At 36.6% G+C, this 144,179-nt stretch overlaps 2 protein-coding genes, 1 long non-coding RNA gene and 3 other non-coding genes across 7 annotated transcripts; 4 read left to right on the top strand and 2 right to left on the bottom strand.

The window, feature by feature from the left end:
* Positions 1 to 27,163: 27,163 nt before the first annotated feature.
* On the bottom strand, positions 27,164 to 73,888 carry LOC145127716 (protein FAR1-RELATED SEQUENCE 5-like). The gene is made up of 6 exons (XM_079062862.1): positions 73,706 to 73,888; positions 29,682 to 29,784; positions 28,533 to 29,340; positions 28,079 to 28,337; positions 27,331 to 27,900; positions 27,164 to 27,184 (listed from the first exon to the last, which is right to left on the bottom strand). Exons 1-6 carry the CDS (start codon positions 73,886 to 73,888, stop codon positions 27,164 to 27,166), a joined length of 1,944 nt encoding a protein of 647 aa, XP_078918988.1.
* A 43,605-nt stretch (positions 73,889 to 117,493) lies between these two features.
* Positions 117,494 to 117,600, top strand: LOC145128053 (small nucleolar RNA R71). The gene has a single exon (XR_013716655.1). It is a non-coding gene; the product is annotated as a small nucleolar RNA R71 (small nucleolar RNA).
* A 3,770-nt stretch (positions 117,601 to 121,370) lies between these two features.
* On the top strand, positions 121,371 to 121,468 carry LOC145128154 (small nucleolar RNA Z157/R69/R10). Its single transcript, XR_013716755.1, has one exon. It is a non-coding gene; the product is annotated as a small nucleolar RNA Z157/R69/R10 (small nucleolar RNA).
* Positions 121,469 to 121,562: 94 nt separating this feature from the next.
* LOC145128155 (small nucleolar RNA R11/Z151) lies at positions 121,563 to 121,658 on the top strand. Its single transcript, XR_013716756.1, has one exon. It is a non-coding gene; the product is annotated as a small nucleolar RNA R11/Z151 (small nucleolar RNA).
* A 5,279-nt stretch (positions 121,659 to 126,937) lies between these two features.
* LOC145126032 (uncharacterized) lies at positions 126,938 to 132,057 on the top strand. Of its 2 annotated transcripts, none has more exons than XM_079061434.1 (4): positions 126,938 to 126,984; positions 127,770 to 130,482; positions 130,559 to 131,248; positions 131,758 to 132,057. In XM_079061434.1, the coding sequence occupies exons 2-4, from the start codon at positions 127,810 to 127,812 to the stop codon at positions 131,806 to 131,808; spliced, it is 3,414 nt and encodes a 1,137-aa protein (XP_078917560.1). In that variant the 5' UTR covers positions 126,938 to 126,984; positions 127,770 to 127,809; the 3' UTR covers positions 131,809 to 132,057. The 2 variants fall into 2 exon arrangements, with proteins under 2 accessions (XP_078917560.1, XP_078917561.1); XM_079061435.1 differs by lacking the exon at positions 126,938 to 126,984 and adding an exon at positions 127,204 to 127,363.
* Positions 132,058 to 133,267: 1,210 nt separating this feature from the next.
* On the bottom strand, positions 133,268 to 134,928 carry LOC145126416 (uncharacterized). The gene is made up of 5 exons (XR_013716413.1): positions 134,757 to 134,928; positions 134,422 to 134,682; positions 133,922 to 134,196; positions 133,733 to 133,839; positions 133,268 to 133,464 (listed from the first exon to the last, which is right to left on the bottom strand). It is a non-coding gene; the product is annotated as an uncharacterized LOC145126416 (long non-coding RNA).
* Positions 134,929 to 144,179: the final 9,251 nt, after the last annotated feature.

Raw genomic sequence — 144,179 nt, 5'->3', positions numbered from 1 at the left:
ACGCTTCTAAATATCCTATTGAGCCTTCTTCAAAACCCGGGAAAGTAGAGACAATTGCCATTCATTCTTCTATTGTGGGTGACTGTGTGGTTTGTCTTGAAGGTTGAGTGCTCCTTGTTAACAAAACATCAAAAATAATGTCCAGTTTCTCTTCATATGACGAGTTTGCCATACTTTTTCCTTCACTTTTTCCTTCATTTTTGCCTTGAAATTTTCTTTTCTTGTCACGCCTGGGAGTTAACTTCTTTCCCCTCATTTTCATACTAGAACTATCAAATGTGAGAAAAGGATCAACATCATAAAATAAGCGGACTTCGTCAGTATCCTCTTTTCTATCCGTAATATCCACAAACTATACATCATCCGGAGTGCTACCGTCGCCAAATTCGCAAGGTACCTTAGCCTTGTCTCCAACAGCTATAGTATCCCGAAATAAAGCCTCATAATATGTCTCATATACATCCAAATTCTTATCCTTAAACTTAGCATACTCTTTATCTTCCTATATGTACAAAATGAGAATATCACGAAAAACACAATACAAATAATGTATTGTTAGATAAAATTTTTAATTATTACCTTTATTTTCTCATCCCACCATTCCTTTGATACTGAGATTGTATTTCTCACGGGATCAGTTGAAATTCCCGTTTCTAATCTTGTTAAACGGTCATAATATTTGAACTCTTTCCGCATAATGTCCCATTTGTTTTTCATTTGATTTCTGTCCAATTCTTTACCCGTTCGTTCCAAAAGCCTCTTACATATATTTTGGCACGCGGGCTGTTTGAAATAAGTACCCGGTCTATTCCTGTTTTTTAGCTCGGTCATACATTCCTCAAGAAATATCTTGAATGTATGAGGATCCCAATGAAACCTATTTGTAACTTTCACTTTGGGTCTATCAATATCCATATCATGAACATTGACAGTGTCCATTACCTATATTAAATCATGATAAGGAATGAAGAAACTTTTTAAATTTCAACCTAATGTTGAATCAAAATAGGCAGAGGAATTTATGAATACAAATAAGAATCACTACCATCAATAATAGCAAATAACAACAACAATAATTGATGGAGAAAATCAGGAATAATCACAGGGGCAGGTTATGATCAAGCATCACATGGCAGTGGCAGTTTCTTAACAGGTTGGAGCAAAAAAAAAAAAAAGAAACAGTATCACAGGTATGCAGCAAATAACAAGAACAATCAAGAATGAAGAAAGAAAGAATAATCCATGGTTCATCGTCTATGTATGCATCACCGAACAAAAATAAAAAAAAACGCAAACAGGTTGTCGCAGAGAACGATAGCAGACGAGAAAAAAGAAGAAGAAGAAGCAAAGCAGCAAACCTGTCGTCGATGACTTCCAGGGGCGATGGCTAGTGGAGAAGATGGAATAGCGATCGGCAGCAACAGTTTTGTGAAGCAATTGATCGATTGAAGGGTTTATGGGTTTATGTATCGTTTTTTTGAAGGGTAATTAGGTAATTTCCGAAATCATTAAAATAAGCAATAAGCAATAAACATTTCCCCCTTGCTTATTAAAATTAGCTTATTTTGCTTATTCCTACCACAATAAGCTGATTTTTTAAGCAACCTATCCAAACACTTCAATTAGCTTATTGTGGTGGGAATAAGCAATAAGCTAATAAGTTTCCATTTTTTCCCCATCCAAACACCCCCTTACTACACTATATGTGAACTATAACCCCTTAACCAGAAATCGTATGCCCTTTATAACCGATGTCCTCTTTCTGCTTCATAAAGTTTCATTTGAACTCCTTTTAGTCTTTATGTATACATTATCCAATCGAAGCTATGATATGGGAATTTTATTTTATTTACCTATAAAAACCATCTATGTTGTTACTCAAGAATGTTATGTACAATCCATCTACGATGATCTACCTGTGACTTAAAACTCTATATCCGAACAAACAAAAACAACATAAAGAAACTCTTACCGTATTAATAAATGTGATGGTGAAATAAAACATTTGCAAAATATATAAAGTATTACAAGTAACATTGATATATTTAAGTATATAATCCGAAATTGTATTAGATCATGAATTTAACCTTTTATAAAATGTTCAAAATGGTTAAGTTTAAAACTCTTCAAAATGGTAAATTTGTTAAAACTTCAAATTTAGCATTTATCATTAGATTCTAACCTAAGTTACATACAAATCCAAAAAAAACTTATCAATTTACTTTTGGAAACCACAAATGTTAATCACATGACTGAAACAAAGTATTTAATCTACAAGTAAGATTATTGTAGTAGCCAAATAAAACATGTACTCCCATTTCAATGTGGTTTCCATGTTTATCCATAAATGCACCAACTTTTCCATGGATGAAGGTCTTTGACTCGTATATAGCAAACCTTTAGAATTAAAGAAGTTCAAATCTGGTGAGAATAAGAAGAAAAGTGAGAAAGTATAAATAAGTAAGAAAGGAAAGTTTCAAAACCTCATGGTGTTAATCCAAAAGCTCCACTACCATTGACATGTGAGCAAGGCCAACATCTATGTTCAATATATGGTAAAAATAAAATTGTTTTTTGTTTACAGCTTCAACAAAACAATTAAAATTTGTTACTTATCTTTTACATTAAAGATTTTATTACCAGTCACAACTATGATGAAAAAGAAAGCTCTCCATGATTATGTAAGCATCTTCAATCGAACTCAACTCCACCTTAAAGTTTCGAATTATTGTCCATGCTTTGAACATATGCATTCTGATCCAATAAGATCACATGAATGAGTTAATATTCAATAAAAGTAAAAATGAAAATCAACACAATAACTAAGCATTATTAAAATCGAATTGTATCAAATCCATTTTTTGATAGAAAAAACGCATGTACCTCTTGTCATTACCACTTTATAATTTGTACACATTTTAAGAAATATTATTACAAATAGATAATATTTATGCATTTTTTGTTGATTAAGATGTGAATACTATATATATATATATATATATATATATATATATATATATATATATATATATATATATATATATATATATATATATATATTCAATTGAGAAAAAAAAGGTTGAGAACGGGGGGACCATTCTCAGCCAATCATTTAATGAGCTTAAAAAACGCGCGGTGACAAACTTGTAAATAATCCAAATACATTAATGAGCGGTGACAAATTTGTAAATAACCCAAAAACATTAAACCGTCAGGGCACTTCAGTAATTTCATAACACATCAAATCTCGACAGAAAACCATCATTTCCATCTTCGATATCCCATAACACGAAAACCATTTGCAGAAGCATTCAGTAACATAAAGGATTCTCAACATCGATAAGAAGAAAACGAAGAAAAATGTCTTCCGATGAAAACATGAACGAAACCATTTCCTCACTCTTGACTATGAAAGGTAACCATCAGCGTTTTTTTCTTCATTTTTTAACGAATTCTAATCATTTCTAAAATTATCACTTGATTACTTGAAATTTTTTGTAATCTTCGTTCATTAATTGTTGATTTAGAACTAAAAATTTTGTTTTCACACTGTTCATTCTTCAAACTAGGTTGTTTACTTCAAATTTTGTGATAATCGTTCATTCTCGTAACCCTCCTTCGTTATTATTTGATTTACTTGAAATTTTTGTAAGAATCATCCATTATTAGTTTATATATAAATGATTTTACATCCTCTCTTCATTTTTCATACTTATTCACAACTTTTCTGTCAAAATATAAATGTTACTTCACATTTCGCTTATGTTTTCCTAATATTAACTACTTACCCTTACAGAAACAACACCAATAGTGAAGCATACATATAAACGAAAAACAAAAACAAATCAAAAAGGTAAATAAAATAGGTATTCCATTTAGATCTGATTAACTTAGATGAGATTTTACTTAAAAATACAACAAAAAATGAACTTACTGAAAATAATTTTGTTTTGATATGTTTTGTTTACTTCTGAACACAAGCAAAACTAATATTCATATGTGAATACAACAAAAATGACTTATATATGTTCTATTCACATATTAATATAACATACAAATTCATATTTGAATAAAAAATATGAATATATATGTTTTATACAAATATTCATTTGTGAATATGTATGTTATATTCACATATGAATAGAACATAATTTGCTGTCATATATACATTATCCAAATATGAATACAAAAAAATGACTTATATATGTTCTATTCACATATGAATATAACATACATATTCATATGTGAATAAAAAATATTAATATATATGTTTTATTCAAATATTCATTTGTGAATATGTATGTCATATTCACATATGAATAGAACATAATTTGTTGTCATATATACATTATTCAAATATGAATACAATAAAAATGACTTATATTTATATTCATATGCGAAAAAGAAAATGAATATATATGTTTTATTCAGATATTCATTTGTGAATATCAAACTCATTTATCTTCTACTCACTATTGAATGAAGGTAAGAAGACTAACATTTCCGATAAAGATTCAGCAACAATGAGAGAAACACGATCAATGCAGAAAAATCAAAAAGGTATAAAGTACATATCATATCTTTTATATTCATGCTATAATTTATAAATAACTTATATATCCCACCTATAATTTTCTTCTATTAACATATGAATAATTCAATCTGTATATATTTTATATTAAAAAAAACTATTGAATTCTTGTATTCATATATGAATAAATATATGGCTTAGCTTTGTTTGTATTCAAAAGCTAATCATATGTGAATGGATACAAGTATTCATACCTTTATGTTGTTTTGTTTTGGAATATTTTTCTTTTGAAATTGCTGATTGATCTTTAGTATCTTTACATATGAATATAATATATATATATATATATATATATATATATATATATATATATATATATATATATATATATATATATATTCACATGTGAATATATAAATATGGATACATCTGTTATATTCATTTATGAATAACTTATATATCCAAGCTATAATTTTCTTCTATTAACATATGAATAATTCAATCACAATCTAGATATGTTTTATAATAAAAAACTATTGAATTCCTATATTCATATAATAATAAATGTATATGGCTTAGCTTTGTTTGTATTCAAAAGCTAATCTTTATGGAAACAATTATTCATACATTTATGTTGTTTTGTTTTGGAACATTTTTCTTTTGAAGTTGGTGATTGATCTTCAGTATCTTCACATATGAATATATATATATATATATATATATATATATATATATATATATATATATATATATATATATATATATATAACTTTTATCTTCATTTATTCATTTATGAATATAAAATATTTTCTTTGTAAAATGTATTTCAAAATTATTTATCTTCTACTCACTAATTCATGAAGGTAAGAAGATTTGTATTTCTGATAAAGACCTCACAACAATGATAGAAACAGATTTGAAGAGGAAAAATGCAAAAGATACAAAATTCCTATCATATCTAATATATTCATATATGAATAAAATTGTATATCTTATTTATATTTTTGTAATAAATAAATATTAATAAATCAACGAGCATATATCATATTCATATATCAATAACTTATTCAAATATTATATGTTTTTATTTCCCAGATAAAAAAGAAACAAAAACACCAAAGAAAAGAAAGCATCAAAGCAGAAAATGTCCATCAAAAAGGAAAACTCCTGAAAAACGACAACTACATGATTCAAAATCTGATTTTGAAAGTAGTCGTCCATCAAAGAAGGCAAAAAAAAAGGAGTCGCCAATCAAGAAAGAGAAAAAAAACCAGTGGTAAAGGAATTTTACTCGATGAAAAACAGATGTTCATCAGAGTCATTACTATCTATAATCCCTGGGTTGAGCAAAAAAGAAAAAGAGTGTGTAAGATCTATGGGTTTTGGAAGTTTGCTAAAAATGAAAATCACAGATATACCACTGAAGCTGGGATTTTATATTCTTCAAAAATTTGATTCTGAGAGAATGTTGATAGATGTTGAAGGAAAGGAACTGAAAGTAACAGCACAGTCTGTTCATGACATGTTGGGCATTCCAATAGGTGGAACCATACTTACACAACTGGATCAATGGCCTACATATGAGACTAGTTATGATGAATGGAAGCAACAGTTTCGAGAAGGGTTTAACATCCGATTGAATGCAATCAAAAAATTTATTGTTAGTACCACAGAACCTGATTTCAATTTCAAATTGAACTTCTTAGTTCTTTTTGTCAACACGTTTTGTGAGTCAACATCAATGGGAAGATGTAACCTCTTTACTTTGAGTTATATTTCAAGAAAAACAGATATCAGCAACATAGACTGGTGCAGCTATGTTTTGGACTGTCTTGTCAGAACAAAGAACTCATACATACCATACTCAGATAACAGCTACTTTGTTGGACCTTCAGCTTTCTTGGTGGTAAGTTATTATAATGTTTATACTCAATTTTTAATAATATTAATTATTCATAACTGAATAGCACATATTCATATATGAATAAGAAAAATATACTTGTTCACATGTAATGCTTTACATTACTTATTCATATATGAATAAGTAAAAAATAATATTAATTGTTCATATATGAATATATATATATATATATATATATATATATATATATATATATATATATATATATATATATATATATTCATGTATGAATAAGTAATGGTTTGAATTACTTATTCATATATGAATATCAATTAGTTATCATTTATGTGCAGTTGTTCTATGCTGATGACATCCACTTAGAAGCTTTAACGGTAACACGTAAACGTCCAACAATTTGTTATTGGAGTTCAGAGAAGATTAGATATCGAGAGACATTTGAACAAGAAGAAGGTAGACTTGGACTTGGAGAATTAAATGAATAATTTGTTAATGAACAAGATGAAGGAGATACAGATCTCGAAGACAATGATTCTGATAAATATGAAGATCATTCTCTTGAGGTAATTAGTTTGAACATGTTAATAATATATGATTACATTAAATTATTATATTAAATTCTAACCATACTTCTTTTTATTACATAGGCATATGAATCAAAAATATCTAAAATGCTTAATAGTTTTGAGAGGATGAAGGAAAAGCCGAATTCAAAGCTCAATGATGCGATAACAAAGTTTTCTGAAAAGGAAAGTTTTAGGATTTTTAAAGAAAAGATGAAAAATATAATTGTTGAAGAAAAAACTGAAAACACAACACTTTTTGAATTTCCAAGTAATGAAACTGGAGTTGAAGCAATCAATTTGACACCAATAATGGGTCAAAAAACAAATGATTAAAAAGAAAATGAATATAAAGAAGGAAATGATGAAGAAGACAATGATAATGATGAAAGTCAACCGGAAGTAGATTATTTGCTTGATTCAAATGAAGCGGAGAATGAATGAATAAAGAATGATGGAGATAAGAATCAAAAAGAAGGTGAAACTGAAGTAAAAGAGAAAGATGGAAAGAACAATGAAAATGACAATGATTAAGAGAAAAAAGATGATGATGCTGAAGAGACAAATAATCATGAAGAGACTAAATAATCATGAAGAGACTATTCAACAAACTGAAAATGAAAATTTGTTGGATAAAGTTGTTGACAACATTGTGGATAATGTCCTTGGAATTGGATTTTTCAAGTTTAAATAGTCAAGAAGATGAAATCCGGAATGACCCTGAAACGAAAACTATTTTGGATAATATTGATATAGTTAAATTTTGTCTTACTTTTATTTTAAAAACAATATATAAAAATATTAATACACAATAACAATTTTGTTTATTAAATTTTGACCAGGCTCACCAATGACTAGAAGTAAACTAATACTTTGATCAGTCAAGGTATTCAAGGTATGTTACTATCAACTTATTATTTATTCACTAATTCATAAATTAATTATATTTAATATATAACATTAAATGGATCTTGCAGAAAAGGGAAAATCAGAAGGTGTACATAAACAAGGAAAAAAAAGTTGAAAAAACAAAGGGAGATGATACAGGTAAATGAATGATTTAAAATATATTACAATATTTATATTGATATTTTTAATAACATTGTTTATTTATAAGTGAATAATACACTATATAAATGAGTAAAAAATATAAAATATTCATATATGATGTATATGTTTCAGGTAGGGAAAACTCTAAACATGGAAATAAAGGAGGAGCAGAAGCTAAGAACACGAAAGATGGAGGTGCAGATAAACAAACAGAAATTGAGAAAGGAAATGCAGAAGATAGAGGTAAATAGTTGATTCACTAATAAATGAATATAATAAGTTTTATTATTCACAAATAAACAACACAATATACGAGTAAATAAAAAATATAGTATTACTTATTCATAAATAATGATATGCATTACTTATTCATAAATGAATACATTACTTATTCACAAATGAATTACTTAATCAAATTTCTTTATCTTTCAGGAAAGAAAAAGTTAGAAAATGAAAACAAAAAATGAGAAAAAGCTGACAAGACAAAAGGAAATGAAGGAGGTAACAATTTGGAAAAACATTTCAAAATATAAAAAAATATTATAATTAACTTACAAATATTTATGTGATAAATTTCCTGGCATGCAGATAATCATCCAAGCTTTAGTCTAGGTCTCAGTCAAGATTCAGATCAAACTTCAAGTAAAAAATCTAATGAATCTTCACCAAAAAAACCACTTAAAAAGAAACAAATCAAAGACGACCATCAGAATGTTGTTATCAGATTAGCAAACAAAAATGTTCTTAATCCAAAACCAATCTCTGTAGCAATTCCTACTGAAGTAGGACCATCAAAGCATGATCTGGATGAACCAAGAGAGAAGAAGCTTGATGATGCTTTCAAATCACCTTTCAAATGCAGAATAATAGACACAAAACCTAAATTGACACATCAGGAGAGTATTGTCTTTGAGTGGTTGTTCAACTTCCAAGGGAATACATCGTAAGTAACTTTATTTTATAGACATTCATATATGATTATTATATAGATAATAATGTATGATATTTTGATTATATATTTGCAGAGATGTGATTGTCCAGACAAAATATGGTCAGATAACAGAAAGAGCAATTATTGAAAGTCTATATGCAAGCACAAAGATTTTTGGAGAAGTTTTAGACACTTGGGGCTGATTTACTTAACCACTAAGAACTGGAAAGGGATTTTGCAAATTCACCATACAGACTCTTCTGTTGGATTAGTGTCTAAGTCCATAACTATAATTGGTATATGTAACGCCCGTGTTTCTAGGGCTAGGCATTAATGTTGTTGTAATAGTCTAGGTTAACCTTTGTAAACTCATTTTGAAATAATAAGAATGTGTTAATTGAGTATTATGTGTTTTGTGCTTAATTGTGTGTTTTAATTGAATTAAAAATAAAAATAAGCGTCAAAATGAAATGTTAGATAAAGCCGATATCTATGGATAATGTTGTAGTAGTCGTGACGAGGTTTCCGAATATATAAAGAATGCTGAAATCCGAGTTATAACGAAGAAGTTATGACCTGTCGAAGTTTCGCGACAGAACCGACACGATGCTGAAGAACGTAAAATACGAATTTAAGATAGAACGATATCTAGCCTTAGCGATCTAAATGGAAATTGTAGATTATGTTAAACCGAGAGCGTGCATAAAAAGAACGTCTAAATCTGACTTCGTATGAGGAAGTTATGATTTTTCTAAGTTTCAGCTTAGCAGTATGCAGCCCGAAGTTCGATTTTGAGATCGAGTGATTTCTAGCCGAAACAATATAAACGAGAATCGAAGATCTTATCAATAGTAGTGCAATGGTAAAAAGACAGACAAAAACGGACGTCGGATGAAGAAGTTATGATTTTATAACGAAGTTTTCCTGTCCCGACCTACTAAAAATAATAAAATAAAAATAAAGTCAAAATTAGCCGACGGAGTCTAAATGAAAGTTGTAGAGCATAATCTCACCTACGCGTGGATATAAAGAACGTCGAAAACGGACCTCGTATGCGAAATTTATGAATTTTTGAAGTTCATGGCACGCATACCAAAGCTTATCCGAAGGGTACGCCCCGCATAACCTTTGAGTACGCCCAACGTACTACGGTGCATGAATCGCCTCGAACTCGAGTGCTCCGATGACGTAAGAAATGACGTTTACGAAGCATTACGCCACGCGTACCGAAGCATTACGCCCAGCGTAATGCGAGGACTCAGCCCCTATAAATAGAATGCGAGGGCAGCCGGCCTTTTTGCTCCTTTTCTCTTCTCTCTCTCTCTCGTTTTGCATCGTTTTTCGTGCAAGAACTATCCCGAAGCCCCGGTATCATTCCCGAGCCCCGAAGCAAGTTCCGAAGCACCGAAGATCCCGAGAAGTAAAGTTTCCGAGCCGAAACTCTGCCCGCGAGAAGCCTGGTTTTCAAGAAAAACATCCCGGTTTTATCGGAAAAGATTATTTTAAGAGACGAGGTGTTGTCCGGTCATTTTCTTATCAAGTGAGTGTATATTCGTTTTCTTCTAACACATAGATATGAAGTATTCTTTATAAAAAATACGTGCTATGTGTTTACATATTATTTGTTTATTTGAACTAGTTGTTGAATGGATGTTTGTACAAGTTTTAAGCTGTATATAATTGTAATTATTTTATGTACTAATATGTTGGGTAGAACATGGGTAGACAGTTGGTGTGTGGTGAAATAAAAATGATGAGAGGCCTCGATGTCGTTGTTGATCTAGTAATCTAGCGGAGTATGGATGACGACCACGAACTCATTCTAGACAGTCCAGTGGAACACTAGCAGGCTCATAACCTGTAGGTGTTGTGAACGATGTGTTCACCGGTGTACTCTATCCCCCTCATGGTTGCCTTTAGGACATCTATTGCTAAGGAAGCCCCTTTACAGTAATGTTCGTCCCGATGAAAATCCTAGATTAGGTCCCTTGTAATAGTTGTTGTTTTAGGGACATAAAGTGAGGATAACAGGAATGGGTAATCGGGTTATTGTTGGTTGGTGAAATTAAATATAATTATTTATTGTGGGTTGAAAACCCTATATGCTCACCAGGCTCCCAATCCTGACCCACTCAGTTTCCTTGTATTACAGGTAGTGGCGCAAGGGCATAAGTTGGATGACATTGTCAAGATATTTTTGGATTATAGACCTGTAGTTATGTATAACTGTTGTAAGGTCTATTTTGTATTGTTTATGCTTTTGGTCTGTATCGGAACATGACATCCCGAAATTTTGTTATATAATGGAAATACATTTCTTTATGAAATGCTTTGATAAAATTTTTATCATATTTTGTTTTGGGAACAAATTCCGCAACTCTTTTAACCAAAGGATTACTCTGAAAATTATTTTAAAAGCATAAATTAAACCGGTCTTTTCTGGCCGTGATTTTGGGGATGTCACAGTTGGTATCAGAGCATTAGTTTAAGCGAACTAGGAATTTGTAGGATTTCTAGACTTAAACTTAGAATGCTAAGCGATGATTTTGAGATGCGAGCACTAGTTTATTTTAGGAAAGATGCCTAAAATGCTTTATGTGCTAAATGCTATATGTTTGCTATATATGATATTGTTTGTTCGGATCTATGGTCTGTTGCCGACCGGATCTGGAAACCTTATGTGTTTAGGATTCTAAGAGTGCGTCGACGATATTAGAACTAGCATATAAACGTTTCGGAGTGATAAGGACGATTTGATTTCTATCGTGATTGAGGATCTAAATTCACCTTGTTCGGTGTATAGATCAACGATGGCAAGAACAAGAAGTGGCGCTGGAAAGGCAAACGAAAATAGGAATCGACCACCTGTAATCGAGCAAATACCTGTTATAGCTGCTGCACCTGAGCCGGTGACGATGGCTGGTGTACAATTGATGATTCAGACGATGTTGGATCGTCAGATGGAAGAAACTAGACGTCTGCTTCAACAAAATCGTGAAGAACTTTCAATTCAAGTTGAAGAGCCCGAAGTGAATGGAGGGCCGTCGGAAGGAGGAAACTTCAGAGGGACTGTTGGTCAAGCCAACCCACCGATTGTTAGGCAAAACAATCGTGATGGAGGAAGTGATGGAGGAAACTTCAGTGGGACTGTTGGTCAAGCCAACCCGACGCCGGTGCAAATTATGGATTGGATCTCCGAAATGGAGACAATGTTTGAAAGTTGTGAATGCAGCAACAGGCAGAAGACCGCTCTTGCGATCCCTTTGTTAAAATCTGGCGTGTTGAGTTGGTGGAAGCTGTTAGCCGACTCTATGCCCAAGGGAGAAGCGAGCAAGATGTCTTGGGAAGACTTTGTGGAACAACTGAAACTGCGATACTGCTCCGAGCAGGACCTTCTGCAAATCAATAATGAGTTTCAGAATTTGAAAAAGGGAAAAATGAGCGTTACTGAATACGCTGCAAGTTTCACAGAAAAGATGAAGCTTATCCCATACCTAGTTCCAACAGAACTCTCAAAGGTCAATAAGTTTACCCTCGGACTACCAGCGGACTATGGTCCAATGGTTAAGCAAGCAACCACATTGAAAGCCGCCATCTGGGCTGCTAAGAATGTTGAGACCCAGATCAGGGAGAAGGGTCTGGAAAGGTAGTAGCGCAAGGGCATAAGTTGGATGAAATTGTCAAGATATTTTTGGATTATAGACCTGTAGTTATGTATAACTGTTGTAAGGTCTATTTTGTATTGTTTATGCTTTTGGTCTGTATCGGAGCATGACATCCTGAAATTTTGTTATATAATGGAAATACATTTCTTTATGAAATGCTTTGATAAAATTTTTATCATATTTTGTTTTGGGAACAAATTCCGCAACTCTTTTAACCAAAGGATTACTCTGAAAATTATTTTAAAAGCATAAATTAAACCGGTCTTTTCTGGCCGTGATTTTGGGGATGTCACGGTATGTATTCGACCCGACTTGGCATGGTCCATTTAGGTTGCACTTTACCGGAACAATTATATATGGATAGTCTTGTGCACTGGTCAAGTCCACCACGAAATATCGATAAGACTATTCGTCATGATTTGCTAAAGTTTAGTAAATATGGTTATACTTACAATTTTAAGTATAATTCTGAAGCATTGGAAAAGTTTCGATGTATGGCAGAACGAATAAGAAGAATTAAATTTGGTAGAAAGATAAAAGTTTCGCAAATCTGAAAAGATAGGAGAGTACTTTAGTATCATGTTTTATGATCATCTTAATGATTGTGAGACCATATCACAATTCATCCTATAGGGACATCTTAGTGCATTCATATGGCTAAGAAGAGGAGTCATGAATTATTGAAATGGTTAAATCAAGAAGGTGATACATAATTCGTTCCAAAACAAGTCTTAGAGTCATACTCCAAGATTGTAATTTGAGTGGCACATCTTAAAGAAAGGTTTATAACACTTGTCAAATGTAAGAGTAAAATATATTCTACTCTTATACATTTGAAATTGGTAAGTTGTGATGTTTTGGATAAAACAAAGACCAACTAAGGCCAATTGTGTGAAGTGTTTGTCTTGATAAAAATCCGCACTATCTCTTGAATATTTGTTTGACAAGGCATGGTACTTGGCAAGAAAGACTTATATGTCAAGAGGACAGTGGGAGTCTAAAAGATCTTGAAAGAGTCTAATCAAGAATAAAACCTGTAGTTTATCACTAGCACACGACTTGAGGTTTATAACCAATCGTGTTGACATATTCCTATTTATGTGCCGATTGTAGTTAAAGTTGGCTTTGCATATGAGTTCTGAGAGTTCTCAATTGGTTGCATAACAACTTGGAAGCAATGGCAGGCCCTTGTGCTGTAAGGTGGCAAGAAGCAAAGACTGCACAAGTTCAATCCATATGAGTTTGGATTTGTCACTAACTTTATCTTGTGATTATGGTTTTGACAAATTCACATGGAAAGGAACACATACACCATAAGATCTAAGTGTCATAAGGTTTCTCTCTGATTCATGAAAATGATGGTGAGGAAACGCTTTCACTAAGTAGATTTTAAGTAGATAGCAATTGTGATATTTGCATTCTCAAAGTCGTTAGTGGAGCGTGTGTGGTTAACGGGCACACTAACATGGACTTCTGAGAAATGGCAAAGGTCTAAACAATTGAGACTATGATTACGACATCCCTTTTCATAGTTCTAAAATTGTTTAGACACCCATATGAGCTATCTAAGGGAAGGTGTATGACTTTGACAAAGTTTTAAAGCATCTCGTATCAGAAATCTGAACTTTGGTAAGAAAGTGAATAAAGTATTGATTTCTAGAAGTCCAACTGATTTCTAAGTACATGTGAAAGCTAGTGGGAGCATAAGTGTTATGCTAATAATCATCATGTTAGTGGGAGCATGATAATTATGATAAGTGTTGCAAGCTAGCAATGTTAATTATAGAAAACAAAAGTTTCAATTGGGAAAAGTTGTTTTGCTATAATTAAGGGAGAGGAAATTATACTTCATTTCGATTCTAAAAGATTAGATTGAGATTTTAATAATTTTTAGTCAAGGATATATATATGAATTTTATGTTGGAGTGGCTCAACATAAGGAAATTCTGTATATGGGAACATTATTTGCGTTCTAAAATTCGATTATGATTACGACATCCCTATTCATAATCTGAATTATGAGAACATGGCAAATAGAAATATCATAGAAAAAAGACTGGTCTAGTATCATGTCTTTATGTGAGACATCATGAATCGTGTCCCATATGCTTCGGGTATAGGATCAATTGCATGTTTTTATGTGAGACATCATGAATCGTGTCCCATATGCTTCGGGTATAGGATCGATTGCATGTGCTATAATATTTATCCTTTTTAAATTTTCCAAATGACTGAGGGAAATAAGAGGGGAAAAGGTCTAGAATTAGATATGACTAAAATGATTAAGCAATTGTCGAGGACAATCTAAGGTGTACCAAAGATTGGTTGCTCAGGGACAGTTGGAAGTATAGTGTTAATTTTGGAAGGACCATATTGACATATTCTGAAAGGAGGCAACTCTTGTTCATAAGTCATAGTCAAAATGGGAATATGGAAATGTTTTCCATAGGTGGAAGTTATTCAATCTGTGTAAGATTAGAAAACTTAATGCAAGAAGGATGTTCAAAGCAATGTACTTTGAATATGAGACTTCGTTTCCATAGAGTTGATTTCCATTGGAATACTCTGTAATGTCTGTTGACAAGTCTTTGTCACTTTGTGCATAATCATTACAGAGGATCAGTGCATATAAGTTTAAAATCTATCAGATTTCGGTAAATGGCAGGAATTTCGAACTCTTGCATTTGCGGTAAGGAGTTGGGATTGTGAAATGAGAATCATTGGAATTATGTTCAATCGATCCATTTCACAAAGTAAAAGATCATAGACAAACATAGTGTGCATACTTGGTGTATGGCATAACTATTGTTTGGATAAACATAGTGTGCATGCTTGAAGCATGGCATGACTATTGTTTTGATTCAAGTATAAAGTTGATTAGTTGAAACATTACACAATGAATAATGGGTAATCAATATGGTGATAAATAAAAGGTGTTCTATTTATATTCATAAGTTCTGAGACCATATTGGATTCGATTATTCTTGTGTTTCACTTTGCATGTTTTGGCTTCCAGAATAACTAGGTCATTCTTCCTGATTGACTAAGTTATTCAAACCATCCACAGTCGATAATACGTTGGAAGTAGGTATTAAGGCAAGATTGTCATGTTGGTTTGTAGATGTCCAAGGTAGTGGACATAGCAAGAGTTGCTACAACATTCATGAGTGCTCATAAGTTCTGAGTATTGGATTAAACCCACGCTCATTTGACTCACTTCATGTATTTTATCACGAGTGATCATGAGACGATAATATCTTATATTCTTCAAACCTGGAGATATGAGTTGTTTCCTATGAGTTGGTTATACATTGATTGTACGCAAATGCATTGGTAACTCGATGTTATAAAACGTGCTTTTGTGTATGATTCAACAAGTAGTAGAACAAGCATATGATTCGAAGTTTATCCATTCCTTTTACCCTTAAAGGGATAAAAGCGATATCTGTGGGCCCCTCAATGATTTAGTGATGACACCCCGAAGTGCTTGGCCAAGTCTGGACTAATTTGATTTGTTCAACTAGTCAGTCATCATAAATCGGAAATCGGGAAACAACAAATGGACAGAGAGAATGATTATAATCCATGTCTCAGTCCATATGATATCTAGAATGGAGGAATATATGATCCCTTATCTAATGGACGCGTCATTGATTTGTTCAGAGTTCGACAACGGCTTTAAGAGCTACGATTGCTAGCCGGGTTTTGGAGTCATACGCAATGATAGTTTTAGACTTATCCAAGTGGGAGACTGTTGGATTAATGTCTAAGTCCATAACTGTAATTGGTATGTACTCGACCCGACTTGGCATTGTCCATTCGGTTGCACTTCACCGGAACAATTATATATGGATAGTCTTTTGAGAATAGTATGTCTGTGATTTATATTAATATATTATAAGTTTTAATATATTAATATGGAATCATATTATTTAATTAGTATTGATCAAGAATTAATTTGGAATTAATTTAGTGATAAAAAAGGAACTAATTAAATATGGACTCTTAAATATATATATATATATATATATATATATATATATATATATATATATATATATATATATATATATGTGGAATGGGCCAAGTTAATTTAGGTTGGGCTAAGCTTTCATGGATAGTCCATGGAGTGTTTCATGGATCCTATGGAAATGAAAGGTTATGGGTATTAGGGTTTACATGACTGTAACCCTAATCCTCCATACTATATAAAGAGGTCATTGGCACATGAAATTGGCACTAGTGTGTGTGTAAACAAGATTGGGCCAATTTCTAGTGTGCTTACTATTCTCTCAAGTTTTCCAAGGTGGTTTTGGTGATTTGTGATTCCACTTGAGGCTTCCACACTATTGGGGCTAAGCTCTTAAAGATCAAGACATCAAGCTCCATCAAAAGGTATGTTATCTAACTAGGCTTTTGTAGTATAGTTGCTTCATATTATGCTAGTTAGGATGAAACCTTGGAATATTGAATATTTGCATGTATAATAGAGAAAACTTAGATCCAAGGTTTATAGGGTTTCATGTACACCACAGGAGTAGGGCTGTGCGTGGGTCGGTTTGGGTCGGTTTTAGACCCAAACCCAACCCAACCCATAAATGTTCGGTTTCTGGTTTTCAGAACCCAATAGGATCGGTTTCTGGTCGGTTCGGTTTCTTGGGTTCTAAGGTCGGTTTGGTCGGTTTTTCGGTTTCTTGGGTTCAACCCATACACTCACGGGTTCTGGGTTTAAACCCATGGGTTTTGGGTTTTAAGCCATTTTCCAAAAATGAAGCAAGAATTAAAATACTTTAAAAACACCAAATTGAAGTTAAATACTTCAAAAAACATGAGTCTTACAACCAAATAGTCTACTACAAGTTACAACCAAAGCTCGAAATAGTTTATTATAACCAAAAAACAATCAAGTATGAGTCGGTTTCTCGGGTTGGATGGGTCGGTTTCTTGGGGCGGTTTGTCGGTTTCAAGTATGGGTCGGTTTCTCATGTTCGATGGGTCGGTTTCTGGGTAAAAACCGAAACCGAACCCGACTTTTCGGTTTTTAAAAAATTCAAACCCTAACCGTTGGTTTTGCTTCGGTTTCGGTTTTTTCGGTTTCGGTTTCGTCGGCTTTAGTCGGTTTCTCGGTTTGTTGGTTTGGGTTTGCTCACCCCTACATAGGAGTATTAGAATGCTCAAAACCCTTCATCTTCTTGAAAGTTGCAGTTTCTATAAGTTTATGTTCTAACCTTAATTTCTTCTTTATTGATAAATGAATACACCAATATGATGTATTCATTTATGAATAGTATATTTTTTACAACTGAAATTCACATATGATTATACCAATATGATGTATTCTTTAATATAATTATGTATATTCAACTGAAATTCACATATGATTATGTATTCATCTTTGAATAAAAAAATCAAAAATAAATATCTTTAGTATATACTTATGATTATTATACCAACATGATGTATTCATTTATGATTAACAATTTACTAATCTTTTAAAATTATATTGGTTACAGACTGCTTATCTAACTCCAACATTTTCTGATGAAAGAAAGTATGAAAAATTCAAGGAGAACTTTCATGACAGTACCGATGGGTACAAAAAAATATTAAACATAAAAGATATTGACATGGTATGTTAATTAAACTTGTTTATATATATATATATATATATATATATATATATATATATATATATATATGTATATATATATATATATATATATATATATATATATATATATATTATCAACAAAATACTTACCATTATATACATAAAAACAGGTATTCTTTCCAGTTGTTAGAAGTGCTCACATTTTTGTGATTGGCTTCAACTTAAAGAAACCATCAATTGAAATTTTGGACAACAGTGCAGTTGAGGGGGATTATGAAGGGAAATACGGAGTACTATTGAAACCTTTGGTATGTACACAATTCACAACAACATAAAAGAACCAATTTATTACATATCTAGTTTTTATTTTATTTAATGATCAGAAAAATTTGTTTGTGAGATACTTTAAAGAAATAAACCATCCAAGAGCAAATGCAATCTCAAAATAAAGTATCACACCCCAACGACTTGAAATGCCATGGATAACAGTTAAAAACAAAGTTGATTGTGGGGTCTTTGCAATGAGACATATGGAGACCTATATGGGACAACCACTCTCAAAGTGGAAACCAGGTTTTCATAAAGAAAGTGCAATTCAACAAACTACTTTAGAGAAGCTCAGGCAAAGGTATGCACACCGAATGCTAACTTGTGAAATTAACATGTTGAAGGCTAAGGTGTTGGATCTTGCTGAAAAATATCAAAAAGTTGAATTCAAAGTGCGTACTGCTCATGCATACATGGCTATGAAAACAATTCAAAAAAGGTTAAAAGAATATTGATGATTGCTTGTGATGAAGTGTGATGGTATTGTAGCACCTGGTTCTTGGTATGTATTTTTATTTAAGTATTTTGGATTTTTGGCCTTGGACTCGGCGAGTTGAAGGACCAACTCGCCGAGTAGAAGCGGGATGAGACGCGGGATTTAAGTGATGGACTCGTCGAGTCGGGTGTCGGACTCGACGAGTAGGCTCTGACTGGACAAAACCCTAATATGAGGGTTTGCACCCTATTTAAACAACCTTATGCAGCCTCCATCGCCCCTTTATGCTCCCAGAAACCCTCCATAGCAAACCCTAAGTGTTTTGGTGCAAGATCTAAGGCTTTTGAGTGATTTTTGTGGGTTTTGACCTCAAGGAAGGAGGAAGAGCATAGAAGGATCAAGAGGAGATTGAAGGATTCGAGTTTGGTTCATCATTTGCAGTCTTTGAAAGGTATAAAGTTTGTACCTTGCTTGCTTGTTTGTTAGATCCCTTTTTGGGGAGATTTAGGGCTTTTTAAGCCATATGAGGTAAACCATGATTGCAAACATGGTTGGGGGTCAAGACTTCGGATCTAAGTCTTGGGAGGGGTCACAAGGCAGATTTAGGTTGCTTTTGCACTCAAGGAAGGCCCCATGCAACATAAGAGCCATTTTAGAGCCTTTTAAGCTCAAAAGTCCCATGCATGCACGTAAAGTTCGAAACTTTACGTGCTAGAAGGGTTGTAGCAGGACAGAAAGAGTGACCCAACGCATTGGACTTAGTTTTAGACCGGGAGTTCATGGGACTCGACGAGTGCTAGAACAGACTCGGCGAGTCCAAGGCAATCTTCTTATGTTTGAAGATGAACTCGACGAGTTGTTCATACAACTCGGCGAGTCAAGGTCAGGACTTGTTCATCAGTTGAAGGTGAACTCGATGAGTTGTTCATACGACTCGGCGAGTCGGATGAAGGTTCATTGATGTTCGTAAAGAAGGGGAACTCGTCGAGTCGTTGCGAAACTCGACGAGTCGAGTCGTGGATAAGGACGAGTAAAGGGAAGGGACTCGACAAGTTGACGGCCCAACTCGGCGAGTCGGGTCAACTGGAAGTTGACTTTGACTTGGACTTGGTTGGGGGTAAAATAGTCATTTTACCCTAAGAGTAGATATCAGATTCTGACTGAGTGTTTTGTGGGGATTGTAGCCGGAGGATTTCCGGAGCAGCAGCAGACAGAGGTTTCCCGCACAGATTATCAGCAGCTACTCGTACGAGGTGAGTTACCTTCCAGTAGGGGTGGGTCTAAGGCCACAATGTCGGCCCACCAAAGAGGGGTATTTAGAAGATGATTGTCTTTGTGATAATTATCTTGGTCTGGTTACGTGCTTTGGTCATGAGTTTTATCTGTATGATATGTTACGTGTATAATAGGGATTAGTTTCCCTGGTAGCGGTCCTTAGGACCGAAGGGTAGGTCAGTACCCGGATATGCCTGACTGTATGCTTATATCTTGTTGTTGTATGCTAGTGGTAGGGGTGGAATAGTCCCCAGTTACCGCTTGAAACATACCGATGACAGTTACCGGTTGAGAGATACTGATGATGATTACCGGTTGAAAGATACCTATGATGATTACCGGTTGAAAGATACCGACGATGATTACCGGTTGAAAGATACCGATGATATTGTATGGTATGTGGTATGATGGGGGAACTCACTAAGCTTTGTTCTTACGGTTTTGGTTTTGGTTTCAGGTACCTCTTCGTCTAAGGGGAAGGAGCCGGCGGCGTAGCATCGCATCACACACACACATGATTTCCGCATGGAGTTTTCTGGGATTGTACTCTGATATGTTATTATTTTATGACTTGGGTTTTCAGACATGATACATTGTTTTATGAGATGATGTGTTTTCACAATATTTTCTTATGAATGTTTTTATGAGACAGTTAATTAAAAAGAAATTTTTGGACTTAAAAATTGGGATGTTACAAGTTGGTATCAGAGCCCTGGTTTGAGGGATTCGGACACACCCTCGGGATGTTACAAGTTGGGCATTTTGGGCATTTTGGGATGTTACAAGTTGGTATCAGAGCCGGTTTCAGGCTGCTATAAGTGTGGCAAGGTTGGCCATTTTGGCAGAGATTGTACTGCCCCTACTCCTGTGATTCAGATATCAGACCTGATTTGCTTTCATTGCAATCAGAAGGGCCATAAAAAGGCCAATTGCCCTAGATTGACAGCAGCAGCGGCGCCGGCAGTGGCGCCGACTCCAGCGACAGCACGGGTTGTGGATGGCCGGAAGGCCAAGATAGAGGCTCCAGTGGTTCGGAGCCGAGCATTTCAGCTGACAGCCGAGGAGGCACGCGCTGCACCCGATGTGGTGACGGGTATGACTTCTTGTTTATGCTTTTATGATATGCTGCTGTGATGTTGATATGTTATGTATGCGCTCTGTTTAGGATCATTCCATGTGAACGGTATTCCAGTTCAGGTATTGTTTGATTCGGGTGCTACCCGATCGTTTGTCTCTCTTGCGCTTAGCAAGAAGTTTCCTGAGTCGTCGGGCACGTTAGATTTCCCTCTAGAGGTCGAGATTGCGGACGACCGGTCGGTTCGACCGTCAGAGGTCTACCGGGGTTGTGTTTTGAGGCTGTTCGTGGAACGTTACCTGGTGGACTTGGTTCCCATACCTTTGCGGGGGAACAAGGTTATTATTGGTATGGATTGGCTGAGCCCCAATGGGGCAGTGATTGACTGCGCGCAGCAGTCAATACGGATTAGGACCCCTAGTGGGGGAGAGCTGGTGGTTCAGGGCGAGAGGCCACAGCGAGGACCTGCTTTATGTTCGGCAGCGAGGGCTAGGCGCTACCTCCAGCAGGGTTGTGCAGGTTATGTCGCCTATGTTATGGATACCCGGGAGGCAGGTAGGGCGACGGTGGGCGATGTGCCCGTGGTACGAGAGTTTGCGGACGTATTCCCCGAGGAGTTGCCTGGGATACCTCCGGAGCGACAGGTGGAGTTCAGGATCGACCTAGTCCCTGGTGCGGCTCCAATAGCCAAGGCACCGTATCGGTTGGCTCCTCCTGAGATGCAGGAGTTGTCTACACAGCTGCATGAGCTGTTAGACAAGGGGTTCATTAGACCGAGTAGTTCTCCCTTGGGAGCCCTGATTCTGTTTGTGAAGAAGAAGGACGGGTCGCATCGGATGTGTATAGATTATCAGGAGCTGAATAAGGTAACGGTGAAGAACCGTTACCCACTCCCGAGGATTGATGACCTCTTTGACCAGCTACAGGGAGCGTCTTGGTTCTCCAAGATTGATCTGCGTTCAGGGTATCACCAGATGAGGGTCAGAGAGGAGGATGTGCAGAAGACTGCCTTTCGGACCCGTTATGGTCACTATGAGTTTGTGGTGATGCCTTTCGGGCTCACCAACGCTCCTGCCGCGTTCATGGATCTCATGAACCGTGTGTGCAGGCCGATGCTGGATCGGTCTGCGATAGTTTTCATCGATGACATCTTGGTCTATTCCAAGACGTAGGAGGAGCACGAGGAGCATCTGCGAGAGGTTCTGGAGACTTTGAGAAGGGAGAACTTGTATGCTAAGTTCTCCAAGTGTGAGTTCTGGTTGCGCGAGGTGCATTTTCTTGGGCACCTTGTCAACCAGAACGGGATTTCGGTAGATCCGGCCAAGGTTGAGGCCGTGATGAGGTGGGAAGTCCCGAGGTCTCCATATGAGATTCAGAGCTTTCTGGGATTGGCAGGCTACTATCGGAGATTCATTCAGGACTTCTCCAAGATAGTCGTGCCCCTGACCAGGCTGACGAGGAAAGTCGTGGTCTTTCGCTGGGGGCCTGAGCAGCAGGCCGCATTCGAGACATTAAGACAGAGATTGTGCGAGGCGCCAATCTTAGCCCTGCCGGAGGGCATGGAGGATTTTGTGGTATATTGTGATGCGTCCATCTCAGGTTTGGGCGCGGTACTGATGCAGAGAGGGCATGTTATTGCATACGCTTCGAGGCAGCTGAAGCCTCACGAGGCGAATTACCCGACGCATGATTTGGAGCTGGGGGCTATTGTTTTTGACCTCAAGATTTGGCGTCATTACCTCTATGGTTTTCGTTGTACCATCTACACGGACCATAAGAGTTTGAGGTACCTCATGGATCAGCCGAATCTAAACATGAGGCAGCGTCGGTGGTTGGACATGGTGAAGGATTACGATTGCGAGATCCTTTACCACCCGGGGAAGGCCAATATGGTGGCCGACGCGCTTAGCCGCAAGGCAGCGCCGATCAAGGATATCTGTCTGAGGATGACAGTGGTGACTCCGCTGTTGGAGCAGATACGGGAGGCCCAGCAGGAGGCCATGAAGGAGTAACATCGGAAGAGCGAGCGGATTGTGGGGCAGGTTTCCTCCTTCGACTATGATAGCCGAGGTTTATTGACTCTTCACCGTAGGGTGTGGGTCCCTTATCATGGAGGCGTGCGCAAGATCCTGATGGAGGAGGCACACAAATCCAGATTTTCTATCCATCCCGGAGCGACGAAGATGTATAGAGATCTTCGTCTTGATTATTGGTGGCCCTGCATGAAGCGAGACGTAGCATGGTATGTGGAGCGGTGCTTGACCTGTAGGAAGGTCAAGGCCGAGCACCAGAGGCCACGCGGCAAGATCCAGCCATTAGATATTCCCATTTGGAAATGGGAAGATATTACCATGGATTTCATCACCAAGCTTCCCAAGACTGGACGGGGAGTGGATTCGATTTGGGTAATCGTGGATCGGTTGACCAAGAGTGCCCATTTCATACCGATCCAGGAGAGCATCTCGGCCGAGAAGTTGGCCGACATCTATATCCGAGAGGTGGTAGCTCGGCACGGAGTGCCAGTTTCAGTGATTTCCGACAGGGATGTGCGGTTCACTTCCAGGTTTTGGAAGAAGTTTCATGACGAGCTGGGTACTCGTCTGCATTTTAGCACCGCCTTTCACCCGCAGACGGATGGTCAGAGCGAGCGAACCATCCATACATTAGAGGATATGCTGCGGGCATGTGTTTTAGACTTCGGAGGTAGCTGGGATACCTACCTTCCGTTGGCGGAGTTCTCGTATAATAATAGCTATCATGCGAGTATTGACCATCCTCCCTTCGAGATGTTATACGGGAAGAAGTGCAGAACCCCGATATGTTGGGGTGAGGTTGGCCAGAGAGTCATGGGGAGCACCGAAGTGGTGCTCCAGACGACAGAGAGGATTCAGCAGGTTCGGAGCAGACTTCAGACTGCTCAGAGTCGGCAGAAAAGTTATGCCGACAAGCGCCGATCGGACCTGGAGTTTCAGGTCGGGGATATGGTTCTCATGAAGGTGTCGCCATGGAAGGGCGTCATCCGATTCAGGAAACGGGGCAAGTTGGGTCCCACGTATATTGGACCCTTCAAGGTTATAGCCCGGGTGGGCAAGGTGGCATATAGGTTGGATCTGCCAGCCGAACTCAATCAGATTCATAGCACTTTTCACGTCTCCCAACTGCGGAAGTGCCTGGTAGACGACTCGGCAGTGGTACCAATAGAGGATATTCAGGTCGATGACAGCCTGAATTACATTGAGCGGCCTATAGCGATTCTTGACCGGAAGTCGAAGGATCTGAGGAACAAGAGGGTGGAGCTCGTGAAGGTGCAATGGCAGCACCGGAAGGGCTTGGAATAGACCTGGGAGCCGATGGATGAGAAGATGGAGCATTACCCAGAGCTATTCCAGGATCGAGCAGAAGACTTCGAGGACGAAGTCTAAAATAAGTGGGGGAGATTTGTAGCACCTGGCTCTTGGTATGTATTTTTATTTAACTATTTTGCATTTTTGGCCTTGGACTCGGCGAGTTGAAGGACCAACTCACCGAGTAGAAGCGGGATGAGACGCGGGATTTAAGTGATGGACTCGTCGAGTCGGGTCTCGGACTCGACGAGTAGGCTCTGACTGGACAAAACCCTAATCTGAGGGTTTGCACCCTATTTAAACAACCTTATGCAGCCTCCATCGCCCCTTTATGCTCCCAGAAACCCTCCATAGCAAACCCTAAGTGTTTTGGTGCAAGATCTAAGGCTTTTGAGTGATTTTTGTGGGTTTTGACCTCAAGGAAGGAGGAAGAGCATAGAAGGATCAAGAGGAGACTGAAGGATTCGAGTTTGGTTCATCATTTGCAGTCTTTGAAAGGTATAAAGTCTGTACCTTGCTTGCTTGTTTGTTAGATCCCTTTTTGGGGAGATTTAGGGCTTTTTAAGCCATATGAGGTAGCCAACCATGATTGCAAACATGGTTGGGGGTCAAGACTTCGGATCTAAGTCTTGGGAGGGGTCACAAGGCAGATTTAGGTTGCTTTTGCACTCAAGGAAGGCCCCATGCAACATAAGAGCCATTTTAGAGCCTTTTAAGCTCAAAAGTCCCATGCATGCACGTAAAGTTCGAAAATTTACGTGCTAGATCGAGCTTAGGGGCTTGGATCTATCATTTGGACAAGTAATGTACATCAGAAATCGAGGATTTAGGGTGTGGACGTTATAGACTCGGCGAGTCAGTTCTTAGGACTCGACGAGTCCAAGGCTTTGAGTCCCATATCTGTTGAGGGTCAAAGAACTCCGTTGGGTGTTAGAAGGGTTGTAGCAGGACAGAAAGAGTGACCCGACGCATTGGACTTAGTTTTAGACCGGGAGTTCATGGGACTCGACGAGTGCTAGAACAGACTCGGCGAGTCCAAGGTAATCTTCTTATGTTTGAAGATGAACTCGACGAGTTGTTCATACAAATCGGCGAGTCAAGGTCAGGACTTGTTCATCAGTTGAAGGTGAACTCGACGAGTTGTTCATACGACTCGGCGAGTCAGATGAAGGTTCATTGATGTTCGTAAAGAAGGGGAACTCGTCGAGTCGTTGCCAAACTCGACGAGTCGATTCGTGGATAAGGACGAGTAAAGGGAAGGGACTCGACGAGTTGACGGCCTAACTCGGCGAGTCGGGTCAACTGGAAGTTGACTTTGACTTGGACTTGGTTGGGGGTAAAATAGTCATTTTACCCTAACAGTAGATATCAGATTCTGACTGAGTGTTTTGTGGGGATTGTAGCCGGAGGATTTCCGGAGCAGCAGCAGACAGAGGTTTCCCGCACAGATTATCAGCAGCTACTCGTACGAGGTGAGTTACCTTCCAGTAGGGGTGGGTCTAAGGCCACAATGCCGGCCCACCAAAGAAGGGTATTTAGAAGATGATTGTCTTTGTGATAATTATCTTGGTCTGGTTACGTGCTTTGGTCATGAGTTTTATCTGTATGATATGTTACGTGTATAATAGGGATTAGTTTCCCTGGTAGCGATCCTTAGGACCGAAGGGTAGGTCAGTACTCGGATATGCCTGACTGTATGCTTATATCTTGTTGTTGTATGCTAGTGGTAGGGGTGGAATAGTCCCCAGTTACCGGTTGAAACATACCGATGACAGTTACCGGTTGAAAGATACCGATGATGATTACCGGTTGAAAGATACTGATGATGATTACCGGTTGAAAGATACCGACGATGATTACCGGTTGAAAGATACCGATGATATTGTATGGTATGTGGTATGATGGGGGAACTCACTAAGCTTTGTTCTTACGGTTTCGGTTTTGGTTTCAGGTACCTCATTCTATGTTCTTTTTTAGAATTTTCATATACTACTTCACCTGCACATGGAATTCTTTTCTTGATTCCAGAACCTTTATTGCTTTGAACTTGAGGAACATGAATATTAATCTCTTTTGGAATAGGAATAGAAACACCCATAAGCTTGCATACGACTTCACCATCCATCTTGCTTTTCAATCCAGCGGATGTATAATCACTCTCACTCTCAAATTCCTTCAACAGCATCTGTTGTTTCTCAGCAAACAAAGCCAATTTCTTTTTGTCATCTCTTACAATATCCAAACACGATTCAAAATTATAATATGAATCATTGACTAGCTTCACATTCTCACAATCCCCTGAATCAGATTGAATAGAACTAAAATGATAATTTCTTGATATCACATCCTTTCTCCATCTTTTCAGAATGTACGTTTCAGGAATTTCTTTCACACCACATCTCATCATTATTGTAAAAGCATGTCTGCATAAAACACCCATACGCTTGAAATGTTCACAATTGCAATTTATTTCTTTCTATTCACCTTTTATTTTAACCTGATAGAAAAACATAATAAAAAAATGAAAAAACAATTTAAACAAAAATTACACATTTACATTCATATATGAACAATCATATATAAGTATTCATATATGAATATATATAAACATTACATTTTTCATAAAAAAAACTATTAAATTACCTTAAATTCATTTTTAAATTCGCTTTTAGTGTTGTTGTGTTGCACAATATAAGCTTCCCACCCATCTTCAATACCAACATACGAGTATGTACAGAAAAAACTTGCTTTATATATTTCCTTTTGCACCTCAAAAAATAATGTACTTGTATAAACCTTTGATGCTTGTAGTTCTATTTCTCGAGGTGTTTGCATTTTATATGATGATTTCTTTGATGCCTTATCAAGCTCTCGTTGAGTATTCCTTTGCTTTTGAATAGCAGTGTCGTAATTCATCATGAAATTCAAAAGTAAATTACCACTTTCTGAGTAGGTATTAAAGAATGAATTCATACTCTCTGACCTCGACGTAGTCTTTATCAACCCACACATTGCAATATCATTAAAATATCCAGGTATCCATGAATCACGTTTTGTAAACATGTCTTTAAACCATCTCGTGTCTTCCAGATTGAATTCATTCATAAGCAAACCCCATTTCACCTCAAATACATCATGTTTCATATTAATGTCCCAAACAAGCTTCGAGAATCTTTTTCTAAAGTCTGTGTTTGTAAATAAATCATTTGATATCTGTATTAAAACAAAAATAATATAAACTTCTATATTTATTCATAAATGAATAAATATGAATAAGTAAAATATCAATAAATATTCATAAATGAATAAACTAATATTAGAAAAAATTACTATATTCATCTATGAATAACTAAATACTATCATACATATTTGAAATATAATAAAATAATACCTTGTTTTTCAACTTCTTCATTATATGCCACATACATAATCGGTACTTTGAATTAGGAAAAACATTCTCAATAGTTTGTTTTATTGCAGCATCTTGATCGGTTAAAACAAGTGTTGGTTCTTTCCCATGAGTTTTAAGAAACGCTTTAAGCAACCAAGAGTAGGACTCAATGCTTTCATTGCTTAGCAAACCCGCTCCAATAGTAACTGATTTTTTATGATGGTCAATAGCAGTAAATGGAACAAAAACCATTCGATACCTAACACACACAGAAAAAAGTGTTCATTAAAGTCAATTTTTGATGTATTCATAAGTAAACATAAAAATATTCATGTATGAATACAATTACATTATATTATTAGAATAATTTCAACAATAAAAACTGAACATGAAACGTAAAAGTTAAAATATTCATATATGAATAAGCAATAAAAAAGTAGATAGAATAACTTACTTGTTTGTTCGGAAAGTCACATCAAACGAGATAACATCACCAAATTCAGCATAATATATCTTGTCCATTTCATCAACCCAAAACATACAGTCCAAAACATTATCTTGACAATTAAACTCAAATGAGTAATTTGGATAGTGAGCTCGACGGTCATTCATTGTGTTTACTATCATTTGGGCATCTTTATAACCTATACCTCTGTTGATATCTCTCCTTAAATTTCTATAGTCAACTACTTTGGGCTTTACAAACTCATACCCACCTCTCAGACTTGCCCTCAACTTATGAGCCATAGTTGGGCCTATTTTTGATGTGGAAGCACGCACTATAAACTCTTTTTTCTGAATATGACATTTGCCTCGCTTTTTTTTTAAATCTCTTCTCTTCTCAAGTGGATGGTTGTGAAGTTCATCAAACTGAAAAACTTTATAATCTGGAGTTCCATATACAGATTCAAATATAATCTTTGCTTGACAACCAATAACTCTTGAATTTGAATTTCGTTTCCTCCTAACACCACTTGTACCCAATGTGTCACAATATTTCTTTTTTTGTTTGCCACCACGATTACATATAACACGTTTCTTCTTTATAATCTTGTTATCAAACCTTGACTGCGTGCTCAATCTCACATCAAAACCACCAATTTCAGCATACTCATAATACATTTTGATGGCCAACTTTAATGATTTGAAGATTAAATCTTTAAATGGAATAAGTTGAACAAGTACATCTAGCTTATAGACATGTTCTCCAATTATATCACCACAATATTGCGCATCATCTACTGAACTCGAAGATTCACCACCTAAAAAATTATAAAACTAAAACAATCTAATAATGCATGGATAAAACAATCATATAAGAATACATGAAATTCATATGAATAAAAAAAACAATGTTTATTAATGGATTAATAAAACATTCATATATGAATACATAAAATTCATGAGGATTTAAAATATATAAAATAAACATAACTTATTCATATATGAATAAAACGAAAATAATAATAAATTCAAAATTACAATTATGACACGTTTATTCATATATGAATAAGACAACAATTTATTCATATTAACATATTCATATGTCAATAAATGATAATCAACAAAATTAAAAACAACAAAATAATTCGATAACTGATACCTTCAAAAAATGAGTTCTCAACATCTTCTTCTTCACTCTCACACATAGAAGAATACAAATCACCATCAATAACACTAGAATTCAACATAATAAACCAAATGCTCTGTATAAATAAACAAAAACAATCTTAATATCGAATATATCTCACAAAACAAGTCGTAAATATGAAAATCTGGTTAATTTCGAATATATCTCACCTCAACGTACAAAATATCTGAAAGAAACTTAAATCAGCTCGATCGGATGATGCAATTAAGCAATGTCTCTCAGTTCAGAGCGTAAAAACTACAACGATATATCCAATTGAAAATTAAATCAGCTCCGATTTGAAATAAAGATCTCAAACTACATAACAAAAATCCGATGAAACAACTCCAATACATATTCGAAACTTCAGCAAAAATGAAAATAATACGCGTAATTCCAAACAAATTATATAAAACAATAATCTTGATAATGAACTCCGATATATCCGATTCAAACGATATACATCCTAATCAAATCGGAAACTGAATACGAAGAAGAAAACTGAAACACAGATGCGAAACTTCACGATTAATGGAAAAATACGTATAATTTCTAACGATTTATATAAAGAAAAGAATCTTGATAATGAATTTCTTATATCCGATTCAAACGAGCTAAAGATATCATCAAATTGGAAACTGATAACAACGAACATGTAAGTTCTATATAAAAAAGTTGCTAATTTACAAAGATACCCTTAATGAAAAATTACACACACATTTTTTTAAGGTGTATATGTTAGATAAATGATTGGATAAGAATTTTTCCCCCATTCTCAACCTTTTTTATTTTCTCAATTGAACCTACCTCTCTCTCTCTCTCTCTCTCTCTCTCTCTATATATATATATATATATATATATATATATATATATATATATATATATATATATATATATATATATATATATATATATATATATATATATATATATATATATATATATATATGGTGATGTTCAATAGATAACCATAATAAACAATGAACCAAGGAACCAATCGTGAACGTCAGAAATCATAATGATCAACGGCCAAGGAAATAGATTTACACGTGTACATTGGACGCACACACACTAGAGTATACCAAAAAATTCACCTCCTTACCAAAAAACTCATATTTTTTTTTTGTTTAAAAAAAATTTTAGGCCACATTTTTTATCGAAAACAAAAACCGAATATACCGTTGTTCTCGATTTTTCGTCCTCTTTCCATAGAGATCTATGTTGATGTATTAAAAATGAATTTTTTTTTTCGAAAAAAACTCACTTCATTTTGTTAGTTTTTTCAATATTTAAGTTTATTTTTATCGAAAAAAATTAATTATGCCAAAAAAATTATTTTTTGTACTCTATTAATAAACATCAACACCGATTATAAAAAAAATTAAAAAAAAAACCTCGATCAGTGTAAATTCACACTGTGAATCTAAACTGTAAATATTTCAATTTTTAACATTCACAATGTAAAAAAGCTCGATCAGTTCATATTCACATTGTGAATCTGACTTACTATTATGCACACTGTGAATTTGAAAAGGTTCACAATGTGAATCTGATCAGGTTCACAATATGAATCTGAACAGGTTCACAATGTGAATCTGAACAGGTTCACAATGTGAATCTGAACTGAAATATCGTTTTTTAACATGAATATGAATATATGTTTAAAAAATATCAAAAAGTATGAATTTTGATATATATATTTATTAATTTTTTTTCTATAAAAAAATAGACCTTAACTTTTCAACAAAGAAAATGAAGTGAGTTTTTTTCAAAAAAAAAATCGTATTTTATATATCATCATGGATATCTATGGAAAGAGGACGAAAAATCGTGAACAACGGTATATTCGGTTTTTTTTTTCGATAAAAAAACATGACCTAAAACAATTTTAAACGAAAAAAAGGAAATGAGTTTTGTTATAATCCGGTGCATGTGCGTCCATTGTAAAAGTCTACAACCCTTTTTTTGCTGTTGATCGCTTTAAATTTCGACGCTTTGGATTGGTTCATTGGTTCCTTGATTAATAATGGTTCTCTATTGAACTTTTTCCTATATATATATATATATATATATATATATATATATATATATATATATATATATAGACACACACACACCATAAATCTTGTTTCCATAATAAATGCATGCAATTATGTAACACCCGACTGTTCAATACAAAATACATCTAAACAATTTCGCCATGTTAATAACATAACATGGTGAACGTTTGACATTAAGCCACAAGTGCAAATAGTTATCATAAATCCAAACATATAAATATATGCCTAAGGGCCAAGCTGGTTTTACAAAATCTTACAATCAAAAGTATAAATTAGATATAATCGTGATCAATCCATAGCACATTTCCCTTTTTCCATATCTTTGATCATGTAGCAACCACCATAAATCAAGTGTAAGCTTAAAATCTTAATGAGTAGTAATTTATACAAGTCATTAACAAAATTCGGCATCAACAATGTTATATAACTACATTAGAAATAATTTCACATTGATGCAAGTATCTATACCAACAATTATCGAATTGACACACAACAAGTCCAAGGTCTCACCATTTCCACCATGGTGCTTGACACTAATGAATATTGACTAGACACTCAGCAAGTCACACACCATTTGTGACATGGGTCTTGACACCAATGAATATTTACTAGACATTTAGCAAGTCACATGTCTCAACATTTCCACCATGGGTCTTGACACCAATAAATATCGACTATACACTCAACAAGTCACATGTCTCACCATTTCCGTCATGGGTCTTAACACCAATGAATATCAACTAGACACTCAAGAAGTCACATCACTAAAAAAACAAATATATACTCAAAAGGTCACATGGCTTACCACTTTAGTCATGGTTATTGAAATCAATGAATAACTCTCATTTTCGCCATGTACACATTATCATTTAACACAGAAAGGATATTAATACATTCTCCTGGATTTTTTCCATCAAAACCATTAACATAATGTAACGCCCAGAATCTAGAAGGTAATTATGGAAATAAATCATCCATGCTAAAGGCCAACTCGTCGAGTTTAAGGAAGGAAACTCGACGTGTTGGAGGTCTTTGGCACGCGCATTTTTGAGGATCGACTCAATGATTTGGTGAAGGCCAACTCGATGAGTTGGACGTTATTTGAGAAACCCTAATTCTGGGGTTTTACACCCTAATTAAACACCTTAAGTCCCAGGTGTTGGCCTCATTTCTAGCCTCCATTGCCCCTTACCCTAATCTCGAAACCCTATAGCCTCCTTGAGTGTTGTGAGTCCATTTTGAGTGCATTTTGGGGTGTTTGAAGCTTATTGAAGGAAGAGGATCTTAGTGCAAGGTGGGGATTCAAGAAGGAGCTTTCGGATCTCGATTCCTTGCTCCATTTCCAGCATTTTTCGTGTATAAAGTCTCAACCTTGCTTATTATATGCTTAGATCTCCTTGTTTGGGCTAGTTTTTATGGTTTAGCCAAGTTTGAGTGGTTGATGGGGGTGATGGTCGTCCCAAAGGAGTTATTATTTCATATTGATGGTTCTTAGGAGCTCTTGTGGCATAAAGGTGCCAACTTTATGGTCTTAAGGCCTCCATGCATCCATTAAGCCCTCTTTTTGGTCTCTTTTGAGCTTGTGAGCTTCTTCTAGCCCTGCATGAGAGTAAAGTTGGAAACTTTACTTGCCCTTTTAGCCTTTAAGGTCCAGATCTGCATCCATGAGCTTTGTCTTGATGATTTGGTGATTAATGATTAAGCCCTTAACCTCTTAAGCTTAGGGTTTGGTTTTTTGACCCATTAGAATGGTTCTTAAGGGTAAAGTTGGAAACTTTACCCTTCCAGGCGTTATTTCAGTTGAGATCTGAGTGGTGGAGCCTTTAGTTTCGGGAATGGCGACTTAATAGATTAAGAGGTTTTGCTGACTGAAGAACTCGACGAGTTCATGGGTGAACTCCGCGAGTTGGAATGATTTTACCGATTCTGCTGTCTAAAGAGGAAACTTGGCGAGTTCATGGGTGAACTTGGCGAGTTGGATCTTGTAACACCCAGAATCCAGAAGGCCAAGAAAGGAAAGGAAGGCAACTCGTCGAGTCTGAGGGATGACTCGACGAGTAGGAACGGATTTTGGGTCGCGGGTTAAGTGACCTGCTCAACGAGTTGGAGGACCAACTCGGCGAGTTGGTATGGGTTTGGGAAACCCTAAATTCGGACTTATGTACCCTATTTAAGCATCGTATTCTCCTCCCATCAGCCTCATTCTCAGCCCCCAGATCCAAAACCCTAGATCTCGAAACCCTAGTGCATCCTTGAGCTTGTGAGCTTGTTTTGCGGGTTTTTATGTGTTCTTGAAGTCTAGAGGAAGAAGAAGGACCTAGAAGGTTCAGGGAGAAGACTGTAGATCCAGCAACACCATCTTATTTCCATCATTTTTTGGTAATCAAGTCTTCAACTTGGCTTATGGTTTCCTAGACCTCTTTATGTCCATTTTTATGAGGATTTTGGTCCATGAAGTTTGATCTATGGGGCATAGACATCCCAAGTAAAGATCTTTACAGATCTGGAGTCCCTAAGGGTGGATAAGGCATAAAGGTGCAAACTTTATGCCATTGGAAACCCCCATGCAAGCTTTAAGAGGTTGTTATGGTCTTTTAAGCTTAGAAGGCCATGTATGGATGAAAAGGCAGAGACTTTACAGGGTTAACTGATATTAAGGCCCTAGATCTTGGTCCTCCTGTTTTGGTTTGGAGTAATAAGGATTTTGGAATAGGATTTATGTCTTTAGGAACTAGGTTTTGGGCTAAACCCATTAAGAAGGATTAGGAGTGGGTAAAGTTGGAAACTTTACCCTTAAGAGGTCATTTCCAGCATGTAGACGAAGTTTGGGGTTTAGATCTGAAGTGTAGGGGCTTAATCCATTAAGATAGCCCAAACAGACTAAGGGACTCGGCGAGTCCAGGGAGGAACTCGACGAGTCGAAGTGAGTTGTACCATTTTATGTTATGGTAGAACTCAATGAGTATGAGGAATGAATCGACGAGTTGATTGATAAGTCGCGACCATGAGTAGTCAGGGAACTCGGCAAGTCAGGGGTTGACTCGACGAGTTGGATCGCAAATTCATGAATCTGAGTTTTAGAACTCAACGAGTTGATGGAGCAATTCGGCGAGTTGAGTCAACTCGGAGCGTTGACTTTGAAAATTGACTTTGACTTTGACCAAGGTCGACCAAGTTTGACTTTTGAGGGTATATTGGTCTAAGTGTTATTTTGGTACTGATAGCTCGGGGAGCTGAAGGAGCAGCAGTTCGGGGAATTAACAGTTAGCAGCCAGAGGACTATCAGCAGGACTTCAGCAGTACGAGGTGAGTCTCCTCACTGTGTGCATGGATCTACGACCACAATGCCAACCCATTATATTTGCATATAGTTGGAAGACCTGGGGGTTAGACCTAGGCATTTTATGATATGTGTTCCGGTTTACGATCCGATGTCGGGCGAGGCCCGAGGAGTGTTAGTATACTATAGGTCTTTGTGATTCTTGCATGTGTCGGTTTTTGTAGTTTCCGGACTAAGGTCCGATGTCGGGGCAAGCCCGAGGAATGGTTATATGGTAGTATGTTTCGGACTAGGGTCTGATGTCGGGTTAAGCCTAGGGAAAGTTTATACATTGCGTGTTAGATTATACATGTTGTCTATGTGATACTTGTATGTGCCTGGTAGGGAGGTAAGTGTGGGCGAGGTCCCGTATCTCATCGCTAGCTGAGTATGGACGGGGTTCCATATCTCATCATTAGCAGAACAAGGGCGGGGCCCATGGTAGGAGAGAAGTGAGTGCGGGCGGGGGCCCGTATCTCACTTACAGCAGGAGCATGGATGGCGTTCCATGACTCATCAATAGTAGGACATGGGCGAGGCCCAAGTTAGGTTATTGTATGTGGATAACAGGCGAGACCCAGAGACAGGCGGGGCCTAAGAGAAACAGATTTGTATACCGAGCGAGGCTCAATGCCAGGCGGGGCCTGATGCTGGGCGGGGCCCAATGCCGAAGCGAGTATGATGCTGGGCAAGTCCCGATGCAGCGGGCGGGGGCCCAGTGTAAGTGATTGTATGTATGGTATATGGTAGAATGGGGAACTCACTACGCTTCGTGCTTACGGTTTTCAGTTTTGGTTTCCAGTACTTCTGGTAGCGGAGGGAAGAGCTCGGGATGACTGCATCGCACACACCATAATGTTTTTAGCCTGGGATGTTTTACTCTGATGTTTTGATACTCTGATTATAATGTTTTGAGATAATGATTATGTTTTGATGAAAAGATTTGGTAACCATGGTTTTACTTAATGATTTAAAATGAAATTTTTGGACTGTATTTTTGGTATGTTTCAAGTTGGTATCCGAGCCTTGGTTTGGGGGATTTGGGCACACTCTCCGGTGTGTCTGAACTCAAACTAAGGGATTGGTATGAAAAGTTTTCAAAAGAAAATCATTTTTGTAGAAAGGAATTTTGAAAAGAGAAAAGGACTTTGAAAATAGAAAAGAACTTGGAAAAAGATAAAAGGGTGTGGTGCATGCAACCAATCGAGCTCAAGTAAGTTCTCCCAAATTACCCATACATGTTTGTTTAGATATGATATGCTTATGAGAACTGAATGCTAGATTAGGGCTAAGGATCTAGGAGGATGCCTTATGTGCCTGTTATATGTGTATGAGCTTAGAATCGCATGCTAGTACAGATTCCTGATACATGGACATAATTGCTTGATTATGTTTCTGGTTAGATTTTCCGTTTGTCTGAATGCTGCTCGCTTTGTGCTTGGTGGGAATTTGAGTGATGTGAGTTAGTTACTAGGTGAATACGTTAAGTCACATGTGATCAGGGTTGAATAATCTCAGAGTGTTGGATTTGACCCTACCGTGCAGCTCGTGTTTGAGTCCAACCGTTGTAGGGATGAGTCCTTTACTCGAAGGATTATCCGAGCCTCATTACATGTGATGGTATTCACGTAGTGGTTAATTGGCATTATGAAGAGTCTTTCAGCAACTGAGGACTGGGTTGGGTTATAGATTTCCCTAGGGTAAGCGTAGGATGAGATTAGTGCTAGGAGCAATAGTAGTAGTGCAAGGGACTTGGTGGAGTCAAGGAAATCTTTGAGGAAAGTACGGATAGATGTGGAAGGTAGTAGGGGCCCATACTACTGAAAGCAGAGGATCTGTACTCGAATCAAGGAGGGCTGAGATAAAACCAGGAAACTTGTAGTGTGCGTATATGATCCCTCAATAGTAATGAGTATTCTGATGGTTAGTATGTTGCATGGCAGAATGGTGACGCTACGGGGTAGACCAGTTGGCGGTTTTGGAGCCGGTGAGGGATCAGGCTCGGGTTCAGGAGCCGGACAGCTCGAGGAGCAGATGAGAGAGTTTATTTCAGCGGAGATTACACGCAGTATTTTAGACCAGACTCCTTTGATCTTCGGTACGTTCAAGGAGGGCATACTAGAGATTTTGGATGAGAGTCTGGGAGCTTTCCGTACTGAGATATCGGCCATGATGGGGGCACGCGCATTGACATGTCGAGAGTTTAGAGCATGTGGAGCTCCAGATTACCATGCGGCGAAGGACCCCATTGCTAGCAGCTGATGGTTGGCCGATGTCGCCAACGCTTTTCGTTCCAGCCGATGTCCCGAGGGAGACAAGGTCCGACTCGCCTCCTTTCTTCTGAAGGACAGAGCACGTGATTGGTGGGAGGAGGTTGGACATGCCATTGGAGATGATGCCGCGTTGGACGCGATGACATGGAGTGACTTCTCAGCCAGGTTCATGGTCGAGTTTGTACCAGTGGTCGAGGTGCAGCAGCTAGCACGGGAGTTTCAGGATCTCCAGCAGACTACAGAGACGGTGGCTGAGATCACCGCTAAGTTCAGGGAGAGGGCCCTTCTTCTTCCGTAGTATGTAGCGGACGAGGATATGAAGAAGGCCCGATATCACGAGATGCTGAGAAGCGATATCAGACAATTTGCGAGCCGGTCCAGCTGCAAGACGCTGGAGGATATGATTGCTCGAGCCAGAGAGAGAGATTGATTTGGAGTCAGAAATGAAGAGGAATCCGGATGAGGCACAGACATCAGAGGGTTCGGGCAAGAGGCCCAGGAGGTCAGATTCGAGGTCGAGAGAGTATCACGGCCGCAGTCGAGGTGGCAAGTGCGGAAGGACGCACGAGGGTGCGTGTAGGAGTGGCAGTGGTGATGATTTTGGCTGGTTTAAGTGCGGCTGGATCGGTCATTTTAGCGGTTATTGTACAGCTACCACAACCCAAGGATCAGACCTGATCTGCTTCCATTGCAGTCAGCGGGGCCACAAGAAGGCCCAGTGTCTGGGTTTGGTTACCACGGGACAGGTGATGGAATATGCCCCTACGATGTTGAGGATCACCGACGGCCATCAGGGCCGGGCAGAGGCGCCTACAGTGAGGAGCATGGCTTTCCAGCTGACCACATAGGAGGCAAGAGCAGCTTCCGATGTTGTAGGTGCATATCTTTTACTTTCCTATCAGCTTTTATTTATGATTTTATTGTTATGGTACTGCATCGATATTGGTAAAAGTATTTCAGAACTTTGTGGCCTGATTATGATTGAGTTATATGCCATTTGCATACCTTGGATTTTAGAATAGTAGTTAGAGGTCGTTCCCTTTTAGAGAAGGTTCTCAGGATGCAGTAACTGTAGCAAGCATGACTAGTACTCGAGATATATGTTGCTAGTTTTCAAGAGAGGTATTGATTGGTAGTGGTCAGTTAGATCACTAGCAGTGGTGAGCGTCGGATTGCGAGCGGATCGATCGTTGGACGGTAAGAAGGATGGGGAATCCTTTCCAAGGTTGTGAGTTGTAAGGAGTTAGTTGAATCGAAGTGGGGGAGAACCATCCAAGTATTCAGGAGCAGAAGTTAGTGCGAGTCGGGATAAGTTCGCATCCTGTTGGGTAGGGAAGCATCCCGATTGACCATTTGGATAGAGGAGTGCAGGAATTAGAAGTTTAGGAAACTTCCCGACGTAGAGTTCGTGTATTCACGATAGTAGATAGCTGGTTTGGAAAACCAGGTCGGAGAATTCCCGGCAGGACGCAGGTTTAGCTAGGATTTAAGACTACGGGATAGTCGTAGCATCCACCAACAGTCAGACAGTGAGAAAAGGGTTGTAAGTCTACAGGATAGCCGTAGCATTCATTAGCAGCCTAGTTAGCGGAGTGTGGGTGGGGGCCCGTATCTCCTAGTTAGCGGAGTGCGGGCAAGGCCTGTATCTCCTAGTCAGCATGATAAGAGTCAGGAAAGGATAGCAAGCTGAGATTCGAGGAGGAGTGGGCCTGCATAGCCATAGAAAGGTGAGACCTATGGGAGAGGCCGCTCCGAGATATAGTTTGGGTGGGACCCATGGGCGAGGCCCATGTACTTATAGCAGCACAGTTGGGACCTGGTAGAGACCGTAGGGTCAAGGTAGGGGATCAAGGATCCTAGGACTTATAGAGCCAGAGTGGCAAGGTAGATAGAGCACGTTTAGATAGCCAAAGTTTCTTCGGAAGTCGCTGGGAGCGACTGAGAGATTGAGCTTGGGTTCAGTAACCGGTGGGAGTCTGGTAACCCAGATGATGGCAGACCAGTTAGGACCAGGGTGGTCCCGCTTCATCCGGAAAGCGGATAAGAGACAACAGGATCTTTAGACAGGTAGTGATAAGAGAATTCTGGAGTAGAGCAGCCAGTTGACCGAGGGGTGCTACGCCCCTCACAGCGGGGTCAAATAATCTCAGAGGGAAAGATTTGACTTTGTTTCTCAACTCTCGTCTGAGTCTAACCGTTGCAGGGATGAATCTTTTACTCAAAGTATTATCTGATCCATTCGATGGGTTGGGTGTTCAGCACTGGGACATGATAAGAGGAAGCATTCAGTGGGTAACAGTGAAGGGACCAGCACTGGGAGTGGCTGGAGATTTAGTCACAGCGAAGGGTTGTACTACACATAGATATGAAGAGTGTGTTATTTATGGAAAGTGCCTTGGGAAGGCCAGCGACTGCGTAGGGTAAAGGGGTGAACCCCTTGAATGGCCAGTGTAAGTACTTGGGGAATACCAAAAGGATTTTAGGTTGGGTAAAGAGCGACGTACTCAAGGATTATAGTGATTGGATGGTTCTCCAGAAGATACTCTCGGTGTTTAGCTTTTTGCTCAGAAAGATCACACGGAAGGAAAATAGAAGCGGTCCTTTGAGGATTGGACCGATCGGACATAGTATGCGTCATATAGGAACTCCGTGAGAGGTTGAGGGGTAGTAGGCCGTAGTAGACTTCGAGGACGAATTCGAGTTTAAGTGGGGGAGAGCTGTAACACCCAGAATCCAGAAGGCCAAGAAAGGAAAGGAAAGCCCCAAGGAAAGGAAGGTAACTCGCCAAGTCTGAGGGATGACTCAACGAGTAGGAACAGATTTTGGGTCGCGGGTTAAGTAACCTACTCAACGAGTTGGAGGACCAACTCGGCGAGTTGGTCTGGGTTTGGGAAACCCTAAATTCGAACTTATGTACCCTATTTAAGCATCCTATTCTCCTCCCATCAGCCTCATTCTCATCCCCCAGATCCAAAACCCTAGATCTCGAAACCCTAGTGCATCCTTGAGCTTGTGAGCTTGTTTTGAGGGTTTTTGTGGGTTCTTGAAGTCTAGAAGAAGAAGAAGGACCTAGAAGGTTCAGGGAGAAGATTGTAGATCCAGCAACACCGTCTTATTTCCATCATTTTCTGGTAATCAAGTCTTCAACTTGGCTTATGGTTTCCTAGACCTCTTTATGTTCATTTTTATGAGGATTTTGGTCCATGAAGTTTGATCTATGGGACATAGACGTCCTAAGTAAAGATCATTTCAGATCTGAAGTCCCTAAGGGGGGATAAGGCATAAAGGTGCAAACTTTATGCCATTGGAAACCCCCATTCAAGCTTTAAGAGGTTGTTATGGTCTTTTAAGCTTAGAAGGCCATGTATGGATGAAAAGGCAGAGACTTTATGTGGTTAACTGACATTTGGGCCCTAGATCTTGGTCCTCCTGTTTTGGTTTGGAGTAATAAGGATTTTGGACAAGGATTTGTGTCTTAAGGCACTAGGGTTTGGGCTAAACCCATTAACAAGGATTAGGAGTGGGTAAAGTTGGAAACTTTACCCTTAAGAGGTCAATTCCAGCATGTAGACGAAGTTTGGGGTTTAGATCTGAAGTGTAGGGGCTTAATCCATTAAGATAGCCCAAACAGACTGAGGGACTCGTCGAGTCTAGGGAGGAACTCGACGATTCGAAGTGAGTTGTCCTGTTTTCTGTTATGGTAGAACTCGACGAGTCTGAGGAATGACTCGACGAGTTGATGTGATAAGTTGTGACCATGAGTAGTCAGGGAACTCAGCAAGTCAGGGGTTGACTCGACGAGTTGGATCGCAAATTCAGGAATCTGAGTTTTAGAACTCGACGAGTCGATGGAGTAACTCGGCGAGTTGAGTCAACTCGGAGCGTTGACTTTGGCCATTGACTTTGACATTGACCAAGGTCGACCCATTATATTTGCGTATAGTAGGAAGACCTGGGGGTTAGACCTAGGCATTTTATGATATGTGTTCCGGTTTACGATCTGATGTCGGGCGAGGCCCGAGGAGTGTTAGTATGCTAGAGGTCTTTGTGATTCTTGCATGTGTCGGTTTTTGTAGTTTCCGGACTAAGGTCCGATGTCGGGGCAAGCCCGAGGAATGCTTATATGGTAGTATGTTTCAGACTAGGTTCTGATGTCGGGTCAAGCCTGGGGAATGTTTATACATTGCACGTTAGATTATACTTGTTGTCTACGTGATACTTCTATGTGCCTGGTAGGGAGGTAAGTGTGGGCGAGGTCCCGTATCTCATCGCTAGCTGAGTATGGACGGGGTTCGATATCTCATCATTAGCAGAACAAGGGCGGGGCCCATGGTAGGAGAGAAGTGAGTGCGGGCGGGGGCCCGTATCTCACTTACAGCAGGAGCATGGATAGGGTTCCATGACTCATCAATAGCAGGACATGGGCGAGGCCCAAGTTAGGCAAGGGCTTAGAACAGGAATACATTAGAGTATGTTTCTTTATGTGCTAGTATGTTTATGTTATTGTATGTGGAAAGCGGGCGAGGCCCAGAGACAGGCGGAGCCTAAGAGAAACATATATGTATACCGAGAGGGGCTCGATGCCAGGCGGGGCCTGATGCCGGGCGGGACCCGATGTCGGAGTGAGTCTGATGTTGGGTAAATCCCGATGTAGGGGCGGGGACCCAGTATGTATGTCTATGTGTATGGTATGTGGTATTATGGGGAACTCACTAAGCATCGTGCTTACGGTTTTCCGGTTTGGTTTCAGGTACTTCTGGTAGCGGAGGGAAGAGCTCGGGATGAGTGCATCACACACACCATAATGTTTTTAGCCTGGGATGTTTTACTCTGATGTTTTCATATTCTGGTTATAATGTTTTGAGATAATGATTATGTTTTGATGAAAAGCTTTGGTAACCATGGTTTTACTTAATGATTTAAAATGAAATTTTTAGACTGTATTTTTGGGATGTTTCAGATCTGATGGGTTTTGAGCACTACAACATTCCTATGGTGTACATGCAACCCTAATGCTTTGGATCAATGTTTTTCTCAAGTTATACATGCAAATCAGATCATCCAAAGCATGAACCCTAACTAACATACAGTTTTCGAAATTTGTAACATAAAACAAAGTTAGAAGAATACCTTTACTTGTAGCTTGTAGATCTTGACATTCAAGAGCTTAGTGCCTCAATTGATGCACCTCTAGTGAGTCACAAACAGCAAGTAGCAATGGAGGATTATGAAATAGAGGTGAGAGGCTCCTAAAATCAGCTAGGGTATTCTCTTGGAAGCAAGTGGCCGATTTTGGGAGTCGTAGGGATTCCTTATATAGCTAAGCTGCTAGGGTTTCTGACTAGAACTTTAATTCTCTGCTTAGGCCTGAAGCAACCCATTAGATCCTTCCAGAAGGCCCCTATGGATGAAATCTATGTGGGCTACACAAGGGATTTCGTCCACCCCTTCCTAAGGGATCCTCAGCCCAACTTTTAATTATTAGATAATTGCAATATTAGTCCCCTTTAATTTAATTAGTCTCTCTTTTGATCACCAAATTAATTCCAAATTAATTTCTGATCAATACTAATTAAATAATATGATTTCTCAATTAATATATTATTCATATAATATATTAATAAATCACAACTAACCTCTTTCTCTATAATTCATCCTATCAAACTGCTATGGTGAAGGCAACCCAAAAGGACCATGCTACAATTGGGTCAAGTGCATACCAATTATAGTTCTGGGCTTAGACACCTAATCCAACAGTCTCCCACTTGGATAAGTCTAATAACTATAACTGCAAGTACGACTTCAAAATCCGATTAGCAATCGTAGCTCTCAAAAGCCACTGTCGAACTCTGGCCTTGTCAATAACGTGTCCTTTAGATAAGGGATCATGTAGTCCTCCATTCTCAAGATATCGTGTGGACAAATACATGGAATGAAGTCATAATCATTGTCCAACAGTTTGTTTCCCGATTTCTGATTTGTTTGACATAGAATTTAATTGAACACATCAATTCAGTCCTGACCGGACCCGACACATAAGTCAACACAAAATCATCGAGGGTCCCAATATATTGCTTTTAATCCTCTTAGGATAAAAGGAACCGATAAAATTTGACTTATATGCTTGTACTATTTACTTATTAAAACGTACACAACAATACGTTTTATAACATCAAGTTACTGATGTGTTTACGCATTATCAATGCACAACCAACTTGTAAAAAACAACTCATATATCTCGGTTTAAAGACTATGCAATATTATCGTCTCATAATCACTCGTGATGAATTCCATGAAGTGATTCAAATGAGCGTGGGTTTGATCCAATACTCAAATCTTATTTTAGGAGTACTCATGAACGTTGCAGCAAACTTTTGCTATGTCCAAACACTTAGACAATCTACAAACCAATTCATCACAGTCTAACCTCATAACCTACTTCCAAAGTATGACAGACTGTGGATAATTTGAATAATCCTATTATTCTGGAAGTCAAAACATGCAAAAGTGAAACAATTGACACAAGATAGTAACTTTACTCATAAATAAAACTCATTTATTCAATCATCAAATGTCAATTAAATTTTATCTATTACAAGTTTCTAAATAACTTTCTAATCAATAAAACTAATATCATCCTTCAGACCAATGCTTCTCGCATGCTGTAAGTGCTTAACCCTTCTCAGACCCTTTGTGAGGGGGTCCGCTGGGTTCTCTTCTAACGATACCCTCTTTACTATGAGGAGTCCCTCTTCTCCCGGATGTGTGATGAAGTGGTATTTTCTGTCGATGTGCCTGGATCTCCCATGATCCCTCGGTTCCTTGGTCAAGGCAACCGCTCCTTCATTATCGCAGAAAATGTCCATAGGCTCCTTTATGGCTGGTACAACTCCAAGGTCTCCGATGAACTTCAACCATATCGCCTCCTTCGATGCTTCGCTCGCTGCTATGTACTCTGATTCGCACGTTGAATCAGCTACAGTCTCATGCTTGGAACTTTTCCAAGACACTACTCCTCCATTCAGGGTAAATACCTAGCCCGACTGAGAGTGGAAGTTATCTCTGTCGGTCTGAAAACTAGCATCACTATACCCTGTCACTCTTAAGTATTCACTTCCACCAAGTATGAGGACCCAGTCCTTCATCCTTCGCAGATACTTGAGAATGTTCTTTACTGCTATCTAGTGAGCTCTACCAGGGTTCCCTTGATATCTGCTGACCATGCTTAAAGCAAAAGCCACATCAGGGCGAGTACATGTCATAGCGTACATGATCGAGCCAACGGCGGAAGCATATGGCACTCGACTCATTTCTGCTATCTCAGCATCGGTAATCGGGCTTTGAGTCTTAATCAATTTGGTATTGCTCTGGATTGGTAACTCCCCTTTCTTGGAATTCTTCATGCTAAAATGTTTCAACAATTTATCCAACTAAGTACTTTTACTAAGTCCTATTAGTCTCTTACTCCTATTTCTCAATATCCTTATCCCTAGAATATAAGCAGCCTCTCCGAGGTCCTTCATAGCGAAACACTTCCCAAGCCAGGTCTTAGCCTCCTACAAGGTTGGGACGTTGTTTCCTATGATTAGTATGTCATCCACATACAATACCAAGAAGCGAACTATACTCCCACTAGCTTTGACATATACGCAGGACTCACCCTCACTTCTCGAAAAACCAAACTCTTTGACTTTCTCATCGAAACAAAGATTCCATCTGCGAGACGCTTGTTTCAATCCATCGATGGATTTTTCAAGCTTGCACACTCTATTCGGGTACTTTGCATCCAAAAAACCCTCTGGTTGATTAATGTAAACATCCTCGGCCAACTTTCCATTAAGGAAAGCAGGTTTTGATGTCCATCTACCATATTTCATAATCATAAAATGCAGCTATGGTCAGCATAACCCTTATAGACTTGATCTTGGCCACTGGTGAGAAGGTCTCTTCATAGTCAACTCCTGGAGTTTGAGTGAAACCCTTCGCAACCAGTCGTGCCTTGAACGTGTGTACATTCCCATCCATGTTGGTATTCTTCTTGAAGATCCACTTGCACCCGACCGTCTTACGACTTGGTACATTGTCAACCAAGTTCCAAACTTTATTGTCATACATGGACTGAATCTTGTTGTCCATCGCCTCTTTCCATTTTGCAGACTCCAGGCCTGCCATGGCTTCCTTGTAGTTGTTAGTTTCATCCATATTTATCAGTGTACTATCACTAATAAATGTATCACCCTCAACAGTTATATGGAAGCCATATAATACGGGTGGAACACGAACTCTACTGGAGTGTCTCAGAGGTAAGGACTCGTCAATAGGTTCAACAGGAGTTTCTTCCTCGGGTTGAGCGCTAGTGTTTGAGGTTCCTTCAACACTTGATTCTTGAAGCTCTTCAAGGTCAATTTGCCTCCCACTGTCCTCTTGGTATATGAGTTCTCTCTCTCGGAAAACCCCTCTCCTCGTAACGAAGAAAACATTGTCACTCGGTCTGTAGAAGAGATATCCAAAGGACTTTTGTGGATAGTCGATGAAAGCACACCGCTCACTACAAGGTTCAAGCTTGTCGTGAGTCTCTAGCTTACGAAAGCCTCGCAACCCTAAACCTTGATATGCCCCAACCAGGGAACCTTCCTTGTCCACATCTTGTGAGGTGTTTTGGCAACCTTCTTAGTCGGGACTAGATTAAGGATATGGGTGGCAGTCTCTAAGGCATACCCCCAGAATAAGATAGGTAACGAAGCTCGACTCATCATGGAATAAACCATGTCCAACAAGGTTCGATTGCGCCTCTCAGCTACACCATTGAGCTGCGGTGTCCTAGGCGGCGTCAATTGTGAAACAATTCCACATTCCTTAAGATAGCCGTGGAACTTGATACTAAGATACTCACCACCTCGATCGGATCAGAGCATCTTTATCTTCCTGCCCAATTGATTCTCCACTTCTTTCTTAAAATCTTTGAACTTTTCAAAGGTTTCCGACTTGTGCTTGATTAAGTAGATATACCCATATCTGCTATAATCGTCGGTAAAAGTTACATAGAAGCGGTTAGCGTCCCTTGTGGTGGATCTGAAGGGCCCACACACATATGTGTGTATAAGATCCAACAATACTTCACCTCTTTCATAAGTACCAGTGAAAGGTGACTTAGTCATCTTCCCAAGCAAACAAGACTGGCACGTGTCATCCGACTTTAGGTCAAACAACTCCAACACTCCATCCTTTTGGAGTTGGGCTATGCGCTTCTTGTTGACATGTCCAAGATGACAATGCCACAAGCATTCCATGTCCAAACCATTGGACGAATGAATATGCAATACATTATTTCCCAAGTTGTCTACAACGATCACAGTTTCATATATACCATTACAAGGCAATGCTTCAAAATAAAATTTACCATTATAAAAAGCATTAATAGAACCAATTTCATTGTTAAACAAAAATCTAAAACCTTGTTTATACAAACCATGAAAAGAAATAATGTTTCTCGCCATTTCTGACGAGTAGCAACACTCGTTTAAATCTAACCATAACTCATTACTAAGCAATAAAGAATAAACTCCAATCTTGGTGACAGGAGACGCTCTCCTATTCCCCATGATCAAGTTCATCTTCCTATGCTCCACATCCCTACTTCTTCTTAGACCCCGCAATTCAGAACAAATTTGAAAACCACATCCTGTATCGACGACCCAAGAACTAGCATGTGATGAGTTATTAGATTGAATAGCGTAAATACCTACGAAGGTGGGCTTTATCTCCCCATCTTTGATATCTTGCAGATACTTCGGGCAGCTTCGTTTCCAATGCCTTTTATCGTGACAGTAGAAGCACTCTGCATCTTTCGGATTAGATGAAGGAGCAGCAGAACCACCTTTGGTTCCACTTGAAGAAGAACCATCGTGAGACTTTCCCTTGTGGCTCTTAGAAGGAGCTTTCCTTTTCTTCCCCTTCCCTTCTTCAATTGTCAAGACAGGGGCAGCAGCAGTAGGAGTTGATGCGACAGCTTTGCCTTTCAAGCCGGTTTCAACAATTCTTAACAACCCTTGAAGTTTGCTCAAGGTCACCTCATCCTTGTTCATATGATAAGTCATCTTGAACTGTTCATAACAAGGAGGTAAAGAGTGGATGATAATATCAATGGACAGCTCTTCATCGAAGTTGACATTCAACTTGAACAAACGATCCACATATCTTTGCATTCTTTGCAAGTGGGTCGTGATGGACTCTCCATCCTTCATTTTGGTTGTTATTAATGAGGCAACTATCTCGTACCTCTCTTGACGCTCACTTTGATGGTACTTTTCCATCAAATCTTGGTTCATGTCATAAGGCCAATAGTCCTAGCAGAACTTTTGAAGCTCGGGAGTCATTGTGGCTACCATGATGCACGGCATCTTTGTTGCCTCTTTGCATCAAGCCATATACTCGGTGATTTCTTCGGGAGTAGCAATAGTTTCATTGATCTCGGCGAGTTCCTTGTCGAGAATCTCTTCCTTGTCCTCATAACTTAGGGCCATGCGAATGTTACGAATCCAATCATTGAAATTGGATCCATCAAATGTGACCCTCCCACATATGCCCAAGAGAGAAAGTGGGTTCGAGGAGTTAGTGTTGGAGGAGTTCGAGCCTGACATCTGAAAAGAAAAGAGAAAAAGTTTAAATTAGATAAGAATCCTTAATATAACACCCAAATGAAATATTAAGGCTAGGACCCAACATAGTATTCTACAATTCGGAAGAGGGATGTCGTAATCCAATTGCAAAATATTTGAAGGTAGGTAAATGATGATTTACCAATTTCCACCATGAAAAACGAAAATGAACATTAGGTTTTAAATGAATTGAAATTCCTAAATTCTTTGAGATTCATTGAACTTTTCAATGGCATGTTTAATCTCGATTATGCCCTTCAAGTTTGTAACTGGGATACCGAGGATCACAAACAAGGTGTGAATAACCATGCAAATGTGCTTGGTACTCTCGATGTCATTTATCACCTAATCAATGTGTCGGTTAACCACACACGCTCCATTGATCTATGATAAACATCGAGCTGCCCTTTTCCACCCTTGTTAGTCCAAGTTAGTGTGTCAGTAAACCACACACGCTCCACTAACGACTTGGCAAGGTGCAAAGTGCAATTTCATGGAATAGCATCATTTTCTCATTTTGCCTAAAGTAACTAAGATTTGGAATTTATGAAAAACATTTAGTTACTTTATAATAATCATTATACTTATTAATGAGGAATTAGTTGTCCTATCCTACCCGTTCGACTAACAACCCTCCACTAGTTAAGAGTGCGGTAGGTAAGAGTGAATACCCAATGGCGGTCATTTTATAGGCCGCTTCCTTAAACACCCCTTATAGACCAACTTCGTGAATGAGACCTACTAACGGTAAGACTGACTCATCTTATATATATATATATATGTATATATATATATATATATATATATATATAATTATTAAGCTTTTAATATTATAATAGTATAAGGGTTGCATTTTAAACTTTTAAAACACTAGGGTTTAGAATTTAATATTTCGAAATTAAAACTTTTTAATCAATTTTAAATTCCAAAACTTGAGGGCAAGTTATGAAACTTTTTCAAAACTATTTAGATCAAATTTGAAATAATTAAAATAATCATACAATTTTATCTTTATCAAAATTTGACCCAATCCAATTTTATCTGGCAAGATAAATACAATTCAAAATTTACAAATAATTAGTTTATCATATAATCTAGTAATTATCTTAAATTTTGACCATTATCTTCCAATTAGATTAGGATATCCATTACCATATTAGAAAATTTGGATTTTCACAGGAAAAACAGTTTATGGTAATTATCCAAATCTAATTTAGTCTTATAATTCGAAAATCCTGCAATCAGACGAGTCAACTCGTCGAGTCAGGCTTTGGACTCGTCGAGTTGCCTCAACTCGTCGAGTCCCAATATGGACTCGTCGAGTTCGTCTGTCAGGGGCCAGAAATCGATTCTTTTTAGCTTTGAATAATTAACCATGGCATCAAATGTTGGGTTTTGAGCAAAACAACAACCCTATGGTGCACATGCAAACCCTAAAGCTTTGGATCTAGTTTTTCTAATTGTACATGCAATAACCATCCAAAGCTTGTAAACCCTAATCTAGCAAACATAAAATCAAAAATCATAACTAAAAGCTAAGTTAGGATGTTACCTTTCAATTGTAGCTTGATCTTTAACCTTGGAGAGCTTTAGTATCACAAGTGTAATACCTCTAATAGATCACAAACACCAAGAAGCAAGTTGGAGAATATGAGAGAGAGGAGGAGGGATACTAAAATCGGCTCTAAGATCCTTAGGGTTCAAGTGGCCAAAAATTAGATACCCAAGGGGTCTTTATATAGCTGAGGAATTAGGGTTTCAGTCAAATACCTAATTTGGTTGCTTAAGCCCTAAGCAGCCCATAGGATCCTTCCAGAACACTAGCCTTGGACGAAATCCTTATGGGCTATCCATAAGATTTCGTCCACCCCTATCCTTAGGGATCCTCAGCCCATATTGCAATTATCTAATAATTACAATATCAATCCCCTTAATTTAATTAATCTCTTTTGACCACAAAATTAATTCTAAATTAATTCTTGACCAATATTAATCAAATAATATGATTTCTCTTTTAATATATTATTCCTATAATATATTAATAAATCATAATTAACCTTTTTCTCCATAATTCATCCAGTCAAGTTGCTTTGGTGAAGGCAACCCAAAAGGACCATGCTACTATCGGGTCAAGTACATACCAAATATAGTTATGAACTTCGACACCTAATCCAACAGTCTCCCACTTGGATAAGTCTAATAACTATAAATGCAAGTACGACTTCAAAATTCGATTATCAATCGTAGCTCCCAAAATCCATTGTCGAACTCTGACATGTCCTTTTGATAAGGGATCGTATATGTTGGAATAGCGTCCAAGGTCATTAACTATTGGTAATATTTCTAATAATAGCAGGGTCCTTTTGGGTTGCCCTCAAGACCCAAATTGAGTAGAATAAATAAAGGAGAAATTGGTTTATTAATTATTATGGTTAATAATTAATTAGAAACTAATTGGAAATATATTTTGGAAATATATTATGGGAATTAATTAACAGTTTAATTAACTAAAGGGTTAAATGTTCATTAATCGATAGTTGGTTAATCAGGAATGTTCCACAACCCTTATGGAATTAGGGTTAGATGAAAATCACTCCATCCCACATGGGAAAGGAGTGAAATTTCGTGGTTAGGCTTCCATCCCACATGGGAAGGAGTACTCACAAGGCTATAAATAGGGCCTTAGGGATTTCATTCCTCTTTGCACCTTGGCTTGAAGTTTCGCCAACCCTTCTTCCTTCCCCACTTAGGGACGATTTCTAACCCCTTTGGGTTTGTGAAATTGACCCTTCTCCTAGTTATTTTTATTCTACTCTTTGGTTTCATTGGGTGTGATACCATTAGAGGGATTCTGGTTTGGATCCTTTCATCCAAGCAACTTCATGGAGGTTCAAGATCTCAAGCATGGAGATCAAGGGCTACATAAGAGGTATGTTTTCTTACTTATGTTTTAGTTTTCTAGGGTTGATGTAATTATCATGAAGCCATAGATCCATAGGATGCATGTAGACTTAGGTATATCGTTGTTTCGATTTTTCCGCTGCCTAGTTTTAGAGTGTATTTGATGCGTAGAAAACCCAACAGTGGTATCAGAGCCATTGGTTCATAGTTACTTTCACCCTAGATCCATGTTTTCTGTAAAAACTTGTTTGGAATTGAATGATGGAAGAATAATTGAAAAATTCGTAATGTGTTAAAACCCTAGTCGTAGCTCACGACGTGAACTTAGCAGATTCGGGATTTTCGAATTTTCCTTTAATTTTCAAATATGAAGCTTTGATAAACATGGATAAATACCTAATTTAAATTGTTTTTGAATCTGGAAAATTAATAAATATTATTTAAATGTGTTTATTTAAATTTGAATATTTATTTGGTAATTGATAAATATTATTTAAATATGTTTATTTGAATTTGGATATTTATCTATTATTTAAATAGTGAATTCAATATTTAAGATTGTTTGTAATAGAGAATTATAAATTTGAATATTAACCCCTCATGATTTATTAATTGTTACATTGCGTCCTCGCAGTTAATTAGAATTAATAATAGACAACTAAATTTAAAGAGTTTTAAATTTACCCCTTGTATTTATATATATATTAGAATTATGTTTATTATATGTATAAGAAAGTTACAACATGCGCCCTTGCGTGTTTAAATGTTGACATTGTCAGTCTTACCTCGACTAGGCTCACCCATTCTAATGTAGAGGTTTAAGGATGTCTCTTTGATTCCTAATGAGGTCGGTTTTTAATATGCTTCACGCTTACAACCCTCACCGCCCAATTGCATTTTGAGAATGGAGTTACCGAAATGGTTTGATAGTGATAATGGTCAAACTAAAAGTATTCTAAATACAAGTATAAAACAAATCCCGTTTTATTAATAGAATGTGAGTTTATATTATCCATGAAAATTAAACATTCTCTTTATATTCTGTTGGTGGAGCTCGTGTGGTTAACCGACACATCAATCTAGGGTATAGTTGAGAATGATATGGAACTCGCGAATCTCAAGTGTAACTTGAGCCGGGGGCCATGCGATTTTGCAAGGTTAATTCTCAATCTATTTAGTGTGAATCTTATGTTATCCATAAAAGTTGCACATTCTCTTTATAACTTGTTGATGGAGCTCGCGTGGTTAACCGACACATCAATTTGAGAGTATAGGTAGAGAATGATGTGGAACTCGCGAATCTCAAGCGTAACTTGAGCTGGGGACTACGCGATTTGTATGGTTGATTCACCATCTGTTCAGTGATCCGCGGCGACCCCATCATTGAATTTGAGATGAACATAATCTGAGATTAACATGCCATTGATAGTCAATAAATCTCAAAGATCTAGGAATTTCGTAGTGATCGAAATTGGCAAAGGGCTTTGCCTACCTAAATAACTTTATGGTGTGTTTACGACATCCCTTTACACATCATGGAGCCAAATATGGATCCTAGCCTTCTAAAATAATTTTATTTAGGGTGATAATTTTCTAAGAATAAGTAAAACAAACTATAATGGAATTTTATTGAATGATGTCTATAACCTTATCCACTAAAATCTACTGCTATAAAACCTTTGAAAGGATTAGCTATGAGGATAATCAATCTTGTCAAAATTCGTAGTATGGGAATAGTTCTCATAAACGAAAGGAAAGATCATGCCTTTGTTAAAGCTCTTCCTAGGTTACTTCAAACATTGTATTCTAAATTGTTAGAAAGAGCAATTATCAAATGTACGTTGTAAATTGATATATTGAAGTAAAATGGAATTTCCTTGAGTTAGAAGTTGACTAGGGTTAGTCAACTAGCTGACATGTACATATAATCAATTCATTTTGATTTTGATATGAACAACTTGGAATGATCATTAAGGAGTTGTGTAACATGTTGAGGTTTCCATTTGGAACTAACATGGCCAATCGTAGAAACTCATACTTCAAAAACACTCCTATATTTTACTATCATGAATAGAAGTGTCAAGAAGAAAGCCAATTGCCCATGGTTTAAAAGGCGATTAGTATTGGTATATCTAATCTAGGCCCTAATACCTAGGACAAAGGAAGGCTTATTCTGAGACATGTTTAGATAGTTGCTTGTTTCCATAACAAGAAAAGGACAAAGAAAGCGAACTTGCCCAAATGTATATTTGAGGTGAAGGGACTGGAACATGAAGAAGTTAAATTTCACGAGCCCGTGCTACTTTCCATTGGATCAAAATATGACTAGTTCTTCCATGTTTGGTATTCAATCAAATATATGGATTTATAATGCCATCAAAACATTGCTTCTAAACCTTGAGTATTTTACTAAGGATTAAGAACTGACATTTGCAAGAATGTGCAGTTGCTAAAATGAAGTAAGAAGACTGAAACATCGAGAAGATAATTTGATCATGAATGCCAAGCCCTTGCTACATTCATAGGATCAAAAGACAACTCTTTTCAAAATGTTTAGTCTATGGTATTATAATTGAAATTGTTTATACTATGATTCATGAGATAGTTCTGACTTATTTAAATGTGGAGCATTCTAACATGTTAAAAGAAAGTCATGAAATCTATGAAGCTAGTATAGTAGCAATAGTTCAAAATTGATTCGAACATTTGAATAAGGTGTATTATTGTGAATATCTGTTGATGTTAGTTCAACTAATGGATCGTACATATTGACCATAATAAGTACTTATTCAAATACATCCAAATGTTTGGGTGAAATGTATTTGTGGAATCATAGTATTGGATACGTAAATGAGAAATGCATTACCAAGTATCCAGTTAGCTCAGATTTTGGATATCATTTGACCTCGAGTCTTATGATAAATGCAAATCTTGTTTATCAAGATAGATGATGAATGCGTCACTGGGTGATGAGAGTATCTGTTGGAATTAGTTCACACTAATGGACCGTTCAGATTAACCACGATACATACTGAGACCAACTTCGTATGAATGTGAGTCTGGAACCTCTTAGGAGTTCAGAGCTCTCATATAATGACATTAAGAATCAATTGGGCAATAGGATGAGACACTCATAGTGAGAATCTCAGTCCAAACTTTATTGATCATCTAAGTGATCGTGAAAGAGTTTATGATCTATCTCTGCCCAAAACACTGCCACTAGGAAGTGCTAGTTGGATAGAGAAACAAATCGTTCATTGATTTTGTACTAGATGAGTCGCACTGTGTTTGCTAACAATTCGTGGGTTGTACCATGAATAGTGTTACAAGAAGTCCTTTGGTCTTGTGCCAACTAAGTAGGTTCTTGAAACACTCTATGATATGTGAAGTGGGATTCTATCCTCACTGCCATATATGGAAGTCTACGATTATGAGGCTTACGCTCGTCATGAAGCGCTCGACAATCTAGGACTTTGAATAAGAGATGTGTTATCTCGTTGGTGAACCCATCAAGCATTTTGGATAATTGTTTAACAACCTTCTGAGAACAAAGTGTATGTTGGAGATAGCATTCAATTTGGAATTGAAAGAACTATTAAGGAAACTGACATATTTCCACTTTTTCCTTATAGATCTAATAGAGGACGTCATACACCTTGTTATATAAGAGTTTATATTACTAAGGTATATGAGTCACTGGTAGAATTACAATCAGAGTATACCAGCTATCGGAAGCTATGGTAGGCCCTAAAGGCTATAACATGGAAGGAATACATGGAAAGCAAGATTTAGTCCATGTATGTTGAAACTTGGTAGATCAAGCACTTGACCTTAACCATTAGGTATAAGTGGATCTTCAAGAAGAGACAAGTATGGATAGGAACAAACACATAATCAAACCAAGAAAGGTTTTGAAGGATGTGTAAGCTTAATAATTTCATTTATGGATCAAAATAAGCATCTCGCGAGTGGGATCATTATTTCAATGAGAAAGCTCAAAGAGTTTGAATTTCGAGAAATAAAGATAAGCCATATATAAGTTAAAGCTAGTGGGAGTGATTAGATTCTGTGTTTCAATGAGAATGTTCAAGGAGTTTGAATTTCGAGAAACATAGATAAGCCATATATATGTCAGTGCTAGTGGGAGCACTGTAGTCATCCTTGTATTGTACATAGATAATGTACGATTCATAAGCAACTATATTCTAACTTGGCAAGTGTAAAAGCTTGTCTTGGTGTGAGAATTGTTTCGCTATGATATAAATGGGAGATACAAAACACGTACATAATAAGGATCTATGGAGATAGATCAAAGTGATTCATTGGATTAAGCCAAAGTACATTGAATGTTGAGGAAACTCGACATGCAGAACTCAAAAAGGAGTTTAGGCTGGCATGACATTGAGCAATGCTAATGTCCTAGTTCTACTATTGAGCTAAAGCAAATGAGTCGTGTCCCACATGCTTCTGCTATGGGATCGATCATAAATGCCATGACATGTACTAGATCTAATGACTCGTATGCCTTGAGCATGACAAGTTTGATTAGATCAATTTGAAAAGAATCAATGAATCAAGATCAAGAACATTCTTAAGTGTCCTTGGAGGACAGAAGAGATGATCTTGATAGTATGGGAGAGATCATTGTAAGAGTTACATTGATGCTAAGTTCCGCACTAATAAAGGCAATTCCGTTCGCAGTCGGAATTCGTGCTTTTACTAAATGGTGATATATTAGCTTGAAAGAGTACCAGATAATACACCATAGTGTATTTAACATACTTAGAGTATATTGCAGTTGGTTAAATTGTAAAGTGGACAATGTGACTGAAAGAGATTCATTAGTGACATCTTTGTTGAAATTCAATCATTGATGGTCCTTATGAAGTTTCTTGTGACTTTGGGTGAACTTACCTCAAGTATGGATCCCAAGTCACACGAGCTCACATGAAACATACTCAATAAGTACCAACACATTTGATAGTGAGTCAAATGTAAAGACATCATAGTCAATGATTCATATCAAAAGATAATCTTGCCGATCCATTCCATAAGCCGATGTTATTGACCATGTCTGACAGTCAGACAAAGTCGAGAGGCATTAGATTTGTAAACGAATTGGCTTAAAAACTCTTAGTTTGGTTTGTTTTAAAACCCGAGGACTTTAAGCAGTATAAGTTTTAATTTGATTTGGCGATTATTAAGTGGTGATCTTAATATATGATGGATTTCGGTCATTTTGTAACGACGTAAATTTCCAAAACAATTTTTCATTTTCAAAACATACTTTTATTCATAAGATGATATCAAAACATAATGTATCCAATGTTATCATATCAAAACATATCCCAGAATCTCAAGACATAAAATCCATGAGTGTGTACGGATCATGCCGGCGCCTTCCCGCGATCCTCGCTAGTACCTGAAACACATATCACAACAACTGTAAGCATAAATGCTTAGTGAGTTCCCCAAATACCACATACGCACATAAGCCACTCAAGGCTATAAGACCTTTCGGTCACTGTGCCTCAGAGGACTTCCGTCCCACAACTCTGGTAGACCTTCCGGTCCTACTCGTAATGACCTTCCGGTCCATATCATCTTGACCTTCCGGTCCATATCATAATGACCTTCCGGTCCTTAGCATTCACAACATACATAACACATCAATATCATATAACAGTATACAACACATACATCTCATAGCATATAAGACCTTCCGGTCACACATAGGTACCACTTTAGGTACAGTATAGTGAGAAGACTCACCTCGTACGATGTCGGATAACCTCTTGTGCTCGATAACCCGACCTAGCCTCCTCCTATTAACATAATAACATTCCTGATCAATACCCTCTCTTAGACTCATCTCTAAAGATTGGGTAGAAGGCCATTCTACCCCTCCCTGAATCAGCTTGACCAAAACCCTACGGTCAACTGAAGTCAACGGTCAAACTTTGACCCGACTCGTCGAGTGCACATGGGCGACTCGGCGAGTCCAAGCGGGTCTTCTGAATCCTTCTAGCCTCACTTGGCACGTCGAGTCATCCCTCCACTCGACGGGTTACACCTATCACGAATCGCGGGGCAACCCCGACTCGACTCGTTGAGTACACTAATGGACTCGGCGAGTTCCTTCCATGGCAACACTGAAATGACCTTCTGAGGTCAGATCTGCCCCTCTAACCTATAGATCTGACCTTCCCAAACACAATAATCACGTAAAGGTTCGAACTTTAGGTCCATGCATTACACTATCACCTCTATATGCCAAAACAACCCTTAATATGATAACCTAAGCCCCAAACTCATAAAGGATTGCATAAAGCTGGAGAATAGGGACTCTCTAGACCTCTCAAGGTCCAGATCTGAAGATATTGACACAAGGGGACATCACATTCACTAGATCTTTTACCAAAAAGAAGAGAAAAAGCCCTAGATTCATGAAATCTATTACTCAATGAAAATGGACATGAATCCTTACCTCCCACCGCAGCTCTGCACCAAATGATGGAAGATTTGAGTCCCACAAGACTGCTAAGCTCAAAATCCTCCCTTCCCTTTGCTAAAACACACCAAATAATGATGAATTAGCTATCCTCTTGCACTACAAACGTTCTCTCTGCTCTCTAGGGTTTCTCAGGGGTGTAATGGCCGCAAATAAAGGTCATAAAGGCCTTTAAATAGGGCACAGACCCCGAGATTTAGGGTTTCCGTCCACAGCACGGACTCGTCGAGTCCCTTCATTAATCCAGTCAGCAAAAACGCGATCCTACTCGACGAGTCTAGGCGTCAACTCGTCGAGTCCCTGCTCAAAACTCAAAATAAATGAATAACATAGAATACCTGGGAATCCGGATGTTACACATTTCAATTAGCCTATCACTGCGTTCTCACTTTTTCATGTTTGGAACCCACTTCCCGAGTATTAATTTACTCAAACGTCCACAGTCGGTCATACTCTTGGAAGTAAGTAGTGATTCAAGACTGTCATGAGTATTAGTGGATTGTCCATAATGATCGGACATAGCATAGTGATTGCGTTAACACTCATGAGTGCTTAATAGAGATTTAAGTATTGGACCAACCCACGCTTAGAGATTACTTCATGGATTCAGTCACAAGTAATTCTAAGACGATAATATCTTCTATTCTTCAAACCTAGATACATGTGGGGTTTTGCTCTATGATTCTGTTATGCATTGGTCTACTCCAACGCTAACCGTAACTGGTAGTTATAAAGGGTATGTCCATGTATGACATGATGAAATAGACAAAAACTATGTATTCGAAGTTTATTCGTTCCTTCTGCCTTAACAAGAGAAGCGATGTCTATGGGCCCCTCGATGATTTGGTGCTGACATCTAAAGTGCTTGGCCGGGCCCTGACTGGAATTGATGTGTTCAATTTAGTAGTCAGATGTAGTCGTCACAAATCTATATCGGGAAACATAATCTTGAATTCTTGAGATTGACCATTATCCATGTCTCGAATTCATACAGATATCATAGAACGAAAGGATAGTTGATCACTTATCTAAGGGCTGAATCTTGATTAGATCAAGAGTTCGGTAGTTACATTGGATGGCTAACTCTCTGGTTATTATTGGAGAAATATTGGTCCTCATATAGTTGATGACTTGTCCAAGTGGGAGACTGTTGGAATAGTGTCCAAGGTCATTAAGTATTGGTAATATTTCTAATAATAGCAGGGTCCTTTTGGGTTGCCCTCAAGACCCAAATTGAGTAGAATAAATAAAGGAGAAATTGGTTTATTAATTATTATGGTTAATAATTAATTAGAAACTAATTGGAAATATATTTTGGAAATATATTATGGGAATTAATTAACAGTTTAATTAACTAAAGGGTTGAATGTTCATTAATCGATAGTTGGTTAATCAGGAATGTTCCAGAACCCTTATGGAATTAGGGTTGGATGAAAATCACTCCATCCCACATGGGAAAGGAGTGAAATTTCGTGGTTAGGCCTCCATCCCACATGGGAAGGAGTACTAAACCCTAGGAGGCATCCAAGGCTATAAATAGGGCCTTAGGGATTTCATTCCTCTTTGCACCTTGGCTTGAAGTTTCGCCAACCCTTCTTCCTTCCCCACTTAGGGACGATTTCTAACCCCTTTGGGTTTGTGAAATTGACCCTTATCCTAGTTATTTTTATTCTACTCTTTGGTGTCATTGGGTGTGATACCATTAGAGGGATTCTGGTTTGGATCCTTTCATCCAAGCAACTTCATGGAGGTTCAAGATCTCAAGCATGGAGATCAAGGTCTACATAAGAGGTATGTTTTCTTACTTATGTTTTAGTTTTCTAGGGTTGATGTAATTAGCATGAAGCCATAGATCCATAGGATGCATGTACACTTAGGTATATCGTTGTTTCGATTTTTCCGCTGCCTAGTTTTAGAGTGTATTTGATGCGTAGAAAACCCAACAGTATAATCCTCCGTTCTCAAGATATCGTGTGGACAAATACATGGAACATAGTCATACTTATTGTCCAGCAGTTTGTTTCCCGATTTCCGATTCGTCTGACGTAGAACTTAATTGAACACATCAACTTAGTCCGGATCGGGCCTGACACATAAGTCAAACCAAATCATCGAGGGGCCCAACATATCTCTTTTAACCTTGTAGGATAAAAGGAACATATAAACTTTGACTTATATGCTTGTACTATTTACTCATTAAATCGTACACAACAATATGTTTTATAACATCAAGTTACTAATGCGTTTACGCATTATCAATGCACAACCAACTCATAAACAACAACTCATATATCTAGGTTTAAAGACTATATGATATTATCGTCTCACAATCACTCGTGATTAATTCCATGAAGTGATTAATGTGAGCGCGGGTTTAATCCAATACTCAAATCTTATTTCAGAAGTACTCATGAATGTTGCAGCAAACGTTTGCTATGTCTAAACGCTTAAACCATCTACAAGCCAATTCATGACAGTCTTCTTTCATACTTACTTCCAATGTATGATCGACTGTGGATAGTTTAATTAATCTTATTATTTAGGAAGTCAAAACATGCAAAGTGAAACAATAGTAAATAATTAACACAAGACAGTAACATTACTTATAAATAATACTCCTTTATTTAATCATCAAATGTTAATTACAATTTATCTATTAGAAGTTTCTAAAAGCTATCTAATCAGTAAAACTAATCTCGTCCTTCAGCCCAATACTCCTAGCATGCTGCAAGTGCTTAACCCTACTCAGTCCCTTCGTAGGGGGATCTGCTAGGTTATCCTCTAACGATACCCTCTTCACTACGAGGAGTCCCTCTTCTACCCGATGTCTAATAAAGTGATGTTTTCTGTCAATATGCCTGGATCTGCCATGATCCCTCGGTTCCTTGGTTAAGGCAACCGCACCTTCGTTATCATAGAAAATCTCCATAGGCTCTTTTATGGAAGGTACAACTCCAAGGTCTCCGATGAAGTTCTTTAGCCATATTTCCTCCTTTAACGCTTCGCTTGCTGATATGTACTCTGATTCGCATGTTGAATCAGCTGCAGTCTCCTGCTTGGAACTTTTCCATGTCATTGCTACTCCATTCAAGGTAAAGACCCAGCCCGAATGAGAGCGGAAATTATCTTGTTCGGTCTGAAAACTGGCGTCACTATACCCTCTCACTCTCAAGTAATCACTCCCACCGAGGACAAGAGCCCAGTCCTTAGTCCTCCGCAGGTACTTAAGAATGTTTTTTACCGTAGTCCAATGTGCTCTACCAGGGTTCCCTTGATATCTGCTGACCATGATCAAAACGAAGGCCACATCAGGGCAAGTACACGTCATAGCATACATGATTGAGCCAACAGCGGAAGCATAAGGCACTCGACTCATTTCTGCTATCTCAGCTTCGGTACTCGGACTCTGAGTCTTACTCAACTTGGTATTGCTTTGGATTGGTAACTCCCCTTTCTTGGAATTCTCCATGCTAAAACGTTTTAACACTTTATCCAAGTAAGTGTTTTGACTAAGTCATATTAGTCTCTTATTCCTATTTCTTAATATCCTTATCCCTAGAATGTAAGCAGCTTCTCCGAGGTCCTTCATAGCGAAGCACTTCCCAAGCCAGGACTTAACCTCCTGCAAGGTTGGGATGTCGTTTCCTATGAGCAGTATGTGTTAGGGTGCAAAGTCACTCTTGGATGTCATGAGGGCTTACTCCTTTTTATGTATGTAATGAGTTGTCTTTCCTTTATAAGGAAGTGAGTGACACTCATTTTATCTAATGAACACTTTGAGAGCATTAGTTTAGAGAGAGAAATTACAAGACCCATTTGTACTCTTTCTGTCAATACTAATGAGAGCTAAATCCAGATTTATTTACTTCATGTGTTCTTGATTTTGTATGGTGATTCACTAGATCTTTCTTATTCCGCACATGCCATCATAATAAACACCACTACAATTGGTATCAGAGCGGTTGTTCTTGATTTGATCAATAATTGATCCATGGTGGCAATCTAGATTTGGTGATTCTTCATGTTCTTATTGAGCTTCGTGTTTAGAGAGTGTTTGGTGTTCTAGAAATCGAATTTTTCTTGATTTCATCCATAATTCGATTTTCTCTCTCTAGAATACTTGTTTGTACCACTTTCTCTTACTAGAATTTGGTTCATATTCACTTTCTCTCTATAGAGATCTCCTTGATTTTTACTTTCTCTCTCTAGAAAACCCAAGTTCATATCATTTGATTCAAAGGAAAAGAAGCAATTATGGAGAAATGGTTGATACAGAATGGAAGTTCATTAGGCAAATACACTTTTGAATCAATTATTTATCTTTTGACTGTTGGATTGATGAATGAATATGAACACATTTCAAATGGAGAGAAGAATGAGGTTGGAAAATTAATTTGGCATCCAATTTATCAAATCAAATATTTGTTTGATCAATTGATTACATCGTATCAAAAAAAAGGCGAAGAAATAAGAGAGAAGGTGAAGTCATAAAAGAAATTTTTCTTGCTGAATGTAAACCTGGAAGTAATAAACTTGAAAATTATGCAAATTGTCGTGAAGCTCAAGAACATGTTCTTAATGATGATCATCGTGTTCTTGATGTTCTTGATGTTCAAGAAAAAGGATTTCAAGTTGATTCTTTTGATCAAAAAGTTTTTTGCTCGATTAGAGTTCAAACCGATGATATTTTGTGTTCTTCTGATTCGTTTGAAGGATTGATTCCTTATCGGAAGCCGGTGATCCAAGAAAATCACAAGTATCAAACTCCAAAAGATTTGATTTAGACTCATAAAGTTGAAGTTGTGGAAAGTGAGTTTGTTCATGAAATCAAATCTTCAAGATGCAAAAAGATGAGAAAGAAAAAGAAGAAGAAGATTAAAAGGAAAAACAAGTAGGTTTATTCACAAAAATCGTCGAATGTTGTTGTGAATCCGAAATCCATGAACCAAATTTGGGTTTCAAAGCAACAATCTCCAAGTGTTGCATTGAATTTGAAGTCAAAACCCAAAAGTGTTAGTGGTTCTTTTGAAGATGTTCGTGGATTGACGAAGAACACGAAGAACGAGTTGTACATCACGCATAGTGGGTTGTACAATGTTCAAATTGGAGATTTTCTCGTTCCGACAAAAGAACAAAGATCTTCTAAATTTGATTCGTTCGTTGCAAATGATCTCGATTTGTCAAAAAGGTATCACAAATTCTCAAATGGATTCCAAAACATCCATGATTTCGATTCGTATTTTGCATTTTTCATTTTTGATCGATTTATCTCGTTGGATCTAATTCGTTTCAACCCCCATTGGTGATCCAACAATATTTTTTTAAGATCAAGCCTAAAACCAAATCTTGTTACTGTTCATCTTTTTATAAACTTTCGAATACTGTTCATTTTTTAGCCCAATTTGTATTCATTGGTTATTGTTACAAACAAAATGTGAGCCCAAGATCAATTCGATTCATTCTGCTTATTCAAGTTTTCCAGTATTCAACTATAGAAGTCGATTTTTTTATCACATCACAATTCACGCATATTGTATCTTGTATCTCGCGTCTAGCATCTGATTATCTTTGATATATAAATGGATAAAGTTGTTTAGTGTCCATTTTTAGCATCTGAAGTTTCGATTTCTCAATTGATTCCTTCACTTGGATCAATTTGGAAGGAAGTATAAGTATAAAACTTGTGTTCTTATGATTGATTGTTGAAGAACAACTTGAATATTCTCTGTTTGATCTGAAAATCGATGATAGATTCATGGATTTTTGTTTGTCGACTGTTGAATTGAAGAGTCAAAACAAAAAGTCAAAATTCTTCTTCTTGGTTCAACTTGTACGCACGCTTCACTGAGTTGTACCAATGGATTATCATCATGTGATTCTTGAGTTCGATGTTTGAATATCAATTTTTGGTTGTTGATCGATGATATTGGAAGTCGATTAATAACGAAGACCTGATAATTAATTTTTGAGTAATCGATTTGAGGGTTGGACTGAGAACAGAAGGTTGATGCGATGTCAAGTAGCAATCGGAATCGATGGTTAGATTGACTTTCGAAAGTCAAAGGACAATCGATTGACGAATAGTGATTGATTGTTGATGTCATCGATTGATGATTTTGGGTTTGGATTCGAAAATTGTTAAATGATGCTGAAGTCGATTTCAACTTGTGTATATATTGGATGTTTGGTGTTTGCCTGGACAAAGACAGATAAAAGGATTGAACGAAGTCGATTTTGATTTCATTATGAATCCAAGGTGTACGCTTGTTATGTTCGCTATTGAGAATAACTGGGAATCGACTTTGATTTGGGATGAAATTGTATTTGAATCTATTTGGATAGAAGGCTTTGCTTTTGTGAAACATCGATGACGAACATATGGTTTTGAAAGCGAATGAGTTTGACAGTCGAAGGTTTTGGATGCCTAATTGATACTTGATGTCTTTTGCAAAGGTGATTTGGATTTCGAAGGCTTGGAGTCTGGATATGATTTTTGGTCGATTGATGATGTACGATGGGTCGATGTGTGAATAATTGCTTGTTGAAGAATGACGACCTATTTACTAAAAGCGAGGAGGGTATGTTACAAGCGAAGTCTTGTTGATAAAAAGTCTGTTAACGAAGTGATGAAATCGACTTGTTGATGTCGATGTTAATTTGTATCCACTGGGGAAGCTATTTTTCGATAACGAAAGGCCATGGTTTACACTTAATTTGCTTGATATTGACTGATGAGTAGGAATCGAAGACTTGATGTCGGGATAGATATGGTCGACTAGCGAAGGGAAGGACCTTTGATTTGATGTCGATTAACGAAGGGTATGGATTCGCGCTTCGTTATCATGGGTCATACACGATTCGTTAACAAAGCCCTCTCACTAAAAAGCAAAGCGTGAAGATGTAAAAGACGACTTAGTTACCTGATTAACGAAGTGGAGAAGAAGAAAACAAATATCTTTCGAAATTAGTCCCTGAACTTTCGAAGACATGGCACTTTAAATCCATTTCGACATAAGGACTTATTTTCGAAATTTTGATGCATTGTGAAGATGTTTCGAAGTTAGTACCTAAAGTTTCGAAATTTTGGCAGCAAATATCCAATTTCAAAAATGGGGTTACACCGCTGTGAAACTGAAGAATTTTCATTTCTAGTCCCTGCAGTTGGTGCGAACTTACACTTTATGCCTAGCTTCGCAAATGGGGGAGTGTTTCGCATCTTTAGTTGTTTGTGGCGCAACGGGTCCCTGCAGAATTCTGTTATTGACAGTTTTTACTCGGATTTTGGAAAATCTTGCAACTCTCACCCAAAAGTTAAAAACTTTCACAAATTGGAAAAAAAATTTGAGACTTTTTCGTGATTGTTTTTCCGTGCAAGTTTTTCGGTGTTTCATTTTTGGCACACATCAAGGGGAGTATTGTGAAGTTTATTCCTCGGGCGCTTATCACCCTTAATGGGTTTTATAATCATTTATTGATTATAAAAAGGGGGAGAATGATGGGTATTCGAAGCGAGTTTTTCGGGTATTCATTTGCGGATTTGAAGACCGGTGTTACTTTGAGGGGGAGTTTGGTCTTGATCGCGCGAGCTCATTGGATATTGAAGCCTGTACATCCAATCCTAACTTTGAAGGGGAGAATGTTAGGGTGCAAAGTCAGTCTTGGATGTCATGAGGGCTTACTCCTTTTTATGTGTGTAATGAGTTGTCTTTCCTTTATAAGGAAGTGAGTGACACTCATTTTTTCTAATGAACACTTTGAGAGCATTAGTTTAGAGAGAGAAATTGCAAGACCCATTTGTACTCTTTCTATCAATACTAATGAGAGCTAAACCCAGATTTATTTACTTCATGTGTTCTTGATTTTGTATGATGATCACTAGATCTTTCTTATTCCGCACATGTCATCATAATCAACACCACTACAGTATGTCATCCACATACAATACGATAAAGCTAACTATACTCCTACTGGCTTTGACATATATACAGGACTCATCCTCGCTTCCCGAAATACCAAACTCTTTGACTTTCTCATCGAACCAACGATTCCATCTGCGAGATGCTTGTTTTAATCCATAGATGGATTTTCAAGCTTACACACTCTATTAGGGTGCTTCGCATTGACAAAACCCTCTGGATGACTCATGTAAACATCTTCAGCCAACTTCCCATTTAGGAAAACAGTTTTGACATCCATTTGCCATATTTCATAATCATGAAACGCAGCTATAGCTAGCATAACCCTTATAGATTTAATCTTCGCAACTGGTGAGAAGGTCTCATCATAGTCAACTCCAAGAGTTTAAGTAAAGCCCTTCACAACCAATCGTGCCTTATATGTGTGTACTTTCCCATCCATGTCGGTCTTCTTCTTGAAGATCCATTTGCACCCGACCGTCTTACGACCTGGTACATTGTCAACCAAGTTCCAGACTTGATTGTGATACATGGATTGAGTCTCGTTGTCCATAGCCTCTTTCCATTTTGCAGACTCCGAGCCTGCCATGGCTTCCTTGTAGTTGTTAGGTTCATCCAAATTTATTAGTGTACTATCACTAATAAACGTATCACCCTCAGCAGTTATATGGAAACCATATAATACGAGTGGAATACTAACTCTACTGGAACGTCTTAGAGGTAAAGACTCGTCAATCGGTACAACAGGAGTTTCCTCCTCGGGTTGAGCGCCAGTGTTATAGGTTCCTTCATCGCTTGATTCTTGAAGCTCTTCAAGATCAATTTGCCTCCAACTGTCCTCTTGGAATATGAGTTCTCTCTCTCTCTAGGAAAACCCCGCTCCTTGCAACGAAGACAACATTGTCACTCGGTCTATAGAAGAGATATTCAAAGGACTTCTGTGGGTAGCCGATGAAAATACACCGCTCACTACAAGGTTCGAGATTGTCGTGAGTCTCTCGTCTTATGAAAGTATCGCAACCCCAAACCTTGATATGTGCCAACAAGGGAACCTTCCCTGTCCACATCTCGTGAGGTGTTTTGGTGTCACACCCCTGAACCGGAGAAACAGCGGAAACGTCCGGGGGTGGGGTGACTTCATCTTGTAATATCATCACAGTGTATATAAATGAATCAAAGACAACATCATCATCGTACATGAAATATAACAACCATCATAGTTTTACATAAGTGTGTTTGTTCACAAATAACATCCCCCAAAAATATTAACTGTATGATGACAACAAATTACAACAAAAGTCCACATTTCCTTGACGACCAACCTGATTAGCGAGTTCCTGAGAATACAAGTTATTTTGAAAAGCGTCAACATATAGAATGTTGGTGAGTTCATAAGTATGTTTGTATGAAAAGTTTTGTAGTAGTTTGTAATCACCAGAAAATCCGATATTTTCTGTAAAAATGGTTTGTAAGTTTTTGTTTCAAATCATGTATTAGAGCATGTGTGATCTTGTCTGGTAATGTATAAAAAGAGTTTCCCATAAAATCCTATATTTTCTGTATAAATGAAAAGGTGTGGTCTTGACCCTAAGACCCGAGTAATGTAACAAATGTTTAGTTCGTACCATGTATCAAGAGTATAATATGTGTATTCCGTAAATTTATTTGTTTGTTATTTTCTATGTGAGTCGCTATAACCATGCTTGATATGACTGTTATGCCTGTCATGACGTTCTTCAGGCGTCGCGTTAGGTAAGACATTTGTCACCCTAGATTGGCCTGTCTAGATGTAGCGAGCAGCTCAGGTGTGGAGTGTCATCCCCGTATAGATCTATACACAAATTCTCGCTCTCCCTCCAGGAGACTCTGGTTATAACTACAGGGCTTACGGTGTACGCTAGGTAGGTACGAATGAATGTGTGTCTCACAAGAGCCTTAACTAATCTTACGCGAACAATGTATCACATTATTTAGTATTTTCAAAAAATGCTTCGAGTATGTAATTGATTACGAAACATTAGTGATAAAATGCAATTTGTTTTTATCGAAATGTCGAGTATTTATTTGTTGTAGGCCTGGTTAGCGTAAAGTGTGTTGTAAGGTCCAATAAACATGTAATGAATGTAACCGGCCCAATTAGGGTAAAATGTTGTAAGAAACCCACTTGTAAACAAAAATGAACGTTTTAGTCCAATTAGTGTTAAAATGACATTTTAGGCACATTTATAGTAAAAATGACATTATTGGCCCATTGTAAGTGAAATTTGTCATACTTGGTCCATTTTATCAAAAATGACCGTTTTGGTCCAAAAATACCGGAGATGACATAAAAGGTCCATTTTTACGAAAATAACCATTTTAGTCTCTTTAAAACCGAAAATGACATAAAAGACCCATTTTGTTCAAAATGATCATTTTAGCCCATTTTTCACTTATTTGACAAATAAGGTCCTTTCTTGTATTTTTCTTTTAGTTTCATGATAACTTTGTAAACATGTTTATCATGTCCAACTATTTTATGAAGCTACATAATGTAACTTATTTTGTAATCACTTCAAAACATGATGAAATCTCGAGTTCATGGAGGTTTATCAGCAGTTCATAGCATTTCACACACAATAGCATGAAAATATACACATGCAAGCATAAATACTAAGATCAAACACAAAACTAAGCTTGTATTCCCCCCCCCCCTAAAGGTAGAAAAACATGAAAATAAGGGGTATGAAGCTCACCTTGGGTGTTTTTGTGAGAGGGTTTGAAGTGTGGAGTAGAGTTTGTTGAGCCAAACACTAAGATTTTTTCTTGAAGAACACTTGAAGTCTCTAACACCTTATGAAGGGTCACACACGAAATTTTTGTGTGTAAATGGAATGAAATGATCATAAATAAGTGTAAGAACACTAGGAGTTTGTAGAAGTACTTACCAAAAAGCAAAATCACTTAGATGATGAAGTTATTTGAAGAACTACACTCTTGATCTTGAGAGAGTTTGAAAATAGATAAAGTTTCAGAGAGGAAATGAGAGAAGAGAACAGAGTGCAAATGAATTGAATAAGTATTCAGTCGTGGGTTATAAGATATAGAAGTGGCATGGATGCATGCTAGGTATTTGGGAGATTTGCATGGTAATTCGGTGGATAATAAGAGGTAAGGCCGACTTTTGTTTCCAATGAACCTTTGATGTACTGATATCTAATAAACAAATGATATCCCACTGAAAAGTTTTTGATTTTGACCGAACACATATTAATTTATTCAAGGTATGGCCGATTTTAGTTTCCCAAGACAACTTTTACGTATAGGAAATCTATTAACAAAATGATATTCATTCTAAAAATTCCTTGAATTGACCGAACACATATTAAATATTCAAAGCATGACCAATTTTATCCCAATAGAAATCGGTTTTTTTAAATTTTTGGAAATGAGGAAATCGGTCCTATATAGCCATTCTATGGAGAATTCGGTCTTGTAAGGCCCATTTAATGGGGAATTCGGTCTTATGGGGCCCAAAACAAGGTGTGTTCGGTTTTTAAAGAGACCAAACAAAGTGTGTTCGGTCATGGTGATCCATGGTCGAACACTTAATTGTTCCACAAATAAGTTTTGGTCATTTTTGGTCCCCCTTGACATTTAAATTTGTGTTGTTTCAATATCTCACATGTTTTGCTTATGGTGCATCCAAAATATGTTCATCTTTGACTTAACATAGTCTATTTCAATTATGTTATATGAAAAGAGTGTTGGTGCATGCATACAATCATAAACCGAAATTGCTAGTTGTGACATCATCCCCCCGTTAGAGGGAATTTCGTCCCAAAATTCATTCGAGAGTAGTCACTAAGAACTAGAGAATATGTGAGGGTACTTTTGCATCATCTGGTCTTCACGTTCCCATGTGAACTCATGTCCGCATTTGGCGCTCCATCGAACCTTTACAATAGTAATACGGCTTTGTTTGGTTCGCTTCACTTCCCTGTCCATTATCTCAACTGGTTCTTCAACAAAACGAAGATTCTCGTTGATCTCGATCTCATCTAGAGGAATAATGAGAGTTTCGTCCGATAGGCACTTCTTCAGATTTGATACATGGAAGACAGTGTGTACATTGCAGAGTTCGGGTGGTAACTGTAGCTTGTAGGCCACCGGACCGATCCTGGCGAGGATCTCGAATGGTCCGATGTATAGTGGATTTAACTTTCCCCGCTTTCCAAATCGGATCATCCCTTTCCAGGGAGAGACCTTGAGAAATACGCGATCACCGACCTGGAATTCCAGAGGCTTTCGCCTTGTGTCTGCATAGCTTTTCTGTCGATCTCTGGATGCCTTCAGGCGTTCCCGAATCTGAACGATCTTCTCAGTGGTTTCCCTGATGATTTCCGGTCGGACTAAAGTGTTGTTGGGTACCAGTCCCTGATGAATCAAAGAATCGAGTATTGAATTAATCAGAGTATGAATTCAAGTAAGAATGCGAAATTGAACACAGGATGTAAATATGATCTTGTTATGCTCTATTATGCTTTCGTATTTTTATTGAGTACAAATAGACAAGTCTGTAAAAGTCCTTATCTAACTCTAGTAAATAACCCTATTTATAGGGAACTGAAAGCATACAAAAAATATACTAAGGCCTTGACACTATCGCTTCGAATAAAAGGCGCCCTAGTAAAATACATTACAAAACTTTCGAAGAGTCTAAAACACACTTCGACTAATTACAACAATTCGACCCTTACAATCTCCCCCTTTGTAATCATAGTCGAAGTCTTCAATTAGTAAGAAGCGTGATGGAATACAGCAACACTCTTCGAATCTCCGTGTACCAGGAAATAATATTCTTTAGCTCTTTCTTATCACCTTCATTGTTTTTCTTGCAATGATTCATACGAACAATTAAGTTCGTATATTGAGACGTTGAATATCTCTCCACTTCGCTTGCTTGGAATAAGAATCGTTTAGCTTTTCCAGCTTTGTCTTTTCCTGCGAAGACTATTCCAAAAGGCTTCAGGCAAATTTCACCATCAGCATACTTCTTCAATTCCGCCTGAGTCTTCGTAGGAGCCATCAGTGCTTTTATTTCCATTCCCTTGGCAGTAGCTAATTCCACATCTGTTAGTGCCAAGCACTCATAATAGTTTTCGATAAAAATCTTGATGTGAGCAACTCCAAGCTTGAATTCATCCGGCTCAGTGTTTTGAAGGAATGAAAATGATTTGTCTTTTAAAAGCAATGCAACTTGTATAAGATCATACAAGTTCATCAATGGAAAGTCAGCAATCGTAAATTCGCAAATATTTCCATTTGCTCTGGCAACCACATACTTAACATTCTGGACTGTGTTTTCGAAAATCACATCCTTTTTCATACTGATCACTTTCTTGATTTTAACCAATGACCACACTTCCTCAGGGGCTTTTCCAAGAACAGCATGAAAACGAATTTTCATGTGTGTACCTTCATCCTTTTCTTTCAAATTCCCTTCGGCTTTGAACTGAGGCATGATAAACATCATTTCGTTTATCGGAAGATCCAGCTGACTTGCATCAGTATTCGTGACCAAATAACTCTGCTTTGGTTTCTTCTCGAATGTATACATGTGATTAAAAGCAACCTTGGCCTCAATTGTTTCGTAATTATAGTGTTTAGCTGGATCACCTTTATCCATTCCCTTCGGATCACTAGCACGCTGAGTCATAATTCTTTGAATAATCCTCAGTTTTTCAATTTCAGCTTCTGCTGCAGCCTTCTTTTCTTCTTTCGACTTTTCCACAAGAATTGATTTCCCTTTATCTTTCAAGGTTGGATTTTCAATTGTCTCTTTTGGATTCGAGCCACTCCCACCAGTCTCCGAAGATTTACCAATCACAATTCCTTTCGAAATTGGTCTTGCAATTGGCATTGTTGTTACGACTGTTGAAGTAACCAGTTCAGCAGAAACTATTACTGGTTTTGTTGTTGGGATTTTTGAAGGAAAAACTTTTCCCACAACTTTCGCATCCTCGCCACTAGCCTTCGACTCAGTAGTTTTTCTTTCTCCCCCTTGCACCCCTGTGAAAACAGGCGGGGCATTTGTTGTTAGAAGAAGGCTGGATATGCGAAAGAGAGGAGCAAGTTGCTTGTTGAGAATGGCTTCAAATTGGATAAACTTCTAGGATAAAAATTCAGGAGTAATCAATAGAGAAGAAACCGGCCTATCAGAAATCTCTTTTAACTCCTTGAGCAACGTAAGCACTTCCTCAAAGCTTGCACTTTCGGATGTTGAAAGTTGAGTTATTTGAGGACTCAAACTTTCACACAACTTAACAAATCGTGTGACTGCGTCACAAATGATATCAACCTTCTGATTTAAGGATGCATAATCTTGTTGAACAGTGGCAATTTCTTTTTGCATATCTTCACGAAGTTCGTGTATCTGCAAATTTACATCCTCCCTTACTTTCTTTACCTCTTGAACAAAAATAACATGTCGTTCCCTTATGACATTCTTCAAATTTTTCACATCACTTGTAAACATTGAATTTTAAGATTTGATCCAAAGTTCATTATTTTGATCATTATAATCAACCTTCTCCAGAATTCGAGACTCAGAGTCAGTAATCATTCCAGATACTTTACTAACAACTCTGGCTTCGAGCATTTTCAACAGTGAATCAACCTCCAAACTAGAAACAGATGAACCACCCCCTAGATCTGCTTGAGATTGAATTATTGAATTCAATTTCTGATTCAGAATTTTAAACTGCTTCATGGTCATTAGCATATGATCAGGAAATTGCTCTTCTTCTTCCTGGAATTCCAATTCCTCAAACATACCTCCAAACCCCTCATTATCAGTTTCTGTCTCCATAAAAATGGTTTCTTGAACAGGTGAAGTTGGTTTGGGTGGCTCAGTAGATTGTGAAGAAAAAATAGAAGTAAAGGGTTGATCAAGAATGTGTTCGAATGTTGGGGAATCTGTGGTTGAAGTTAGAGGAGTAGTGGATAATGGTAAAGAAACAATACTTTCAAAAGGAGCAGAAGTAACGTGACCTTGAGCTTCATTCTTCGAACCTCCTTCACCCATATCGACATTTGCATCCGTATCAGATACGTGTATAGGAATGCCTAAAGTGCGAACCGCCTCAGAAACTGATTTGGCAATCGAATCTTCGGGTGGTATGACGACTGTCTTCTCAGGAGTGGAACTTTCTGCGAGATGAGTGAACTCTGGGGTTTCTGGAATTCTTTCATCATCATCTTCTGTTGACTCAGTAGAAATCACAAATTTTCGAGTCTTCTTCTTCTTCTTCTTTGACAAACGTTTGGCCATATCCTCAGCCTTTCGTTTCTTGGATACCGGAGAAACAGGTGCTGGCACTTCTCGGATTAACACACCTTGATGAATGATTTGAGGTTTTCGAACCACTTTGTGTGTAGGAGACTTGCTTTTGTGGGTGGACTTCATTTTGATTCTTCGAAACATTCCAGTCTTCGAAGGAATGATTACATTTTCTTGTGTTTCTTCAAGAATGGGCTCAACCACTTGAGTCTCAGCAACAGATACTTCAACAATTTTAGGCTTCTTCTTTGGAGATTTCGAAGATGTCAAATCCTTGGTTTGCTTTTCAGAAGAAGCAGGTTCAGACTTCTTTGATCGTTTAGACTTCTTTTCTTCCCTTGGCAACAATATCCCAGTCTGAACAAAAGAATCAATTGTTTGCAAATATGCTACCAAAACTGAATTCGTAGGATCAACTCTTTTGAGCATCGAATCTGGAATACGAGCGACAGTTGGAAAATCATCAGCACTATCTATAACTTCCTTCGGATAGTGGTATGATTGAAAAACAACTTTTTCTTCATCATTTGGTACCAAAATCCCTCCCTTATTATAAAAATATTGCAAAATCAGGTTCCAATATCGTGCACACGAAATACCATGAATAGCATTCGTATGTTCTACACTCTTTTGGAATTCCTTCCATAATTGTGTAGAATAGTCCACTTGAAGATCATAATATATGCCAGCAACCATGGCATAAACCTCCATTCTTCCTTTGTCTAGACCAACTGTTCTCCCAGTCAAACATCGTAGAAAAATACCAAATAAGAAATTCCATAGTCGTGGAAGACCAGATTTCTTAAAATCACTAATCTTGGACAATGGTGGCTGATATCCCATCTCATTAAACATGTAGACGATTTGAGGGAATGTGAAATCAACATATGGAGGCGAATTCGGAATATTAAGAATTTGGCAGAAAAGTTTCTTGGATAGCCTGACCTTTTTGTCGTTCACCAGATAAAAAGTAATCGTATCAGATGCTTTGTTGTAAGTTGCAGTTGATCCTGCTTGAGAAAGCCAGGACATTGGAACAGAGAAAGAATTGAACATCGCCTCAGATAACACAGAGTTCTTCAAGGCAACGATGAGCATCTTCAATTCTTCCTGATATTGAGAAACTTCACCGTCCACGTAATAGTTAGTTGCTTGAATCTTCATTATTGGTACGGAAGAAACATCTTCAGTGGAAGGATCAACATGAACAGAAGTCGCCATTGTTAGGGTTTGAGGATTTTGAAAAGCAGAGAATTTAGAGAATTTTTGCTTTTGGAATGCGTAAACTGATAATGAACCCTTGAATCCCCTTTTATATGTAACCCTGAAGTTTGAATTTGAAGCAGGATGTGTATTTAATGATATCTGGCGTGGCACCTTGAAACTCGGACCATTACTGCATAAAAGTAGCCATGCGTCAAAAAGTAGCTGTCACATCGCCTTGAAAAACGGACAGAATACCATACGTCATTCAGAAACAGCCTGTCTTGTTTTCCCCAAGAATATTGTAACCGTCAAAACCCTTCGAATGGAAGCAAGGCTCTTTCACTTTTGGGATGAAAAGTGAAGTCATACGCCAGAAGTTCGAAATCATCAGCCTGAGTTGGTATTACTCAGAGCCTCAAGGATTTCGTGAGTGCAGTGTTCCAAAGAATGTAGACAAGAAACAAATATACGAAAAATATGGGATCTTGTGATGTCAAACCATTGACACAAAAGTAGATAAAATCCCGGGCAAAGATTACTTCATTAATCATTAAGAGAAATGATCAATAGCTTGTGTGGGTTCCCGTGAATTACAATCGAATACTTGTTGATAAGCATCGAAGGGTTTCTTTTATAATGCTTCGTGGGTAGTTCAAAATTTTCGTTACATGTCAACCTAAACATAAGGTGAGAAATTGTAACAGAAATTACTTGTTTGACCAGTGTAGTCAGTGACAAGTTGGCTTTTATAAATTTGAAATGACATTGATATTCGAATGAAACTCGCACGGAAATCATATTCAAAATTTTTTTTGTGTTGGATCTTGTTGGTTAACAAACATCGTGGGTTTCGAATGTTTGATCAAGACCACTCATTCGAAATGAATATGATTTGAAGTTTCGAATTATGGTACAGAAACAAAAGTTTCGTGAAAATCTGGAACATAGTTCCCCGTCAATTTCTTAAAAAGGTGATGAAAATTGGGTTTCACTTTCATCACGGTCTCATGATGTCAGATCATTAACACAGATTTTTGATATGTCTAAGTCTCGATGGGTTTGATCAGAGACCTCTCGGACATATGTTTTCGTGTGTGAGCGTGTAAGAATGTTATGGATGAAAAAGATTGATGTAGAAAACGAAAAGTACCTCTGTTATTTGTGGACAAAATAGAAAACTCTTAACTCATTTTGAGAAGAGTCAGGTAGCTCAGAGACTAATGTGAATATAAGCCTGATTGGGAAGAAATTTTCGTATGAAAAATTTCATTAAGGCTTTCGTACACACACATTGAGTCATGGAGGCTTTGGACAACATGCAGCAGCATGCTTCTAGCGACAACCTAACTAGTTCGAATGATGAAAAAGTTTATCGATTCATACGAAAAATATACCTGACCCTAGTACTGCAAACATAATCCCCTCTGTATTTTCATGATAATCTGCAACAAAATACTAAAAAGAAATAAGAATCAAAATATTTATGTTGTTTTGATTTTTCGAAAATAAAGAAAGAATAAACGAAAATCTTTTTGGATTTTTGAATTTTCGAAAATTGTAAAAGACATAAACAAATGAAAATCTTTTTGGATTTTTGAATTTTCGAAAAATGAAATGACAAAACAAATGAAAATCTTTTTGAATTTTTGAATTTTCGAAAATGAAATGACAAAACAAAAGAAAATCTTTTTGGATTTTTGAATTTTCGAAAATGAAATGACAAAACAAAAGAAAATCTTTTTACTTTTGAATTTTCGAAAATTAAATGGCAAAACAAAAGAAAATCTTTTTGGATTTTTGAATTTTCGAAAATTTAAATGGCAAAACAAAAGAAAATCTTTTTGGATTTTTGAATTTTCGAAAATTTAAAAGACATACTGTACTTGTTGTATAAACACGAAATTTTGTCATCCCCTGATAAGTGACCAATGTACGAATTCGAAGGGGTCGAAGCGTTGACTATGAACAGTAACCACTGAATCAACCCTTATAATGAGTGACAAATATACGAATTCGAAGGGGTCGAAGCGTTGACTATGAACAGTAACCTCTGAATACTGAACAACTTTGCATCGTCTTTTATTCAGCACCTCTGATTCATTCCTTGTCAACCATCATTCTCCTTTTTCGCATGGAACATAATTTCCATCTATCATTCCAAGTCCTTCAATTATTTTCACAAAGGATTTTTCATCCAAAGGTTTCGTGAAAATATCAGCTAACTGATCAGTTGTTTTCACGAAATGTACTTCAATATTTCCATCCTCCACGTGATCTTTGATGAAATGATAACGAAGAGCTATATGTTTAGTCTTCGAATGCTGCACATGATTATGACAAATTCTTATCGCACTTTGAGAATCACAATATAATGGAATCTTTTTCATATTTATTGCATAATCATGCAATTGACTTTGGATCCATATTATTTGTGAAGTGCAAGCAGCAGCAGCCACATATTCTGCTTCAGCTGTTGAAATTGATACGCATGTTTGCTTTTTCGACTGCCAGCTCACCAATTTTCCATCGAGAAATTGACATCCACCACTTGTGCTTTTTCGATCAAGATTACAACCTCCAAGTCTGCATCCAAATATGCTTGTACAAAGAACCCAGTTTTCGAAGGATACCACAATCCTAACGAAATTGTTCCTTTAAGATAACGAAAGATATTCTTCACTGCAGTGAGATGTGGTCCTCGTGGATTAGACTGATACCTAGCACAATTACATACAGAAAACATGATATCAGGTCTACTTGCTGTAAGATAAAGTAATGAACCAATCATGCTCCTATATAAAGTTATGTCAACTGCAGGTTTATCTAACGACGGTGTTAACTTTATGTCTGTTGCCATTGGAACTCGTAATTTTGTGCTATTCGTCAACCCAAACTTTTCGAGCAGATTCTTGGTATATTTTTCCTGATTAATAAAAATCCCTTCTCTGTTTTGACGAATATTCAGTCCAAGAAAATTATTGATTTTTCCCATCATGCTCATTTCAAACTTGCTTTTCATCAGATCTTCGAGTTCTCTAGACAAGGCAGGGTCAGTTGAGCCAAAAATAATATCATCAACATAAATTTGAACAAGCATTAGATGATTCCCCACTTTCTTTCGAAATAATGTGGGATCAACAGATCCTTGTTTAAATTTAGATTGTTTCAAAAATGAAGTAAGAGTTGCATACCATGTTCGTGGTGCTTGTTTCAAACCATAAACTGCCTTATCTAAAACATAAACATGATTAGGATATTCTTCGTTAATAAAACCTGGGGGTTGTTCCACATAAACAGTTTCTTCAAGCTCTCCATTTAAAAATGCACACTTCACGTCCATTTGATAAACATCAAAATCTTTGTGAGCAGCATAAGCCAGAAATATACGAACAGCCTCGAGTCTTGCGACAGGGGCAAAATTTTCTTCATAGTCAATTCCTTCTTGTTGTGAATATCCTTTAACAACAAGTCTGGCTTTGTTTCAAACAATGTTTCCATCTTTGTCGGTTTTATTTTTGAAAATCCATTTTAACCCGACAATCGAAACATTTTCAGGTTTAGGAATTAATCTCCAAACCTTGTTTCGTTCGAATTCAGACAATTCAGATTGCATTGCAACAACCCAATCTGAGTGTTCCATTGCAACCTTAATTGTTTTTGGTTCTATTTTTGAGATGAAAACATTGAACATGCAAAACTCTTGATGAGTATTTAATACCTCATTCTTTGCACGAATTTAAGCTCTTGTTAAAACTCCCTCTTGTGGATTCCCAATTACTTGATCCTTCGGAGGATCTCTTGTCCATTTTTCCATTGGCGGATATGCTGGATCAAATTCCAAAGGTGCATCTTCGTACATATCATCATTCTCTGAACCTGCAATCGAACAAGCATCATCAAAATCATTATTAGTCTCATTATTTTCTAAATGCTCCCCCTCAACATTATGCTCCCCCTCAACATCAGTATTCAATCTTTCTTTCTCCCCCTCGAAAGAATGCTCTTCGTCATCTAAAGTATTTGAATCCAAGTGCTCCCCCTCCACTGGATTGTTTTACATACTTTCGCCTATCTCTGGAGAAGTTGATGTTGAATCATCAGTAAGCTTCGTTAGTTCAGAGAGATGATTATCATTTGCATGTATTTCAGCATCAACAGCATGATCTGAAATTCCAGAAATTAAATCATAATCAATATCTAAGGATTGTGAAGATTCAGATTCATCTTGTATGTTTTTCAGAATAGGATGATTTTCAAAATGTGATGTTGTTTGTTTAATGTAGTAATCATCAAATGTAAGATTAAAAGTTTCTTCAACTTTTCGTGTTCTTTTATTCAACACACGATATGCGACTGAATTATGCGAATATCCCAAGAAAATCCCTTCATCTGCTTTAGCTTGAAATTTCGTAAGATGATCCCTGAGATTCATAATGAAGCATCTGCATCCGAAAACATGGAAAAATTTGACATTAGGTTTTCGATTGTTGAGAATTTCATATGGAGTAACGTTAAAACGACGATGAATGAAAGATCTGTTTTGAGTGAAACATGCGGTTGATACTGCTTCAGCCCAAAGGTATTGTGGAAGATTCGCGTATGCCAACATAGTCCTTGCTGCTTCGCATAGAGACCTATTTCTTCGTTCAACAACACCATTTTGTTGTGGTGTGTATGGAGATGAAAAATTATGCGAAATCCCTTTGTCCACCAAAAATGAATCAAGAACATTGTTCTTAAATTCAGTTCCATGATCACTCTTAATTTTTCGAACAATCTTCTTCAATGTTGTTTCCATCTTTTTGATGAAGTCAATCATGATTTGTGCAACTTCGGATTTAAGCCTGAGAAAATAAACCCATGTAAATCTTGAAAAGTCATCAACAATAACTAAAATGTACCGTTTCTTGTTGAGAGTGGAAACTGTCGAAGGACCACACAAATCAATATGTAAAAGCTCCAAAGGTGCGACAATTTTCGAATCAATCGTAATTGGATGACCTTGTTTATATTGCTTGCCAACTTCACAAGCTGCACATAAAGAATCATTGTCAAATTTAAGTACAGGTAAACCTCTTACCAGATCTTGTATCACTAGTTTATTGATATTTCGAAAATTGAGATGAGAAAGTCTTCGATGCCATAGCCAACTTAAGTCTGTTGTTGCTTTCGAAAGAAGGCATATAGCAGGTTTCCCTACTATCGGATTGATGTCCAGAGTGAACATGGCACCTTTCCTTTTGGATTTCAGTAACACTTCTTTTGTGTTGACATTCGAAATAATACTTCCTTCTTCGTTAAAAAGAACTTGATTACCAGTGCCCACAACAAGTTGAGAAACACTTATCAAGTTATGTTGAAGACCTTCAACATATCCAACACGATTCACTGTGAATTGTCCATTCGTGATCTTCCCATATCCTTTGACTTGACATTTTTTATTGTTCCCAAACTTCACTACTCCAGCATTTTTGATACTTCGAAAATCACGTAAATTCTCCTTCTTCCCAGTCATGTGACGAGATCAACCACTATCAATATACCATTTATTATCATATTGCTCGTCACATAGTACCTGCAATTAGTGGAAAATTTTAGGTACCCAAGGCTTTTTGGGTCCTTGGAAATTAGATTTCAATTTCGAATGTAATGAAGAACTTTTAACCCAATCACAAACTTTGGTTTTGAGACTATCAATTAAGTTTACTTCTTCATTTAAAGGAACCGAAACATAAGTGTTTGATGGTTTCGAATGTTCACTGACATTACCCTTCGTATTCTGAGTTTGTGAACGAACATTCTTTGCTTTTAATACTGGTTTCCAAGCTTTGACTGATATGTTTGAATCCTTAGAAGATGAACTGCCGTTTGATGAAGTATTCACATACTTTTCATATGCTTCGTGAATTTGCTCCTTTGAGAATGTATTCGACTGATACATCTTTCCTTTGCCTTCAAGCCAATGATCAATGTTCTTCCTTGAAGTTATTCCTTTTTCACGTGAAGTTTTCATATTTTCTTTCTTCGTTTTATTAGGAAAATTTGGCTTTTGAGGTACAAAATCAACTTTGGGATTTGATAGAAAAGAATGAGCATATGATGAATCAACTGTTGATTTAAAATGTTGACGTTGAAAGAATTTTTGATTTGGATTTGATTTATTTGAAAATGTTCTTGATTTATTAGTTTCTGAAACTTTCGAAAACCTTGTTTGTTTATTCACTTCATACCTTGAAGGATTTGTACGAAATGACTGTTGAGGTTTTGTTGAAAAAGAGGAATTTTTAGCTTTGAAAACATTTTTGGTTGATTGTGATTCATTCATCTTTTGAGACTCAACATTTTGCCAAAATATTTTCTTTCTTGCTTGTCTTTTTGAAATGTTGTTTTCCTTCGAAAATTTGTCAATTTGATCTTTAAATTCCTTAGAGTTTAGTTTGACAACTTTTTCACTTTCCTTTTCAACATGTTTTGAATTCTCTTTTTCAATTTTTGAATTTTCAATCCATTGTCTTTGTGGTTTTTGACGTTGAAACACATACGAATTCTTTGTTAAGTTGTTTTCAACTGTGCTTTGATTTGCGAAAAAACCTTCATCAGTTGTTTTTGAATTATCCTCCTCAACTAACTTCTTTAATTCTGGTTTGATATTTTCAACATTTCCTGTAGTTACGAAAACTTGATTTGGAAAAATGACATCATCTGTACATTTGAAATTTGGATAAACCACTGTATTCGTTTCAAGATAGTGTTCACCTTTTTCATTCATTACTTTTTCGAACTTTTGTGTATCACCATACACTTGATCAACCACTATTCGAGGAGTTTCTTCTTCCTTTGAAGATTTCTTTTCTTTCGAAATGTTTTCTTCTTCTTCTTCATCACTGTCATCAGTTTGACTATCTTTGAGATCCACAAAGTTCATATCATAAACTTTCGAAGTTGAGGGTATATCAGTTTCATTTTCAACCATCAAATCCTTAACTTTTTCTTTCCCTTTAGATGTTGAAGCAACATTAACAACAGACAACTGAGAACAATCAACATCTTCAAGTTCACTAATTTCACTAATATTGTCAGAATTATCTTCAATATCATCAAAATTAGATTGAGAATCAGAAGTTGAATTCTCAGTCTTTTTCAAAATTTGAATTTGTTCAGATTTAGTCAAAGTATCATTCACTATGTTAATTAATTCATTCGCATCAAGACATTCATCAATTTTGACAATTCCATATTTATATCTATCATCAGGAACTTTGTCAAAATCAGCTATTATTTGTTCACAATCATACGAAATATTATCTACCTTGGCTCTTTCGAATACTAAAAAAGGTAGTAATTTTCTATGTTGTTCTTTACTTATATCACTTGAATGATGTAAATAAGTTAATTTGCTATAAAGTCGTTTAGCAGAATTACAATAGATGTTTCTTTGTGCTAGCAAAAGTTTAACATCTCTCGATAAAGTATCCCTATCACACATAATATTTGTTATTTGTAATTCCAAACATTCAACTTTGCTTATTTTCATATCTAATCTCTTTTTGGCCTCTAACAACTCCAATGACAACTTGTTGGCCTCATTGGCAGACACAACAATTGAATCAAAATAAGTAACCGTCTCATCAAAAGAAATTAGTTCAGAATCATAAGCATGTGTAGGAATATTAAAAGATTCGAGAATTTTACGTACCTTTGTTGTCATTGGAGATTTGTCTGCCGTTTTAGATACGAAACATTGTCCTTTCACTTCGAATTCCTCATCATCTGAATCCTCCTCCATTTTCGCATACATCGCTCCATGCGTTGGATTCCTCTTCATCGTCTGACCCGGATGACCAGATTTGATAAGTTCCATCTTCATCCTCATGCTCACCCTTTGCAACCAATGACAAATTCTTGGCTTTAGCACGAACCACCTCAAGCTTCTCTGCATAATATGCCTCATCCTTGACCTTATTCTTCATCTCATCCTTCTTTCGAAGCATACAGTCATTCGCAAGATGATTAGCCCCGTTGCAATAATGACAATCTATTCCAGCATCTCCTTTCAGCTTCTTCTCACTCTTTCCTTCAGCTAATTTCGAATCTTCCTTCTCAACTTTCTTTTTCTCCTCAAGAACATTTTTACTCACAAAACTTCCTTTCGCCTCTGCAAGCTTAGTCTTCGAATTGAACGACTTTTTGAAAAATTTCTTAACACGATTATTCGAGTAAAATGCTATTGCTTCATCATCCGAATTCATGATGAATCCTTCTTCTTCCTCAAAATCACCATTTTCAGTTTCTTTCTCAGAAATCTTTGACACAAGAGCTAATGGACCTCCCAAATTCAGCTTTGATTCCTCAGCAATTTCATTTACCTCAATTTCGTGTGTTTTCAACTGATTGTACAAATCATTGAGAGTTGATGTATCAAAATTTTGCTGATTCTTTACCATCATACTCACACTTCTCCATTCTTTTCGAAGCCCCATTACAAAGATGAGATTGAATTCCATTGAAGTCCTGGTAATTCCATAGCGATTGCAACGATAGATTAACTCGTTCAGACGATCATAGTAAACTTCAATTGTTTCTCCTTCTTTTTGTTTGAAATCTTTCAACTCAACCAAACACTGTTTTACTGAATTGATTTTTGTCTTCTCACTTCCTTGAAACTTATCTTTCAGATTGTTCCAGACCTCCTTTGCAGTTGTACAACTCCTAACGTAATTATACACAACTGGAGGTAAAGCACCTCGCAGTTCCCTCATACACCTTTTCTCCAATTTCTTCAGACGATCACCTTGATTATCAACACCAGAATTTATGGAAGAAGATCCGATTGGTTGAACATTCACTGGAACATTGATACTTCCAGTGATACATGTCCATAATTCTTCATCAAGACCATTCAGATAATCCTGCATCCGATCAGCCCACTGATCATAATATTCAGGAATTAGCATTGAAATTTTGGTTGATGATCCTAACAGATGAGAGAACGAAGTCATTGAATTGAGATTGAAGCTCGCCATTGTTGTACGGAAGTTGATTTTGAAAATTTGTAAGAAAATTTGAAGATTTGACAACAGACTAGCTGAATCAGATCGGAATTATAAGAAGAACACTCGATTCAACAATTCAAATGCAGAATCAAATCACAAACTGAAATCTTAGACAACTTTTTCACGATCAAAAACTGCGGAAACTTTTGAACCAAAATTTGATTCAAAAACTTTTTGAATGGATGAAAATCAGATCACAAATGTGATTCCTGCTCTGATACCAATTGATGAATCAAAGAATCGAGTATTGAATTAATCAGAGTATGAATTCAAGTAAGAATGCAAAATTGAACACAGGATGTAAATATGATCTTGTTATGCTCTATTATGCTTTCGTATTTTTATAGAGTACAAATAGACAAGTCTGTAAAAGTCCTTATCTAACTCTAGTAAATAACCCTATTTATAGGGAACTGAAAGCATACAAAAAATATACTAAGGCCTTGACACTATCGGTTCGAATAAAAGGCGCCCTAGTAAAATACATTACAAAACATTCGAAGAGTCTAAAACACACTTCGACTAATTACAACAATTCGACCCTTACAGTCCCCTGGTCAGTTGAGTGTCTCCCACTTCTGCCCAACACAAGGGCGATCTGCATTTTCTTCCATAAAGGGCTTCAAAGGGAGCAACCTTAATGCTCGTGGGATAACTATTATTGTATGAGAATTCAACGAGTGGAAAATGAGCATCCCATGCCTTTATGAAATCTATTACACAGGCCCTGAGCATATCTTCCAAAGTTTGGATGGTCCTTTCACTCTGACCATCGGTTTGGGGATGGTAGGCAGTGCTCATATCGAGCTGGGTTCCCAACGATCTTTGGAGTGACTGCCAAAATCGTGACGTAAACCGACTATCTCTGTCAGAGATAATAGATATCAGCACGCCATGCAATCTCACCACCTCCTTTATGTAGATCCGAGTTAATCTCTCCATTTTGTATGTTTCTTTTATTGGTAGGAAATGGGCGGATTTAGTCAACCGGTCGACAATCACCCAAATGGCATCCAATCCTCCTGCCGTCTTGGGTAACTTGGTTATAAAATCCATTGTTATCCTCTCCCATTTCCACTCGGGCATAACCGACTGTTTTTATAATCCCGAGGGCTTCTAATACTCCACTTTAACTTTGGCACAAGTGAGGCACTTGCTTACGTAAGTGGCAATTTCTTCTTTCATGTTTGGCCACCAATATTGTTGCTTCAGATCCAAGTACATTTTATCAGCACCGAGATGGACTGAATATCTTGTCTTGTGCGCTTCGTTCATGACCACGTCTCTGAACCCTCCAAACTTTGGGATCCAAATTCGGTTCATGACGTAATAGGCTCCATCCTTTTTTATTTCGAGATTCTTCTCCATCCCACGCAACGCTTCAGTCGCAACGTTTTCTGGTTTCAAGGCCTCCAATTACGTATCCCTTATTTGCGTGGATAAGTGGGATCGGATGGTCAATGTTAGGGTTTTTGTTCGGCGGCCTGAGTATTCTTTTCTGCTTAAGGCATCGGCCACCACGTTAGCCTTGCATGGATGGTACTTGATCTCGCATTCATAATCATTAAGTAGCTCGACCCATCGACGATGCCTCATGTTCAGTTCTTTTTGGTTCAGAATATGTTGGAGGATTTTGTAGTCTGTGAAGGTGGTGCACTTGGTACCATAAAGGTAGTGCCTCCAAAATTTTAGGGCGAATACCGCAGCTCCCAGCTCGAGATCATGGGTGGTGTAATTCACCTCATGGTTTTTCAGCTTCCTGGATGCGTAGGGAATCACCTTACCACGTTGCATTAGCACAGAGCCCAAACCCTGGTTGGAAGCGTCGCAATATACAACGAAGTCTTTGGTTCCTTCTGGTAAAGATAGCATTGTTGCACTACAGAGGTCTCGCTTCAAGGTTTGGAAAGCAGCTTCTTGTTTGTCCGTCCAGTTGAAGGGTACGCCTTTTTATGTTAAAGTGGTGAGGGGATTGGCTATCTTGGAGAAGTTCTGAATAAACCTTCGGTAGTATCCTGCAAGGCCCAAGAATTGCCTGATCTCTGTTGGCGTCTTCGGGGTTGCCCAGCCTTCGATAGCCTTGATCTTGGAAGGATCCACATGAATCCCTTCCTCACTGACTACATGACCCAAGAAATTTACACTGCGAATCCAGAACTCGCATTTGGAGAGTTTTGCATATAGTTTTTCAGCTCTAAGAGTTTCCAGGACCTGACGTAGATGCTGACCGTGCTCCTCTTTACTTCAAGAGTATATGAGTATGTCATCAATGAAAATGATTAAGAAATTATCGAGGAATGGGCGGCATACTCGATTCATGAGGTCCATAAATGCTGCAGGAGCATTTGTTAGACCGAAAGGCATAGGAACGAATTCAAAATGGCCATATCGAGTTCAGAAAGCAGTTTTTGGAATATCTTCTTCCCGGAAGCGTAGCTGATGCTAACCGGATCTTAGATCTATTTTAGAAAAATAACTGGCTCCTTGAAGCTGGTCGAATAGATCATCAATCCGAGGAAGTGGATATCGATTTTTGATGGTGAGTTTTTTCAACTCTCGATAGTCGATGCACATTCTGAAGGATCCGTCCTTCTTCATGACAAACAAGACCGGAGCTCCCTAGGGTGAAAAGCTCGGCCTGATGAATCCTTTGTCTAAGAGTTCGCTTAATTGACTCGATAACTCCTACATTTCGGCGGGAACTAACATGTAGGGTGATTTGGCAATTGATGTGGCTCCCAGTATTAGGTCAATTTGAAATTCGACTTGTCTTTCTGGAGGTATTCCCGAAAGGTCTTCAGGAAATACATCCGGATAGTCACATGCCACTGGGATATCTTTTATGTTTATCTCTTCCTTTTGTTTATCCACAACGTGAGAAAGAAAGGCTTGATTCTTTTTGTGCAGGCACTTTTGTGCCTTGATACACGAGATAAGACGGAGATTGGCGCCAGGTTTATCACCGTAGATTATTAGGGTTTCGTGATTGGGGAGGTGAAGGCGAACGACTTTCCCGTGGCACATAATTTCAGCATGGTGGGGGCTTAACCAATCCATGCCGATTATCACATCGAAACTCCTAATATTTACTGGCATCATATCTATTTGAAATGAATGGTTGTTTAATGTTAATGTGCACCCTATGTAAATGTCTTTGGTTGTTTCATTTTTCCCATTAGCCATCTCCACCGTGAAGGCTTCGCTTAGCTTTTGGGGTTGTTGTTTTAGTAAGTGTTTGAATTCATTACTCACGAAACTCAGCTCAGCCCCACTATCAAATAAAATGCATGCGTAAGTTTTGTTGAGGGGAAACGTACCAGTAACCACCGCCAGATCTTGAATCGCCCCCCTGCCCCATTGTTAGGATCCTGCTTGATCCTCCTGCACCCTGGGTGTTGGCCTTGGGGCAGTTTCGTTTAAAATGACCAGTCTCTCCACATCCATAGCAGGTTTGACTGGCCCCAACGTTGTTGTTGTTGGGCTGCTGATTTTGTTGAGGTTGAGTACTGTAGTACCGGGCGGTATGCCCTTTGCGGTTGCAGTTGGTACACTGCATTTCTCGGCAAGCGTCGTGGTGGTGATAGTTGTATTTGTTACATTTCGGTAAGGTTCCTGCGTAGGGATTGGTAGTAGTTTGCGAGGATGAGGCTGGAGCAGCTGCGGCTGGTGCAACTTGAGTGGTAGCAGCGTGGACTGCTACGGTTTTCTACTTTTTAGAGGATCCCTGGTTCTGTCGTCCCTTTCTTTTGTTTTCCCCATTCTTCTTGTTATTCCCTTCCTTCTTGGTTTCGGTCTCAGTAGTTTTGGTACTTTCCTTGTTGCCATGATCGTAAAGCTTCTGAGCTAGCCTTTTCGCACTGTCAAAAGTCTCAGGGTTTGCTGCAATCACATTTCCTTGGATTGGGGAAGTTAATCCCCAAATGAACCGCTCAATCTTCTTTCCCTCTAATGTGATCATACCCAGGCACAGAAGGGTTAATTCACTGAACCTTGAGATGTAAGCCTCGATTTCTGAGTTTTGCACTGTGAGGTTCCATAACTCCTGCTCTAATTTTTGTACTTCCCCACGGGGACAGTACTCTGCCATCAACATTTCCTTGAGCTCCTCCCATGGCATGGCATTTTCCACTGGGAGTGTCAAAGCCTCCACATGATCATTCCACCACGAAAGCGCTTGGTCGACAAACGTGCAAGCTGTAAATTTCACCTTGCATTCTTCAGGGCATCCACAGATCTCAAAGACTGAATCGATCTTTTCCATCCATCGCTTTAGAGTTATCACGCCTCCCGTTCCATTGAATGTTCGAGGTTTGGCATTTGAGAAGTCTTTGTAGGTACAGGCTTTTGTAGGACCTTGGTTCATTCCTTGGTTCGAGCTTCCAGTTCCTTGACCGTTACCGCCACCATTGTTCCCAGTTTGAATGTGCGCCAAATGTTGTGACTGCAGCCGAGACTGCTGCTTGGAAAGCAGCAGAGTTTACCTCTAGCGGAGGCGGTGGTGGTGGCGCCGTGTTGTTATTCTTGCAAATTGGTCTCCTAGGCATCTTCTGTCATGGTACAGAAGGACAATGAACACATTGTTATTGTCTAGAGGTTGTAATGTTTTCGGTTGCACATATAAGTGAATCCGTATAATATCGTGAAACGAGGAAAATAGAACACATACCAGATAACAACATCACAAAAAAAACATAGAACTATTTCATTAGTGATAAACTTTGTAGTATAATACATGAAAATTCGCCTTAGACGGCGTACAGTACGTAGAGACATATATGATCCGACAACATAACGGCTTTATGAGTAGTGTAGTCACTTAATCATAAAGTCGGTCCTACATACAATAGTACAAAAAAGAGAGCTATAACAATAGTGGTAGTGGGTGGAGCTGATCCTAGTCGCGGCGGGAAGTGTCTGGTGGTGCTGGTGATGAGGTGGATGCACCCTGAAGTCTGGCCAGATGATGCTCGGTGGCTCGTAGTCGGGCCTCCAACGCTGCCTGTCTCGCCTTATAGTCCCTAACCACCTCATGAGTCATTCTCTCTGCACGCTCAACTGCAGCTCTCATTGCAACCATCTGACCGGCGGTTGCCTATTCCTGCTCACCTATATCACGCGTCCTCCTAACCATCAATGGAAGGGCTCGATCCGCAGGTCCGCCGTGACTCAGGTCGTAATAGTCCCGGTTCATGCCGAATGGGGGACGCACCCCCTGTTGGCGACTCCACCTCCAGATCTCATGTGCCCATGGGGGTGTAGGGCGGTTGGGACCCATCCTGTGCTGGGGCACTCTGGCAACGTATGGCAGATTAATGACTTCGGACCCCGCATCCGAGTCATCTGCATCGTCACCGTCAGACTCCTCCTCCTCTGAGTCCACCACTGGTTTTGCTGGTCCTTCTTCGGGTTCTTCTTCTGGTTCCTCTTCCGGCTCTTCCTCTGGTTCCGGCTCTAGCCATCCTCCGTTCCCCTGGTTGGGGAAGTAAGGATCTCCGGGGTGATGAAATCCAGCCATAGAGTCTGCATAGAACTATATGAATGTGGGAAAAATGGATAGTAAGCAAAAATACTCCTATAGTATTTTAATTGTTTACGTTTGGGGTTCCTTAAAACTTCTTGGATACGAGGTTGGTAAGTTTCTAGATTCATTGCCCACCATGATTCACTCCCAAACACATGTTGGCCGTATTTTGATTAAATATAGTTGATCAGGCTATGTTTATCCCAATACGACTACATAATTGTCCGGGTTTAACCACGACGTTCAATTCCAATAAAGACTTTTATTGTTTCCTTATTGTGACAATACTCTAATATGCACACATAGGTTTGTATTTTATTTTTGTTCAGAATAGTTTAGTCCCAGTGTATTTATAGTTGCATATCTTGTATGATTAGATATGCCAATTCACTATAAACATTTCTCTGATACTAATCTGTCACACCCCCGAACCGGAGAAACGGCGGAAACGTCCGGGGGTTGGGTGACTTCATCTTGTAATATCATCACAGTGTATATAAATGAATCAAAGACAACATCATAATCGTACGTGAAATATAACAACCATCATAGTTTTACATAAGTGTGTTTGTTCACAAATTACATCGCCCAAAAATATTAAATGTATGATGACAACAAATTACAAAAAAAAGTCCACATTTCCTTGACGACCAACCTTATTAGCGAGTTCCTAAGAATACAAGTTATTTTGAAAAGCGTCAACATATAGAATGTTGGTGAGTTCATAAGTATGTTTGTATGAAAAGTTTTGTAGTAGTTTGTAAGCACCAGAAAATCCGATATTTTCTGTAAAAATGGTTTGTAAGTTTTTGTTTCAAATCATGTACTAGAGCATGTGTGATCTTGTCTGGTAATGTATAAAAAGAGTTTCCCAGAAAATCCTATATTTTCTGTATAAATGAAAAGGTATGGTCTTGACCCTAAGACCCGAGTAATGTAACAAATGTTTAATTCGTACCATGTATCAAGAGTATAGTATGTGTATTCTGTAAATTTATTTGTTTGTTATTTTCTATGTGAGTCGCTATAACCATGCTTGATATGAGTGCTATGCCTGTCATGACGTTCTTCAGGCGTCGCGTTAGGTAAGACATTTGTCACCCTAGATTGGCCTGTCTAGATGTAGCGAGCAGCTCAGGTGTGGGGTGTCATCCCCGTATAGATCTATACACAAATTCTCGCTCTCCCTCCAGGAGACTCTGGTTATAATTACAGGGCTTACGGTGTACGCTAGGTAGGTACGAATGAATGTGTGGCTCACAAGAGCCTTAACTAATCTTACGCGAACAGTGTATCACATTATTTAGTATTTTTAAAAAATGCTTCGAGTATGTAATTGATTACGAAACATTAGTGATAAAATACAATTTGTTTTTATCGAAATGCCAAGTATTTATTTGTTGTAGGCCTGGTTAGCGTAAAGTGTGTTGTAAGGCCCAATAAACATGTAATGAATGTAACCGGCCCAATTAGGGTAAAATGTTGTAAGAAGCCCACTTGTAAACAAAAATGAACGTTTTAGTCCAATTAGTGTTAAAATGACATTTTAGGCACATTTATAGTAAAAATGACATTATTGGCCCATTTTAAGTGAAATTTGTCATACTTGGTCCATTTTATCAAAAATGACCGTTTTTGTCCAAAAATACCGGAGATGACATAAAAGGTCCATTTTAGTCTCTTTAAAACCGAAAATGACATAAAAGACCCATTTTGTTCAAAATGATCATTTTAGCCCATTTTTCACTTATTTGACAAATAAGGTCCTTTCTTGTATTTTTCTTTTAGTTTCATGATAACTTTGTAAACATGTTTATCATGTCCAACTATTTTATGAAGCTATATAATGTAACTTATTTTGTAATCACTTCAAAACATGTTGAAATCTCGAGTTCATGGAGGTTTATCAAGAGTTCTTAGCATTTCACACACAATAGCATGAAAATATACACATGCAAGCATAAATACTAAGATCAAACACAAAACTAAGCTTGTATTCCCCCCCCCCCCTAAAGGTAGAAAAACACAAAAATAAGGGGTATGAAGCTCACCTTGGGTGTTTTGTGAGAGGGTTTGAAGTGTGGAGTAGAGTTTGTTGAGCCAAACACTAAGATTTTTCTTGAAGAACTCTTGAAGTCTCTAACACCTTATGAAGGGTCACACACAAAATTTTTGTGTGTAAATGGAATGAAATGATCATAAATAAGTGTAAGAACACTAGGAGTTTGTAGAAGTACTTACCAAGAAGCAAAATCACTTAGATGATGAAGTTATTTGAAGAACTACACTCTTGGTCTTGAGAGAGTTTGAAAATAGATAAAGTTTCAGAGAGGAAATGAGAGAAGAGAACAGAGTGCAAATGAATTGAATAAGTATTCAGTCGTGGGTTACAAGATATAGAAGTGGCATGGATGCATGTTGGGTATTTAGGAGATTTGCATGGTAATTCGGTGGATAATAAGAGGTAAGGCCGACTTTTGTTTCCAATGCACCTTTGATGTACTAATATCTAATAAACAAATGATATCCCACTGAAAAGTTTTTGATTTTGACCGAACACATATTAATTTATTCAAGGTATGGCCGATTTTAGTTTCCCATGACAACTTTTACGTACAGGAAATCTATTAAATAAATTATATTCATTCTGAAAAGTCCTTGAATTGACCGAACACATATTAAATATTCAAAGCATGACCAATTTTATCCCAATAGAAATCGGTTTTTTTTTAAAGTTTGGAAATGAGGAAATCGGTCCTATATAGCCATTCTATGGAGAATTCGGTCTTGTAAGGCCCGTTTAATGGGGAATTCGGTGTTATGTGGCCCAAAACAAGGTGTGTTCGGTTTTTAAAGAGACTACACAAAGTGTGTTCGGTCATGGTGTTCCATGGCCGAACACTTAATTGTTCCACAAATAAGTTTCATACTTTGGTCATTTTTGGTCCCTCGTGAGATTTAAATTTGTGTTGTTTCAATATCTCACATGTTTTGCTTATGGTGCATCCAAAATATGTTCATCTTTGACTTAACATAGTCTATTTCAATTATGTTATATGAAAAGAGTGTTGGTACATGCATACAATCATAAACCGAAATTGCTAGTTGTGACATTTGGCAACCTTCTTAGTTGGGACTAGATTAATGACATGGGAGGCAGTCTCTAAGGCATACCCCCAGAATGAGATAGGTAACAAAGCTCGACTCATCATGGAACGAACCATGTCCAACAAGATTCGATTGCGCCTCTCAGCCACACCATTCAACTGTGGTGTTCTGGGCGGCGTCAATTGCGAAACAATTCCACATTCCTTAAGATAACCATGGAACTCGATACTAAGATACTCACCACCTCAATCGGATCAGAGCATCTTTATCTTCCTGCCCAACTGATTCTCCATTTCTTGTTTAAACTCTTTGAAGTTTTCAAAAGTTTCTGACTTGTGCTTGATTAAGTAGATATACCCATATCTACTATAATCATCGGTAAAAGTCACATAGAAGCGGTTTGCATCCTTTGTGATAGATCTAAAGGGTCTATATACATCCGTATGTATGAGATCCAATAAACCCTCACCCCTTTCACAAGTACGAGTGAAGGGTGACTTGGTCATCTTTCCAAGTAAACAAGATTCTCATATGTCATCCGATGTGAGGTCGAATGACTCCAATACTCCATCCTTTTGGAGTTGGGCTATGTGTTTCTTGTTGACATGTCCAAGACGACATGCCACAAGCATGTTTTGTCCATGCTATTGGACGAATCAATATGCAAAACATTATTTACTAAGTTATCTACAACATTCACAGTTTCATATACTCCATTACAAGGCAATGCTTCAAAATAGAAAGTACCATTCAAGAAAGCATTAATAGAACCAATTTCATTATTAAACGAAAATATAAAACCTTGTATGTACAAACCATGAAAAGAAATAATGTTTCTCGCCATTTCTGACGAGTAGCGACAATCATTCAAATCTAAACCTAACCCACTACTAAGCATTAAAGAATAAACTCCAATCTTGGTGACAGGTGACGCTTTCCTATTCACTATGATCAAGTTCATCTTCCCATGCTCCACATCCCTACTTCTTCTTAGACCCTACAACACAGAACAAATGTGAAAACCACATCCTATATAAAGGACCAAAGAAATAGCATGTGATGAGTTGTTAGATTGAATGGTATAAATACATGTGAAGGAGGGCTTTATCTTCCCATCCTTGATGTCTTGCAGATACTTCGGGCAGCTTCGTTTCCAATGCCCTTTCTCATGTTAGTAGAAGCACTCTGCTTCTTTTGGGTTGGTAGAGGGGGTAGCAGAACCAGATTTGGCCCCACTAGAAGAGGATCCATCATGGGACTTTCCCTTGTGGCTCTTAGAAGGAGCCTTCCTCTTCTTCCCTTTTCCTTGCCTAATAGCCAAGACAGGGGCAGCAATAGTAGGAGCAGATGCAACAGATTTGCCTTTTAGACTACTCTCAGCAGTCCTTAGCAGGCCTTGAAGCTTGCTTAAAGTGACCTCCTCCTTGTTCATATGATAGGTCACACGAAACTGGTCGTAACAAGGAGGCAAAGAGTGTAGAATGATATTTATGGCCAGCTCCTCATCGAAGTTCACATTCAACTTCAGCAAGCGGTCCACAAACCTTTGCATTTTCTACAAGTGGGCCGTGATGGACTCTCCATCCTTCATTTTGGTAGTGATCATCGAGGCGATGATCTCGTACCTCTCCTGCCTAGCACTTTGATGGTACCTTTCTATCAAATCTTGGTGCATCTCGTATGGATAGTAGTCCTCGTAGGACTTTTGGAGTTCAGCAGTCATTGTAGAAAGCATGATGCAATGGACCTTTGTTGCATCCCTTTCATGAGCCTCGCAGGCAGCAATTTGCTCAGGAGTAGCAGTATTTTGGTCAATCTCTTTCATCTCCTTGTCGAGAGCATACTCTTTGTCCTCGTAACGCGTGACCATGTGAATGTTGCGAATCCAATCATTAAAATTGGATCCATCGAAGATCACCTTCCCACACAAGTTCATGAGTGAGAATGAGCCATAAGGGGTTGAGCCAAAAGCGTTGTTGTTTGGAGTAGACATCTGAAAAAAAAGGAACAAAGTTTAGATTATATAAGAATCCCCAATTAAACACCCAAATGAGAAATTAGGGCTAGGACCCAACACAATAATTTACAATTCAGAAGAGGGATGTCGTATTCTAATTGCAAATAATTTGAAGGTAGGTAAATGACGATTTACCAATTTCCACCATGAAAAACAAAAAAGGATTTTAAGTTTTAGATGAATTGAAATTCCTAGATTCTTTTGAGATTCATTGAACTTTTCAATGGCATGTTTAAATATCGATTATGCCTTTCAAGTTTGTGACTGGGATACTGAGGATCACAAACAAAGTGTGAATAACCATGCAAATGTGCTTGGTACTTTGGATGTCATTTATCACTTAATCAATGTGCTGGTTAGCCACACATGCTCCATCAACCTATGATAAATATCGAGCCATCCTTTGCCACCTTTTCTAGTCCCAAATTAGTATGTCGGTTAACCACACACGCTCCACTAACGACTTGGCAAAGTGCAAAGTACAATTTCATGAAATAACATACATTTTCACATTTTTTTTCTAAAGTAACTAAGATTGGGAATTTATAAAAAAATTTAGTTACTTTATATAACCATTATACTTATTAATGAGGAATTAGTTGTCCTATCCTACCCGTTCGGCAAACGACCCTCCACCAATCAAGGAAGCGGTGGATGAGAGTGGAGACCCATTAAACCACCATTTTATAGGCAGTAACCTTATGCTCCCTTATAGACCGGCTTCGTGAATGAGGCCTAATAACGGTAAGACTGACTCGTCTTATACATATATATATATATATATATATATATATATATATATATATATATATATATATATATATATATATATATATATATATATATAATTATTAATCTTTTAATATTACAATAGTATAATGGTTGAATTTTAAACTTTTAAAACTATAGGGTTTAGAATTTAAATATTTCAAAATTAAATCTTTTTAATTAAAATTTAAATTCCAAAACTTGAGGGCAAATTTTGAAACTTTTCAAAATATCCTTTTAGATCAAATTTGAAAAATAATTAAATATCATATAATTAATATTTATCACATAATTTGACCTAATATATTTTCAAGACAAAATAATTCAAATCAAAAATACAAATAATTAATTTTTATCACATAAAACAAGTAATTATCTAAAATTTGACAATTATCCTTTAATTTGATTAGGATATCAATTACCATGACAGAAACACCTTATTTTAATTTGAAAAATAATTTATGGTAATTAATCAAATCAAATTAGGGCAAAAATTTTGAAATTCTACAACAGAGTCGAACTCACGTCGTGACAAGCCCTGTGTCACGTCGTGAGTCGAGACAGAACCCAAAAAATCGAAATTTTTCAGCTTTGAAAATTTAACTTTGCATCAAATACAATAGAAGAACAACCTCGGTTCTGATACCACTATTGGGTTTTGAGCAAAACAACAATCCTATGGTGCACATGCAAACCCTAAAGCTTTGGATCTAGTTTTTCTAATTGTACATGCAATAATCATCCAAAGCTTGCAAACCCTAATCTAGCAAACACAAAATCGAAAATCATAACTAAAAGCTAAGTTAGGATGTTATCTTTCAATTGTAGCTTGATCTTTAACCTTTGAGAGCTTTAGTATTACAAGTGTAATACCTCTAATAGATCACAAACACCAAGAAGCAAGTTGGAGAATATTAGAGAGAGGAGGAGGGATACTAAAATCGGCTCTAAGATCCTTAGGGTTCAAGTGGCCGAACATTAGATGCCCAAGGGGTCTTTATATAGCTGAGGAATTAGGGTTTCAGTCAAATACGTAATCTGGTTGCTTAAGCCCTAAGCAGCCCATATGATCCTTCCAGAACACTAGCCTTGCACGAAATCCTTATGGGCTATCCATACGATTTCGTCCACCCCTATCCTTTGGGATCCTCAGCCCATATTGTAATTATCTAATAATTACAATATCAGTCCCCTTAATTTAATTAATCTCTTTTGACCACAAAATTAATTCTAAATTAATTCTTGACCAATATTAATCAAATATTATGATTTCTCTTTTAATATATTATTCCTATAATATATTAATAAATCATAATTAACCTCTTTCTCCATAATTCATCCAGTCAAGTTGCTTTGGTGAAGGCAACCCAAACAGACCATGCTACTATCGGGTCAAGTACATACCAAATATAGTTATGGGCTTAGACACCTAATCCAACATCAAATACAATAGAAAAACAGCCTAAGCTCTGATACCACTGATGGGTTTTGAGCACTACAACATTCCTATGATGTACATGCAACCCTAATGCTTTGGATCTATTTTTTCTCAAGTTATACATGCAAATCAAATCATCCAAAGCATGAACCCTAACTAGCATACAATTTTCGAAATTTGTAACATAAAACAAAGTTAGAAGAATACCTTTACTTGTAGCTTGTAGATCTTGAGCTTCAAGAGCTTACTGCCTCGATTGTTGCACCTCTAGTGAGTCACAAACACCAAATAGCAATGGAGGATTATGAAAGAGAGGTGAGAGGATCCTAAAATCGGATAGGGTATTCTCTTGGAAGCAAGTGGCCGATTTTGGGAGTCCTATGGGTTCCTTATATAGCTGAGCTGCTAGGGTTTCTGACTAGAACTCTAATTCTCTACTTAGGCCTTAAGCAACCCATTAGATCCTTCTAGAAGGCCCCTATGGACGAAATCTATGTGGGCTACACAAGAGATTTCGTCCACCCCTTCATAAGGGATCCTCAGCCCAACTTTCAACTATCAGATAATTGCAATATCAGTCCCCTTTAATTTAATCAGTCTCTTTTGATCACTAAATTAATTCCAAATTAATTTCTGATCAGTACTAATTAAATAATATGATTTCTCAATTAATATATTATTCATATAATATATTAATAAATCATAACTAACCTCTTTCTCTATAATTCATCCTATCAAATTGTTATGGTGAAGGCAACCCAAAAGGACCATGCTACAATCGGGTCAAGTACATCCCAATCATAGTTATGGGCTTAGACACCTAATCCAACAGGATCGAATTTCCGCGATTCTGTTGATTATTGGGGGAACTCAGCAAGTTGAGGGACAACTCGGCGAGTTGAGTCAACTCGGAGCGTTGTCTTTGACTTTTGACTTATGCCTTTGACCAAGCTTGTCCCAAGGGGTATTTGAGATAATATGAATTGTAATCAAGGAAAAATATGGGCTATTGGGCCCAATTTGGAAAATTGGGCTATTAGTGGGCCTTTGTGGATCTTTTGGTTTTGGGCCTTTTTGGTTATGGGAGTTGGGCATCAGTTTTGGTTCTTGTTTGGGGTCAGGGGTAAAATGGTCATTTTACCCCAGTATGGTTAGTAGGCATGGGAATGGAATCCAACTGTTTATTTGATGTTATTTTGATCTGATAGATCGGAGGCGTCTTCAAGGCAGCGGTTAGGGATTTATTTCAGGGAGCTTCTGCATTCGAGGTGAGTCTCCTCACTGTTGTATGGGTCGAAGGCACGAATGTCGGCCCATTTGGTTTATGTATTATAGGAATACCCAGGGGTTATCCCTTTGCATTATGTATGAAAGACCAGGAGGCGGCTCCTGGCACACTGTATGCAAGTCCAGAGTCTGAACTCTGGCAAGTAATTAGTTAAGTAGTATAGTTTGTATGGTAATTGTCTTTGTGATGCTTGCATGGAAGACCAGGAGGTGGATCTTGGCACTTGTCTATAAGACCCAGGGTTGTGGCCCCCGGCCTGGAAAGAAAGACCACGAGGCGGCTCGTGGCATAATGGCAAGACTATGGTTGGCACATAGCACTCTTATCGATTATGGTATATGTATGACATGTATGGATCGTTTTATATGTATGGTATGTGGTATTTGGGAAACTCACTAAGCTTTGTGCTTATAGTTTTCAATTTATGTTTCAGGTACTCCAGTTTTAAAATGAGAGAGCTCGGGACGATCGCAGCTCATACACCTGTGTTTTCCGCATTATGTGATTTCTGGGAATGAACTTTGATAATTGTTTTATTCAAAATGCTTCTCAATGTTTGATCAAAAGTTATATTAGTGTTTGGACTATAATAAAAATGAAATATTTATCCTTGGTTTTTGGGTTGTTACACATAATAACCAATCACAAGTAAATACATACATCAAGATATATCTAAACACATTCTTTCCACCAGGTATGCTTATTTACTCACCTCCTTTAGGCCTATGTAGATGATATTTATAGCTCTCAAACTCCCTTCTTTAGCTCATTTTCTTCACCCACTATAACACATATAATTACATGCATTAGAATACCTATTACTCAAAATAACATGTAACGATGACAACTTCGGGCTAGACAATTAAGATATAACAAGTAATAATTATTATAATTTGAACCCTTGAATATGGAGATCGCTAGTCTTGCGTGTCGCTGAATAAACATTATAAGTCTTTTAGGGAATTTATCGATAATGCTAAAACGACATTTTAATAAAAGATTATTTATGATAAATAATATTAACCAGAGTTATAGTAGATGTAACAAGAATCTCGTACATATAAAGAACTTTGAAATCTGACTTCATATGGATATACTTTATCTTAGTTTAAAATTTTTTGGAAAAACGACATTTTAATCGGAAATTTTTTTTGTTTTGTTTTTAATGGATATACTTTATCTTAGTTTTTAAAGTTTTGGAAAAAATTAGGTAAAATGACATGTTATCCCTATTATGTATTTTGACTTTGCCAATTCAGTCTCTAAAGTTATTTTCGAACTTTTTATGGGAACAAAGTGTTTAATGACATGTTCATCTAGTCTCCTTAACCTCTTTTAGCCAGTTAATAGACCCATGTGACTTTTAATTAATTAAAAAAAATAAATTACATCTCTCTCTCTCTCTCTCTCTCTCTAAAACCCAAACCACACCCACCTCTCTTCCTGTTTGCAAATGAAATCGAGATGCATTTGTGTACAAACGAACATGCAAGCATTACAAGTCATATTTGCATGTGAGTTTCTTACAATACAATACAAATTACCAATATAAACGTGTTTCTCTACTAAAACATGTTCATACAGTAACAAGAACAACATATCAAGAATCCCATCATTTTGAATGATGGAAGTTTAGGTCAAAATCATCGACTCATTAAATTCCGTAACCAAAATAGAGTGTTGAAAGCAAGCGAATACATACCTGAATCCTGATGATGAATTGATGATGATGAACACTTGAAGAACAACTAAACGAGCGAAGCTTCTACAAAATACAACTACGAAATCCACACAAAACTTTGGGTTTGGGCTCATTTCAAGAAACAGAAAATACCCTCAGATCACAAGGGAAAAAAACAATCGCTTGTAACATTCATTCTAGAGATCAAGAAACAAAGAAAACCCACATCACAATTCACAAGAAATGAAAGAGTATGCTACATGATCATCACTGTTGCCTTCCTCCGCTTGCTCTTGTTCTGCTGAACCCCGTTGAGTTGGCGGCCTCTTGTTTCTCAGCCCGTTTCCTCCTGGTATCTGCCATCTCTTCCTCTGAAAACTCTTTGTACAGAGGCAATGCAACCAAATCGGCTTCAATGGCATCCATATATATATATATATATATATATATATATATATATATATATATATATATATATATATATATATATATATATATAGAGAGAGAGAGAGAGGGGGAGAGAGAGACAGAGATATTTGGTATGGAGTGTTGGTGGTTGATTTGATCCCTGATATGGCCGACGTGATGCATAAGAAGAAAAGTAAATTACACGAATGGTCCCTATGGTTTGGGGTAATTTGAGCGTTTGGCCCCTAACTTATTTTTTTAACTCGGAAGGTCCCTTGATGTGTGTGGAATGCACTAGTTTTAATCCTACTTTTTAATATAAATTAGACACACAAAAGGAAGTGTGTCTGTCGATTGGTGGTATAGTTTAGCAAGCAGGGTATCGAACACAGAGAACGACAATTAAGCTAGTTACTAATATTATCTAAAAACAAGCAATAAAAGAAAGGGTTTTCTCTAGTTTTGCAAGACTAGAAACTTAAGTACTTAACTAATACTCAACTAAGCAACTAACAGCTAAGCAAACGAAAATCAACTAAATTCAATAATGGAAAAGACTTATGTTTAGGTTTTGAATCATTTATTCTTGTGGTTGATTTTATGACAAATGCAATGGATTAATTTGCATTGGCTACCGATTAGTGTGATTAGGTTCACGTTCGCTATTACTAATCCTTAGAAAACAGATTAATTTAAACAGTGGCCAAGTGATTAAACTAATAGATTTCCTAGTTTATTGATTCGGGTTAAGTAAGACTTGTAGTAGCTAATCAAATTGCTAATTCAATTAACCTCTTGTTGATGGTTCATCACACAAGCTCACACATTAATTTACCTATTTTTTAATTAACCCTAGTTTCACGTTCGCTATTCCTAGGCATATAACAATGTTTTCATACAAATCATATGATATTAGCAATTAAGAGATGTTCTTGCAACTTAATATGTTGGTTAATTAACAGAAAATAGTTGTAATTAACACATAAGGTTCTTTAACAAGCTTAACAAAACAAAATTACCAAATTAAATTAATCCAATCATAAAATCAAACCATATTCATAAAGTCATCTATCCTAAACATAAGTTATGAGTTTTTAGCTCATAATTAAAGCAGAAAACAACTCAAAAATGAAATCAATTGATGCAAACATAGTTTAAACAAAAGATTAAGTAAAGAGTACACTTGAATTGCCTTGATCTCCCCAAAATCGAACGCTTAGACTTGATCTTCAAGTTCCAGAGCTCCAACAGCAACTTGAATCGCAAATTAACCTTCAAGGGTTCCAGAGAGAAATCCCAAATTCGTGAATTAAAGCCCTTTATATAGTTTCTGAAAACAGGGGCTACTCGTCGAGTCCATAGACCGACTCGGCGAGTCCCCCACTTAAAATCCGTATGCGGCAAGGAATCTTATTTGTTCGCGAATCTTCGAACCTACTCGGCGAGTAGGAACCCAACTCACCGAGTTCTTCCAGGTTTTTTTCTTTCTTTCTTCTTTCTTCAATTCCCGAGCTTCCTATCGCTTTTTCTGCTTCCTTTTGCTTTCGAGCTCATCTTTTAGGCTACAAATACATTTTAAACATATTTAAGTACCTTTTGTTCATAATTTGAAATAAAATAGCCAAAAAGTATTACGATTTAACACAAAATATATGACTAATTATGCACATATCAAAATACCTCACACTTGACTTTTGCTTGCCCCCAAGCAAAACTGAATTTTAACATACTAGCATCACATAAAATAATTCCAATCAAACCCAGCCATTATGCCAAGACCGCAACGCATGCATTTGTGCCTAAAATTTTTCCTAAGGACTCCCCTAATTCTAAATACTCATAATCCTCATAAACACTCGCCCGCTTCTTTTGAACAACGCTCATTTTATGCATCCCTCCGAATCCATCCGCAGAAAACTTCCTAACCTCAAGGTATTTTTGGTCAAGCAACCCAAACATACATAATCTAGTAAATTACAAATTTTTGATACCACTATAGAGCTTATTTGGAATTCTTCACTTCTTTGATATTTGATATTTGATTTCTTTGAATTCACCACCTTGTTGTTTGATTTTTGGTATCTTCAACTTTTTGAATTTCTTCAGAATTTTGATCTTTTGATCTTCACTTTGATTGCTCCAAAATTCTTACAACTTTTCTTGTAATTCTTTATCTTTTTTTCACTCAAACCCTACATGCTTAAGCAAGGGCACTCAACTTCAACCTTTATTGGTTAAAGTATAAGTTTTCCAGGATACATTTCAAGTACACGATGCTAAACATATTGCGTCCCTCAAACTAAGCGAGGTTGTGTTTTTGTCCCATGATTTCACTAGAATAAGGGAGGCCACAAATGCATTATAACGTATATAGGCCCAACTAAACATTTGGGTTCTTCATAAAATCACCAAACATAATACTAGCATGATTCCTAATTGCTTTTACCATAATTTTCTAATTTAGCCCTAATAATTTTTATGCAAAAATTTCAAAATTAACTAAAATTTTCAAGATTTTCGAAATTTAACTAAAATTTCAACTAAAGTAACCAACCCCCTACCCCACACTTAATTTATGCAATGTCCCCATTGCATATTATGCATGATAAAGAACAATAAAATAAAGAGAGAATTGGAACAAACTCCCCTGGGATAGTAGTGCGAAGTTGATATTTCGTCTTTAAGCTCCATCTTCAATTGACTTTAGACATGGGAACAGTTCATCCATGTCTTGGGTGTCAAAATCTCGTGTGGTACAGCTCCAATTATAAGGTAAAAAACTCTTGGAAATGCTCGGAAAATGATCTCCAAAGAAAAGAACCAATGCCTGTATCAAATGTCATCAAATCATTGGCTTGAAAGTAGAATTAACGAGTGACACGTTGAGTAGATATGCTAACTCGCCGAGTTGTAGCGTGACTGATAGAAAAGTCGCGAAATTTCACATGGACTCGTCGAGTCCATAAGATGCACTCGGCGAGTAGACCGTTGTGTGGAAAAAATTTGTATTCTGCCCAGGTCCATTTCTGATGTATGGGGGTAATATAAACTAATACTTTCCCTCATTTTTCTTTAGTAAATAAATGCTCTATAACTCTTCTATCAATCGTACTCATAACTTGACTCAAAACTTCGTCTTCTCTCTTGCCTAAACTCGACTTCTTTCTTGGTTAGCCTTGACTCTATACCCTCACATGAAATCCTAAGCCTCAAACTGAAAAGATCAAAGCAAACACAAGTGATAGAAAACAAAAACTTCCTACATAATCCTAGCTACCATAAGTTCAAAATAAAACAATCAAAACAAACAAAAATAAAAATTATCTTTAACCGAACATATCAAAATAAAATTAAATCAAGTAAAACGAAAAATAAAAAGAAAGCAAACTCTAGATATCGGGTTGCCTCCCGAAAGCGCTTCTTTTTGAGGACTCATTAGTTGGACTCCTTCCCACTCTACGTTTCAACGACTTCCTCCAAATCTAGTCGTTCCTCAAGACTTTCGTCCCTTGGCATTCCTTCTTCATATCTCTTCACTCGATGCCCATTAACCTTAAAGCTTGACCCGTCTTTGCCCCATAGCTCAATTACTCCATAAGGATAGACAAGTTTTATTGTAAAAGGCCCGGTCCAACGAGTGCGTAATTTTCCCGGAAAGAGCTTTAGTCTTCAATTGTACAATAGAACTTTTTGCCCTTCCTCAAACTCCTTATTACCCTTCAACCTTGCATCATGCCATCTTTTGGTCTTGTCCTTATAAATTAATGAGTTAGTATAAGACTCGTTCCTCAATTCTTCCAACACATTCATTTGCAAAAGTCGATTTGTACGCAACTCATTTGGCTCAAAATTACATGTCTTCAAAGCCCAATAAGCTTTGTGTTCAAGTTCCACGGGTAAATGAAAATTCTTACCATATACTAGCCTATAGGGTGTGGTTCCAATGGGTGTCTTGAATGCGGTCCTAAATGCCCAAGCACATCATCCAATTTGTGCGCCCAATCTTTTCTATTACTCCCCACCGATTTCTCCAATATTCGTTTAAGTGCCCTATTCGTAATTTCGGTTTGACCATTTGATTGTGGATGGTAAGGTGTTGAAAATCTATGGCGTACCCCATATTTTTGCAACACTCTTGCTAGTTGATCATTAGCAAAGTGGGTTCCCCTATCACTAATTAATGCCTTAGGTACCCCAAATCTTGAGAATAATTTCATTAAAAATTTGACCACAACCCTTGCATCATTGGTTGGTAATGCTTGCGCTTCTGCCCACTTTGACACATAATCCACCGCCACTAGTATGTATTTGTTGCCTTTGGATGAAGGAAATGGTCCCATGAAATCTACACCCCACACATCAAAGATTTCACAAACTTGAATATTCATTTGGGGCATTTCATTCCTTGCCGATATATTACCCGTTCTTTGGCAAGCATCACATTCCCTTATGTAGGTAGCAACATCTCTGAAGATAGTAGGCCAATAGAACCCCGCATCAAATACTTTTTTAGCAGTGCATTGCACCCCATGATGTCCTCCTACAGGTCTATTGTGACAATGCTCTAAGATGTCCCGACTTTCCTTGCGAAACACGCATCTTCTGATGATCCCATCTGCACAGCTCTTAAAAAGATATGGCTCATCCCAGAAATAATATTTAATTTCTGAGAAGAACTTCTTCTTTTGTTGATGAGTAAGGCCTTTTTGAAGGTTGTCGCCAGCCAAGTAATTTGCAATGTCTGCATACCATGGTTCTTCATCCACGACCAACATCAAGTATTCTTCCGGGAAGCTATCTTCAATACTCGTATTATTTATCTCTTCCCTTTTTGGATTTTCTAACCTAGAAAGATGGTCAGCAACTACATTCTCCATTCCCTTTTTATCCTTGATCTCGATGTCAAATCTTGTAGTAAGAGTACCCATCGGATCAATCTTGGCTTTGCATCCTGCTTGGCAAACAAGTACTTAATAGCAGAGTGGTCAGTGAAAACAATAGTTTTAGATAAAATAAGATAAGGGCGGGATTTGTCAAAAGCATACACCATAGTTAATAATTCCTTTTCGGCTGTGGTGTAATTTTCTTGGACGGGATTTAATGTCTTGCTGGCATAATAGATGGGTCGAAAGTGCTTATCAACCCTTCGGCCAAGCACGGCTCCTAAAGCAAAGTCGCTCGCATCACACATTATTACAAAGGGCAGGTTCCAATTCGGGGCGACAATGATCGGGGCATTAGTTAACTTTTCTTTTAAAACTTCAAATGCAGTTAAACACTCTTTAGAAAAATTAAAAGGTGCATCTTTTAAAAGTAATTGAGTTAGAGGTTTAGTAATTTTTGAAAAATCTTTTATGAAACGACGGTAAAAACCCGTGTATCCTAAAAAGCTCCTAATGCCTTTCACATTAGTTGGTGGGGGTAATTTAGCAATTGTATCAATTTTTTCCTGATCCACCTCAATTCCCGCCTTGGATACTTTATGACCTAAGACTATGCCCTCTTTAACCATAAAGTGACATTTTTCTCAATTTAAGACTAGATCGGTCTTTTCACACCCAGCAAGCATCAAGTCAAGGTTAGTGAGACAATCATGAAATGAGCAGCCAAAGACAGAAAAGTCATCCATAAATACTTCCATAAACTTCTCTACCATATCATGGAATATTGCCGTCATGCATCTCTGAAAGGTCGCGGGCGCATTGTGTAAGTCCCCAATCTGCTTGTGTATAAATCAGATCCGTTTGATGGTGCGGAATCCCAATCAAACGGGTGATGCCAGATCTAATGAAGAAGAAGGAGAAGAAGAATAACTTGAATCTTGAATGTATTGAAGATATGAATGATGCTCCTTACACAAGATTCTCTCACACACACTATTCTTCTCTCTAGTTTCTCTCTCTACAATATGCTCTCCTTCTCTAGCCCCTTACACACCTACTCCTCACTATATATATAGTAGACATGGGCCGTGAATGGGTTTACGACCGTAAACCTGTTCACGGCCGTAAACACAACCGCAAACACTTATATAGCCGTAAACACCAAGCTGTTTACGGTCCTAGACATAAAAATACATTTTCCTAGAAAAGTAAAGTATAAACCATAATTTAGACCCAACAATCCCTATTCAGGACCGTAAACCCAACAGCAAACACTTATATAGCCGTAAACACTAAGCTGTTTATGGTCCTAGACATAAAAATACATTTTCCTAGAAAAGTAAAGTATAAACCATAATTTAGACCCAACAATCTCCCCCTTGGTTTATAGCTTTCTTTTCTAACTGACCCAACAAACTCCCCCTAAAAAGTAGCTGGCTTTTCTTGTTAATCTTCATTGGGAGCTTTGGCTTCATCTTTAATCTTCGATATCTTCATGACTTCAAGATGAACATATGAATCTTCAATGAATGACTTCATCTTGAATAGTTGGGCTTTTCTTCAGAATTTAGCATTGAACGCACGTTGGATGAGGAGGCTTCTTGATAAGATTCTTGAAAGATAGCGCTTTCAGCTTGAGAATCTTCAGAGAGAAAAAACAGAGAGAACTAATCTTCTGGATCACTTCAGCAGGTTCAAGAATAGCAGCAAATTAATTGATGAGGCTTCAATGCAACTTGTCACATAATCTTCAAGTCAGCTTCACCTTGCTTCTGGGGTTGAAGGATTGAATGTTGAAAGAATAATCTTCATTTCTTGCTCCTTCGAATGAGAATTCTTCGATGCTCACGGATGAAGCCTTGGCTCAGAAATTTTCGATTCAGTCTCCATGAGTCTCATCTACATCTGAATTCACCTTTCAAGACAAACAAAGCTAAAAATAGAAACAAAACTAAAATAAAACTTAGCACACAATATTTTTGGATTTTTCATATTTTCTAAAACAGAAACAAAAATATTTTTGGATTTTTGATTTTTTTTAACAAGAAATAAAACAGAAATAACACTATTTTTGGATTTTTAATTTTCTGATTTTTGTTTGATTTTTGAATTTTTTTTAATTCTCCCCCTAAATTTGTGCATAGAGGAAAACTATGAACAAATTTAACAAAAACAAAAATATTTGGGATCTAAGTTGTCAAGCAATCCAATATCGTTTATCAGCACACGCCTGCATGTCTAGATCTGGCCAATCACCGGTATTGTGGTCCACTTAAACACAAAGGATGTTGAAAATTTGGACAGATTATAAGTGACTAGTCATTGTGATATATATTCCTAAATGGACATTTAGCTGACGACGACCAATGATATTGTTGTCCACTTAAATTAAGCAGCAAGATCTACAGAAAACCTATTAAATGGTTCAATTTTAGATGTACTAGAACATGTTTCCCACTTCCCGATGTACCCCGGTAATCAAGAACTTCCAAAGAACTCCTTACTTTAGGTGAGTATTCAATCATTAAGAAAGAAGTCAGATATAGAAGTGCATATGTTGTATCCCAGGTCGGATGTCTTCCAATCACACAGAGGGAACAACATATGACTAACATAGATAGAGGGATTGAGAGGTAGAATGTTGCATATGTTGTGTCCCAGGTCGGATCTTCCGATCACGCAGAGGGGACATCATATGGCTAACAGATAGAAAGAATTTCATAGATATGGAAATATATAGAGATAGAGTTGCATATGTTGCATTCCAGGTCGGATATGTTCCAATCACGCAAAGGAAGCAACATATGACTGACAGATAGAAAGCAAGAAAATAATTTCCTACAGACCTACTTTATCAGAACCCCCCAGTTGCCCTATCAATACCAGAATTAAGGACATGAATCCATACATCAAGGAAATTATGAGCCACAGTTCTAGATAATTAACTTTTAGTGTATCTCGCAGGTTCCCATGTTTATCTCACTGCTCAATCTACCCGAGCGTCGTATGGTCTGTCCAAATGAAACTATCTAAGGTCATATTAGTCAAGTCCTTTCATGGTCAATCAATGTCTAGTCCTTTTGAATCCTTTGTGCCTACCAGCACATTGAATACAGAGTCTAGACAATTCGGCTTTAGTGCATTACACGCATCATAAATTGCCCTTTAGCACTATACTTCATATCACTTCCCAATCAATACCTATAAACAAAAAACTATAAGAAAATAAAAGATTGTCTTCAAAACGAATCAGTTTAAGATAAACTCAGGAGTATAGAGAAGAAAGCGCAAATCGTAAGTCACCGATTGAATTTGCATCCAAAAGGTCTGAGAACAGCATGCATAATCTCAGAACAGATCTGAATATTCTTCATGTCATTAAGCACATAACCCCATTTGTGATCCTCTCCTTCCTTCCTTTCATTCCCGCAAAGGACACATACTCTCAAACAATGTTTTGAGTGTTGTACAGTTGAGAGATGTCCCCTATCATGTGCCTGGAACAGCCACTATCAACAAACCGAAGTCTGATGATATGCCTCCATAGCTTCTCCGACACATAGCGGGATCAGTTGATCTTTGGAACCCAGTCCATTTTGAAACTGGGTTGACCTTTGTCATCCTTGCACGATATTCTCCCCCATGACATATCCTATTTATCACAAACAGAAGATGAAGAAATATTATAGGCATTAGGAGATTTAGGAGAGTGAACCTTTGAAACCCATATGTAGTCAGGTTTAACCCATTTCTTTTTCGAGCGGATGGGTGCCTCGACACTTGATTTTGAACTTGAAGCCGATCTTCAAGATGACTTTGAGCTAACTGATCTTGGTTTCACTGGAGCATCTCGTGGATTGGATTTCTTGGCCGGCATACCCTTCTTGTTGTTGGGAGTTGATTTCTTGGCCTTCTGTGTGTTCCAGTCACCATCGTCTGAACGTGGCCTCAAAGGGTTTCTTTTGAAAGATCTCCCTCTTGGCGTGTTCTGCCAGCCTTGTGCGTAGTAGGGAACGTATGCGCGATCTGGACAATTTCTGGCAATGTGTCCAGGTGTTCCACAGTGAAAGCAAGTCTTTTTCTTCACTGGGAAGTTGTTTCTTCCTGCCCCTGGTGGCGTATCCATGCCTTGTCTCTTAATGTTCCCACAAGCACAAATACAGCAAACACTCTGTTTGGCTTGTTTTGGTGGCCTGTATTTCTCAACAGCAGGTTGATCAGAAGCAACTGAGTTCGAAGCAACAGATTCAGAGTTCAAGGAGACATTGGTTTGTTCAATAGTTTTCTCCTTGTTATCATATTCCGTTACTTTACCTGCACAAGAAGTATAAGCATTAGAATCGTTCAGCTCAACACTTTCTGGCACAACCATGGCAGAATTATCAAAGATATCATCAAATATATCGAAAAATTTAAGTCATCAGACTTTGATACAATTTTATTATCAGACACACTCTCTTCGGTTGCTTGCTTGCAATGACTTAGTGGTTGATCTTCATGGGAAGTAGAAACATTAGTATTTTCAACATTAATACTACCTCCTGACACAAATCCATATTTAAGAAATGGCTCTCTGTCCATCTCTTCTTCAGTCAAAGGGTTATACTGATAGGTGTGATTAAAAGGAGGAGACACTTTATAATACCCTAAACCCTTTTGCTGGTTATTTTTAAATCTCAAACTATTTTCCATCATTGACGCAACTACTTCACTTGATACGTCAAATTTTTTGAAATTAAAATCTGCATTTTCAAACTTATTTTTCAATGTGTCAAGTTCAGCAGTTAACTCAGCAAGTTGTTCTGTCACATATCTATAGTTTGCACATTTATTGCTATATTCTTCTTGTAGTTTTCGGAAGTCATTGGTTTTGGTCTCTAATTGTTCTTTTAGGGGTTTTTGACCTTTCCTAAGTTGATATCCTTCGTATTTTAGGTCTTCATTTTCCCTTTTTAGTAACTCAATTTGTTCACGAAGAAATTTAATAGTAGTTTCACAAGATTGAGAACATGAAACTTCAGTGACCGGGATGTTTGAGGAACTCATTTTTATAAAAAATATGCCCTTTGACTAAAAACTCAAAAGTCAACCTTAAAAATCAAATTTAAAAAGTCAAACTTAAAGGTCAAACTTAAAAAGTCAAAATTAAAAGTCAAAACGAAAAGTTAAATTTGAAAATTTTAAAGTTAAACGAGAAATTCAAAGTTTAAAGTCAAAGGTCAAACTTTAAAGTCAAAGTCAAAATTTAAGTAAAAAGTCAAAAATAAAAAAATAAAATTTTTGGAAGAAAATAGAATTTAAAAATAAAAGGAAATTGAATTTTGGGCTAAAAGTGTCAATTTTGCGAAAATTGGTGCGAAAGGGAGTGCTTTTGAATTAAAATCGGAAGGAGGATATCATCTTGCAATGTAGTTGAGTTGGTAAGGCGTTGAAGTGATGGTGCAGGATACCCGGGTTCGATCCTTGCAACCCCCAAAACGCTTCCTAGTTTTGCTGATGCGAGGATGCTACGTGCTAAGCCTGTCCGAAGTTGGAACTGAAGCTAAGCCATGAACGAGGGGAGGACCGCAAACTGCTGAGCCGTAAACTCCGAGGCGAGGCTGGCCGTAAATTCGAGCCGTACACGTGACCGAACACGCCTGACCGAACACGTGTCTTCGGACCGTAAACCCGCGAGACCTCTGACCGTAAACCGAGGCCGTAAACTCCGAGCCGTAAACTGCTTCCGGCCGCAAACGCTTCAGAAACCCTAGCTGCTGGCCGTACACGCCGCCACCCCCTCGCTGGTTACGACCAAAAACAACGTTTTTCACCCTTTTTGCTCCAAAACTCGATCAAAAACTCGTTTTTATCAAAAACACGAAGAACAAACCCCCCTTATTTTGCCAAGATCTATCCAAAAACGCAGGAATCCTTCAAAAATAAGATCAAATAAGCTCTAGATCTGACAAAAATGATTGATACAATCCAAGCTCTGATACCAATTGTAAGTCCCCAATCTGCTTGTGTATCAATCAGATCCGTTTGATGGTGCGGAATCCCAATCAAACGAATGATGTCAGATCTAATGAAGAAGAAGGATGTGACAACCGTCAAAATTCGATTCGGTTCTAGATTTGACTAAACTTAGTTGCACGTATAGGCACGACACATATTAAACTTAGTAATTAGAAGCTAAGTTATAACCTACTAGAAACTTGGAAACAGATAGAAACAATGGATGGTGTACTTAGATTTCACCTTGATATGTGAATTCTACATCTACTAAGCTGTAGTGACTATCCATATTTGGATCACTCTTTGACTCGAACAACATTTCATGAATCATATACACACATCATGCACTTGACCTAGAAGTAGAAGTTAGTTCAAAGTCTCATAGAAACTTAAGTCAAATTTGAAGACTAGGACTAGTATACTTGATTCCTCAATTTCGCTTGAATCTCGGAATCACTACATAGAATGCCAATAAACCGATAAAAATAAATTACAAACATTATTTATAACTATAAAAGAGTTATAATACCATAAGATAATTTAAAGTCTCAAATATTCTATTTATTTTGATATTCAAAGTTTATTAAACTCCAAAACCCTAAAAGCCCTAAAAACTCATATTTATAAACTTTAACCTTAAAAATCCTATAAAAACAATTATGAACCTTATGATATTATCTTATCATAATAATTATTATGAAATAAAATTCAATGAAAAATAAAGATTTAGTTATTAACATTTACCCTTGATTTATAAGTCAAAAATCAAGAGTTTTATGCATAAAAACTAGGTTAAGGTGCACATTTTATAAAAAGTTGGATATTTTTATAAAAGATTTGAATTTTTATAAAAGAAACAAGAGAGAGAGAGCCTCTCCTCCCCTAAAATCGGATCCCTCTCTCCCCATATCTCTCTCACACTCTCATTCTCCAACACACACACATCTCTCTTCTTTCTCTCTCTAGAAAACTCTCTCTACCTTCTCTCTACTTTTTCTCTCCAAACACCACTCCATTCTCTCTTCCTCCCTCTAAGAACCAAGAAATTTTCCAGAAAACAAACCCAAGAACACTCCTCAAACTCGAAATCTTCATCATCTTGTGGTATTCTTGAAGGTAAAATCGATTTCTACTTCACTTTTCCTTCAAGTTTTGCTCTTTTTCTTACACTTTCTCCTTCTTCATCTTCTTAAAACTTGTTTTCTTTTTGTTAAAATGGTTTTTACAACATGATGGATTTGTTTTAACACCATGCATGTATGATAAACAAGGTTGCATGTTCATGATCTTAGTGCAAAAATCGATTTTAAGGATTAAAACATCAAACTCAAGTTAAGAGTTTTTGAGAAACAAAATTTTGTTCATAAATGCATGTATACATTTTTATAAGTTTTAATCTTTTGATCTCTGGAAACATGGCTAAAATATGAGTTTATCATGATATATTTAAAATACTTGAAAAGATTTACTCAAGGAAATGATGAAAACCCACTTTTCTAACCAATCATCATGCATGCAATCTGCCAGATTTCTTTACCTGACTTTAAACTGTCATATCTCACTCATTTCTTAGCCAAAATTCGTGATTCTTTTTCTGAAATATAATATTTTGAGTTAGCTTTCAAACCCATCAGACCTCACTGGAAAATTCCAATATTTTGATTTTTACCAATTTTTACAAAACTGTTGCTCAAACAGCACTTTCCTTATGAACATTTGTTTTGTGTTGCATGTTCAAAGGACTTATTCATCACTAAAAATCATTCAAAAATTATTTTAAACTCTTAATATCATGTATTAATAGGAACAAAAAGATCTTGATTCAAAAGTCTTTGTAACATGTTGCAAAAATTATCAAAGTAACATCAATAATCTTTACATAAATCACAAGAACCAAGTTTTCTCTATACATTTTATTGAGCCTTTAGGCATGGTTTTCAACATCAAAAATAAGAAAACAGTTTTTCATTGTTGTTAAATTGTATGAAGATGCATTCTGGAAATTTTCAGCTCAATATATATTTTCTTTATTTTTATATGAAAATAATAAAAAAATAGAGTGTTAAATAATATAAAATACTTACACTAGTAAATAAATTCTGGAAAAATTCTTGGATGATTCTTTAAGTTAATGAACATCTCCCATGAAGTTTCAATGACTTTTGTTACTGTTTAATATGGTTTTGAATTTTCTTTTTGTTTAGCCCCAATAAATCATAAAACCACTTTAGACAAGTTGAAAAGGCTGTATAACAATTTTCGCAGCTTCTACCAGAGGTATAAGACTTAGAAAAATATTTTCAGAATTTTTCATAATGTATTCCTATTTTTCTCCGATTTTTGTATTTATAATGGACTAAAAATAGAAAAAATAGTTCTACTCATCCAAAATTGATGCAAATTTACCAGAACACCTTGTAGTACATTAGGAGGCTACATAAAAATTTTGATGATTTTTCTCTTCTGTATACTATTTTTCTCCTATTTTCTAAGATTAAATACACTTAAATACACAAAATCGGATTTCAGTATATAAAAACCCCATTTGGTATTTTTCCCAAATTATTTACTATGAAAATGAAGTGTACAAAAATTTTGGTAATTTACTTTAACTGTTTAATAATTATTCTCCAATTAATGATTATTTAAGAGGATAAAACAAAGAAAAATAGAAAGACTAATTGAAAAATATCTTTTATATTTTTCACAGCTTCTAAATGTATAATAAAAGTGTTACAAAAATTTTGGGCAATTTTGGAAACTGTTTTCTATTTATTTCAATTTTTATTAGAATAAATGCTCAAAAATCATAAAATTGGGTTAAACAGTTTAGAAATCAATTTTTATATTTTTCTCAGCTTAATAATGTTTAATAACAGTAATACAAAAAGTTTGGGTAATTTTGGAAACTGATTTCTATTTTTCATGAATTTGTATCTATTTAGAGAAATAAATATATGAAAAATGGTTATACATATTCATACTCCATGAAAATTTATCTAGAAGTCTTTTAGTACATTTAGAACCAAAATCTGAAGTTTGGTAGTTTTTATTAACTGTTTAGTATTTTTCAAGATTTTATGGTTATTCAAGAAACTAAAATCGTGAAAAATAGTCAGACAAATCAAAAATTCAAGAAAATTTATCTTGAGGTCTTTCACTTCAATTAAAACTTAAATGCAAACTTTGGGAAATTTTAGAACTAAATTAATTTAGTTTTTGAATATTTAATCATTGGAACACCTCTTAAATTGTTAAATATTAGCATTTCAATAATGAGAAATTTCCACTTAAATTGTTATATAACAATTGATTCATTGAAATTTAATTTTCACAGAAAAATGTTTGTAACTTATCAATATTAAATTTTGACACAATATTGGCATAATTCTATTGTAGTAGTAAGTATACTAGTGTTAGATTTCGATTAGAGACTCACTAGCGAATACCATTATTGTAGGAATCGATAGTGGTACAAGTGGAACTTAGCTCAAGGCATCATTTGCATCATCTCAATGCATATTGTGAGTATTCACGCACTCCCCTATTTTCAGTTTTTATGTTTTGGGGTGGAAAAGCATGTCCCGAAAAACTATTATTTGAATGTTGTATTTAAATTGATTTGTATCAAACATGATTGCTATTTTATTGTTATATCTCTCTATGTATGTCTATGCAACACGGAACATGAGAACTTATCGTATTAAGGCCCTTCCCTTATCTCTAACCATTAACTCTTTGAGCCAATGGTCATTATGGATAGCGCTATTAGGAATTGACAACTCCTCACTCGCCCTATTGCTGGAGTGCATGATACCATATTCATCTATGGAACGATAAGCATAGATCTTGATAGGGCTTCAGTCATAGCTTTGGTTGAGACTCATTGTTTGCTCATACACATACAAACTCGTTTCTCGTTATAGCAATAAACTTGTTATTAATTATAGCAATGAACTTTTATTACTGAAAACTTATATACATGTTTTAGCAATGAAATTGTTTGCTCCTTGTAGCAACGAAATTGATTGCTCATTTTAGCAATGAAACTTGTTTACTCGTTTGAGTAACGAACTTTATTTTCCATGAGAATATGAATGTTGCATCTTATTTGGGCAACATACTTTATCTCTCATGATGACAAAGAACTTTGTTTTTACAAACTTATTTACTCATTTTAACAATATACTTTTATTATTGGAAACTTTTATCAAAACTTTGATTTCAATTCATGGAACCAATATTATTTTGTTTATCTGTGAGTACTCACCAACTATTTTTATAGTTGACGCTCGTTTTACATGCTTTTTCAGGAATCATCGAGTAAGTGGCACTTAGGGACACTTCACTTTTAGGAGCATTCGCATGTGTTGTATTTCAATTTACATTGTAATTTCTTTTAAAAGTTGTTCAAACCCATTGTAAAATTGTAATGATTTTAATACTATGGTTGGTGTTGTCTTTTAACTTTTGCTATGAAACCCTTTATACTGTCACGCCTCGTGTTTCCGCTTTAGCGGGGTGTGACAAAGGAGAAGAAGAATAACTTGAATCTTGAATGTATTGAAGATATGAATGATGCTCCTTACACAAGATTCTCTCACACACACTATTCTTCTCTCTAGTTTCTCTCTCTACAATATGCTCTCCTTCTCTAGCCCCTTACACACCTACTCCTCACTATATATATATATATATATATATATATATATATAGTAGACATGGGCCGTGAATGGGTTTACGGCCGTAAACCTGTTCACGGCCGTAAACACAACCGCAAACACTTATATAGCCGTAAACACCAGTTGTTTACGGTCCTAGACATAAAAATACATTTTCCTAGAAAAGTAAAGTATAAACCATAATTTAGACCCAACACATTGCATAACCCAAAAGGCATGCGCCGATAGGCAAAAGTCTCACTTGGGCAAGTGAAAGTAGTCTTTTCTTGGTCAATTGGGTCTATGGGGATTTGAAAATAACCCGAGAATCTGTCTAAGAAACAATAGTAACTATGGCCAGATAATCGTTCAAGCAATTGATCAATAAAAGGAAGGGGAAAATGGTCTTTACGAGTGGCATCTTTTAACTTCCGGTAATCGATGCACACTCTCCAACCGGTTACCGTTCGGGATGGTTTGATCTCATTCTTCTCGTTTGTGACAACAGTCATCCCTCCTTTCTTAGGCACCACTTGAACATGACTAACCCATGGACTATCGGAAATAGAATATATGATCCCTGCATCCAAAAGCTTGACCACCTCCTTCTTTACCACTTCTTGTATGTTCGGGTTCAATCGCCTTTGATGTTGCACTACCGGCTTTGCTCCTTCTTCTAGGTTGATCTTGTGGGAACAATAAGAAGGGCTAATCCCTTTAATGTCGGCAATGTTCCATGCAATATCATTCTTTCTCTTTTTTAGAACTCGGACTAACTCTTCTTTTTCAGATTTGGTAAGGTCAGAAGCTATAATTACAGGTTCTTCAAGAAATGCATACTCCAGATGATTAGGTAGAATTTTCATCTCTGATTTCGTGTTCTGTATGCTGAACACGTCGAGTCCCGTGAGGGGACTTGTCGAGTCCAGGGCAAAATTCGCGTCTGGTCGCGTTTTTCCAAGCGGACTCGTCGAGTCAGATGATGCTACTCGGCGAGTCGGGCTTTCAGCACTTCTGTTCAGTTCATTATATTCAGCTTCTTCAAGCAGTCTCTCTATCTCCATTAGATCTCTTTCAGCATCAAATTCATCTTCAAAAGTAATGGTAGACTTGCTTGGTTTGTCTTCCTTCCACTCTTCCATTAACTCCTCTAACATATCAACCGAGAATGCCGTGTCATCACTACACCTTGCATGCTTCATGGCTTGATCTGTTCCAAATGTAACTGATTCTTCCCCCACCCGAAGGGTAAGTTTTGAATCTATCATATCTACTATAGCACTAGCGATGTTAAGGAAGGGTATTCCTAGTATAATCGGGACTTGAGGGTCCGCTTCCATGTCTAGCACTATGAAGTCTGCGGGAAACACGAATTTGTCAACTTTTACTAATAGGTCCTCGCATATCCCCCTCGGAAATGTTACCGTTTTATTAGCCAAGTGAATTTGCCATTCGAATTGGCCTTGGTTCCGGAAGGTCTAATTTCTTGAAGAATGAGTATGTCATGAGGTTAACACTTGCCCCTGAATCAACTAATGCATGGATAGTTGATAAATTCAAAAATTGGCAAGGCAAGGTCAAACTACCCAGGTCACCTTTCTTCTTAGGTAATTTGTTCAACATGGCGGTTGAACAATTTTCATTTAAAACCACCTTCTACACCTCTTCCATCTTCTTCCGATTTGTAAGAAGCTCCATTAAGAAATTGGCATACTTAGGCATTTGTGCAACCGCCTCGATGAAGGGCATATTGATTTGAAGGGCTTTGATGTGTTCCAAAATTTTTTGATAATCAATATCATTCTTATCTTGTTTAGCTCGTCCTGGAAACGGCAATGGAGGCTGATATGGTTTAACAGGAGGCTTATTTTTCTGTTCAGGTGGGGGACTCGTCGAGTCCATGTCTTTGACTCGGCGAGTCGCATCGGGTTTCCGCAATTTTTGGTTCTCAGATTCTTCCTCTTGCACCCTTTTCAGATCTTCCTTCTGAATAGGGATCAGAGGAGTAATAATCTTCCTGCTCCTAGTTGTTACGATGCTTATATGTGCGCCCTTCAGATTGTTTTCGGTAAAACTAGGAAGCGCACCCGATTGTCTCTCGTTTATTTGTAGTGCAAGTCGGCCTAGCTGTTTTTCAATGTTGAGGATAGAAGCTTGTTGATTTCTCATCAAAGATTGTTGCTCTTTCACCATGAGTTGTTGTTCTCTCATTGCAGCATCGGTTTCGTTGTGTCGTTTCTCGGACGCAGCTGCAAGTCTTATGAGCATATTTTCAAAGTCTAACTTCTTTTCTTGCACCGGTTCCTCCTTTTGAAAGAAGCCTCTTGTCTTCATCATATATTTCTCCTCCTTAGCCTTTTTGTACTCATCGTAAGGTAGCCATTCTTTCTTTGGTTTTCTCCAATCTTCATCGTATTTATCGCTACCCGAGTAACACACTTGCGCTTTCCGGTTCCCATTCTCGTCAAGATCGCAATCCTTTGTAAGGTGAGGCCCGCTACAGTTTTCACACCCCACTCTAATGGCATGAATGGATTGATCCATTTTAGTCATCCTTCGCTCCATATTCTCCAATTTGGCCATCACGGCTGCCATGCTATCATTCACAGAGTTCACCACCCCTTGAGTCGAGTCATGTCTTGGATTATGATATTCTCTAGAGTGCTTAGAGAATTCTTCAATGAGTCTTTTAACTTCAGTCGGATTTTTCTTCGTTAATGGGCCTTGAGAGTCAAGTAGTTGTCTAGTGGTGACATTTAATCCATCATAAAAGGTTGACACTTCTTGTTGCACATTGAGGTCATTTTATGGGCAATTCCTTAGTAGACCTTTGTAGCGCTCCCATGCTTCGAATAAAGACTCTCCCGCTTGTTGCTCAAAATTGGCAATGGCCTTCTTGAGTTTAGAAATTTTAGATGGTGGGCAAAATTGTTTTAGAAACTCCTCACGCATCTTAGCCCATGTACTAATCTCTCCCGGTGGTAGTGATTTTAGCCAATTCTTTGCAGCCCCTTTAAAAGTAACAGGGAGCATCCTCAATAACACCGTCTCTCTAGGTACATTTGGAATGTTGAAGTAGTCGGCGATGTCGTTAACTTCATCAAGATGCTTGTATGCATCTTCATAATCCTTTCCGGTGAAAGGAATCTCCTTCAATGCAGTAAGGATGTGCCCCTTAAGTTCAAACGTGGCAGTGGCGGGTATGGCGGGTTGCACAAGCCCCAGACTGGTGTCGTCTCGAATCCTCTTTTTGTATGCCTCCATCGAGAGGTTGGAAATGTCAGCCATGGTGTTGTCGAGTTCTTCTTCGTGATCACTCTCTTCAAAATCGGTAACACTTTCCTCCTTCTCGGTATCGTACTCGGTGTCTTCTTTCGTGTTGCTGGATTCCCCCACTTTCTTTCCCTTTTTCTTGCCAAAAACCGATCTAAGACTCTTAAAATGCGACTTCTTCGTAGTATATTCTTCGGTCTTGTCCTTGTTCTTGCGAAACGATGATTTCGGGTTTTCAAGTGGTGGAATCAAGGATGAATTTGATCCACGGGTCATAAACAATCTGCAAGAGACAGAAAAACACGCGTAAAAAGAACAAAACAAACTGAAAAACGAAACTGGAAAATTGCCTTGGACTCATCGAGTCGGTGCGAATGGACTCGGCGAGTTCAAGGCTAAAACAGAAAAAAAATTAAAATGAAATTTCTAAAAGAAAAGAAACTAAAACTTAAATCTAAGTAAAACTTTTCCTAAAGCAATAACTTTGTGCAAGAAAATCTTACACAAAGGATCGATAACACTAGCAATTAAAATTAATTTTAGAACCGTTCTCCGGCAACGGCGCCAAAAACTTGATGTGTGTGGAATGCACTAGTTTTAATCCTACTTTTTAATATAAATTAGACACACAAAAGGCAGTGTACCTGTCGATTGGTGGTATAGTTTAGCAAGCAGGGTATCGAACACAAGGAACGACAATTAAGCTAATTACTAATATTATCTAAAAACAAGCAATAAAAGAAAGGGTTTTCTCTAGTTTTGCAAGATTAGAAACTTAAGTACTTAACTAATACTCAACTAAGCAACTAACAGCTAAGCAAACGAAAATCAACTAAATTCAATAATGGAAAAGACTTCTGTTTAGGTTTTGAATCATTTATTCTTGTGGTTGATTTTATGACAAGTGCAATGGATTAATTTGCATTGGCTACCGATTAGTGTGATTAGGTTCACGTTCGCTATTACTAATCCTTAGAAAACAGATTAATTTAAACAGTGGCCAAGTGATTAAACTAATAGATTTCCTAGTTTATTGATTCGGGTTAAGTAAGACTTGTAGTAGCTAATCAAATTGTTAATTCAATTGACCTCTTGTTGATGGTTCATCACACAAGCTCACACATTAATTTACCTATTTTCTAATTAACCCTAGTTTCACGTTCGCTATTCCTAGGCATATAACAATGTTTTCATACAAATCATATGATATTAGCAATTAAGAGAGATGTTCTTGCAACTTAATATGTTGGTTAATTAACAGAAAATAGTTGTAATTAACACATAAGGTTCTTTAACAAGCTTAACAAAACAAAATTACCAAATTAAATTAATCCAATCATAAAATCAAACCATATTCATAAAGTCATCTATCCTAAACAGAAGTTATGAGTTTTTAGCTCATAATTAAAGCAGAAAACAACTCAAAAATGAAATCAATTGATGCAAACATAGTTTAAACAAAAGATTAAGTAAAGAGTACACTTGAATTGCCTTGATCTCCCCAAAATCGAATGCTTAGACTTGATCTTCAAGTTCCAGAGCTCCAACAGCAACTTGAATCGCAAATTAACCTTCAAGGGTTCCAGAGAGAAGTCCCAAATTCGTGAATTAAAGCCCTTTATATAGTTTCTGAAAACAGGGGCTACTCGTCGAGTCCATAGACCGACTGGGCGAGTCCCCCACTTAAAATCCGTATGCGGCAAGGAATCTTATTTGTTCGTGAATCTTCGAACCTACTCGGCGAGTAGGCACCCAACTCGCCGAGTTCTTCAGGGTTTTTTTTTCTTTCTTTCTTCTTTCTTCAATTCCCGAGCTTCCTATCGCTTTTTATGCTTCCTTTTGCTTCCGAGCTCATCTTTTAGGCTACAAATACATTTTAAACATATTTAAGTACCTTTTGTTCATAATTTGCAATAAAATAGCCAAAAATATTAAGATTTAACACAAAATATATGACTAATTATGCACATATCATCCCTATAGTTTGTTTTTGTTATGCGTTTGGTCCATACTATTTGTTTTTGTTATGCGCTTGGTCTCTGTCTTACCTAAAAAGACTATTATTTAAATAAGGAAAAATGGTGGGATACGTAAGGTAAGGTGAGGGGGTGTGGTTGGGGGTCTGTTTATTTAAATAAATTAAAAAATCAAGGGCAAAATAGTCTTTTTAAGTAAGACAGAGACCAAACGCGCAACAAAAACAAACAGTAGGGACCTTCCGAGTTAAAAAAAATAAGTTAGACACTAAACTCGTAAATTACCCTAAACCATAGGGACTATTTGTGTAATTTACTCTAAGAAGAAAGAAAAAGTCAAATTGAAAAATTAGTGTTGTTGATGCATATGAACAATTAGTGAAAAGTCAAGGTCTATGTGGCAAAGGGGTAACCCGATTACCCTTTCATTTTGTCCAAAGTGACTAAATCGACCCGATAAAAACCACTTTGTTCCCTTAAAAGGCACGAAAAAAACTTTAGGGACTTAACGGACAAAGTCATAATATATAATGCGACCGTTGCGTCATTTTCCCAAAAAAGTATGACCGAGTACCCATTGTTGGAATCGGTTCGTATCGGTTCCCGTTCGGGTTCCAACATTTTATGAATCGTCGGTTCCGGTTCCAGACAATTAGGGTGGATACCCACATATGTTCATCCCTATCTAGATCTTAGAGGTCTTCTATAGAGGGATCACAATTCAAAACCAAGAAGAAAACAATTTTTTTTGTTGAAATATATATATATATATATATATATATATATATATATATATATTCTATCCTAATAAATGAGTATCCAATTGCCAAGTGACAATAGCTAAGCCACCCCCATCTATTTTTCCCGCCTCAAATGCCTAAGTGATTTTCCGTAAATACCCCTCTACCGTCTTTGGAATATAATTCTCAATCCCTAATTTCTCGCCCCATAAATCTCGCCTCCTTCCACAAATCTTTGATATTCAATTCAATTCTAAAATTTTGAATTCTTCTGATACATACAATCTCATCTACAATCGATCGAAATCGTCAATGCTACTATAATTTTATCTTCTTCACAGATTCTGCTACCGATTGTGTCCTTCTCATATTCACCTAACTTTTGTAACCCCGCTCAAATTCTAGCTTTCATTTTTCACCAATTTCTTGCTCTACTATCATCATGTGTCACCGAATAACCTACCAAGGATTAGTCGATTAGTGCAACAATAGCCCACATGTGGTTTTGCTGAAAATCCCAATAAAGCCCTACAAAGTTCACTGCCGTCGTTCAACCCTATTTATATTTCAAGCGCTTGCATCTCTATTACTACCATCGTCTGTATGTTTGTCCATCGCTTCAGGTATCTAATAGGTTTATTCTACTTTCACCAATTAATTATGAAAATTTTGAATTTTATGTGACTTATGTGCGATGATGAAGCAATTTGTGGACTAGAGTTTGTGATCATGGGCTCTTCCCATTATATTTGAAGATCAACCCTTGGCTGTCTGAGTGTATCTAAATCTTTATTGATATCTTCATATTTTTACGACTGAATCCAGTTATTTGCAGTTGATTTTATCTAGATCTGGATTATTTTGTGACATTGACTTGAGGCTTATGATGATATACTTTTAATGTCTTAGCGGATTTCCCTGAGATTAAACTATATTTTGATTTATGATCTGATTGTTACACATATTGAACCCTCAACATTTGCCAATAGTTACCGGACATACACCAGAGCCTTTCATTTAGATTTTAATTATTATTTCAATGAATTAAATTGGGTATCTCCTAAAATATAGAGTAATAATGTGATAGATGTATGACACGATTTCTGCATTATTTTTAGCTAATTTTTTTTATCTGTTCTTTCCTTCATAATCTCAGAGCATGCAGGTTTGTAACTCTTTCAAGTAGTTGGTTTTGTATTAATTTGGCTTCAAAACTAGATGAATGATTTTCAGCTACTATGTTTTCTTCTTCTTCTTTCTGTTTCAGTTGCAAATACGAATTTAGAAGCATTAATTTAAACATGTAAAAATTGACTTTTAATTCTATTATTTTATTTTGTGCAGAACACGTGTTCGATGAAATGCCTCACAACCATTTCTCTTATTTTACATATTTTTGTTAAGTATTGTTTATGGATCAATAATAAATAATGGAGTTCACCAATCCTAGATGTCAGGTTCACCTTTTACTGTCCTTACCATCAACGATTCTTTGTGTGTGTGTGTGTTTGGAAGTATGTTTTAACCTCATGATTTTGTATAACAAACCTGTTTCTATTGTTACAGCTCCATTAGAAAAAGATTATTTGGGTTTTTTTTTGCTACAAGTCTATCTTTTGTAATGAAGTCGAAGAGTGGTTTTGTTGTCTACATACAAACATCAACCACCATAAAGTCAAGATATGCTCAATGCGATCTATTGTTCGAGTTCACTTAATTACTCCTTATTTTTAGTCAATTTTCTACTTTATATTATAGCTTCCAAGTGATTCCGATTGAATTTCACTTTTGGTTCAAGAGCTTCATGGAATTGACCAGATTTATTTGATTATGATTGAATTTCACTTTTGGTTCAAGAGCTTCATGGAATTGACTTGATTGTTAGTCACTTTGTTTATTTTTTGCTAATCTAGGACCTGTTATTGTGTGATTTCTTTACCCACGAATAGCATCTCGTAAAAACATTGGAACTACAAATTGTTCTTGCTCTGGTAATTTCTTCATATACGTTTTCATGCTCTCATAACTTTCTAGGCATTGAGATGTTGGACAAACTCACTGATAATTTGGCTTCGGCTACCAATGTGGATAACTCGCTCACGAGAATTCGATTAAAAATTTAGATACTAGCAATTTTGTTCTTTTGTATATATTGCAGGAAATCACTTCCTGGACTGTTGAACCCCTTTATGAGATACTAGCAATTTTGTTCTTTTGTATATATCTATGCTAATGATACATCATCTAATGTTTAACCAAATTGCAAATAAAAGTGTTTTGGTTGTAAGGAAGTCAAAGTTTAGAATGGATAAAGACACACATGAGTACAATAGATATGGTAATTCATGTTGGTACTTTCATTGATTTGTTAATTAGAGCATGCGACTGTAGCATTAAATGCAATATTTAGCGATGTACTTTCATTAATTTGTTAATTAGAACATCATACTTCCATTCCTTATAAATCTATATTTGCTGTTATATCTATAAACGATTTCATTTTTTGGTTTATCAAAAAATAGTTAGGCTACTAGAAGAAACTAACTCAATAAATATAAAAACCTCTCAATTACAAGTGTAATTCATTCGAAGGTGTCTATGTTGTATGTGTCTTATGTTGGAGTTTTTATATGTTATTCTTATAAATAATCTCAATGAAAATAAAGAAGAGCTTTTATATTATGATGCGATGGCAATTTGAAAGTAATTTATTAGTAAAAGGAAACTTTGAAATGAGTCAAAAACTCAAAGAGGTATACCTATACCCACCACAACAAATTCAATCTCGTGGTACCCAAAAGTTTTCATATATGATTAGTTACTATAAAAAATCGACATAACATTAAAATATTCATTTTAATAAGGAGAGCTAATTTATGCCATTGAAATGAAAAATCCATCTCTATCATTGTTAAAATTCAACAAATTATAAAATAAGAAACTATAAAAAAACGTGCATTTGACCAATACATATCTCCGCATATTAACAACATATCAATTTATATTTTTCATAATTAAATTTTGTTCGCTGCTTTAAACTAAAATTGTATATCCTTATGCATTATATGCTTTTTAAAATATATCATTTTTCGAAAGTAATTATTTGTCTCCATTTTTCCTGGATACCAAATAAATATTGCATGTTCTTTTTTTGAAACAATAAAATAGAAAACGGTATAAAAACAACAAATTAAATAAAATTATAACATTATTAAAAGATAATTATAAAGAATAAGGTCTAATTGGTCCAACATAGTTTGTTTGTTCAACGTGCATTCCAAGCCAGACGATCAAGGATGGTCAGACACTAAATTTATACTTTTGTATTATTATACTCTATGCAAATTTATATTATATTTTATAAATCATACTTATATTAATTGTCTTAACATACAAACGTATATCATATATTATAATAAATATTTATATTAATTTTAAATAATCAATATAAAAAAAATTTTAAAAATTAAAACTTATTAATTTAATAAAATTTAAAAAATATTTTACCCATGGTTTTTACGGGTCGTAACCTATTTTTTTTATATATATATATATATATATATATATATATATATATATATATATATATATATATATATCTTTTTTGTTTTGTTTTTTTTAACATTTTCAAGTTTCAATTCTTTTCGGGTGCCATGGTGATGTTGATTTTGAAAATTTATGAAAAAAATACAAAATATTCATATATGTATATTTTGGAAGGAAAGAAAAGATCTCTCCTTCTTTTTTTTTTTTTTTTTCTTTTTTTCTTTTTTTTTTGTGTGACTTTTGACATGCAAAACGAGATGTCTAGGTGGTTATGAAGATTTTATTTGTTTTTTTATTTTTTTATTTTTAGAAACTGGTTATCAAAATAACTCAATTATATATAATATAATATAATAAACTAATGATACATATAGAAATAATAAAAATAACATTTTATAATAGTATTTAGATTTTATCATTAATAAAAAAAAAATAGTTGTTATAATGATAACCATAACATACCAATAAACAATATTTTATGTTCAACCACAACGAGTTTAAAGAAATCTAACATTCTTTTAGCAGTAAAAGAAATTAAAATTCAAATTATCCCATTTTTGGAATAATAAAATATATACATTTAAAAAAGAAATTCAATTCTAGTAACGTATCCACCAAATTTATAACGTGGTTAAACATCATTTTCAATCCGTTTAGATTTGATCGAAATCCACAGATCAAATTGTCTTTAAACCAGTTATTCAAACGGTCACAAATTTAGAAGCAAATGATACATGCAATTACAAAATTAAACTTTCCAATTTTCTTAATATTGAAAGTTAAAGCTTTTATCGTATATTTTTCTTTAATTCAACATTAAAGACATACATTAATAATATATTTACTGCTTTAAATCATTTTTTAAGTAGAAAGTATATATTACTAAATATAATAACTATATATTTTATATTTTTTTAATTGAAAAAATATATTTTATCATCGGGTTAATATCATAAAAGATTTAATATATATATATATATATATATATATATATATATATATATATAGAGAGAGAGAGAGAGAGAGAGAGAGAGGTTTAAATGTTTCTCACATTATTGTGTGTTAAAATGCACCAACAAAAATTTAATAAAAATTAAATTATTATTTAATCAAATAAATATAGATATTAAATGATTTCCATAATTATATGTATATTAAATGATATCCATACTTATAATTCTTTTTTTATGAAAACTAATTAAATTCACCATTAATGTCAACAATAATATTCTTTCAAAATGAATTCGTATCTAGAAGAATGAGAGTGTAGTATAGCAGAATAAGAGTGTATTCTAGTAGAATACACTCTCGTTCTTCATATTCCATGCAACTTTATTGTATTTTAAGTGAACGAGTCCTGAAACAAAACACGAACCCATATATAAAAACCTAGATGCGAATTCATTCTGAAAAAAATGTTATTGTTGACATTAATGACGAATTTAATTAGGTTCCATAACAAGAGAATTATAATTATGGATATAATTTTATATACATACAATTATGGAAATCATTTAATATCTATATTTATTTAATTAAATAATTAATTAATTTTACTAAATTTCTGTTGGTGTATTTTAACACACAATAAATATAAAAAACACATTAACCTAACTATATATATATATATATATATATATATATATATATATATATATATATATATATATATAGAGAGAGAGAGAGAGAGAGACAGAGAGAGAGATAGAGGTAAGTTCAAATATTTCTCACATCTATTGTGTGCTAAAGTGTACCAATAAAAATTTAGTAAAAGTTAAATTATTATTTAATCAAATAAAGATAGATATTAAATGATTTCCATAATTATATGTATATTAAATGATATGTATACTTATAATTTATTTTTTATGGAAACTAAATAAATTCGTCATTAATGTCAACAATAATATTCTTTTAGAATGAATTCGTATGTAGAAGAATAAGAGTGTATTATAGTAGAATGCACTCTCGTTCTTCATATTCCATGCAACTTTATTGTATTTTAAGTGAATGAGTACTGAAACAAAACATGAACCCAAACATAAAAACCTAGATGCAAATTCATTCTGAAAGAATGTTATTGCTGGCATTAATGACGAACTTAATTATTTTCAATAAAAACATAATTATAATTATGGATATAATTTAATATACATAGAATTATGGAAATCATTTAATATCTATATTTATTTATTTAAATAATTATTTAATTTTACTAAATTTCTATTGGTAAATTCTAACACACAATAAATATAAGAATATATATATATATATATATATATATATATATATATATATATATATATATATATATACACACACAATATTATTTTCTCTTATTTTTTTCTATTTAACAATTTTAGCAGTTTTTTAATTGTTTTTTTTTTCAAATGCTAAGGTTTTCTAAAAAAACAAAAACCTAGTCGAGAGATTTTTAGGAGAAAATGAAAATTACAAGATTTTTTTTAGAAAAAAAGGATTTAATTAACAAAAAATCCTATATTAGAATTTTCATGATAATATATATATATATATATATATATATATATATATATATATATATATATATATATATATATATATATATATATACTGTATTTGTAATTTTTTATCAATTGGTTTTTGAGTTGTAGTTACTGTAATAAACTAAAGTGAGTTATGTTTTGTACTTACCGCGTTGATTGCATCTATATAAAGGAGCGGTAAACTCTTTATTTGGGCTTCGGATGCACCTTCTTCCTCTCCTTCTGCAGGTAACCAAATCCTTCTTTCTTTCTTCTTCTTCTTCTTCTTCTCTATAAAGCCTCGAATCAATCTTTTCTTTGTGCTTGTTCATCGAAATTGTTAGAACTTTTTGTAGCTTATATGCTAATTTTTCCTTATATGGATTTCGCTGGATTGCTTTCCCCCCCTTTAATTACCATTTCTATACACGATTTCCCCTTTAAATGATTCTGCTGCTGCAGATGATTTCAAGCAAACGAATATCAGATAACTTTTGTGAACAGTATCGAATTTTTTCATGGAGTTGGTCAATTGAGTTGTAAGGTGGTTGGGATGATCTAGGGTTTTTATTTGACATAGAGACATCAATAGCAACGACTTAATTATGAGTTTTTAATAATTTTATTGGTAATTCTCCTCCTTTTTTTTTCATTTTCGTGCTGTTTATGATATAAAATTTGGGTTTCTTTGATTCTGGAATTGGTTCTATTGTAATTCAAAGCAATTCATACTTTAAAATTAAAAAAATCGAAATGATACTTGTTGATTTATGATATTAAATTGGATTTCATTAGGGTTTATATCAAGTTGTAACCTTTTTTGGAGGATTCAAGGAAGGTTTAATGTAATATCCGATTTCCTTTTTTCAATGATTGTTTTGCTAATATCCTCCAAAGAAGAGGTTCTTAACACGTAATGTGTAATTCACTTCTTTCCTCTTCTTCTGATCTCATTGAATACACCTAGGAGTCTAGATCTTCTCTGTAACAGATTATTCTACATAATTTGATATGTGTACTCTTATTTCATTCAGAGTGAGAGGTTGTTTGTGCTTATCTGCATTGCAAGAACAGATGACAAGAGGAAATGGTGTTGGTGTCAAGGGAAATAAGCGGAGAAAGATTCAACAAAGAGAGGAATCAGAGGAGTCAGATGAGGAATATAATGTGGCTGAAGATGAAGATAGTGATGAGTCAGATGAGTGCTATTCCTTAGATGGTGATGAATCAGAAGAGATATTAGCTGATTTTGGAAAGTCACGGAGGGTTGCTAGATCAAGAAACACCCGGAGGACTTCTGCAGGTAGGAAGGGGAATGAGATAGCAAAGCCTCGTAAGAGGAGAAGGGTTTCTTATACTGGTGATGATGATGATGATGATGAAGAGTTTATGTCTTTGGGTAAGAAAGCTAAGCGGATAAAGAAACCTAGGGAAAAGAAGAGGGTTTCATATACAGAAATGGATGATGATGATGATGATGATGATGAAGAGTTTATGTCTTTAGGTAGGGAAGCTAAGCAGAGGGAAAAGAAGAGGGTTTCGTATACAGAAGATGATGATGATGATGACTTTGGAGGATTAATGTTTTCAAATAGAAACCAGAGAAAGAAGCCTCAGGAAAAGAAAAGGGTTTCCTATACAGAAGAAGAAGATGATGATGATGATGCAGGATTTATGTCTTCGGGTAGGGAAAGTAGCCGGATAAAGAAGCCTGTGGAAAAAAAGAGGGTTTCATATACAAAAGATGATGATGATGAGGAGGAGGAGGATGATGACTATGCAGAATTTGTGTCTTTGGGTAGAAAGAGAAACCAGAGACAGAAACCTAAGGAAAAGAAGAGGGTTTCGTATACAGAAGAGGATGAAGATGATGATGATGATGTAGAATTTATGTCATCAGGTAGGGAAGGTAAACAGATAAAGAAGCCTAGGGAAAAGAAGAAGGTTTCATATACAGAAGAGGATGATGATGTAGAGGACTATTTGGAATTCATGTCTTCAGGTAGAAAGAGAAGCCAGAGAAAGAAGTGTCACGAAGAGAAGAGGGTTTCGTATACAGAAGAGCATGAGGATAATGATGATGCAGAGTTTATGTCTTTGGGTAAGGAATGTAACCAAGTAAACAACCCTAGGGAAAAGAAGAGGGTTTCATGTGCAGAAGAGGATGTTGATGATGATGAGGACTATGCGGAATTCGAGTCTGAGGGTAGAAACCAAATAAAGAATAGGGTTTCAGATACAGAAGAGGATGAGGATGATGCAGAATTTATGTCTTCAGGTAGGGAGGCTAACCAAATAAAGAAGCCTAGGGAAAAGAATAGAGTTTCATATAGAGAAGAAGAAGATGATGATGATGAAGAGGACTATGCAGAATTTGTGTCTACTGGTAGAAATAGAACCCAAAGAAAAAAGCCTCAAAAGATGGTTTCGGATACAGAAGCAGATGATGATGCAGAATTCATGTCTTTGGATAGTGAAGCTAACAAGATAAAGAAGCCTATGGAATTGAAGAGGGTTTCATGTACAGAAGGGGATGATGATGATGATCTTGGTAATGATGATGTTGGTGATGATGATGAAGAGGATGAAGAATTTGTATCTTTGAGTAGGGAAGGTAAACAGACAAAGAAGCCCAGGGAAAAGACATATACAGAAGAGTATGATGATGATGATGGTGATGATGATGATGATGAGGTTGATGGTAGGGAAGATAACCAGATAAAGAACCCTGAGGAAAAGAAAAGGATTTTATGTACAAAAGAGGATGATGATAATGATGATGAGGGAGAGTATGCAGGATTTGTCTCTTTGGGTAGAAAGAAGCCTCAAGAAAAGGAGAGGGTTTCAGACACTGAAGAAGATGATGATGATGATGATGATGATGATGATGATGATGATGGAGAGTTTATGTATCCAGGTGAGAAGGTAAACCAGAAAAAGAATCTTCGTGAGAAGAGGAAGGTTTCATACACAGAAGATGATTCTGAGTTTATTTCCACAAGTAACAAGTCAAACCCAATAAATGCCCCTCAAGAAAAAAGTAGGATTTCATCTGAAGAAGACAATCAAGAAGAAGAAGAAGATGAAAACGATGCAGAATTCAAGTTAAGTGAGAGTGATTTTCTTGATGATGAAGACGAAACACTAAAGATGAAAAAACCCGAGAAACCACCACAAAAAAAGAGTATCCGTGGAAGACATAAAAAGACCAAAAAGACGAAAAAGCCCACAAGGACAAAACAAAGGATTCCCCGAAAGGTAGCTTCTACTAAAGAGAAAAAGACGAAAAAGCCCACACCAGAATCCGATTCAGATTTTGTGAGTCCTCCATCATCCGACCATGAATACACCATTTCAGAAGAAGAAAGAGAACAAATGAGAGAAGCAAGGGTATACTGTGCAAATCTAAGAGCTAAATTAAGAAGCTCCTCCTCTCAAAATCAAGAAGAAACCCAAAGAAAATACCCAATAAGAAAAGGTAAAGAAAAGCTGGAAGAAAACACAAAAGATGAAATAGGAAAACAAGTTTGTGGAATCTGTCTATCAGAAGAAGCAAAAAGAACTGTTAGAGGTGTCCTAAATTGTTGTCGCCATTACTTCTGTTTCTCATGCATTATGGAATGGTCAAAAGTGGAATCCCGTTGCCCTTTATGTAAACAAAGATTTTCAACAATCACAAAAGCTGCAAAATCAGACACTGGATTTGACTCAAGAACAGTTGTCATCCCTGTTCCTGAATGTGACCAGGTTAGTAATCTAATTATTTTACTGAAATGTAAGGGTAAAATGGTCATTTATTAAAAGAATTGTTTGTTGTTGACAGGTATATGAGCCATCTGAAGAAGAGTTAAGGGGGTATCTTGACCCATATGAAAGTGTGATATGTACAGAGTGTCAGCATGGAGGGGAAGATGCATTAATGTTGTTATGTGACATATGCGATTCATCTGCACATACTTTTTGTGTTGGTCTAGGAAGGGAGGTTCCGGAAGGAAATTGGTATTGTGACGGCTGTAGGCCCACTGTTTTCGGTTCCTTAAACTCATCAGATCCTTTACCAACATCTTCCAGATCTCCCATTCCCGGAGGTTTCGATTTAAACGAATTATATGTTCCCGAAACGCCCCTCACACAACAACAACAATCTCAACCTCAATCTCAACAAACACGTGTTTTGGTTTTACCTGAACCTGGTGATTTTACACCTGCTACTACTTTAAGAGATAGGAGAAGAATACATCGCCAAATACATCATCGGTTTTTGAATAATAATAGAATGAATGATTTTGTGAATCGAAATGGAAGAAGTTCTTCAGGGATTAGGTTATTTGGGTCTCAACTTGATCAACCTCAAAGTCAAAGGGATGATCATGTTGGTGTTGCTGCTGACGTGTCATTGGAAGGTGAACATGGTGGGCCCGGTTTGGGTTTGGGTTTTGATTCAAGATTGGGATTTGGACAACTACACCCTTGTACAAATAGATCCAGCATTGGTTCTGATGCATGCAGAGAGGTGAGTCTAAGTGTTAAATGCAAGAAAATAGCATCCTACTTCCATTTCTATTCATTACAACAAAATTTTTTCTTTAAATAAGTTACATTTTTGGTCCTTGGGCGTAGCTGATTTTTGCAATTTTCGTCCCAAAAAGTTTTCTTGCTATTTTGGTTCTTGTAACATGACCATGTTCCAAATAAAATGTGACTATTAAAGTCTTTGAGGAAAGCTGATTTTTGCAATGTTGGTCCTAAAAAGTCATTTTACGTGAGACAAGGACCAAAAACGTTATAAAAACTTCAAATAAGGACCAAAATTGCAAGAGAACTTTTTGTGACCAAAACTGAAAAAATCAGCTATACTTAGGGACCAAAAACGTAATTTACTATTTTTCTTATTACGGTTTGAAAAATCCGATTTAGTTATAGCATTGTACTTTTGATCTTTTTTATATACTTCAGAAAATATACCCAAATATAGTTATGTAAATTGCTTTGCATACAGATGAAAATTTCATATTTTTGCAGGTTGTGGGACCCTCGAGAACATCGCAAGGCGGTTTTCATGCACCATATTAATTAACTATATTATATACAGCTGTCAAAGCTCAAATTTACTTGAAATATTTTCAAAAGCTGTATAAAAAAAATAACCATTATTTCCCAGTTTGATTACCCTCCCCAACCACCAAAATTCATTATTCTGTTTATCATTTAACACCATTTATACAATGGTCAACCATTTTGATAAATATCTGATGTGTACGTCGTGCAGTGGAATTTGTACCTTGTCCTCAGTTTTATATCTATATATTTTAATATGGAAAAGACCTACCAATAATCCACCTCAAAAGTAGTTGTACCCTTGTGGCTATAATTGAGCAGTTGAAACTTGAAAAGTAATGAGATTTTATAAAAATGGGTAATGATTGATGAATGTGACAATATTATTGGTCATGTTCATAAAGTTTTCTATGCTATTCTGTGCAATAGGGTTGGGCGCTATTTGAATAAGATAATGCGAGGGTACTTTTTTAGATTTTAAAAATTAGTAAGGTGGTTATTAATGTATTCTTTACGTTTATATAAAAAGTTAAATGATAAAAAATAAATAATAGTTTGATAAAATATTGTGTTTTAAAAAAATACTTAAAACTGATTGAATTGAAGTTTAAGATTGTGGTGATTTTGGATTGTTGCGTTTTAAAAGTTATAATCACAAAAATGATAAAAATTGAGATATGACTCATAAATAAATAAAAAATTGTAGAAAAAATAAACAAAAATGGATTGTTTTACCATTTGACCATCTTTTTAATTTATTTTTGGATGAGTTCATTTAGCGAAATCGCTTCTGTATTGGTATCCATTACATTTTTCTAAAGAAAACCAATAAACATTTCTTTCTTAAAATGATGTAATTTAGACCATCAAGTATCAAGTATACATACCCCGAAGGTGGACACAAGTGTCAGACGTGGCTCCAGCGACCAGCGGTTTATTTTCTGCTCCTCTTTTTTCTATTACTAGAAAGTTCCCCCCGCGTTGCGGGGTCGGAAGGTGTTGCTTTTGCGTGAAAATAAAGTACATTGCCTAAGTTGTTAGCGACAATAAAATACGTTGCCATTGTAGGAGATTTGTCCATTTACAAACGTGTAAATACAATCCAATAATTGGATAGAATTTTTAAAAACCAACCTGCTCATGCCTATAAAAAAAAAGTAATGTATAATAAAAATCATTTAAATTAATATATAATCATTATAAATCCATATTTCATAAATAAAACATCGTTAAATATTTAATAGAAATCATATTTACAAGCATGTGAAGGTAAGGTCCCTTCTCATTTTCAACACAATGACCATATTTTTTATTATGGCAGATCCTTTATAACGAACATTTAAATACCCACAACTATTAATACATAAAACAAAAAATTATTGCAACAAAATTGCACTTGATTTGACAAAAAAAATGTTTTTTACTTCAAATCAATGAATATATTAACACAATTTCAGTCAAAACTCATGGTAAATACATAAGCTACAACTTTATGTAAAATCATATAATAAAAAGAACACATACACTTCCATACTCTATAAATCTGAGGGTGATTGAGGTTGCGGTGGCTAAATGGCCCAAAAACTCGGATTAGATGTCATACATTCATCTTTCAATATCCTTTCCCGGGACAATATCAACCAAAGTGGATTTGCCAAACTGTGGAGTAATCTGTCCCAACAAAGTAAATTAAGTACAAAGACCAGATTACACATAAATGTAAACATTAGATGACACACATATAGACATAAATTCATATCATATCACACAGATACTAATCAGATATCAGATTACATACACATACAATTACAACCATTAGTTTCAACCTTGGGTGCAGCATGGTGAAAGAAAGTGAAATCAGGTGTGGGTTGAAAGTCAACATAAAACATGGAAACAAATTCATAATCTCTAATATAACACCTGTGAACAACATTTGTACCTTTATTTTTCCATTTATCAACCTTGTCCGTGATCAACAGTTGGTCGTAGGGTTATCATAATCTTATCAATGGGGAAGATTCAGCTATCGCTTCCTTGTAGAATTATCTATCTCCAAAAAACCAACAACAACAATCGGTTTTTCTGAAATGGAAAGAAAAGTGTAGAAAGAAAGCACAAAATTACCAACCTCAGAGCAGAACCTCAACGAAGATGATGGACAAGACGGAAAATCAAGGACAGGAATGGCAATTTCAATACAATTTAGACGAAGACGGTCGTTGTTGATATCAAACTTTTGTTCATAACAGTTGCCACCCGATTTCTAGATGTTAGGTGATCGCGTCGAGGACGTCTGTGTGGCGATCGGATTCTTGGCGGATGTCGAGTTTGACTAAGGAGAGACCGAATGTTGTCGCCACATGTGCATAGGGATCGGTAGCATACCTCGAGGGGTTCCAAGAACTGTAAATAAAAAAAAAAGTTGTTAAAGATTTGAGCAAATGAAGGGAAATTTGCATATGGTTTGAAACATAGTAGGGCATCCCTCAACGGGGGGTCATTGGCCAATGCCCAGACCACCGATCAAAGAAAGTTTGGGAGTATTCAACTATTTCTCTATTCAATGAAGCAATATCACAAACACTTCGTGTGCAACCTTAGATACAAATATTAGGATTGAAATGTTACCTTGTAAAAGAACCGCTCAAGTAAGGGAGCCAGGGGGCCGAGGGAGAGACAGTCGACCGAGGCGTTCCGGCCACCGGAGAGGATGCTGGAGGCCTCGGAAGTTGCGCCGCCGGAGCTGAAGATTTATCAGCGGTGATAGACCATATGTGACAGCTCTGTATATCATGTAAACCATTTCACCGCCTTTAATCGCCCCCATTTTGGAATCCGTTTTGAGTTCAAGCGGGTCTTTACTAAAGTCAGTGGAGTGGACCTATAAAGCTTTACACCAGTTTCACTCAAATATGGCTGATGGCATGATTGGATAAAAAATTAGGGCTCACTTGGGTACATACCTTCAAAATCGAAGCCAAGCATGAATTCACCTTCCATTTCTTCCTGTTTTTATTTGAAAGCGTTCAGGGAAGAGAGCAGTGGAGACGATCGAAAAAACAGTATCGGAAGCTCTGCTTGAGGCTGCAGCCGGAGAGGTGGTGGGCGGCAGGAGAAGAGAAGAAGATCACCTGCAATAGAAGGAACCAACGAAGTCTGGAAAGAGCAGGCCACGAAGAAGGAAAGAGATAGAGAAAAGAAGAAGAAGGAAACACGTGGAAAATAAAGGAAGCAGAAGAGAACACGTGTAAAGTCAAAGGCAGGAAAAATGTAAAAGAAATAGATTTGACACACTAACGACAAAAAAATGAAAAAAATAAACCACAATAGAAATAGGCAAAACAGAATTAACAAAGTTACACACAAACAAAAATAGAGGGACCGGAAATATAATTTAAGGGACCAAAATTGGCCAAAATGTCTCAGGTTTACTATTAAAACTTTTCATAACTTTAATATATATATATATATATATATATATATATATATATATATATATATAATAATAATAATAATAGGTATTAGAAAATACACGAAAGATAAAAAATGAATATAAGATTTATTTTCACTAATGTGTCTATCACTATTTGACATGACATAAGAGTTAATGAACTAGAAGGATAATGAATTTTGATCTTTGTCAATATTTAACTAATCAGGTTTTTTTTTTCATATATATTTGACCATTAAACTTGGTTGTCCTTTTCAAAATAGGGTAATATGACATTTAATTATCAGTAATATTACCTTATCATGAACATACCAAGCAGGTTTACTGGTGAAACGTATATAAAAAAACATGGTTATCTAAATATGGACAAAAACCAAAATTCATTACCTGTTTTGGTAATATTGAGTTCTTTATGTTAAGTGCAAGTAGTAAGACTCACTGATATGACATATAATCGGGCTATCAGGAGGTCATGGTTAGACATGCACAAAAAAACCGGTTCACGATCCGAACCTGTGGCCGAACCGAAAACCAGTTCATCCTTGAACTGGTCCACTGTTGAACGATCCGATGCCGAACCGAACCGCCGGTTTGTAGTAATTCGGATTTCAAGCCGTTCAAACCGGTCTAGAGAACCGATTTTGAACTGGTTTTGAACCGGTCTAGAGAACCGGTTTTAAACCGATCTTACAAATTAACCATGTATATATTACCCATAATATCCTAAGAAACAAAACAAACATTGTAAAAAAGAAGCAATTACGTCGGTTTTTTTTTGAGCTGGTTCAAGGAACCGGTTGTGAACAGGTTTATGGTGAACCGGTTTGTACTAAACCGAACCGATTTGTATAAGTTCAAATTATTTTGGTGGTGAACGGGTTTGAAACCAAACAGGTTTAAGGGTGAATCGGTGTTGACTAGAACCAAACCGGTCCACTGAACCGAACCGGTTCAGAAAAAAACCGGTTTGTGCACCTCTAGTCATGGTGTCATATCTGGAGAAGGTATAGTTAGCGTGCCCTAAAGCACACACAACCTAGCGCCTGACTAGTTGAGCCTGAACTGGGCTGGCCCAAAGACCGTATCATCTCCTCATATACATCGATCTAATTTGATCGTTTGAGTCTGCTCACTAGTTACGATCTATGATGTTGTCTAATGGTTTTGTTATCTGATGACAGCTAGGAATCAAGTCACTAACTCACTAACGACACGTACTTTAGATCTACAATCTAGATATGACACCAAGACCCGATGGCCTGATTCCATGTTACATCTGTGTGTCTTATGACTACTTGCATTTACAATAAAGAACTCAATATTACCAAAATAAGTAAAGAATTTTATTTTAACTATTTTTTTATATACATTTGAGTAGTAAACTTATTTGATTTATTCATAATAAGGTAATATCATCCATAATTACCGGTCATATTCCTCTATTTTGAACAGGTCAAACAAATTTAATGGTTAAATGTGTAAAAAAAACACGATTGTCTAAATGTGGACAAAAACATGGAACTGAAGCCAAATTGACACAACACAAAACGCATATAAATAAAGCGGTATTTTTTTGGATGTTATTGTTTATATTTTTGATTTTTTATCTTCATTTTGTTGTTTTTGTTTTTTATTTTTTTATCATTTTGTTGTTTTTTTCTTTTTTGTTGGCTGGAGCTATCATTGTATTATTTTTTTTTGTTCGGACTATCATATGTAATTTTTCTGTTCGGACTATCCATGTGTTATTTTTTCGTTTTGGATTATCATTGTGTTACTTTTTTTTTTCAGTCGAATTATCCTTATATTATTTATTCGTCCCGACTATTCCTGTGCAATTTTTTTTGTTCCAACTGTCACTATGTTATTTTTTTTTTCATTCGTACTATTATTGTCTTATTTTTTTCGTTGACTATCACTGTGTTATTTTTTTTCGTTTGGACTAACCTTGTGTTATTTTTTTGATTAGATTATCCATATGTTATTTCTTTCTTTTAGATCTATGTGTTATTTTTTCGGTCGGACTATCTCTATGTTATTTTTTCGTTCCAATTATCCCTATGTTATATTTTTGTTCGAACTATCCATTTTTTATTTTTTTGGTTCGGACTATCTCTATGTTATTTTTTTTGTTCGAACTATCATGTGTTATTTTTCCGTTCGGACTATCATTGTGTTATTTTTTTGTTCGAACTATCCCGTGTTATTCTTTTGTTGTGATTTTCGTAATTTTTTTTATCGAATGGAGTGAAGAAGGAAACTACTATCAAGTAAAACTCTTAGATCTCTTTCCCCGAAGCCTCCTATCAAGTAAGACATGTAAGTCAACTTTCTATTGAATGAGACGATGAGGGCAACTACTGAAGCATATGGTTAGTCCGAACGAAAAAATAACACAAAGATCGGATAAAAAAACTACACATGGATAGTCAAGAAGAGAAAATAACATAGAGATAATATGAACGAAAAAATAACCCGGGGATTGTCTGAACGAAAAAATAACATAGGGATAATACGATCGAAAAAATAACACAAGCATAGTCTAAATGAAAAAAATAACACAAAGATAGTCCGAACGAAAAAATAACCCAATAATAATATGTACAAAAAAAAAAATATATGGATAGTCCAAACGAAAAAAATACTGTAGGGATAGTCAGAACATAAAAGGAAATTTGCTTCCCCTTGTACCCGAATTGGTTTAAGCACTAGTCGTAGGGATACCGTACATGATATGTTTAAGGTGAAAATTGTTGAAAATCTAGCATTGGCTAGTGAGGTCCTTGGGTGGTATGAAGAGTGTTTTGGTATTAGTCGAGAGAACCAGGATTTGAGAGATGAATTTAAGGTGGTGTCAGAAGTTATTAAACCGTTTATTATTCTATCTGAGAGCTTGTCTCAGAATGTTCAGTTATTCAGAAACGAGTTTGTTGCTATGTCGAAGAAAGAGATCGAGCTGGAAGGAGCTAGTTCCAATGTTCCCATGGTTCCTGAATCTGAGCTTGAGGCATTAAAGAGGGATGTTGTGTCGTTAAAGGAAGATAAGGATATTTTGAATGGAAAAATTGCTCAAAGTCTTCATTTAGAGGATGAGATTGATATGTTGCGTGCTTAGGTTGCTTCACTAGAGTTAGAGGAAGTTGGTTTGGCGGATAAAGTTGATATTCTTAAGACCAAAAGTCGCAAATCGATGGGTGATATTGCTAATGTGAACTTGACAAATGCAGATTTACAAGCAAGTGTTACTAGGTTGATCGAACATGTGAGGAAATAGAGGACGACATGTGTTGGATATTGTTTGAAGGCATTAGTGGAGTTGTGGATCAGGTTTTTGATGGGAATCCCTTCTTTGATATGAATCATTTGTTGCAATCAATTTGTACCGATCACGGTAAACGGTTGGAATGTGAATTTATCAACCATGAATTCTCGTTGGGGTTGCCCAAAGACAAGATACTCTTTATATTCCGACCGGCTTGAACAAATGAATGATGCATTTGCCAACTTGTTTTGTGGTGATTATTTGTCTGAATGGGGCTATCTTGTTGGTTCTGTTGTTGAACTACATATCTTTGTGTCAGAGTTGGCAAGGGGTTCTAATTCAGCTGGTGGTAGCGGAGAGTAAGTTTCTTTATTTGTGGGTAATATTTTTTTTGGGAGGTGATTTGTTTTGTTTTTTGCCTATTTGGTATGTTACATCTTGAATTATTTCTAGGTTTCTTTTGTGGTTCTATGCTTGGGTAATTTGACTAATCTTTCGCTTGTACAAAATTTGGCATTTTATAGCTATCAGTTCAACTGATATCCTTTGTCTTACTATGCTATACTCTTGATTATATAACCGAGTTGTAATGGAACTTGATTCCTTTAGAGGATGCTATCTAATCGCGCTAGCCGATGACCGCCTAGTTGGTTTTTCTCTAGTTGGCCATCCTTTGACCATTTCCATTTGAGAGGCTTTTTGTAACGCTCTAAATTTTCAAACAAAATTTTCATTTTTAAAACCACATAAACACAAGCTCACAGTTTCAAAACCCCAAATGTATAATTTGTTCAAAACACAAGACAACAAAATGTTTGATAATATCCCAGAATCCTTAAAACAACATAATCTCAAACTGGTGTGTACAATCAAGCCGGCACCTTCCCGTGATCCTGAGAGGTACCTGAAACACATTTTACACAACATTGTAAGCACGAAGCTTAGCGAGTTCCCCAAAATACCATGCACAAATAATTAGCCTCTCATGGCTATATCTCAATAAGGACCCTCCGGTCATGTGTCTCAATGAGGACCCTCCGGTCTCACAGCTTGGGTCGGACCCTTGTCACACCCCAAAACCGGAACGGCGGAAACGTTCGGGGGTGGAAGACGTCATGTAAAGTATCATAACGGTGCAAAGTAGTAAACAAGCAACAACATCATCCATTGCATTAAAAGTAAATTTTTAATACATGAGTGTTCTTTCATAGTAATAAGACACCAAAATATGTAATCAAAATAAAAGACGAGTCTTGTCTGTGCTCCGTCTTCTCAAAACCTGGTCATCGTACCTGTCTACTGGTGACCTGAGAATACAAGTTATTTTGAAAGTGTAGATCAGCATAAAGCTGGTGAATTCATAAGTATTATGGTGTCATTAATTTGGAAAGCTGATATGAAAGACATGCAATTGTTGATGAAACATTTGATATAAGTGTGAAAACCCTAGAAAATCCCATATATCCTACTAGTATAAAAGGTAGTCTTCTACCAAGACCCGAATGCTTTGAAGTTTGCATTTCTGTGTAAATGAAAGTTTTTCCCATGTGACTATTTTTATAAATATATAGTCTACCTCATCGTTTATGTGAATGTGTCACAAAATAAAAGTAAAAGGGAAATTATATAATCATTTAAGTATTATCCTTTGGTACTAGGATAAACACGACATGGAAGATGTCGAATAGTATTAACCGTAGACATCCGTCGATGTGCATTTTCCCTCTGTAGCTAACAGCTGGGCGTAGAATGGTTAGTCCCGTACATATATAATAGTATCTACACATATAATATGTAATAGTATCTCATCATATAGTATCTATGTAAAAGTATCCATGTAATAGTATCTACGTAAAAGTATCCATGTAATAGAATCTCTTCATATTGTGTATGATGTATTAGTATAGACTCATGAATGAACTGACTCTGGTGTAATTCCTTGTAATAGGAATAATGTTTTGTATCCCCTAAACTATACCTATAATAGTTTATTGGAATGTAAGTTGAGTGTCCAAGTAGGTTTATACACCCTTGCTACCCAAGAGTGTTGGAAACTGAATGAAAAATGAAAGCTCTCATATCAAGACATATATACATGAAACATATGTGTATAGATATGGTTTTTAACAATAAGTTGAAAGAGGTTTTGTAAAACATTTAAAAGTTTTGAGCAATAAATAATAATGACTTGATGTCATTTTATAAAACATTTCAAAAGTAATTCCTTTGATAACCAAGTACAACATAACTGAAAACCATTGCGTTTATCACATTTTGAAGTATGTGAAATCAGTTGGTTGAAAACACAGTTATAAATCACATGTGATTGATTCTATAACATGCTGTTTTCTACTTGTATTCCCCCCCCCCCCATTAAAGCATTTAAAATTATTTAAAAGATTGATTAAGGGGGTATGAACTCACCTGAAATGAGTGATGCGATAGTAGCATCGGTAAAGGATGCTAAGTGTCAAGTGAGGACTTGGGCACCCACAATGATCCTAGTTAACATATAATAAAACATATATGTATCTAATTAGCCATTTAACAACTAATTAACCAAGTTAAAACACCCTAGGACATGGAAACACTTTGATTCAAGTGTTATAGGTACCAAAGGGTTGCATCTAAAGGTTGTATGGCATGACATTGGAGTTTATGGCCCAAGGACCACTCCTTATGGAGTTTACGGCCTAAGGTCATTACCCCCATGAGTTTACGGCCGTAAACTCATGGTACTAAGTGCCATTTGGTGATTTAAGGTCTTATGAGTCAAGATTGAACATCCAATGATCAAATCCAAGCCTTAGGAAAGCATTAGGGGCACAATAACCCTACCTAGTAGAGTTTACGGCCTAAGGACCACTTCCTTAGGTGTTTACAGCCGTAAACTCTTATGGGGAGTTGTTTTGATTGTTGTTTAAGGTCTTAAACACTTCTAGGAAGGATCAAGGTTGGCATCCAAGCTTAGGAAGGGACTAAAGTCCATTTAACCACCTTGAGAGGGGTTTACGGCCCAAGAACATCCTTGGCCGTAAACTCCTTTGTTCTTATGATTCTTGATGATTTTTAAGTGTTATCAAGTTCATATTAAGCACACAAGAAGCTAGGGCAAGTGTACTTACAAGATAGAAGCTCGATTGGGTGTTTAAGGTCCAAGAACACTAGTGTGTGTTCTTGGTGTTCTTGGTGTTTTGAAGATCTAAGTGAAAATCAACAATGAATGGATGAAATGATGTATAAACACTAGGTGATAGGTTATAACAACAAATCAAGTCAAGTGAAACTTACGTTTTCGGAAGATCGGGTGAAGAACGGGATGCTACTTGAGAGAGAATGGTAAGTGTTCTTGAGGGTGGAAGTGAGAAATGAGGGATTTGGGGAGTAAACTCATGCCTAAGGCATGAGTTCACGACCATGATAGAGTTCACAGCCCAAACTCCTTTTGTTTGGCCGTGAACACCTAACTAAGGTGTTGGTTGATCAATTGAAATCCCGGTATTCTAGAAATCACTTCCTTTTATCCTTTCTATTCATGAATAATTAATAAAATTACTCAAACGGACTTTAAACCGGCTAAAAATTAGCAGAAAAGTATTTAACTTTTAATTGAAGTGTTGGACTGTAGAGTTTGTACGAATGAAAATTTCGGGTTGTCACAACCCTCCAGTCCGGTATCTCAGTGAAGACCCTCCGGTCTCACAACTCGGTTTGGACCCTCTGGTCCTAACTCAATAAAGCACAGAAATAATATACAACATAAATTTTGGGCCCATGGGGAAAACCAGACTTATGTTGTGGGCTCAGGGGTAATTCAGTCTATTAGTTGTGGACCTATTGCATGTTGTTATTTTATTTTTGCTATTTGTTATGTATTGTTATTTTGGGGGAAACTCACTAAGCTTTGGGCTTACAGTTTTAGATTATGTTTCAGGTACCTCAGAGGATCGCGAGAAGGCGAAGGCGTGATCGTGCACATCCTCATGTTTTGTTTCATGATTTTGGGATTACTCTAATGTTTAAACTCGTTTTGAAAACTACAATGTACATAATTATGATTTTGAGTTGGTTGAAAAAGTTTAAATTTTGATGAATTTTATGAGTGTTACAAGTTGGTATCAGAGCCTTGATTTGAGTGAATTGGAGGAACACTCGTGTGAATCCAGTCTCAAACTAAGGAAAAAGTTTTTTAAAATGATTTTCAAATGGTTTTGAAAATAATCAAGGAGGATGCGATGTGTACGATCAGTCGGAGCCAGTAAGTAGACCCCAAAATACCTTACTATTATTTGATATTATAAAATGTTACAACAAGATGTTAGTGATAGGCTAGGGATTTTCTGTTGGATTAGATGTCTAAGCCCATAACTATTATTGGTATGTACTCAACCCGAGAGTAGCATGGTCCATTTGGGTTGCATAACACCAGGACAATTTGTTAGGATGGACTCTTGAGAGAAGGTTATATATGATTTATTAATATATTATAAGTTCTAATATATTAATATGAAATCATATGTTTTAATTAGTATTGATCAAGAATTAATTTGGAATTAATTTAGTGATCAAAAGAGACTAATTAAATCTATGGGGACTAATTATGGTTATTAGTTATCTTTATATGTGTTGGGCTTATGATCCATGTTGGACCAAGTTTATGTATGAATACATATAGAGTTGGGCTACATGAACCATGCATCATAAAAACCCATGGGTATGGATTTGGGTTATACCCATGACCCTTGAAATACCACACATATAAATACATATATGATGACCTAAAACTGCCACCTTGTGTGTGTGCATGTTCTTGGAGTTCACGAAGGTTTTTGGTGCATGGAGTTTCTCTCTCAAGAGTCACCTTTGTTCTAGGTGAGTTGTGATTCCATTTGAGGTGCAACACTTGGGGCACTAAGTTCTTAAAGGCCAAATGCATCAAGACTTCCAGCCACATATAAGGTATGTTACACTAACTAGCATCTTGTGTAGTTTACATCTTTGCATGCTAGTTATAGGCTTAATACCTTGGAAACTCCTTTGTATGTATAATTAGTGAAAACATAGATCCAATGTATTTAGGGTTGTATGTGCACCATAGGATGTTGTAGTATACTAAATCCCATCAGTGGTATCAGAGCCACGGGTTGTTTTCAATTATACTTGATGCAAATTGTTGAAAAAAGCTGAAAAAATCGAATTTTTTGCTGTCTGGACAGGGAACTCAACGAGTCCATGAACAAACTCATCCAACTCGTCGAGTTTGTTCTTGCACTCGACGAGTTGGACCCCCTGACAGCTTATCTTCGAGTTTTTTGGCTGGAATTGGACTAGGAACATTACCTTAAGCTGTTTTTGAACTTATAAACCTGTTTTTTATGTGGTAATGTTCATGCTAATCCAATTCGAAAGATAATTGTCAATAGATTCATGTTTTGTATTAGTTTAGTGGTTAGGTAATTACATGAAAAATTGTTTGATTTGAATTATCTTGTTCTTATGAGTTAGTTTAGATTAATAGAAAAATTATGTGATAATTTTTTTTCGATCCAAATTGATCTAAAAGTTGTTCATAAAATGTGTTTTTGTAACTTGTCCTCAAGTTATATGAAAAGTCTCATTTATGATTTTTAAAAACTCATAAGATTTCCATAAGTTATGAAAATGAAGAGTCTC

The sequence above is a fragment of the Lactuca virosa genome, chromosome 7 (assembly GCF_052849685.1).
Source record: "Lactuca virosa cultivar CGN04683 chromosome 7, Lactuca_virosa_CGN04683_v6, whole genome shotgun sequence".
NCBI classification, from domain to species: Eukaryota; Viridiplantae; Streptophyta; class Magnoliopsida; order Asterales; family Asteraceae; genus Lactuca; species Lactuca virosa.
This window is presented reverse-complemented; position numbering and strand designations above follow the sequence as displayed.

Bases quoted from the DNA above. Each gene is read 5' to 3' on its own strand.
- LOC145127716 (XM_079062862.1), bottom strand. From the start codon at position 73,888: ATGGCGACTTCTGTTCATGTTGATCCTTCCACTGAAGATGTTTCTTCC. The intron at 28,338-28,532 runs GTAAGTTATTCT...TGTGTGTGTTAG, and splicing joins GTGACTTTCCGAACAAACAA to GTATCGAATGGTTTTTGTTC. The intron at 27,185-27,330 runs GTAATTTAATAG...TTTTTCTATCAG, and splicing joins AATTTAAAAATGAATTTAAG to GTTAAAATAAAAGGTGAATA.
- LOC145126032 (XM_079061434.1), top strand. From the start codon at position 127,810: ATGACAAGAGGAAATGGTGTTGGTGTCAAGGGAAATAAGCGGAGAAAG. The intron at 130,483-130,558 runs GTTAGTAATCTA...TGTTGTTGACAG, and splicing joins CTGTTCCTGAATGTGACCAG to GTATATGAGCCATCTGAAGA. The intron at 131,249-131,757 runs GTGAGTCTAAGT...ATATTTTTGCAG, and splicing joins GTTCTGATGCATGCAGAGAG to GTTGTGGGACCCTCGAGAAC.